At 43.7% G+C, this 144,179-nt stretch overlaps 1 protein-coding gene across 1 annotated transcript; it reads left to right on the top strand.

The window, feature by feature from the left end:
• Positions 1-50,815: 50,815 nt before the first annotated feature.
• On the top strand, positions 50,816-115,799 carry KIT (KIT proto-oncogene, receptor tyrosine kinase). Its single transcript, XM_083168338.1, has 21 exons — positions 50,816-51,006; positions 81,013-81,288; positions 83,187-83,465; positions 86,919-87,052; positions 91,577-91,736; positions 93,192-93,381; positions 94,047-94,162; positions 95,209-95,323; positions 96,013-96,194; positions 96,341-96,441; positions 96,610-96,736; positions 97,502-97,606; positions 97,689-97,799; positions 102,183-102,333; positions 104,068-104,147; positions 104,422-104,549; positions 105,445-105,567; positions 109,138-109,249; positions 110,763-110,862; positions 113,288-113,393; positions 114,262-115,799. The coding sequence occupies exons 1-21, from the start codon at positions 50,958-50,960 to the stop codon at positions 114,382-114,384; spliced, it is 2,868 nt and encodes a 955-aa protein (XP_083024464.1). The 5' UTR covers positions 50,816-50,957; the 3' UTR covers positions 114,385-115,799.
• The last annotated feature ends 28,380 nt before the right edge of the window (positions 115,800-144,179 follow it).

Below are 144,179 nucleotides of genomic sequence, written 5' to 3'. Positions count from 1 at the left end.
TGGCTGCAGAGAGGGATGTGTGTGACATATGGGGTGTCTGGCTGCAGTGAGAGAGAAGTGTGGCAGATGGGGTGTGTGTCTGGCTGCAGTGAGGGAGGAGTGGGGAAGATGGGGTGTCTGGCTGCAACGAGGGAGGATTGCGGCAGATGGGGTGTCTGGCTGCAGTGAGTGAGGAGAGCGGCAGATGGGGTGTCTGGCTGCAGTGAGGGAGAAGTGTGGCAGATGGGGTGCGTGTCTGGCTGCAGAGAGGGAGGAGTGGGGAAGATGGGGTGTCTGGCTGCAGTGAGGGAGGAGTGCGACAGATGGGGTGTCTGGCTGCAGTGAGTGAGGAGTGTGGCAGATGGGGTGTCTGGCTGCAGTGAGGGAGGAGAGCGGCAGATGGGGTGTCTGGCTGCAGTGAGGGAGAAGTGTTGCAGATGGGTATCTGGCTGCAGTGAGGGAGGAGTGGTGCAGATGGGGTGTCTTGCTGCAGTGAGGGAGGAGTGTGGCAGATGGGGTGTCTGGCTGCAGTGAGGGAGGAGTGGGGCAGATGGGGTGTCTGGCAGCAGTGAGGGAGAAGTGCGGCAGCTGTGGTGTCTGGCAGCAGTGAGGGAGGAGTGGGGCAAATGGGGTGTCTGGCTGCAGTGAGTGAGGAGTGTGGCAGATGGGGTGTCTGGCTGCAGTGAGGGAGGAGAGCGGCAGATGGGGTGTCTGGCTGCAGGGAGGGAGGAGTGTGACAGATGGGGTGTCTGGCTGCAGTGAGGGAGGAGTGTGGCAGATGAGGTGGAGTCTTGCTGCAGTGAGGGAGGAGTGTGGCAGATGTGGTGGAGTCTTACTGCAGTGAGGGTGGCATGTGTTAGCGTTTCTAGCTGCAGTGACAGAAGATAGATGGGGGGGGTCTTCTGGCTGCAGTTAGGGTGGTGTGTGTCAGATGGGAAGTATGGTTGCAGTTAGGGTGGCTTGTGGTAGATGGGGGGGGGTCCTGGAGGTGGGGCGATGGCTCAGTGACAGGGTATTCACTCATGCCAAAAAGTAAATGGAGAAGAAAAGCATGGATGCTGTGGCAGGTGAGTGAGATATGCCAAAAGCACTTGTGGGAGTGTTGTGTACATGTAAGCCGACTTCTGTCCCAATACTAATTAATGATGGCTGCGGACATAAAACCAGTGGAATGGGCTGGCCATCCACATGCAGATAAATGGATACTCAGCAAACATGGGCGGGTACTCATTAGGAAGTAAGTAGACTGCAGCGGGCGTATGGAAAAGCTGCAGTGGATGTGTCTGACTTAAATCCGTCCATTACTTTAGCAGAGGAAGGGTTTATGCGCAGGTCAGAAATGGATTTAGTTCAATGTTGTTTAAAGTATTTTCCAGTTGTGAAATAAATTTTAAAATAAGTCCTGGAGACGAAGCAGCAATAACGTGCCTGTAACAGCAGCTGGAGCGCAACATGCTGCACAGCCCTGATAGAGACACATGTAAATAATATTATATACCAGAGGAATGTGTATCTTCCCCTACAGGAAGTCTGATGTCAGTACCTGATAATCTCAAATATGTCTCTAGAGGAAACAGCATCTGTGATATTGATATTAAGCAATTATCTATAGAGATCAAAGATCTATATACTAAGCATATAATACAGTAGTGTTACATCTAGAGAAGAAGGTCCTTTCTTGTGAAATATGGCAATACGGCATTGTGCAATACGGAAACTGATTTCAAATTCCATGTGTCATGCTGTGTGGCCAGTTATTTCCAATCTCATATATTGGCCTCACATCAGTATATATTTCATCTTAGGTATTGGTGCCGATTCTGTGGGTGCTCAAGGGCCCGAGCACCCATGGAAATTGATGAGCACCCACAGGCCCGAGTCCCGCTGCTGGGCCACCATATTAACTTGCTAATTTGCGGCTGCAGCACCCACATCGCCGGACCCGCCACCTGGGAACAGTATGCCGGGAGGAGTGTATTCTGTCCGCAGAGTATCTGCACTGTGGGGGCATTTATGTACCTGCACTGTGGGGGTATTTATGTTTGTGGAACTCTGTTGCCGTAATTTGAATATTGGAGAAAACTGTGCTCCATAATATAAATTGGTATTATTTTGTGGCCACACCCCTTTACTGGTCTCATTCACAAGCTCTGCCAATTACTTTTGTGATCATCAGCAACAATTTTTTTTTAAAAGTACATTGGAAAATGCCATACATGCCCACTCTCCCAGGCAGGGAATATCGGGTGGCGATCCCGGCCCCAATGGTATAACTTTGCAGCCGAATAATACACTGCAGTAAATCCATAAGGCTATAATGCTCCCTTTCTATCATTGGCCATGGGTCATAAGGCCGACAGCACTATGGTCGACATGCATTGGGTCGACCACTGAAGACCGACATGGGCCAAGGTCAACACCTGCAAAGCTCGACATGGGCTTAGGTTGACAGGTCATTAGGTCAACACGAGCATTAGGTCGACATGGGCAAGGTCGACAGTCAAAGTGTTGACATGGGTTTTTCCCACATTTATCACAACTCGTTCTCAAGAGGTACAACGGCGCTTCTGTATTCAGTAGGATTGGGCAGGGCACTAATGCACTTTTTGTCCTTTTCGAGTATTTGAGATTTAAAAAAAAAAAACACCTCTATTCATTTGATTGGATGCTAAAAAACACAGTTAGGCTTTTCTCTAGAAAACATGGAAACATGACAAAAGCTTAACGTCCACCCTTCTGGACTGGAAAACAGGACATAGCCTTTTTATATTCTGTGAGCCGCAGACTGACAGAGAGGAGGCAGGTACCTCATCCTGAACAGTAGTGATGTAAGGTTCCTGTCAGGGTATTTCAGGTGTGTCCAATGCACCTAATGCTAAGGTCATGCATCCATCTTGCTAATTGTACTGGTGTAAAGTAGACATCCATACCTGCCACAGCTGTACTTATGAACTTAAGTAGATCCAGGATTGCTGTACACCAAAATGGTGTATATTCAAGTATGTGTCTCTGTGACCTCTATGACCTCTAGAGCCATAAATGAGCGGCAGAGTAATCCATGACTTGCATGGATGGATTCCATACATAAGAAATGGATTATCTCTGCAAATGGAACAACTGCCACAAGAATGTTCATCCTTTGTTGTACTAGGACATTTTTATATTTCGAACCAGTAGTCCAAGGCAAACTAATTATATTTATAGGAGAACAGAAATCCATAACCAATCACTTAGACTTCCACAGTTCAAAAATAAGGAAACTGTCTGTTAATATCGGAAGTCCACTTACATGCATTCCATAGGATGGGAATTCCATAGGATGGGAATCACCCCAACAGGTCAGAGGAATGTCACTGCCAAGGACAGCAATGATTAGATTATGAAACATGTAGATGTAAGTAAAGGAGACATATGGTCTGGGTGCTGTAGGTGCTCAAACACCCCCAATATTTGTACTGCTCGTAAACATTTCCATGAATTCCATTTACCAGCAATAAGGAGGAGCACCTACAATTCACGGTACTTGTGTAGTTTCACGGCGCCAGTATGGCGCCGTGCGTCTGAGTCCCCTTGCGGGGATCGCTTTGCTCGCCCACGCTGCGGGCTCGGTGGCTCACTACTCTCGCCACGCTATTTAAAATCAACTCCATGCCAACAGGATAGTGGGGGTATGAACTATCCATGTTGGCATGGAGTTAAGTTACTTTTTTTAACATAGTTTGTGGCGAGCGTAGAACCCGGAAATAGCACGGCGCCATGAAACTACACAAGTACCCAATTCACATAGTCTCAGCTGCATGCAACGTAAACCTCCAAACAGGGACTATGTAAAAACTGGACTTGGACAAGACCCCGGACCGCCGGGCCGGAAATCATAATCTGCAGTCCGGAGGGGTGTCCCATCCTGGGGGTGTCTTGTCCAGGGGGGATGCCTGTAATAGCTTTCACCAGGGTCATGGGGAAGGGGAGATTACAGCCTCCCCGTGTGGTCCGGACTGTTCCGGTTTTTGCTACATGCCCAGACCATACAGGGATGCTTTATTCTCCCCCTCATTCTCTCCCTGGTGACAGACATCACGTGAAGTCCCCCCGGACAGACACCCCCCCGGACAGGCACCCCCCAGATCGGACATTACAAGCTCCGGACTGCAGATTTTGATGTCTGGTCCGGTGGTCCCGGGTCTTGCCTGGGTCCGATTTTTACACCTACCCCTCCAAATATTGTCCGTCTGCCTAAATGATAATTGTTCCTTAGGAATAGATGACTTATTTTGTTCTATGCTTTCTTTCTTTCTTTTCTTTCTTTTATTTTTTCCACCTTTCCACATGGTTGACTACAAATTCACGGCAATCCCAGCAGCCTAAACCTACCTCAAACCATGGTACAAACCTCTGACTGTCTGGAACCCATTGACACTATTCTGACTGCACGGATACTGTCGCCGGCTTTGAAAAAACTACAATGTTAGCATGTTAAACTAAAGTTTCAGTGGATAGATAATGTGTTTTGCTTGCTACAAAAATAAAGCCACTGTAAAAAAAAAAGGTGATGTTATTTTCTTATATCAATATTTCCCCAAAACATCAGATCAGTTTTTACCTGTACATTGCAAAGGTAATGGGAGGTCAGTGGAGTAACAATAGCACCGCAGACCCCGCGACGGCGGGGAGGCACTGACAAAGTGTGGGCGCCAAAATTTTCCTGGCCGGGAGGTGGGGGGTTTGGTGCATAATTTATTGTAACACCACTGTGGGGGGTATTCAATTGGTGCCAGATTCTTCACCTAGGTGAATGTGCACTTTTCAGTGAAATAGTTAGTCAGTTTTCTCCGATGTAGTTGTGACCCCCCCCCCAACAAAAAAAGTGAAAATGTATCTGTGAAAAAAGTTCTTAAAATGGGAAAACAACCTGCTTTTAGAACACAACACTGTTCAATACAGAAAAATAAACTCTTCTTAAGTAAATATATATTTACTTAAGAAGAGTTTATTTTTCTGTATTGAACAGTGTATGTGTATATTGAACAGTGTATACATGATGTATGAAAACTGTACATACAAAACCATACATGTGAGCCCTATACTATGTTTATTTCCCTCTTGTAAACTGCCATTGTGAATAGTGCAATTCATTGTCATTTATTTCTGTAAAGATATTGCTTTAGTTTTGTGTAAATGAATTGTCAGTATTTATACAAGCATGCTTCCTGCAAGGATAGGGCACTTTTGTCTGGGCAGGAAATACTCTACATATTAGTATTTCACTGTCACGTCAACTAAACCTGAAAGGAATTTAAGTCTAAAATATGAATGGATCACTGCTAACCTCACGCCAAAGCTGTAAAGTAACGTAACACACCGGCATTACATAAAGGCATAAGTGCAGATCCCTACAGTACATCAGCTCATCTCCTAAATTGTAATAAGCGTATTACTATAATATGTGAGAGTGCTCTAATAAATATAACAGGAAGGAATACATAAAAAAAAATAAAAAAAACATTTAAAAATATATATAATCTGCTTCATCACTAACAAATGCAACATTCTTACACTTTTCTACACAACGCCTTGGATTTGTTTCACGGGAATATCTACTTTTGTCACTTGATGCTGCTATAGGTAAAATGGACTTGTTTTTTAGATAATATATAATATTATCACTTTATGTAGTTATAGGAACCCAATTTACTTTTCTGTTATATACATAGATATAATTGTCTTCTTGTACATTCTTAACCTTCCAGAGAGGGTGGAGAGATGAATGGGGTTCAGACTGAGGTGACTCTGTATATACCTGTTCCATTAATACAAGTGCAAATAGATACAAAAATGATATACATAATATCTGGGTGTGGTTTGACAAGCCAACGGTCGTGACCTCGATGGTCAGTATACCGACATTGGAATCCCGACAGCCAATACTCCGATAGAGGGGCAATCGCAAAAATAAGCCCTTGTGGGCTCTGTGGCTTACTGCACTTGCCACAGCTTCTACTCTACCTCTATGGGGGTTTTGGATCCCACGAGGGAGAATAGCCCCTGTTGGTTGGGATCCTGACTGTCGGACAGTCGGGATTTTGACGTCAGGATTTCAACATCAGTATTCTGACTGTCGGGATCCCAACCATCGGCCAGTCATCCAGCACCCCGATATCTATCTAACTAATGAGCTAGTCTATATGCTAGATAGATCAATAGATAAAACAAGAAAACAGCAGCGGCACTCCAAAATCAATCAATAAAGACAATTTAAAGCAGCATCATGTGGTCAACGTTTCATCACTGTTGTCAAGGGAATTACATGCTCGTTGCCATAGGGGGTTACATGCTCATTGCCCAGGGGGGGTTTAAATGCTCATTGCCCAGGGGGAGGTAAAAGATCATTGCCAGGTGGAGGTAAATGCTCATTGCCCAGGGGGAAATAAATGCTCATTGCCCAGGGGGAGTTAAATGTTTTTATTGTGGGGAGGAGCGGCACTGCGGAGGTGCAGAGGCTCTGACAGCATTAGAGACCCCGCACCTCTCCAAAAATGGCCTCCACCACAAAGTCAATGTGTCATTGTGACAGACACTAGAGGTACCTCTAGCATGTCTTCTCACCATTTTTGGAGGGGCACAGGTCTATGTCATTCTGTCAGAGACACTGCGCCTCCACGGTGCCACTACCCCCCCCCCATCCCCAGCTTGTTAACGTGTTTAAAAAAATATCAGCGCTATACTGCTGCGGCGTTGATGTGATAACATTGCCATACAGGAAACACAGCAGCAGGTTATCTTTTTTCTTCACAACCCGCTAATCGTAGGTGTTTGAAAATGATGGATACATTAAAAAGCAGACCAAGGAGGCTTTGACAGTCACACACCCCATCATGCCTGTGCTATACACCCTTCCCAAGGTCCACAAAGACCTGACATGCCCTCCCGGTCACCCTATCATAGCTGCTAGAGATTCACTATATGGCATCATAGCCAAAATTTTGGATCATTATCTTCAACCCGTCAATCAAGGAGAAGCCACTTTCCTGAGAGATACTACTGATCTTATCAACAAATTGGACAATCTTACCCAATCAGTGTGTACTAGCAACAGTCGACGTGGTGAGCCTATACACCAATATCCCACATACCAAAGGGTATCATCACAGGGAACCCCAGCTACAAAGGTCCTAACATCAAGTTCTTCATCTCATTATTGGAACAAACATTAACCAACAACTTTTTTCTTTTCAATAAAGAGTACTTTGTTCAACTTGTTGGCTGCGCGATGGGTTGAACGTGGAGCCCAGCTTCGCCAACACCTATATGTTTGTTATTGAAAGAACTCTGTTACTGGAAAATCCATCCTTCTTAGAGAAGTTATTATTCTTTACTAGGTACATAGATGACCTGCTCATTGTGTGGGCAGGATCCAAGGATGAATTCGACACCCAGATGCAGATTATCAATGACATGGATGAGGACATTCACTTTACATACGTATGTGATAGTAAGACAGTCGATTACCTTGATGTTACCTTGACACTGCAGGATGGTAGCATCAGCACCAGTATCTATCACAAACTGATGGATAAAAACACATTGTTGCATGCATCTAGCCAACACCCAATTGCCATGATGAAGGGGTTACCCTATTCCCAGTTCCTTCAGATTCAACGCATTATGAGTGATCAGGTACTGGCGGAGGCACAGATGGAAGAAATGCTTATCAAATTCTTAAATAGAGGCTACTGTACCTTAGGAAGGATCTGGAGATAGCCAAATCTAAAGCTTTGTCACTCTCAAGAAATGCCTGTTTACAAATTCGTCCAAAAGCTGCACAAGAGATTGTTCCCCTTGTGAGCTTGTGAGTACGGTCACTCCAGCCAGTAAACACATTATTTCTACCTCCAAAAAATATTGTCCCATAATAGCTACGGATAAACAGCTTCCGTCTTTAAAAAAAAAAAAAGCATGCTAAATTGCCATAAATGTGGAAGAAATATATGTGACTAGTTAGTAAAAAGTGATGTTACTCACACACCGTCTCCATCTACACACTTCCTTACCAAAGCACCAGGCTTTTTACAAACAGGTAATTACATTCTGCATCCCCATTCCGGAAAGAAGATACCGATCATGTATGTTTTGACCTGTACCAGCCGCTATGTCATATACATGATCAATTGCCCGTTCGGTTTGGCCTATATAGGGAAGACCATGTGTACTTTTAGAGAACGTGCTGCTCAACATCGCACGGCCATCAGGAGTGCCTTGGAGGGAAGAGACACTGATCAACCAGTGTCTAGACATTTCAGAGATGCAAGACAATCATTAGCCACATTAAGATATAAAATCTTTGATCAAGTGCCTTAAAATGGGATACAGTATATACCGGATGGTGTATACTGTATCCCATTTTAAGGCCGCCTTCTTACATGCGGCATATGTTTATTATCATTCTGTTTATAGATTTATGCAGAATTACTTAAAATGTGCCTTTAAATAATACTTTATAGAATAACTGGTATTTAATAAGATCTATCATCTCCATTTTAGATTGCACTTTATTTGTTTTATTGTACCTATGGTTACCGTGCTGTGCCCCCTCCCTCCTGGCTGGAGACGGCATTGGTGTGACGTCATCACGCCGCCGCCCGGAAGTCTGGCGGGTGAACCCGTCGATCATTGCACTGTCTGTTCTTAAATATTTGGTAAGTGTGTCTTTTCTTTGTTTAATCCTGATGAAAATTGTTTGTATACAATTGAAACGTTGATTTAAAAGTATACCACGTCTTTGGTTGCATTTTACAAAATACCCTGTGAGTGCTGCAGCACCATTGGTATATAATCGTCAACCTAACCCAGAGAGGCTACGTGTTGTTTTTCATTGATACAAAGTCCCGAGTGCCACGGTTTTCAAATGTATATATATATATATATATATATATATATATATATATATATATATATTATGAATACTAATATCCAATGTATAAAAAATATATAAATAAGTATTTATTAAAAAAAGTTTTTCACAATGATGTACAATATAAAAGACAATGGGGCAGATGTATGGACCAGCGTGCAGAAATGCACATAACGCTGGTTAACTGGGGGATTACGATTTTCCTAATGTATTACTAGCGCACCTAACGTGCGCTAGTGACAGCCCACCGAGTTACGCTCGGCATAAGTGTTTAGCGCCCGGGGCGATGTATTAACAGCCGCCCAGGCATTAATTCGCCCCGGCCACTTCGCCAGCTCAGGGCTAGCGTTGTCCTGTCCCCCACTGCGGGGACAACGCTAGCTCTGCTTCTGGCTCGGGCTGCGCAGGAGATCTCGTGGTTTTTGCGAGATCTTGCGTATGCCCATTAGAGCCGGACAGGGGGGGAAGCGCACTGAGCATGCGCGGGAGGCCGGGGGAGCCGATAAGGAGAGCCGTTAATGCTGGGAATAACGGCTCTCCTTATCGGCTTGTAGGGGGGTTAATACATTAGCAAATAACGGGTGCCTGCTTCTCCTTGTTATGCGGGACCCGTTAGTTGAGAAGCTCTAAGGGGGTTTTAGTACATCTGCCCCAATGTATATAAGTATACATAAAAAATTAAATCCAATAAAAGAGAAGACAATTTTTTTTTTTTTTAAATTGATAAGAGAAGGTAAATAAAGGCAGTCTTAGCTTTTGATCCTGGATGGAGGCACAGTGCCTACGTGTTTCATCTTTCCAGACTTTATCACGACCCCTTGACGAAACGTGTAGGGACTGTACCTCCATCCAGGATCAAAAGCTAAGACTGCCTTTATTTACCTTCTCTTATCAATTTTTTAAAAAACTTTTTTTTTCTCTTTTTTAAAAATTGAAATTTTTTTACGTATACCTATATACATTGTCTTTTATAGTGTACATCATTGTGAAAAACTTTTTTAATAAATACTTATATATAAATTTTTTATACATTGGATATTAGTATTCATATATTTATATAAGCATATATATGTCCTTGGTGAAAGGGTGAGATTTAATGGGATGAGATTTTCAGAAAGTGAGAGATTTGGTTAGAAATCTCCAGTTTTTTTAAAGCGGCAATCATTTACACTGCAAAACCAGTTTGATTTTGCAGTGTAAATGATTGCCGCTTTAAAAAAACTGGAGATTTCTCACCAAATCTCTCACTTTCTGAAAATCTCATCCTATTAAATCTCACCCTAATGTTGCTGAACCCTTGTCATATATGTTCCTTCTAAATGTTCCTTCTAAATAGTTGTTGCATTTTCTACCTTAAACACCTGGCTAAGGCAGCATGTTTCCTTACAGGACTACTCCTAGGTGCTGCCATCCCACATATGTACTTTATTTCACCTCTGCTCAGTAATAAGGCAGTCCTCAGGCATATTAATACAGTGCTTCCTTGTTAAACCACATGTCACACCCAACCCATCACCGCCAGACTTATCCGTTGCTCAAAGGCACATTTAAATATATTAGGGTAGTTATACCTCTTTATAGATAGGCTTGCCATAATATTTCTTCTGGTTTACCTAGCCACATAACCTGTATAAATCTTAGGGGTCCTGGATTAAAAGGAAATTATGACAAGCCTATATAGACCACCCACACTAAGCTTAATATACACACATGTTGAAAAACAATAAAAATATATAAAAATCAACAGTAATAAAGATAGTATTGTTGTTCCACACTTTCCTTATTTACTTAAGACATACTGTAGGTAAACCAGTCGTTTAAGACTAACAAAATAAGGGAGTGGTTCTACAGCGGTAGCAGACCGGACTTTGTTATTATAGTAGATGCATTACTAGCTTTGCAGCAAGCAGGAGGATTACTAGCTTTACCTGCAAACTAGCAGCACAGTGCATAAAGCAGTTATACAGGAGACTAGAACCAGGGTGGGGATGTTGCTAACTGATGTACAAACTACATATAGTTCAATACTTTGAGTCCTTAAATAACGTTAATATCTTGCAAGGTGGTAAATGCTTAGTGGTGGCACCCTTCAAAAAAAAAAGGAATAATTGTTATGGAGTTGTAAGGGAATAGAAATGGAAACACAGGGCAAGACATAATAGGGTACAAATTTTTAGACAGCTAAAAAGTTGCACCATATCACACATGTCAAATGTGCTATTTTTTTCCAAAATTCGCACATGTTACAGGGTAGGGGTGGGCAATATATGGCCCGCGGGCCGGATGCGGCCTGCAAATTGATCCTGACTGACGCACTGCCCTCCACCTGTGCACTATGACAAGCGGCCCGACTGGCTGTTCTGCTTGTCATTGCACTACAGCACTGCAGTTCTAACCCGTAGCGCTGTTAAGGAGATCTTGGTCACGTCACGGGGACAGATGGGGTTTCCTTTGTGATGTCAGATGCTGGGTGATCCACTCTTGCTCGTTGGTTGGGACCCCCACACCACCCAGTATCTGATGTCACTAAGGAAACCCCAACCCGTGTATGTGCTCTGTGGCAGGGGGATTAGGCAGTGCTGCCACCATCATCATATGGAGCTCTGCAATCAGTCACCGGGGAGAGGAAGAAAGGCGGAGGAGCAGAACAACCCAGGCAAAAAGGAGAAGGTAAGTGGCCAGCAGCATTACCTGCATTGCCTTTGTCCTCCGTACTTTTGGAACCATGACCGGTCCAAGAGCCTGATTATGGTTTCTTAAATATAGGGGAACCCCACAATTTATTTTCACATATTTGGGGAACTAAGACTGGCTCACTTAGCCTGGGGCTGGTTATGCTTGGGAGGTGGGATGTCATTTTTAAAATGCTAACTTTAGAACACTTTTTTGGACCGAACCATGCACAGATCACATGAATTTGTGCGTGATTCTGTCAAATTTGCCAGTCTGGACCTGGTCTATCTAAAACATCTTGATGCGATTTTGAACGTGCGATTTTCTAGACAGGTGAAAATGTGCAAATTTTACAGCAATTTTCAAAAATCGTACATGTCTAAAAACTGCACCCAATTGCCTTTCACCTACAGAATTTTGTTGGCAAATAAGAACCTCTTGGCCCATCTTATCTGCCTGTTTTTCTTTTACCTTTTTGGTAATAGAAACATAGAAGTTGACCGTATATTAAAAGGTTATTTACACCTCATTCAGCCATATACACTACTAAATTGGAAGTATAAAGCTGGCCATATCCTAGTGTGATTTGTGCCGTTCTCATCCAATTCCGATCCTGTTTCTGTTTCCTTTTGCAACGGGTTGGAGTCGGTGATCGGACCTGCTGCACATAATATAAATCAGAATCGCAGGTGTCAGGTGCACATCACGGCTGCTTTTAGCACCTGCGATATATTGCATCCGATTTCCCTTGAACTCCCCTGGCAGCTCTTCGAGATAAATTGCATGTAAAAATAGCACATTAAGTAACAAAACACATGGAGGGACTTGATCTTCAGACAAGTCGCAGAAGTGTATGGGAGACTTAAGGAGTATTGTTCTGTATGGAGATAAGCTAGTCAGAGCCCACTAAGGGGAACTCAGGGAGATCTATTGAACCTGAGACAAGTGAAAGAGTTGCCCATAGCAACCAATTAGTTTTTAACTAGCATTTATTAAGTACAATCTATGAAATGATAGTTAATGCTAATTGGTTGCTATGGGCTCTTCTTACATCTCCCCCTCAATGTAAATACCTTGTATAGTTAACACCGAACATTAGTCTTATATGCACTACTAGTGTTTGTGCATGTGTGAGAAAGAGATGTAGTTTCACTCTCTGCCAGCAGATGGCAGTGTTTCGGAGACTCACGGACACTAGACATATATATAGATGATTTTGCTGCTACATGTAACACTGACTGTTGGAGGTGCATCCTGACAGCATATAGATTCTGCTGCACAAAGCATTTTGTATACCATTCAACACCCACATACATGTGCCCTATCCATTTACATAGACCATCTGTAAATTGCAATGGCAAATATACTGTATTTATTGGATTTCATTTTGTATAGTATTACTGTTTATATCTGTTTTACATATTGGGGACTGATGGCGCGGCTCAGCACATGCGCGTATTTGCGCATGTGCAGGGCCACTGTAGAAATGACTTGGTTGTTATTGTTGTGTATGGGTAGAGAAGGGAGGAGGGCGGACAGGGGGTGTCTGAAAGGGAACGCCCATCATTTTATGGGCGTCCCCATGAAAACACTGGGCGTTCCCCTGGATACGCAGGTGGGCCGTTTGCATACCCTCCAACTTGACCCATTCCATTAGGTACAAAATGCTCTGTTCCTGGACTTCCCTGCCAGTGACAGTTACAGAGGTGAGCCTACAGCACAGTCCAATATTCAAAGAGGGGGGGTCACATCAACTCTCAGTGATGTTTGGGATGGCAGCTGGTTTGGCTCCCCTTTTTGAATATTGGACTGTGCTGCAAGCTCACATCTGTAACTGCCACTGGCAGGGAAGTCCAGGAACAGAGCATTTTGTACCTAATGGAATGGGTCATGTTGGAGGGTATGCGTTTGCTGGCCTGGGGTGGGGGACTGATGTCAGTGCCCCCCCTCTTCGGCAGACACCGAAGGAAATAAAGTTCAGACTGACATCAGTTCAGACTGTCGGGGTCAGGGGGGGTGGGTGCGGACGCTTGGGCAGGCGGCGTTTCAGCGAATGACCGCTGATAGCGGGCCTTGCTGAATCAGGCTCACTGTGCCATAAATACATTGGGGCAGATGTATTAAGCCTTAACAAGAGATAAACGCAAGAGTGATAAACAGACATAGTCATCCAGCCAATCAGCTCCTTACTGACTTTTTTCAAACACAGCCTGTAACATGGCAGTTAGCAGGTGATTGGCTGGACGTTTATCTCTCCTTATCACCCTTGCATTTATCTCTTGTTAAGGCTTAATACATCTGCCCCACTGTTCTCTGCTAAACCATTACAAGCACTGCGTTACCTATCATTATGTATCCTCCACTCTCATACACACATATCTATCCAGCTTATGCTGTCATGTTACCTGCACACAGGTGTATAACATACCGTGCATGCATATTTCTGCTAGATGAATGCATTAGTGAAATGTGTGGCTTGTGCTCCCAGCCATACAGACGGACCCGCACAACACACCCATTATTATTTTTACTATGCTAGTAGGAGGATGTCTGCGTGCGCTCCCCACGCCCTGGCGAGTTTAGTATTTGCATTAGTAATTGCTGGGAGGAAGAGATGTCATCACATAACATCTGCTCAGCGAATTAAAGAAGTATAGAGAAAAACAGGTGTGCGTGTCCCTTATTCTTATTTAACCAGCGGTCCAAAGTCATCTGCAGATAACACCTGTTGGCTCTAATACTGAGAGCTATTGCTGGTAATCTCATTTGATTGCATTTGTCACAGCTGGTTGGCTCCTAAAATTCCCATCTATAAGTCAGTCGGCCACATATATAGGTCAATACCTTACGGTCCTTGTATCTCTATTGGTGCATGTTTTCATTGCAATTTATATCTCTGGAATGTTAAATCGACAGCAGATCTAGACATGTTGGAGCAGTGACACACTTCATGGAAGCTTCACTATGAAGTATGCTGTTAATGCAAAGTATTGGCTGAATGGTTGTTTAAACTGGAATGAATGGAATGGACTTTGGACGTGTTTGTGTACTGTCAACTTTTTATGTCTGTTTTATGTGCACATACAAATAATCAGACCACTGTTTCCCAGCCTGAAAGATTCAAAATCACTAACCGCAATACCTTAGACGAAGAGGCTGCCATGGGGCCCCAGTGAAGCGCTGTATGTCTCACTCAGATGAGTGATCAGTGACATATTTTGCTCATATTGGGCCAGATGTATCAAGTTTCAAAGAGTGATAAAACGGAGAGGGATAAACAGCCAATCAGCTCCTACTGTGCCCAAAATTAGGGGATGCGGCCTACTGAAAGGGGTGTGGCCTATAATTTGCGGGATTTTGCAAAGCCATGCCCCCATCTTGGCGCTGTGGGGGCATGGCCCAGAGGCTCTGTGAGCTTCAAGCCATTCCTCCAGCCCCTCTGGCTGCGGGAATAGACGCTGTGTGCATGCGAACAGCGTCTATTTAGCACTGCTCAGCTGGTGGCTCCCAAATGCCCTCCCCCCCCCCTGCCCCCACCGTGGAACACTGCCGGCCCCAGGAGGTATGCAGGAACGTCCCTGAAAACCGAGATGTTGTATGTTTTAGAGTTAGACGCTGATGTGTAGCCTATACTGTTGCTTGTTTGAAATATAGTATAGGCTTGTCATCAGGGCCCTCTTATCCCCCTTGTATTTATGTGATTACCCAGTCGTGTTTTATTACTGTTGTTAATGTACGATTGTTTCCAATCGTAAAGCACAATAGCTAGTACTATGTAAGTATTATAGTAATATAGGGTACTTCTTTCCTAGAACGGCGCCCACGATATTGATCTTAGGCATCGCAAGGAAAAAAATTGCGTCGGTCGCATCGCATGCGGCCAAAAAATCACATGCGATGCGACCGACGCGATTACTGCGATTTTACATAGGGAACAATGTTAAATGGCCCAATTGACCCGATTTCACATAGGGAACAATGTTAAATGGCCCACAGACCCCAAATAGCCACCCTGAAGTGTGAAATGCCCCCCCCCCCCAATTGTTAACGCCACCCCACGATCAACGTCAACCCGAAACGTGGCGACCTTTTCATACCCCCACTATCCACGTTGGCGGGGAGTTGAGAATAGAAAGTGTGGCGAGCGCAGCGAGCCACCGAGCCCGAAGCGTGGTGAGCGCAGCGAGCCCCGCGAGGGGACGCGGATACCTTCACAGCTATACGCGTCCCCTCGCAGGCTTCACAGGTATCCGCGTCCCCTCACGGGGCTCGCTGCGCTCGCCACGCTTCGGGCTCGGTGGCTCGCTGCGCTCGCCACGCCTGGGGCAGGGACTGATGTGAATGTTCAAATATCCTCTGTAAAGCGCTGCGGAATATGTATGCGCTATATAAGAAACTGTTAATAAATAAATAAAATAATTGTGACAAATAAAATATGCAGAGGTACACACATGGGTACACACATGCCCTGAGAGTAATCCTGATACAACTGATCTAGCCCTAATGCAAATTACAGGCTATAATCTACAGGAAGTGTTAGCTCTACTTCTTGCCATTATAATGAGTGGGGAATTTTTATAATTAGTACCTAGAAACCTTTTGCAAACCAGACTGTAAGGTTTCCCATCAAGTCATTGGTTACAGCCCTGAGAATATCTCTAGAGAAGAAATCATCAGTGTAGGGAAGTCTATATTATTCTGTGTTATGTCTTCAACTGTCCCCAATGTTCTTCACATCCTGTCCTCTGCTAAATGACTGCTTCTAAGCCCCATACACACTATACCATCCCTGTTGACACTGATATTGGTGGAGGCAGGGACCGACAGTCGGGATCCCCACAGGCATTCACCCGACGTCGGGATCCCGACTGTCAAAACACTGACAGCTGGGTTCCCGACAGCCACCCGTTATTTTCCCTTGTGGGGGTCCACGACCCCCATAGAGCATGGCGAGCATAGCGAGCCCGCAAGGGCCTTAGTTGCGCTCACCATGCTGTCTGAGTCCAGCCAGTTGGGATCCTGATGTCGGGATAATGACTGTCGGATCCAGACTGTCAGACCCCTATACCACACCCACAGGTATTGTATAGTGCATCTACACTTGCCTATGGCAGCAGGGAAGGGAGCAGCGGTGGGAGGAGGGGAGCAGAGGGCATGGTGTAGCATGGGCGTCATTAATGAGGACCACTCCCATCAGAACCTGCAGGATGAGGGAGGGGGTAGTTAGTGATGCACGGGTGCACACATCGTTAAGAATATTCAGTGTGAACACTAGAAGATATAGTAAAAGATATCGCTCAGAAAGCCCTTTACTATATCCCTTAGTGTTTATGGGTCTTAACTGTACCACTAAGTGTTACATTATTAGCATGAAAGCATGGTTTTATTTATTTATAACAACAAAATGCTAATAGGCAGGGCCGGCCCCAGGCCTTCTAGCGCCCCAAGCAAAATTTAGAATCAAAAGGGTTGTGGGTGCAGCCGAGGCTGCTGATTGGCTGTGAGAGAAAGCACTCTCAGCCAGTCAGTGGCCAGCCTATCTTTTGAATTTTCAAAATCTGCCAACACTGTCCGCAGTGTCCGCTCACTCAGCACTTTCCAGATGCTGCGAACTGCCCGCTTCGCCGCTGCACCCACAGCCCCCGAGCACTTCATGCTGCCCGGACCCCATGCTGCCCAGGTACCACCTGCCTCCCCCTGTATCCATCCCTGACAGAGGTTGCCCTTAGGAGTCAACAACCAGCACGGCTGCTCCTATGGAGCGTCCCTCGAGCCGGCCCTGCTAATAGGCTCTGTAAAAATGTCCCCTGAAACGTAAAAACTGCTACATCATTTATGGTTAAATTTCAGTGTGAAGTGCGTTAACCATATTTAGTTTAAAAACCAACCATGATGAGGGACGCTGGACACTCCTTAATACAAATTAGCTGTATTCTGCATTTGGACCCAGTCCATACACAACAATCAATAGAAAGATATTCTGAGGTATATTAATTCCTTTAAATGTACCACTAGGCAACTGACTGCAAGCCAATTAAAAAAACTGAATGTCTGTAGGAGGGATTTAGATATGATGGGACACATTTGTTACCATAGGTAATTTCTCTGGTGGGCCCAATTAGGAAGTAATTACAGGTTAAGAATCATTTTAGGATAATCAGTAAAACCAATGATCCTCCTTAGCTCTGATAGTTGTAAAAATGTATCAATCCCTGTTTAATCCTCTAAGAAATAAATGTTCGGCTGTCCTAATCCACTTTGCCTTAATAAGGCTTCGGTCTGATTCTTTCCTACACCGTCTATTTACATAGATTACAATATTCAGTTACAGGGTTGTGAGCTGTAAATTGGTGGGCCAAACATTTCTAATAATGGAAATGTGTGTTTAGTTGTTGATCTCTATTTGTGACTGTTCTCAGCAATACAGGTTGCGGTGCTGGCAAAAAGTATCATTATTTTTGCTAAGCGCTAAGGACGGGATGTATTAATATACATCGCCACCCTTCGCCTGACAGCCGCTGCGATGCTGCCGCATATGTAATAACATATGCGGCTAGCATCGGGTTGCGGTGACGGAGACCCCCGCGATACCTGTAATGTGGTGTGCGGGGGTCTCCGTCACATCCCGGCGGCTGCCAGTGTCCCCCTGCGTCTCCTCCTCCCCCCTGCAGCTGGATGTCCTCCCGGCTGTGACACCTGCTGGGGGAGGAGGAGATCAAAGGAGGACGGGAGGGGGGGCGCGCAGGCGGCGGGCGGCGATAGAAGCCCATAGGCTTCTATAGGGTATCGCCACCCAGAGGGTGGTGATACCCTGCCAGGCGATGATGGGGCAGACGGGTATTGATACATAGGAAAATGCGGTAAAACCCCAGTTTTACCGCATTTTCCCTTTAGTACATCCCGCCCTTAGACTGTAAAAAGAGAATAAATATTGGATACTGTATTATATGGAGGAATAGTATAAGTGTTTGTAGGAAAGGAAATGGGCACAATACATAACAGCCATGCACTTGCCATATACTTGTAGGTACATAATAAGCAGTAAGATCAAGCCATGTTAAAAAAAATGTAACCTTTAAGTAATTAGGTGCTGCCACTGTCTGCCCTATAATTAGGTGCTGCCACTATGTGCCCTATAACTGGATGCTGCCACTGTCTGCCCTATAACTAGGTGCTGCCACTGTCTGCCTTATAACTGGGTGTAGTACCTGTTTATTAATTAGTTATTTAAGGAACACCGTTGAGCATGTAATAGTTGTCATGAACCTGACTTGGTTCACAGTTATTTCCTGAGGTTTCTATGCCTGTTTGTTTCCTAGCTGCTGCTGTTGCAGCTGCTCTGCATTTTCAGTTATTAGAACTCCTGTGAAGCTCCCTGAGTTCAGCACCAGTCACATGATCCCAGGTAACTCAAGGCATACTTCCTGGTTCTGTCTGCTGCTGCAAGCTGCAGACAATCAAGCAATCACCTGGAGGAATATAAGCCAGCTTCCCAGAGTCCTCCTTCATACCCTCCAACTGTACCGATTTTGCCGGTACAGTACCGTTTTTTAACGGTCTGTACCGGCAAAATACAAAGTGTACCGATGTACCGATTTTCAGTGATCCATGCCCCGGCAGGTATTGTTCCAACTTCTCGGCACATCAGTTATTGCTTTCCGCCATGCCACATTACGCGGCACTGTGGGAAATGGAGTCCAGTTCACCGATGTCACTCAGCAAGCGGCTGTGCTTGAGTGACTGACTGGACTACATCTCCCAGGCACCAATGCGGTCACACTATTAGGCCGCGAGAGAGGTCCTTCCAGTGTCTGTGGGGAGAGGGTAGACGCTGCTGGGCCTGCTGCTCCTTGTGCTGGCTTTGCAGCTCCATACACCTGCCCTGGCTCCATACATCGGCCCCCACTTTAACTGCAGCTGACGGGACGCTGCGGGATGCAGCAAGTGGGGAGCGCGTATCGGCGGCACACACTGAGTGGGCGCATATATATATATATATATATATAATCCAGTTTGTCCGGCACTCTGGATAATAGGGCAAATGCCGGGGTGCCTTCTTGCGATATTCACAGTACAGGTTACCTTCTAGCCCAATTGGACCTAGTAGGGAGAAGCGGCACTCCACCGTCCGTGGAGTGCCGCTTCTCCCTACTGGGTCCAATTGGGCTAGAAGGTAACCTGTACTATATATATATATATATATATATATATATATATATATATATATATATATATATATATTGATTGCTACGTGTTTATTTAAAAAATGGCCAGTACACATTCGGAAAGGGAGTGGCCACGCCCACTTTATCATTGGCCACGCCCCCTTTCTGGATGTGTACCGAATTCTGCCCTTCAAATGTTGGAGGGTATGCTCCTTGCCTTGAACAAATGTTCATTCTGCTTCCTGTGTGGTTACCCCAGAGACAGAGAGTTCCAAGGCTCCTGGCTATCCAGTCTCCAGCGATACCATCTCCAAGTGTCCTGCTGCTACTTACCTGGTTCCTTTCATCTCCAGAGACTCCTGCTAATACCATCCCTGCGGTCGAGTATCAGGTGTCTCGCTGAGCACCTCTCTGGCTTCTAAGCCAGTTACCAATATCAGTGATTTCACCATCTTGTCCTTATCCTGTCGACAGTCCCCGTCAACACCTGGGTCGGCTCACTGTTATTGTGCTCCATAGAGACTATTACATCTCAGTCGACATCCCTGACGTCCACCAGTTGCTGCATTCTATTGTCTCATATACACCTGTTGCCGACATCCTGTGTCGACTATATACTAAAGTACCTCCAGAGACTCTGTTAAACTTTCCTAGTTATCTACATTGTGTACTGACGACTCCCAGGTCATCACCTCCGGCTCCCAGGCCATCCTGCAGCTCCCAGGCTGCCAACGGTCATCACCGGCTCCCAGGCCGTCCCGCAGCTCCCAGGCTGCCAACTATCACCTCCGGCTCCCAGGCCGTCCCACAGCTCTCAGGCTGTCCACTATCATCCCCGGCTCTCAGGCCGTCTCCAAAGACATTCTCTCATATCTCCTGTGTCCTCACTCCCAGCCTGCGTCCAGAGGACCAGGGCAGGGGGCCGCGACCTGCTTGTCAGACGCAGCCAAGTCCATAGTTCCTTGCGGGACTCCCTGGTGAATACCGCTGGCAAGTTAGACTCCGCGCCCCTGCTTCTGGTCTCCGCCAACCCTCTGGTTCGCTGTGCCCGGGTCCCCAGTGCATGTCACATATCAAGCCTCCTATATTCTGCTACCCAGCGCCCTCCACTGGTCCACCACGGTCACAGCCGGGAACACAAGAAACCCCGGTGCTGACAATAGTTTTACTATTGTTGTACTCAATGATTTTTTGTATACTAAGGGATTTATATATAATATAAATTATAGGATGTTGTGACTATCCCTCACAGAGGGAATAAAATATCCCATGAACTTCTGCAGTAAATATTTTAATACCACTGTAGAATTTCAACACACCTGGATTATAACCCCCTTTCCACTGAGGATATGGAATATCCCATCTAATTGCGATAATGGATTGGTGTATGGACTGTACCAACTTTGCTACAAATTGGGGGAGAGACTTTAGGGCAGAGATTGTTTAATAAATATTGTACGAGGTCAATAAAGTTAGAGGGCAGGAGATTGAGAGTGACAGTTGGTATGAGAGAAATTCAGCTGCAGCGTGAGGCAGCAGATTGAGGGGAGGTGGATTGCAAGAGAAAGTCTGAAGGGCTGGAGGACAGACCAAGTGAGTGGTGAGTGTCTGACACCTCCCAAAATAGCTGGGGTCTGCTCCACTACAGTCTGAGCCTATATACAGACTAACCTCATCTCACGACAGCGCAGCGCTCCAACATATTAGTGCTGAGAGGAACATAACACTATCAAGCCAAGTGGTATTAGGATTGCGCTGTTTCTCAAAGATCGGATGATGTATTATAAATGACATATATATATTTCTTTCGGCTAGTCACTTTCAAGAGGACAGTAAAAGAGTCACTATTGCTCAGCAAAAGTAAAGACTAAGGGGGATATTCAATCGCCGTCGAGCATCTCCCGTGGGGGAGATGCTCGACGGGCCCTATTCAATGCTGTCTTCCCCGACAGCATTGAACAGGGTTTCCTGGCAGAACGAGCCCGACATCTCTAGCTGTCGGGCTCGTTCTGCCGAGAACAGCCGGGAAGTGACGAGCTGCCGGCTGCATCTCGTCACTTCCCGGCCGCAACTCGCGGCCACGCCCCCTTCTCGTCCCGCTGCAGGCGGGACATTGAATCCCGCCTGCATGTTCTCGGTCGAGCTGACCGAGAACGGGACTGGGTCACGGCAGGCGAGCAAGCTCGTCTGCCGTGACCCGAAGATTGAATACCCCCCTATATCTTTATTGAATAAGTCTGTTTACTGGTATACCCATCATAACAGTGAGAGGAGCTAACACGTTGTCCAGTCACCTTAGCAACAGCCAAGCTGTCAGTACAGCTTTATCTCTCCCTAATAGGTTGAGAGAAAATAGTCTTCAGTGAGACTACTATTGTAGCCAATATTGTAATGCTGATTCAGTATAAATAAAAACACCTTATTATAGCTAAACCCGGCTGCAATAGCCTGGGGAAGCTAGATGGTGTGACTGTAACATATAAACTTAAGTGTGACGTGGAAGTGAAAGGGTTGATTAACAGCTACTTTGACATACAATAAGCAAGCTATAAAGAGGAGTATCTATCGCTGCACAAGAGGTATACAGAAAAGAAGACAATATACCAGTGGATATAATAGAGATTCAGAAGATTAACCTGACTACCCATTTACATATGTTGGAACAGTAAAACTACAGTAGTACACTGTCAGTGTGTACCATATTAACTTATTGTACACATTACTTTACAGAAAAGTCACCGGAGAGCTAAACCCGGTCCCAGACCTGGGGACGCTCATTTTTATTACCACATTGAATTCAGTGTAGTAGAGGATAAACTGCAGTTTGTCAAGTTGCAAGCATCTCTGTAGAAATATTGGATTTTGCTAAAGCTTAAACTAACAAGCTCGTCATATCTAAAGGGTCAATTAAAAGGTGGATAGGAAGTACTATATAAATACCTACCATTTACCAAGGAAATTGGGATTCTAGTGGGTTCATTTGCATTCTGTTAAGACTAGTGTTATAAAGTGATCACCTATAAGAAAAATAAATATAGATTGTTAAGTGTGATATATAAACTTGATAGTACAAATATATAGATTATTGCGCAATAATACACTTTTGAGTATAAGTTGTAAAACTTCCTATTATTGCTTTAACCCAGTTGGTTTACAGCATTTATGGTAAGATAACACTCTTCTGTCATAGACGGCGCTGTATAAATCATCAGCTGGAGGAGTTCATGTTCCTGTTAAATAAAATTTGATTTGATGTGTAGAACTTTCATCGTATTTATTTAAAATTCTACTAAACAAAAAGAATATACTTACCTGCTTGTAGTATAAACAAAAAGTACATTTGTTATAACATCTATATTAACCAAAGGGGTTTTCCCCAAACTCACCTCTTTGTTGTATTAAATATTACGATTACATTCTAACAGATATAAACAGATATATCTGTAAAGTTTGGGGTGGAGGCAAATAAATTAAGGTATCATATAATCCCTCGAAGATACCGTTACATGGGTGCTGCCGCTGTCTGCTCTATAATTAGGTGCTGCCACTGTCTGCCCTATAATTAGGTGCTGCCACTATCTTCCCCATAATTAGGTGCTGCCACTATGTGCCTTATAATTAGGTGCTGTCTTCCCTGCAACTGGGTGTTGCCACTGTCTGCCCTATAACTGGGTGTTGCCATGTCTGACCTATAATTGTGTGCTGCCACTGTTTGCCCCCGCCAAAATTTAGGCTGCGCCCACCTGCCCCCCCCCCTTTAGCCCCCACCCCCCATTCCCCAGTAAAGTAAACCCCCCTGCCTTACCCCTCCAAAAGCCTCTTCTGTAGGTTCCCGTCCTTGTCTGCGGTCCCGGCTCCAGCTTCTAGTGAAAACAGACCACCACAAAATGTCCGCCCCATACAGCAGACAATTCTTGAGACATACTTAAAAACTGTTTGCTGTATGGGAGCTAACATTTTGTGATGGTCTGTTTAGATGAGAACGAAGCAGAAGCCAGGAGGGAACAGGGGAGCCGTGACTGCAGGCAAGGTGCGGGAACCTGCTACAGAAGCGGCAGGTGAGGTCCCGGCAGGCGGCAACGGCATTACAATAGCCACGCAGACAACCGGCACCCACACGTACACAGCACCTCCCCGCCATTGCGGGGTCTTCGGGGCTATTGTTACGCCACTGTTACTGACATAAAATGTGGAGATGGTATTCATCGAATTGAAATAGAAATTCCTCCAGGAAGAACTTTACCAGCAATTGCCTCCAGACACTATATAGGGACCTGTGATGGTGGATTCCAGCAGAGACAACTAAATACTCTGTGAGGAAGAGGATGACACACTGAAGGGGATGAGGAATTGGAGGAGGAGAATGACAATGACATCTTGCCTCAGTTTGTGCAAGGAGAAATTAATTGCTTCTTTTTTTTGTGGGGCCCACACAAACCAATTATTTCAACCAGTCATATGGCAGACCCTGAAATTATTGGTTTGTTCAAGTGTGCATGCCCTGTTTATACAACATAAGGGCAATTCCCAAGGACAATTCCATCTGCACATTTTTATCTGCCCTATCAGTCCAGGGTGCTGCTACTACCTGTCTGCTGTGCTGTGTACCAGCTAGTTGGGTGGTTGAAGACAGACTGGAGCACAATCTGGACAATTGCAGGATAAGGGCAGAAGGCAACTGAAGATGCAGTCCATAGTCCTGGAGCAACACTAAAGGCGTAAACACAGGCCTTTACTTGCCATTTGTCATTGGCAGCTTGTTTTGTCCTCACTGTCTTTTGCCTCTTGCCACTTTTCAAAATATGAAAAGTTATTAACAATGGAGGTTGCACTGTACGATTCGACAGCATCATTTTTAATAATCATCTTTTTTTAAGAATCTTCTTTTTCAAAAGTCATCTTTTATCAACAGAATCCTTTTAAAGAATCTCTCTCTCTTGCCGCTTCTCAGAAAAGTCATCAAAAATGGAGGTTGTATGATTCTGAGAACTTGGCCAGCTTTTAACAGGGGGATCACCTGATGCTGTAATGATAATTTTTTAAACTTTTTTCTTTGCATTACGTGCTCTTTGGGGCCTAGTATTTAAAACTGCCATCCTGTCTGCTACTACAGCGCCACTCCTAAATGGGCCATGTGTTTGTGCCGCCCTCTTGCGTCGCTTAGCCTAATCATCCAGCTACATTGGTGCAACCTTTTGGCCTAAAAACAATATTGTGAGGTGTGAGGTGTTCAGAATAGCCTGGAAATTAGAGGACATTAATGTTATTAAGGTTAATTATACTGTAGAAATAATTTTAAAAAATTCTGTGATTTTGTCTGTTTTTATGGTTTTTTTTTTTCAAAAGATAAAGATCAAAACTAAAACCCAAAAGGGTGGTTTTGGCAAACCACAAAAGGGAGATCCAGATCCAAAACTAAAACACGAAAGGTGTCCGGTGCACATCCCTCATGTTAACCCTTAAGAGTTGTTAGCAAACAGCACTAAAACAAGGCTATTAATTAACAAACTAATAAAGAAGTAAACTCTGCTCACAAGCTAACACTCTGTTGGGTACTCTACCTGAAAGGAAACTTTACATTTGTTTTACAATCCTTAATGACTGCAGTTAAACTGTTAGGAGTTTATTTACTAAGATGGGAATTCTATTGAAGATGGGATGTTGCCCATAGCAACCACTCAGAATCTACTTTTTATTTTTGAGCACCTTTTAGAAGATAATAGATAGAATCTGATTGGTTGCCCATAGCAACAGTCGATTTTCAATAGAATTCCCATCTTAGTAAATAAACCCCTTAGTATCTTATAAACGTTATCTATGTTGTAATGACACAGATCCACCGGTCGCTCCTCCAGATACGTCAATCTGAGCAGCACCAGCCATGACTGGGGTTCACTTTGGACACACGGTTCCCCTATATAAGGTCACTTCCAACAATGCAAGTTTTGAAGAATGCTTGCATACGTCCGGGCACACAATACAATATATAACAAGGCTTGTAGCGAAAAGTCGTCCTCTAGCGTAAATCCTAAGAACACAAAACTCAGAATTGGAATTATGAATTATTTATTCTAAGAAATACTTCAGAGCTTAGTTATAAAAATGGTTACAAAGATAATTACAAAGATTTTAGAAGTACACACAGAAGAATACAACTCAAAGAAAATAAAAAGGGATGAAAAGTACTGGTTCTGTAGTGGAGGATTTCACATGAAACACCAGGTCACTTCCAGCTTGCTTGCTGATCCCCAAGAAGCACGGATGGTGTAATGATTAACATTACTGCCTCACAGAACTGAGCTCATGGGTTCGATCCCCACCATGGCCCTAACTGTGCAGAGTTTGTATATTCTCCCCGTGCTTGCATGGGTTTACTCCATGTACTCTGGTTTCCTCCCACAATCCAAAGATCTAGGTTAATTGGCTTCCAACAAAATTAACCCTAGAATGTGTGTGTGTGTGTGTGTGTGTGTGTGTGTGTACATGTGGTAGGGAATATAGAGTGTAATAATAATTATCAGTTGTATCCTTGGGGGATGGCAAGCAGGTTCTTCAAGCTCAGGGGGGAATTTTTTTATTATTTTGTAAAAAACAATTCAGGTGTTACTTTCTTTTTCACTAGCAATGGCACTGTTGTTCCTCTGCAAAAACAAATTGCCACTGGTCCTGAAGTAAAGGCGTTCAGCAAATGAGGAGACACATGAGGGCCCTGCTTGTGAGAGCTTACATTTTATTTATATATATATATATATATATATATATATATATATATATATATATATATGCAAAATAAATAATGGAGGAGCGCTCAATCAGTAAACCATAAAAGCTATTTTACTGCAATATTTAGCTCACATACATAGAAGGCAGTGGTGGATTCAGGGGGGGGCACCCGGGCACGTGCCCCCCTGTCATTAAATTTTGTAGCTGAGGACCAGGGCTTTCCAACGAGCCCAGCCCCGTGTCTCTAGCCCCCCGGGAACCGGAGATATCGCCTGGTAAAGCTGTAACTTTTTTTCCCATAGGATAATATGGGACCCGGCTGCCAGTTCCCCCCCTGGCATCACAGAAGCTTGTGGTTGATCTCATTCAATTCCAAATCGCTGGGCCTTCAATATGATACCAGGCTGGTCCATATCGGTCGATCGGTTCCAGAGATATTGCGTGTAAACTGTTTTTTTTATTTTTGAAATGTAATTTCATGGCTGTTCATGTACTTTGAGGGCAGATTACTCTGGAACCAAAGTTCCAGTTTCACTGGACCAAAATCATTCAAAGCCCACTCAAAAGTTCTTCAATATGATACTTGTCTCATGTAAATGGGTCAGTTGGTTCCAAAGATATAGCTGCTTAAATGAGATAACTGGTTAAAGGGGGAAAGGGTTGGTTTTCTCTCCCCCTCACACCAGAAAATGTAGGGACTAGGCTGGTGTAAAAGGGGCCAACCTGGGAATGCATTTTCTGGTGTGAAAGAGGTATTAATTCAAATAGCTGGGACCTGCAGTGCTCTGAATACAGCCAAGCTCTGCCACTGTCAGTGGCTTTCACTTCTGCCTGGCGGCGGCTGTCCCCCATTTACCGCGAGCATGTATTCCCCCTTGGCAATGAGCATGTAATCCCACATGGCAACAAGCATGGAACGTCTGGCAATGAGACATGGAACCCTTGGCAATGAGCATGTAGATAAGCAGCACTTATGTAGCATAATTTTTAATAGGCATTATGGTGTTTGGCATAATACATAATGGGCATAATGCGTGTAACTTAACGTGTAATGGACATTATGGTGTAAATGTTTAATGCGCGCCTTTGGTGGACAATGTCCCTGTTTATGAAGCATATTGTGAATGTTGGCTTAATCTGTGTGGCATTATGTGAATTCTGGCTCAATCCGTGTGGCATTATGTGAATTCTGGCTCAATCCGTGGGGTATTATGTGAATTTTGGCTCAATCCATGTGGCATTATGTGAATTTTGGCTCAATCCATATGGCATTATGTGAATTTTGGCTCAATCCATTTGGCATTTTATGAATTTGGCTCAATCCGTGTGTTATTATGTAAATTTTGGCTCAATCCGTGTGGCAGTATGTAAATTTTGACACAATCCACGTGGCATTATTTGAATTTTGGCTCAATCCATGTGGCATTATGTGAATTCTGGCTCGATCCGTGTGGTTTTATGTGAATTTTGGCTCAATCCATGTGGCATTATGTGAATTTTGGCTCAATCCATATGGCATTATGTGAATTTTGGCTCAATCCATTTGGCATTTTATGAATTTGGCTCAATCTGTGTGTTATTATGTAAATTTTGGCTCAATCCGTGTGGCAGTATGTGAATTTTGACACAATCCATGTGGCATTATTTGAATTTTGGCTCAATCCATGTGGCATTATATGAATTATGGCTCAATCCGTGTGGTATTATGTGAATTTTGGCTCAATCCATGTGGCATTATGTGAATTTTGGCTCAATTCATATGGCATTATGTGAATTTTGGCTCAATCCATTTGGCATTTTATGAATTTGGCTCAATCTGTGTGTTATTATGTAAATTTTGGCTCAATCCGTGTGGCAGTATGTGAATTTTGACACAATCCATGTGGCATTATTTGAATTTTGGCTCAATCCATGTGGCATTATGTGAATTTTGGCTCAATCCATGTGGCATTATGTGAATTTTGGCTCAATCCATTTGGCATCATGTGTAAGGGGCAAGTATAATGGGGTCTAGTATTTTGTTGCATAATGTGTAGAAGTTGTATATGGTGTTGTACAATACATTAAAGGACATGCCCCTGTTGAGTGGCCACACCCCCTTTTCCGGAGCATGCCTTCGGTGCGCGCACAACTACATCCTTCACTTTTGTCGCCATGGTGGGCCTGCACACTTTAAATGCCAGGGCCTATTTTTAATCCCATTCCCACCCTCTCTCTGCTGCTCTCATAGCATGTACACTGGCACCACTAACACTGCCCCTCCCCCACCTATACCCTCTTTTATCATGGTGCCCCCCCTGTCATTTTATCCTGGATCCGCCCCTGCATAGAAGTTACAGCCTGGATACGTCCGGAGTTCAGCTCAGCAGTTGGGCTTCCAGAAAGCTCTTTCTGAGAAGAATTTTGCAGATCAGCATACATGATGATGAGGTGGATTGGATGAAACGTGTTGGTTGTGGCCTCATCGCTGTTGTATGCTGATCTGCAAAATTCTTAAGATGTACAAAGAATGATTGGGGGGGGACCACAATACACACACAGGTAACAGAGAGAAAATGCCACAAAGGAGAAGACACTGACACAAGAAGAAGACAGTGGAAGGGAGTGGATGACGAATATGGAAGGAAAAAGACACTAGCGGCGTAAGCGGCAAGAGCAGTAAGGCTGGTGCAGATAAGGTAAGGAGAAGAGGCTGGTGTAGACAGGGCAAGGACAAGAGGTTGGTGTGGACAGGGCAAGGACAAGAGGCTGGCGCAGACAGGGCAAGGAAACCTATACACAATAATACTCTAAAGCAGCGCTGAATAAAGTAGTAGTGGGATTGTTTTTAAGTTAATATAAACAATTTATTAAAATAATTCAATAAACAATTACAAACTTAATTAAAAGGCTTTAAAAATTCATAGCATAAATGTTAGACAATTCATTGAAAGAAAAAACACTTATTATATTAGGAGTTTGCCCCTTTTGGCATACTTAATGCACACAATTTCAAATAAATTAATAAAAAAATATAATACAAATATAATACAGGGAATAAAGACTTTATGATTCAGATTATTTGTTTTAACCTATGGAGAGATAGCCTGGGGGAAAATTTCCAGGAGATTTCTCCCATTCAAATTTTTCCATTTCAGTCCTGTATATTTTGGCAAATATGTATATTTGCACAAAAAGATAAATATTTTTTCTTATTGTGGTCATTTTAGACATGTTGTCACCTTAATATTAATGTACTGTATGTCGGTAATTGCACCCCTTGGATAAATTGAAAATTTTAGAAAAGAAAAATTAAATTAACTAAATTGTGTTTATACTGTATGTCTTGGTCAAAAATGACCATAAATAATTTGAATTGGTCCTGGACCACCAATCCAAGGCACCTTTGCATGTGTCTCGAGGGACCCCAGGGTGCCACGGCACACAGTTTGGGAACCACTGGTCCAGCTTATTCTGTTAAATGTGTTTATTTGGGAAGAAGTGTCCAACTTTCTTCCACACAGAAACAATTATCAGCCCGACTATTTGCAAAAAATGTTACTTTTATTTTTAAACAAATGTTTTCCAGTGTGTGGGAGCCAATTGACCATTATTAACAACTAGTTGGCTGGTTGTAACAATAATCTACTAATGTCTGGCCAGTTTAAGCTTGTACAGAAGTACAAACTAATCTTCTAGTAGATAACATGTTCTCTATGAATAACTGATCATAAACCACTCTGTTTACACAGGCTTTAGAGAGAACACTTAGCAGAGAATATATGAAGAGCATTAGTGTTTGCAGTGCCCATGTCAGATGAGAGCTGAACTGCATGCAAAAGCCCCTAGGGTCATTACACCTGATGGTCTCCCTTGTTTAATGAATTTCTCTGCATCATGCTTATGTCGAATTCTGTCAATTTCAACCTTTTTTAAGTTTTTAAGTGTAGAAAATTAGTGGTCGACCTAGTGATTGTCAGCCTAGACATTAACAACCCGTCGACCAGATACCATTCTAGCATAATAGCTCTTGCACATCATTCAGCCTGTAGTGGGCCAGATACACTAAGCTTCAAAAGTGACAAATTGGAAAGTGATAAACAACCAACCAATCAGCATCTGCCTTACATTTTTCAAACACAGTCTGTGACATGGCAGACAGGAGCTGATTGGCTGGCTGTTTATCACTCTCCATTTTATCACTTTTGAAGCTTAGTGCACTGGCCCACTGTACTTTATAATGTGAACGGAACTGTTATTAAAGTCTTCCTTACAAAAGTATTCAACCCCCCCCCCCAAAAAAAAACACGACAGATGTTTCTATAATACAAATGACACATACACATTGTTCCGGACAGTATATTTTTTTCTTGCAAACCAGCAGGATCTTAAAGTAAGTTTTAAAATGTAAAATTAATTATTTTTCTGCAAATTTAAATAAAAAAAAAAAAAGTAAAAGTAAAAAATGCTACTGAAGAGGGCTTTACTTAATGGCACACTTGACTACTCTCCCCAAATGGCTGGGAGGCTCCCAAAAATCAGGGTTTGTTTCTGGCCTCCCGGAAGAGTCCCTGACCGGTTGCTCCCCATGAGCAGCCCCCCACAGCCAATGCACCTCCCAGCACTGTAGTCGTGGTCCAGGATGATCTAAGTGCAAGGGAGCTGAGGTTTGAAATGGGCAGCAGGATAACAGCGCAAATCGTGTTATCGTGGGACGATGATGATGTTTCACTCCATATTCTGCCTCCAGTCCCTAGTCACGGCCCAGGTACACACCAATCCCCCCGCTACCCCTCCAATGTTGTCATGTATGCCCAGCGGCTAAGATTTTCAGAGCTTAGGAAACAGGGCCAGACTGCAGTTCCCTTTCAGAATTAGTGGACTGGGCAACAGATATCTGGGATATCTCCTTTTAAATAGCCCAGATGAAGATGATAATAATAATAATAATAATAATAATAAGAAGAAGAAGAAGAAGAAGAAGAATATGAAGAAGAAGAATATTATTGTTATATTTTCTCACATTTGGAATGAAGGTGCTTTACAGAACAAAAAGTTAAGCTTTTTGGTAGTGTTTTTTGTTTTTTACTGAAGGGGCATTAGTGCAATGAATGAAATAACACTTAAGATTTCAGTCTATTTCAGAGTGGAGGCCTCTCACACTGTTCCTTATTCTAGTTCACTCTTAGAGGCAAATTCCTTCTTAGAAGGACAAAACCATGTGCACTGCAGGTGGGGCAGATGTAAAATGTGCAGAAAGAGTGAACTAGAATAAGGCCCACTGTGTGGGGAAGTGTGTTCCAGAGTCAAAGCTGAAGATCATCTATATATATATATATATATATATATATATATATATATATATATACATGTCTGAGTGTGTGTCTCCGAACACTGCCATCTGTTGGCAGCGAGTGAAACTACATCTCGTTCTCTCTCACACATGCACAAACACAGAGGCAATCACAAGGAAGCAGAGTAGCTTTCTAAGCATTTGCTTCGAGTAGGCTTACTAGTATTTAGATAATTCTACAGTTTCCACACGATTTTATGGCAAAAGAGGTTGGAATAGTTTTTGATAGCGTTCAACTTCAACTATTTTTTAAGGATACAGTAAGTATCTTTCTTTTTTGCCTGTGGCTTGTTCCAGAGCTCTGTGTTTACCAGTAGGAGAACTTTGTCTAAGCGGGCCTTGAAATAATTACCTATTGATTCTATAAGATACACGTCGGCTGTACACACTGCATGCTGAACGGAACAAAAATGTGAACATTGCATAATACTACTCTAGACACACATTGCGCATTTCATTAAAATGCATTGTTTAATGTATTTACTTTCTAGCACCCACACATGCCAATAACTGTGAGTCGTTAGCACATGTAAATGCATGAAGGTTTGGAAGATCACACTTGTTGACACAAGGAACAGGCAGTTTGACAAAACCAGCAAACAGAGGTAACTGGCTTCAGGTAACTGCTTTATTTTCTTAATCTCTAACTATACTTCCAAATCCCCTTTACATTTAAACAGCAACTCGATGTGCATTCACTGCACCTGTAATTGTACTGCAATCAGTCATTGTATTTGTCAGGTATAAAGCCGGTATTATGACAGCTTATTTCTTTTTATATGATTACATCTGTGACATTATGGGAAAATGTCAGTCATAGATGACTTACACGTAAAAATACATGGATATTAGAATGTATGTATAGCACACACATGGGCCTGATTCAGACCTGTTTATACAGATCCAAATTCAGCCGATGCCCGATGGTTTGGGGACTGTGCATGTGCATTTTCCGCAATACGCATGTGCAGGCTGCGAGCGCCTTCGGTAAATATCTGTGTTTGCAAGGCGTTTGCAGGTTAAGTGGCAGAAGGTGGGTGTGTCGGGATGGCGCAGCAGCAATTTTTTTTCCTGGCTATTTTTGTATCGCTGCTGAGCATTGTTGAGTCTGAGCGCTCCACCGTGCATGTGCAGATGACTGGAAAAATGTCCACCGCACCATTTTTACAGCAATTTCAACAGCAATCCTGTCACCACCACTAGACTCCAAGAGATCCTGCCCCCATCCAAAAGATAGATAGATGATAGATAGTTAGATAGATAGCAGTTGCTACCCAGCTGTACCCAATCCTCAGTGTGTGGTTCTCCACTGCGCAATGGGCAGAGATCACACTGCGCAGGCTGCAACACTGCCATCCGCCTGCTTCCACCGTCACCTCCACATCGGGCCGCCCACTTTCAGCGGCCACCCACCTCTGTACATTTAAGTAAATGTGCGTTACGGCCGCTTGGGGGGGGGGGGGGGGGTCAGTTGTGTTTTTAAATTAGGGAGGCCAATCCTGGGAGTTAGTATTTTTCAATCACCAATCCCGGGATTGAAAAAATGGCACTACCCTGCATTTTACAAGCACCATTACTGTCTGATGCCACTGTTCCGTATTAGCCAAAAGGAGAGAAGTGATGAGGGAGGAGCTCCTGGCTCTGGCTGGTAGCTGCTTATGATGTGGGGTCTCCTGTGCCTGCAGGGTGCTGGCTGCTGTAAGCTGCAGAGGAAGCTGTGTGCCGGCTGGGGAGTCTCTAGAGTCCCCTGATCCTGCTGTTGCTGCTGATCATCTCGAGTCCAGAGGTCAGAGGACAGAGGAGCATGTGATGGGCTCTCCTCCAATCATATGCTCCCCTAAACACACTGCAGTGCCTCTTGGGATTTTTTACCCAGTAATGCACTGCAGATTACTGTGTGCTACCTAGGGTGGCCAATCCCGGGATTGGGATCGGCGGGATCCCGGGATTTGGCCCCAAAATGTCCGGGATTTCAATCCCGGGATTGGAGAATCCAATCCCGGGATTTCGGGATTAGACTGCGCATGCGCAGTCTAATGCCGGGCAGCGTCTGAGCACCCTCTCAGATGCTGCCCGGCTGTTCCCGACCCGGTGTGCGGCCTGCGCAGCAAGATTAGGTCATAGGTCACGCTGCGCAGGCCGCAGCGCCGCACCTCCAGCGCCGGAACCCTCTCCCCGCCTGACCTTTCCCGGCAGTATGCAGGGTCCCAAGTGCCTCCGGCCACCGCCGTCATACCCGCTGCTGCCCCCTCCCCTAATGTAAGTAAATGTGGGGCTCAGGGGCAGTTTTCTTTTAGGGATGCCAATCCTGGGATCCCGGGATTGAGCATTTTTCAATTCCCGATTCCCGGGAATGAAAAAATGCCCCTGGATTGGCATCCCTAGTGCTACCCCAACCCCCAAGGCTGTAGCAGAGGTAATTGCCGGCTGATGGGTCCCTCCTTCTCCACCACTCTGGGAGGGAGGAACGGTGCGTCAGCTGTGAGTAGTGCACATTGAGTGGAGACAATGGAGGAGACATTCCATCCCCCACGGAGTAGAGGACCAGCGGTAGCCAACCACAGCAGCCCCCCCCCCCCCCCCCCCCCTGCACCATTAAAAATACAACACTGCAGCCACACTTTCAACTATCAGGGCAGGCTAAAACTGGGCAAACTGGTATGTGTAGTTCAATAGCAACTGAAGGGCTCCTTATTGCACAGCCCCATTTTAGACCTTGACCCATAATGTATGCATACTGTATATAATGATTAATAATAATTAATACATTATTATTGTGAAGGTTTGCTTGATTTAATCTGGCCTAGAAGGTTGGATTAGCCCTGGACTGGTAATGCAAGTCATGCTCTTTTATAACTTATGGCGCACCAGCGGTCCTAGCATACTTATATATTATATTCTTTATGTTTTTGCACAGGTAAGGCATTATTTTCTTGTAGGAACGATGGCTTAATGTAAACGGCATTGTGCACTCGCAGGCATACAGTACTGTGTTGTATGTATCTGGGTAGATTTCTCTATAGACAGTGTCATTTGTGCACGGTTCCCGTTTTCCGTTCTCAGAAATCACCTGTACTTCAGCCAAACACCAAGATTACAACTGTTTTTACATATCTAGGATCTAAAGGGAACTGCTTTGCATATATATGCACGCGCTCATGTCTTAGAGCAAACAGCAGAGTGCCAACAAACAAGACAATGCTGGCATCATACTGTATGAAGATGCAGCAAGCATAATTTATTACTATCATAATAGTTCTGCACAAATGGCCATTGTTCTAAAGTGTGTTACTCTGTAAATGAATAGACAAAAGATATTTATAATGTGACGAAAGAAGAGCACACACCCAAAAATTGACTGCTGTTCGTATCTGCTTTAAAAGTACCATTTACCACTATTGTTTGGTACTTGTGTAGTTTCACGGCGCCAGAATGCTAGCCTAACGTGGAGGTTTTTTAAATGGACAGTCATTTATAAGGCATGGTTTTGGCCCTTTAAAAAACCTTCAAGTTCAGCCATCATTCTGCACGGATGCCGGTCTTGCACCGTATTATATTCGGCCCTGTATCTCTGTTGTAGCCTAAAACCATTAACCAGTCTGTATACCAAAGGAACTTTGTGTATTTTCATTTCAAAATATGAGTAAGGCAGCTACAGCCAACACATTACCCAACACACGCCCAGTTTTTGAAAAAGATAACAGTTGTGAACTTCTGTAGTAAAGAAGAATCAGGCCAATTGACTTGAGGGTGTTGCCAAGGCATAATTTGGGCATGTCAAGATAAATCAGGATGTGTGCTGATCAGAGGAGGATTTAGACCTCATGGGGCCCTAAGTAAGACAATGAATTCCCCCCCCCCTCCCCCCCCTCCAAAGTAGATCACCACCACTATCCTAATCAGACCTGATTGGGGTAGAGGGCAGAGGTACAGGGAGGGAGGGAGGGGCAGACCACTGATAGGGGACGGGATGGAGGCACAGAATGGGGTAGATGGGAAGAAGGCACTGGCAAATATGGGGAGGGGAAGGAAGTACCATACAGGGGAAGGAAGTACAGAACCTCTGTGGTGTGTACAGCAGCTGTACTCAGCCTTCTCCTGTATGTGTGTGCCACAGGAAGTAGGGAGTAGAAGAACAGAGTTGGGGATAAGGTTGGCCAATGACCATTGATTTGCAAAATCAATGGTCAAGCAGAGCTGAGGAAGGAAACTGGTCTGGTTGGGGGGGACAACACCTGTTTATGTGAGGTGGGTTTCCCAGTACAATAATTTGGCCCTACAGCCTGCTCTTATAATTTCAGACACTATTTCACAGATCCAGTCTGAAGTCCAGATCATTGGAGACACCTGGACCTCTGCATCTGTCAAGGCAGCATACATGTGTAGTACTAGAACCGCCTTGATGGTGGTCCTCTCTTTATCTCCCGGACTAGCAGAGCCATGTGCTAATTGCAGCAGCACACTGTCACTGACAGGAGGCAGCAGTAGCAGGACCTTCCTGGTGGTCCGGTATAGTTAAATATAGCGCACCAGCGTTCCTAGCAAACCATGCCCTGACACTAACTGGTCACGGACTACTGAAGACCCACCAGGCCCTATGCACATGCCTAGGTTGCCTTGCCGTAAATCTGCTCCTGGTGCTGATATATAAACTGTAAATAAATAAATATATAATGGTGGGGCATTATTTCATATGTTATGACTACTTGTCTGATTGTAAAGAAAAAATACAACAAAACATAAAACATGTGTCCATTTATCTTGAAAAATAATAGATTAGTGATTATCAATTAAACACGGGCAAGACCCATGCCCGCCGCCCCACCCCACCGCCTGATAGGGTTAAATCACACATTCCTATCATTGCTTTATGCAGGTGAACTACATGTGCCAGCAGACCTCCACCGCATGCTGGGAGAACCACAAGTCCCAGCATGCGGGACATTAATGGGCCCGCTGGAACTTGTAGTCCACCTGTAAAAAGAATGTTAAAATAAAACACACACAGAAATGTATAACTTTATTACACACAACCACACACCTCACATTTACACCAACATACTTACCAATCCAGGGTCCAGCGCTGGTCTCTGTGCTGCAGAGCCAGCTCATCCCGCACTGACAGCGGGATGAGACGGCTTTCTCCTGCGCAGCTAACACCTTCTGTAGCGCTGTTCCAGCACTACAGAGGCTGATAGCACTGGAAAAGCGCTACAGAAGGTGTTAGCTGCGCAGGAGAAAGCCGTCTCACCCCGCTGTCAGTGCAGGGTGAGCTGGCTCTGCAGCACAGAGACGAGTGCTGGACCCTGGATTGGTAAGTATGTTGGTGTAAAAATGAGGTGTGTGGTTGTGTGTGTAATAAAGTTATACTTTTCTGTGTGTGTTTTATTTTAACATTCTTTTTACAGGTGGGTTCCAGCGGGTGATGCCTGGGGGGGTACCCCGTCCAAGGCTAACCAGCCACGATGCTCATGTTTCGGCCTGGGGACCTTATGTAAAAAGCGTCCCCCGAATGTGGCATGACACCGCGGGCTTTCTAGCCCGGTGCTGGTTTCAAAATACAGGGGACCCTCAGATTTTTTTGTCCCCTGTATTTTTGGAACCCGGACCGGTCCAAGAGTCCGGGCTGGTTTCAGAAATACGGGGGACCCCTACGCTTTTTGTCCCCCGTATTAAGCCCTGGGCTGGTTATGCTCAGGAGGGGGGACCCCACGCCATTAAAAAAAAAAAAAAAAAAACACTTTTACACATTTTTTTACACAGGACCATGCACAGATCGCAATGATCTGTGCAGGGTTCTGGCCAATTCGCCTGTCAAAACCTGGTCTACATATGTGGTAAATTTAAGACACATTTTCCCGATTTTGCATCTCGTTATATATGCGAATTGTATACTTTTCAATGGGAAAACATCTGGATGCGAGTTCCGGCGCGACTAAAAATCGCACTTTCATAAGTGCGATTTTGCAGCAAAATCTGCGGTTTTGCTGTTTTCGATATCTCATAAAATATGCAAATTCGGGGAAAAGTGTGATTTCGGCCATTTAAAAAAATCACAACAATCACATTTTGGCATCTCATTAAGGGCCAGATGTACTAAGCTTGAAACGTGATAAAATGGAGAGTGATAAACAGAGAGCCAATCAGCTCCTACCTGCCATGTCACAGGCTGGGTTTGAAAAAGGACAGAAGGGAGCTAATTGGTTGGCTGTTTATCACTCTCCATTTTATCACTTTTCAAGGCTTAGTACATCTCGCCTTAAATGTCAACCAGTGTGCCCACATGCATATTTACATGCGAGCGTGTCGACCAGAATAACCCCCATTGTGTACTGTGTCCCCAATTTAAGGGTATCTGGACAATCTGGCTGGTTGGAACAAAAATGTGATAATTGACCATTTGCTCCCAAACACTGGAAAAAAACAAAAATGGAGGTACTTGTTTCCTAGCACGGCCACACCGATTTGTATCGGGGTGATCGGGTCGGAAAAATCGCATGCGATGCGACCGACGCGATGGACCCGATTTTTACATTGAATCAAATGTGAATAGGGCCCCTGGGACCCTATTTTACATTGGATTCAATGTAAAGTAGTCCCCTCGCCACACTTTATATTCTCAACTCCACGCCGACGTGGATAGTAGGGGTATGAAAAGGTCAGAGGACGCGCTCGCCACGCTTCGGGTTGGCGTCAATCGTGCGGTGACGCTCACAATGGGGTTGCTTAACTTTTTTTTTGCTTAACTTTTTAACGATGACGGGGCTATATACAATGTGAAATGGGTCATATTGGCCCATTTCACATTGTTTGCTATGTAAAATGGACTTAATCCAGTCCATCTCATCTTGTGCCATTATAATGGCACAAGACTGACGCGATGCTCCCGATTTCAATTTTACAAATATTTTAACAGTGAAGCCTATGGCAAAATCGCGTCCATCGCGTCGGTCGCATCGTGGGCCATGTTTATGCACGCGACCGACGCAATGGTCCCGATTTTGCCTTTGCCGGCAAAATGGACCTGATTTCAAAGGAAATCGGGTCCATCGTGTACCTGAACTTTAAGGTACACGATGGACAAGATTGTGGCCGTGCTAGGAAACAAGTACCAAAATGGTTTGAATCCATTTGATATAACCAATTTGTCCGAATGACCTGTCTTTCAGTGTTTGGGAACAAATGGCCAATTGTCATTTGTAACTATACATTACCAGATTTTTGTTCCAACCACCCAGATTGTACAGATAACCTTAGGGGTATGGCCAGCTTTAGTAATGCTAATAGATGGATGCAACATCCCATAATACAACAGCCATGCAAATGAATGAAGTGCTATCAGTTGGATGAGTGGAACAACCAATTAGTGTTGCTATTAGTAACTAATCTTCAATGCATCTAACTGTACCACCCTCCAGCACCTGTCACAAATAAAGTATGTCTCCATAGCTGTCTGCAGTTACACAACCTTACCGTTACTGTACTGGGCCTACCCATGCCCTTCCCTTCACTACCCTGTGCCACTCTCTAGCCCTCCGGGGAAACAATTCAATGATAAGCAAAAGTGTGTGCACATATGTTTGGGGCAAAATGTGCTTAAGTATGGAAATACTGTATGCACACAACACAAATAATAAACCTTATATACCACCAACTGTAGGTTAACCCCTAGTGTGTAACCAGCCATAGAATAAGGGAACAATCTTTCTTATATTTTCACTGTTGTTTGGGGGTATTTAAAAGGTATCAAAGGCTTTTTTTAATTAATGTTTGGAAAATGATAGCAAGGGAGGAATTTTTATCATATTAAAGCAGTGGTCCCCCATCTTTTTTAAAACATGGCATCCTAGAGTATTAGAATTTCTTCACGGCACCTCTATGCCAAAAAATAAATAAATAAAGAAAAAATATATAAAATTAAGTACATTTTGTTTATATGTGATTATTAGGTTCAGTTATGTGGTGAGGGGCCGGATTTGCCTCTGTGTGTATACATATTATATAATTGGTGGCTACCAGCATTGGAATTGTCCATAAATAATAAACCATAAATAATTTGAATGGGTCCTAGAGGGGGCTGGGGGGGGGGGGGGAGGGAGTTAGGGGGTCAAGCTACCTGCCCACTGGATGGGGGGCATCACCACCACTCTCTCCTTTCTCGTTGTCGCCATGTTGGCCCTGGAGGCCCGCTCCCTGTCCCCCTACCTCTTTAGGACCTTGTACACCATGGCCGGACATATGAAAGCCGCAGACCATCATGGCTGTATGGGCATCTCATGGAGAGAAGCCCCAGCCGGATGTCCAGAGGCCATTCCTCAGCTGGGACATCCTGCATGGCCAGGCCACTTGTGGTCAGTTCCATTTCAGCAGCTATGGGGGCATGGCCAGGAACAGGCACACCATGTCTATTCACCACTGCTCTGCTCAGCAGAGCAGCTGGTAGCATGGGGGACTACCAATTATTTTTGTATTCTAAGTGGGTGGCCAAGGGGAGTGCGGCGGTGCTGCAGGAGACTAGTCCACCTTTTTGGTGAGCCGGAAATGGCACCTGATTTTCAGTAGGGTCGGTAAGTATGGGTAATATACACATTTGGAATAATTCTATGGTAAAATAAAACAGAGCTAGACAGTAGGCACAGATAAATGCATCTCATCTACCATGGGTGACGACTACTACAGTACACCAGAGTGCATAAGCATACTTACCAGTATGAGACTGAATGGTACAGATCTGGCTCACCTGGCTGGATATCACATTGCCACCACTCATGAATAGAAATGTGTAAAGGCAGGGAGAAAGAAAATCCCTCCTCTCCCTAATTCTAACCATACTGGTAGTGGCTATGGGCTAGGTTCACCACACAGAACCCAGTGCCTATGCCTAGTGCAACTCGCCCTCTTCCAAGATGCAGCAGGAGAAGCACTGTCTTCACTTCTGATCCAGAGAATGTTCTGAAGAAGCACATGTTCCAGAGATAGACCTTTTCATCCTGAGACAATAGCACATCTGGGTTCAGAAGGAAGTATCTGTGCCATGGTGTCAGTAGTTTCCAGTTAGTGGCCAGATATGTCCTTTTGCTGTTAAGGCATTCCAGATGATGTAAATAACCATCTTATGAGCCATGCATTATCCCTCCATACCATATGGTAGTTCAAAGACCTGCCACACAAAGGAGATGGAAATGGACAAAACCATGTGCATTGCAGGTGGGGCAGATGTAACCTGCGCAGAGAGAGTTAGATTTGGGTTTGATCAAACTGAAATCTAAATTGCATTGTAAAAATAGAGCAGCCAGTATTTACCCTGCACAGAAACAAAATAACTCACCCAAATCTAACTCTCTCTGCACAAGTTACATCTGCCCCATCTGCAGTGCGCATGGTTTTGTCCACTTGCTAACAGAGGGCCTAATTCAGTTTGACGCGCCGAGCAGCAGTCGTTCGCTGCTTAGCGAGCACCTTAACGCCGCACCGCTGAACGGCCTGCATCGGCCCCCGAATGTTCTGTACAATAAGGTCAAAATTAGGCTTATGGAGCAGATTTGGACATAGTAGTAGTGATGCAGGCATTAAATTCTCCTATCCATGCTGCAGGGTCAATTACAGGAAATCTGGTGCTTTATTCACTTCTGCAAGACCAGGGACATAACTACAAAAGGATCTGTACAATAGGAGTGTGAATCTTTGCAGCTCCTTTACCAACCATTTTACTGTATAGGCACACTAGGCCCAGGGCCCCATAATTCTATGGTTCACACAGTCAGAGCAGCCAGGCAGTGAATGGAGATCCGCATGCTGATTGGTGGATAGCTGACAGCCATTCACTATATGAGCATATACGAAGAACATGCTGAACCACGGGAGATGCAAGTTTTATAAAAATGTCATTGGTTCCTGTGAATGGGTGTCTAGGAGCCTCAGTGCATGGCTTCACCCAGGGCTCCGGCCTACGGTGCTTTTAAGGTGGCACTGTGGTATATACATTCTGGCACAATAAAACACAGACTAAAAATGAAATTCGGGAAATAACAGTAAATTGAAGCACTTGTGTACGGTGTAAGCTGGTTTTGCCCTTTGCATAAATTAACTGCCTGGAAAGAGAGTTTGTGTCGATACAAGTAATAGAGTTTTAATGAGTTCACCACTTAAAAAAAATATATAAAAAAATGGTAATTCAGTATGTATTTTGAGTGGCATTTTAATACCCCTTAAGCAATATAAAGGTTACCATCTCCAATTTGCCATTTGACCTATCCAGAGGAACAAAAGTGTTCTGTGATTACCGACCAGCTTGATGCATAGATGGATGTAAGCAATGTAATAACATTTTTAATTAAGTTCTTGTAAAATTTCACAAGGCCTTTTAGTAAATGTCTATTATTGGGCAAGAATTTTTTTTTTTTTTTTACAGAGCACAGTAACTGTACAATTATGTACATATTTAGGTGTGCAATAGTAAAAATAATAGCAAGCATTTTTTATGTATTTCTTTAAAACCAGTAGAAATATTTCTTAAGAATCTATTGTGGTTTTGTGGGAATAGTGCAATATTTATTTTACATACTAGGCATCGCTAAACTAGCATTCTGTACATTACCCATATTATCAGGGCATGCTGCAAAGGGTATACAAGTTTGTACTTTCTAGATGATATAAGTGTCCAACTGTATGCATGTCTACATTCAAGTAGGGTCCACATTGATCCTGGTACATTATGGCAAAGGTGCGGGGTAAGTACTCTGATCACTAATCACTCTAATCTAATCACTAGTTCACATAGTAATTATTTACTAGAGAACATTTAATCATACAAGCCAACCCAAACTGATCTACTACCTAATTTATCCATATTGGTTAAGTATGAGGGGAAAAAAAGGGATTGTTATTTTCAAACGGGCCACTTCAAAAATAACGAATGATGTGTTTTGACTTAAATTTACCTGAGGAGGAGCCGCAGTATGGGACGTGGAGTCAGTGGTCAGGCTCCGACTGGGGCTGCAGAAGCTCTAAAGGCCCCCATACACTATGCGATTTTGGGACGATGTCATCCGATTTCGGCACTTTGTGACGATAATCGGGTGAAATCGGCCCAAAATCGCAGGTGTGCGATATCTGATCCGATCCGATGCGCGGTCCCGTGCGCATCGGACCGGATCAGGGAGGTCGGACGGTCAGTACATACGATCACGTCCGACCTCCCTGTATGCATATGCCTGCCCACCTGACAGGCATATGCATGCAGACACCGGGGGAGCAGTGGGGCGGGCAGCAGGTCCCTGAGAGCTTAGCTTGCGGCGCCGGCAAGTGCTGACCTGGCCGGGCAGTGATGATCATAGATAACAGCAGCGCTGCTGGAGTCGGGACGGGACGCGCAGTGGCGGGTATTAGATTTTAAAATACCTGTCAAATGACTGGCCGTTCTCTGATTGGCTGAGCTCTCAGCCAGCCAATCAGAGAACGGCCAGTCATTTGACAGGTATTTTAAAATCTAATACCCGCCACTGTGCGTCCCATCCCGACTCCCGCAGCGCTGCTGATATCTATGATCATCATTACCCGGCCAGGTCAGCACTCGCCGGCGCCGCAAGCTAAGCTCTCAGGGACCCGCTGCCCGCCCCACTGCTCCTCCTGATGAGAGCACTGCCGCCCCCTGACCCTCACCGTCCGCCCCCTGCGCCCCGACATGTGATAAATCGCAAGCGATTTATCACATGTCAAATTTGGCTCAAGCGCAAAATTGTGTGTGAGCCTCCCGGGGAGCTCCCAGGCGGCTCACAGGAGAATTGGTCCGACTTGTCCTAAGTCGGCCTAATGTATGTGGGCCTTAAGTAGCTGAGAGGGCTACAGTATGTTTAAAGCTTTCAGGTGAGGGGGATTTGTAAACAAATAATACAATCCCCCTCACCAACATCTGTCAGGTGAGGGGGATTTGTAAACAAACAATACAACAGCCCTTATTTAGATCTGATTGCAGTAAAAATTTCTCAAAATGGGCAAAATCATGCTGCACTGCAGGTGGGGGAGATGTAACATTTGCAGAGAGAGTTACATTTGGGTGAGTTAGTTTGTTTCTGTGCAGGGTAAATACTGGCTGCATTATTTTTACACTGCAATTTAGATTTCATTTTCAACACACCCCACCCAAATTTTACTCATGTTACATCTGCCCCACCTGCAGTGCACATGGTTTTGCTCATTTTGAGAACAAATTTCTACTGCGATCAGATCTGAATAAGGGCCAATGTGCAACTGTAAATTAACAATCATCAGGAGGGGAGAATGTAATCTTTCAAATGGTACCTAATTTATCGATTTTGGTTAAGTATAAAGGGAGAAAAAGGAAGCGCCACGAAAAATCACCTTTTAGAAATAGTATATAAGATAATAGAAAGGTAAATGGCGCTGGGCCACTGTGGTAATAAAATTCGGACCACCAATACCCACAGAGGGATATTTATATTAGAATTACTAAAAGTTCACAATCCAAACTGCTGCTCCGCCCAGTTACTGTCCCCAGGATCTAAAGAAAAAGATTTATCTGTTAAAATATAAAAAAAAGAGGGGCACAAAGTACATGTTCCAAATGTGCTTGTACCAGATGAATACATGTTGTAGGCTGGATACCACAAGATACACAATGCGGTGGGTGGGGCTACAATTATGCGATTCACGTAATTTGGTCCTGCGGACCCCCTGCTGGTGGCAATGCGGGGGAACTGCCTCCCTTTCCAGGGCTCCCGATTTTTGGGGGCCTCCCAGCCATTCCTGAAGGGTAGGCAACCCATTTAGATGTATAGTTATGAGTAGACAGTGGCGTAACTATAGAGGGTGCAGGGGATGCAACTGCTATGGGGCCCGGCCACTTGGGGGGGGGAGGCAAAGTCCAGCAGGCAGTCCCCTGCACCCTCTTGATTTTTTTGAGTAGTTTTTTTTAAATAGCTCAGAGCGGGCAGTGGTTGTGCAGCGCTGCTGTCCCGTGTCCCCCTTCAGCGTTCAAAGCTGGGGACCCGGAGCCACCGCCGAACAAGGAATAATGCTATTGCCTATGCGCCAGCGCACATGAAGCTTGCCTCAGCGCCGCAGAGGAGACCTGCCACCAGCTGCCGCAGAGGAGACCTGCCACCAGCCACCGCAGAGGAGACCTGCTTCCCACCGCTATACAGAGGACCGGACCTGGCCGCACATGAAACTCAGGCCCCCACAGGAGTCCAAAGATCTGGCGCTGTACAAGAGACCAGTGACCCGCCACTGCACAGAAAAGAGGGCGGCGCACATGAAACCCAGAATTGCACAGGAGGCCAGCTTTCCAGCCCTGCACATGAGACCTGCCACCTGCTGCTGCACAGGGTATCTAGTGCCGCACAGGAGAAATGCTGGTGAATGGGAGATGGCTGGTGAGTGAAAGGCCTGCCACTTCCAAATGTACACAGTGCTGCTTGTCTGGGGGAAGTAGAGGGGGCAAAATGAGGCCTTCCACAGCCCTTTCAAATGCCTGCTCTCCACCCCCTTCCCCCCATTGCATCCCCTTAATTTCTCACCCTCTCCCCCCTCTCTACCACTTTACCCCTGCCTCTCTCACTCCCCCTTATGGTCTTACCAAGAGAGGTGAGAGCTTTTCTCTCCCTCCTTTTATCTCCCCCCTCATGTGTATACTGGTATATACTGGTAGGTTATTTGGTCTCTTTCATATTCCCCCAAACCGTCTTTCATCTTCACTCACTCCCCATCCAATTGTCTTTTTTCTCTCTCCTGTGCTCTCTCTCCCCCACCCCCTCCTTCTCACCTGTTATCTCTCCCATGCTCTCTCCCCCACCATCTTTCTCTCACCTGCTGTCTCTCCCTTGCTCTCTCCCCCATCCCCGCTCTCTCACCTGCTGTCTCTCCTGTGCTCTCCCACCTGCTGTCTCTCCCATGCTCTCTCTCCCCCCACCCTCTCTCTCACATACTGTCTCTCTGGTGCTCTCTCCCTCACCCCTCTCTCACCTGCTCTCCCCCCATCCCCTCTCTCCCACCTACTGTCTCTCCCGTGCTCTCTCATCTGCTGTTTCTCCTGTGGTCTCTCTCCCCCCACCCTCCCTCTCTCACACATACTGTCTATCACGTGCTCTCTCCCTCACCCCTCTCTAACCTGCTGGCTCTCCCATGCTCTCCCCCCACTCTCCCACCTGTTCTCTCCCGTGCTCTCTCTCCCCACCCCCTCTCTCACCTGCTGTCTATCTGCTTTTTCTCACCCCTTGCTCTTTCTCTCTCCTCTGCTCTCTTCTCCTTGCCCTTTCATTCTCTTAACACTCCTATATATCTTTCCCCACACTTCCCCTGTCTCTTTCCTACCTCTTTCTAACTCTTTCTAACCTCTTCCCCCTCTCTACCGGACACCATCTTTCACTCCCTGTCTCTCCCACAGTCACTCTCACTCTGTCTCTCCCTCACATCCTCTCTCTCTCTCATGACAGTGGTGGAGGAGGCCCCTTCCAAATTGTTGCGATGGGGCCCACAAAGTTCTAGTTACGCCCCTGTGAGTAGATGGACCTTCTGCCTAACAAACATATCCATTTAGGGTGCCAAAGGACAGACACGAAAGGATGGTGTAATGGTTAGCATTACCGCCTCACAGCGCTGAGGCCATGGGTTTGATTCCCACCATGTGTGGAGTTTGTATATTCTCCCCATAATTGCATGGGTTTCCTCCGGGTATGCCGGTTTCCTCCCACATTTCAAAAAATATACTGGTAGGTTATTTGGCTCCTAACAAAATTAATTCTAGAATGTCTGTGTGCATGTACATGTGGTAGGGAATATAGATTGCAAGCTCCACTGGGGCAGGGACTGATGTGAATGTTTAACTATACTCTTTAAAGTGCTGCAGAATATGTTTGTGCTGTATAAGAAACTGTGGTACTTGTGAGTTATCTGGACGCCCGATTTTTTGATTGTATGCCTTAAGTTAAGGCATACAATCAGATACGATGCGATGCGATATCGCATCGCATCGCATCGCATGCGACCATCGGATGCGATGACTCGATTTTTCCATAGGAATCAATGTTAAAATGATTCCTATGGAAAAAGGGGTCCTTTTCATACCCCTACTATCCAAGTGGGCATGGAGTTGGATATAAACCTGTGGCGAGCGTAGCGAGCCACCGAGCCCGAAGCGTGGCGAGCGAAGCGAGCCCCGCGAGGGGACGGTATTCCGTGTCCCCTCGCGGGGCTCGCTACGCTCGCCACGCTTCGGGCTCGGTGGCTCGCTACGCTCGCCACAGGTTTATATCCAACTCCATGCCCACTTGGATAGTAGGGGTATGAAAAGGACCCCTTTTTCCCATTGAATTCCATGTTAAAATGGACTCAGTCCATTTTAACATTGATTCCTATGGAAAAATCGGGTCATCGCATCGCATCCGATGGTCGCATGCGATGCGATGCGATGTGCCCGATCCGACCCGATTTTGAAATCGGGCGTCCGGATAACTCACAAGTACCGAAACTGTTAATAAATAAATTAACTAGATGGATGGATAGCAGTGGCAAACGCAGGATTTTTAGAGGGGGGTTTCCAAATATAATCCAAAATCTTCCACTCTGCAGAGCATTGGAGTAAGGGGGTGATTCAGGTTGGTTTGCGAAAGCAAGCTCCTTCGTTAATGGACAAAACCATGCTGCACTGCAGGTGGGGCTGATGTAACATGTGCAGACCAACCTGAGTCTGGGGGAGTGGTAACAGCCCTGAAAATTTGACTTTTTATACTCTGGATAGTGTATGGAATACAGTATTGATATTTAACAGTACAGATGGTCTATAGTATAGGCTGCTTCAAACATTTAAATAAGATAAGTGGTCAGTAAAAGGTTAAACATATCATAATACATAAATACACGAACATAATAGAACCAGTACTACACTTTGTAAGCTCACAATCTCCCACTGCATGGTAAGGCTCCTGGCTCTTCCTCCTGGCAGCTGCTCTCTGGTCTTTTGTGATGTTTGAGGGCTCAGGTCCCCACATACAGTAAATGTGGTAGAAGAAGCTGGTACACTGGGCATGTGCAGCAGCTCTGTCCCTTACACTGCATGAAGTGGTGGCAGCTCTAATGATCATATTAAATACCACTACTACTGTTGTCATAATTTAAGGCACTTGCCAAGAGGGGGGTTTCCAGGCAACCAGAAACTCCCCCTGCATTTGCCTATGGATAGATAGATAGTAATCATACTTTACACATACCCTCCAACATGACCCATTGCATTCAGTACACAATGGTCTGTTCCTGGACTTCCCTCTTATTGGGCGAGATGAATTAAGCTGAAAATGCGGTAAAACACCCATTTCACAGCATTTTCCTATGTTTTAAAACCCGGCCGCACCGATACCCTATAGAAGCCTATGGGTTTCTTTTTGCTGCCCGCCGCCTCCACCGCAACCCTGCCGCCTCGCAGACCCCCCTCTCTCCCTCCCTCCAGCATACCTTCTTGCAGGTCCTCCTGGACCCCGGAAGGTAAGCCCCTCCTCCCACTAGCAAGGCAGCCGGATGACTTCTGGCTGCAGGGGAGAGGAGTATGCACTGGGGACAGCCACGCTGAGCTGTCCCGGCTGCAGGGGAGCAGTAGGCAGCTGGGAGGGGACAGAGACCCCCGCACACCACAGTACAGGTATCGCAGGAGGCCTCCATCACCGCACCGCAATGCCAGCCACATATGTTAGTACATATGCACTGGCATCGCGGCGGGGGCGTGGCAAAGGGTGGCGATGTATACAGCGGCGTAACTATAGCTCCGCAGCCCCCGCGGTGGCGGGGGGGCGCAGAGAATTTGGGGGCGCCACCGGGGGGGCTGCAGGGCTATAGATACCCGTGGTCTGCGTCTCGCCCGGCTCTCTGCCTGGACCTGCCTGACGTCACGGTCCCGGCCGGCTCCTGCTGCAATGAAAACTGACAATTAGAAAATGGCTGCCCCCATACTGCAGACAGTTTTCTGTCTGCAGTATGGGGCAGCCATTTTCTAAGAGTCAGTTTTCATTGTAGCAGCAGGAGCCGGCCGGGACCGTGACGTCAGGCAGGTCACGACAGAGAGCAGGACAGGTACGGGTAAGAAGGGGGGGGGGGGGGCAGGTTAGGTGTGTGTGTGTGGTGGGGGGGGGGCAGGTTAGATGTGTGTGTGGGGGGCGCCGAAAAAACGTGCGGCGGGGGGGGGGGCGCGAAATAGTTAGTTACACCCCTGGATGTATATTAATACATCCCGCCCAATGTATGAGTGCCGTCACCTGAGTTGAATCACCCTTCTCGTCAATTACCTAGTTCCACACAGGTGATGGCAATCATACATTAAGAGGGAAGCCCAGGAACAGAGCATTGTGTAACGAATGCAATGGGTCATGTTGGACGGTATGCTTTATATGGGTGCCGGACAGTCGGGATCCCGACAGGCATTTACCCGACGTCAGGATCCTGACTGTCAAAACACTGACAGCCGGGTTCCCGATGGCCACCTGCTATTTTCCCTTATGGGGGTCCACAACCCCCATAGAGGGAGAATAGAATAGGTAGCGAGCCACCGTCACCGCAAGGGGCTAACGCTCACCATGCTGTCTGAGTCCAGTCGGGATCCCGACGTCGGACCCCTGTACCACACCAGCTTTATATAGCATGGATAACATTAGATTTTTTTTAAAAAAATTTAGTTTAGTGAATAAAAAAGTTCTCATTTCAAGGTGCAGCTGATTACCACATCAGCCCAATGTAGGAGTAAATAGAGTGTATTTTCCCTCTCCTCAGAGAACGTGTAGTGATGTATAAGCATGACAGATGAGATAAGCAATCAGTAACGTACTGTGTTTGCTATGGGATTAAGGCTGTGTGTTAAATAACCATCAAAAAATCCCCAGACCCCTAGCGGCAGGCAAAGGGATGTGCAGCCTGCAATGCCGCCAATGCCAGAAGTACCGACGCCCCCCTCAGGGGTCTTTCTGGAGATAAAATCACTATGACAAAAGGTCTGGGGACAAGAAAAGCAGCAGAGGAAAGTTAAAGGAGGGAAATAAGGAAAATCAGAGGGAAACGGGAATAAGGCTGTATCCAAAATGTATCTGTAAAGTCTCTGAGGAACACAAAAGTGAATTGTACACATGATGCTACTGTATATGCACAGACATTAAATTAATACACCGGCATAACAATAATGCACAATAGCTATAATGCACAAACAGAACAGAAATGCACAAACAAAACAATGTACAAACATAACAGCAATGCACAAGTAGCAGCAATGCACAAACAATGCACAAGTAACACTAATGCACACAAATATTAGTAATGAACAAACATAATAGTAAATATGGTGTAACATCAATGTACAAACATAACAGTAACGCACAAACATAACTAATGCACAGACATAATAACGCACACATGTAAGTGTAATGCACTAGATGCACAAGTAACAGTAATGCAAAATATAACAGTCATGCACAAACATAATGAACGCATAACTACTGAACATGAGCAAATATAATGCAGAAATATAACATTAATGGACACACTTAATAATGCACAAACGTCATTAACGCAACAATGAAATCAAAAGTAATGCATACACCTAACATTAAAATCATGCTCGGCAGCAGATCTAATACAATGAATATATAATGCAATAATGACGTATTAATGCAAGTCTAATCCAATGAATGGGAATGTGACACTGACACTTTATGATGCAAGCAGGTGGACAGAAACCTACTTTGGATGCTGTTTTGGAGGGGGAGGGGGGTCTCAGTTACTGACAGGTACAATGGTTAGGTTACCCTGGATGATCCAAGCACTGAGGGTGGAGAGAGATGCAGAAGAATACAACATAACAAAGTAATGTATTATATCTGGTAATATGTGCACGGACAAATAAGTGATAGAAGTACAGCGAGCACAGTAGTAACAGTGCGTTGGATGGGACAGCAATAGGTGCTGAGCCCTGGACTTGGTAAGAGTGGGAGGGCGGGGGGCGTGGCCACACAGAGAGAATAGGCGGGGCTTGCACACTTTCCCTAACCTATACCTAGTCTGCTCATTTGCAGATCAGTGTGAGTGAGAACTTGTCCCGCTGGTGCTGCTGCCTTGGGGAAGAGAGAAGAGTTTTACTATCACTGTCAGGGTGCTTTCAAGGCAGCCACCCGCCAGTGCCTTCACCATGGGCTGGGATTGTCTCTGCTTGATGCTCCTGGTCACCTATCACACAGGTCAGCATGGATTCTGCATTGTATTTTGTTTCTTTCTGAAATATTGCTCGGATAAATGGTTTAATGTGTGCACCATGAGGTTTTGCAGTTGTTTACACTACTTGAAGAGGAATTAAGGCTTCTCCATGTGCTTCATGCTGGCTTCTGATATTATCACAGCGGGTTGTGCAATCTTTGCAAGATGTCATGCACGACAAGTGTTACTGATGCTGTGTGATGTGGTTGTGTTGTGCTGGTGTTGTGTATATGTGTAGTGATTATGCAGCTTATCAGGCTGCAACAACACAGGGAGCACGTGCATTTGTAGGATGAAGTTACACAAACAGCTCGTCTTCCAAACATCGCTACAAACTAAAGGTGCAATTGCTGTAACGTTATTACCTGCGTGTAGCAAGTGCCTCCTGGTCAGCAAAGGGTTACACCGGCATGCATCGATCACTAGACAGGGACTATTTGTTTGTTCCTGCATGTAATAATTAACATACTCCAGCTTTAGTGACTTGTAAAATGTGAGACTCAGCCAAACCCTGGTTTAGCTGTCGTTGAGGAATTGCACATCCAATGAGACTGGGACTTGTAGTTCTACAACAGTTGGAGATGGAGTCATCTAGGTGGATATATATATAGCAGATGCTGTGCCTAGTCCTATAGTGAGAGCACTTAACCTAGTACAGCTTGGCATTTTAGTCTACAACAGTATTTTCAGCCAGTAGCATCATGATACATATAAATAATAGCTATTATTATTATTATTATTATTATTTTTATTATTATGGAATGGAGAATGTGGCTGACCAATCGGGGAAGAGCATCACAGTATAAGTTAAACTGATGCCAATATCAATATACTTTTTCTCATTTGGATTGTACGAGGACTTGGCATGGTGCGCCACTGATATCATTTAATTCACTGTCTGATGACTCTGCAAGCCATTGTGTTGTAAAGACTAAACTGTCACAGTAGTAAACTGATGTTTGCAGCATCCATTGATCCACTGGGTGTATAAAGAGCTAGCACTATGTTTTGCTTATAATTCAAATATTTAGATGTTGGTTCAGTTACTTCTATGATGCATAAAAGCTGTTATACCAATAATAAGGAGCAATAGGATAAGCTGGAGCCTGGTAAATGTTATACAAATAAAAATAAATATTACTAAGACCAGAGGGATTTCTATTTTACCTTTCTATTTTACCTTTTGGTGTCTGTTTTCTACTACATGTCTGTTTTGTGCCTTTGAAATGTTGCCATGGAAGTTAATGAAAACTTTACTGAAATTTTAGACATGCCTTTGTAAAAAGGTGTTGGGAAAACGAGTGCCTTCGTTTTGTTGTTAGGGTTACTAGACCACAGGCAAGAACACTGGACAACAACAAAAACTGCTCCTACAGTGTCCAGCAAATTGCCCTCTAGGAAACACACCCATTCAGCACAGTGTCCTGTCCTAGGCATCTAGGAACTGATGGTATCCTGCCACTGGGAAATATGTGAAATGTACTATGGCATTTTGTATGACTCTAGTTAAGCACCATGCAATTTAATGTACATTTCATTTTACTAAGAACACTTCTGTGCAAGTGCAATACAATATGTAAACAGTGTCTTGTAACAAATAAATAGGAGTAAATTACACATCAGAAAACAAACCTGGACGGGGGATAAACCAGTTTCTCCAACTCGATTAAATCAGATTTTATTCACACATGGGGACATATTGCGAGAAAATCCCCTTAAAATGTAATACCCACAAAATGTATGAATTCACTGAATGGTTTCCCTGTTTTCCGATCATATAAGCATTGTCCTTATATTGTGGCTAATTCAGACCTGATTGTTGGACTGCAAATCAGGTAACCGCCAACCCGCGCCAGTTAAATCCTGCCCTGTGCTGTACGAAGAGGGGGAAATTCATTCAGAATCACCGAACATCAAATGAATTACCCCCCCCCCCCCCACCCTGTGTGCAGCAACTCATAAACTGAGACTTACTCAGCGCTGCGATGGCTGTGGGGAGATTGGGACACAAACGGTCACAAATGGCTGCCAGCTGTCAATCATCCCGTGTCGGCCTGCGATCATAGGCCGTCTAATATTAATGAAGAGAGGGGAAATCAGAAGGCGTTCCCAAATGTGCAAATACTAAAAATACATAGATCTTGTAAAAGTTTCTTTGTCACTTTAGTACTTTTTCTTAAGCTGACTATTATATATAGGGGCAATTCAATTATATGAGATGTGCAGATGGAACGTTGTGCAAATAGTCGGAACGGCGCCACATCTCGAACGCAACATTCGTTTTAACTCACACTCACATTGAGGTGTGCAGGTAACATGAGCTATGTTGGGCTACTGCAAGTATCGTCGATGTACACTGCCACACGTAGCGCCCCAACCTAGAAGGTAATTGAATATGCCCTTATATGTTTATTGTGTTTGTGTTTGAAAACTGGCCATACATGGGCCAGCCGTGGCAGATGGCAGGACTAATGTCTAATTTGTTCTCAAATGTAGTTTATTGGATTAAATCCAACTATTCAGCACTTAAGTCAAGCAGCTTGATCACTTCTGGCATGACAGTGCCATGTAAATCTGCTAGTTGAAAAACACATTGCAGGTTAGCTGAGTGGTACTCGCCTCCCTTATCCTCCTAACCGGCAGGGAGAAGATACTCCTTTGCTTGGTGGAGCGATCACATGAAACCCAGTAATAATCAGGATATGGCCATCACAAGCTGCTTCCATTCATAGACAGGGAGAATCAGTAAATCCGGCATAAACATCAATTTAACCGTGAATAAGGAATCTGCCTTTGATAAACAGACCCCAGAGACTGTAAACTCCACTGGGGCAAGCACTGATCTGTATGACTCCAGAGCTCTGTTATATATTGGATCTTTGTAAATAAAGGTTATTAATATTAATAATAATAATAATAATAATCATCTTCCAAGCAAAAAAACCATTATGCCCCATAAAGCTCTTATTTTGGATTGAGATTGGGAAACGCACATTGTGACATAAGCACAGCAGTGTGTAGCCAGCATTATTCCAGAGAAATTAAACTTGTAAAACATAAAGGCGCACTGTACTGATTAGTCTATGGGTCTTCATTAACCGTTATGTTTTGGTGTGCCGTACCCTGGACCTATACCAACCAATAAGATGTCAGCTTTTATTAGCCTCGAACATCGGGTTGATTGCTGTGGGTTATGGAGTATATGTGTTGTTTTTGCACTATTTGACTAAATAAGCCTCAATGTATTTTATCTAGTGAGCCACAATTTTACAACCAAGCCCCAGTGGCTTCCTAAGATATTGTCATTAAAGTTATATTGCCCTCTATACTGGTTTATAAAACTACAAGCGTCTGCAGTGTCTGTTTATGCCGTGTTAGATGGTCTCTCTAGTTTACCATTTCCTTTGTGGTGCCCAAGTTAATAAACGTAATACCCAGGTATAAAACAATGCAGAGGGATTACTAATGGAAGCATCAAAGGGAAATAGCTGTTAGCTGCGGTTTGTAGGTTATAATAGTCTAAAAGCAAATATGGATAGGAATTTACAAGCAAGCACTGCACATTTTCCGCGTCTAGACCTAAAATCCACATACCTTGTACTCTTTCAGGTAAAATTGATTAATTCCATACACAGGGTGAAATACATACACTGTTCATTAATTGGGCTGCAGAGTGTGTGTGTGTGTATGTGGGTAGTAAAGGTAGTAAATGTAAACAGGAACCACATGACAAGCCAGTAATGGCTCAACTACAAGGCAAGCGGTTGATAACATCAATGTTTAAAGAGGTGGTTTATAGCCACTACATGTGAGACTGTTATGGTCTGTTATACAGCACTCCAACTGTCATTGCTTTCCTGGCAACTTCATTGGAAGGTCCAATATTAGAACTTTTCAAACAATCACTGTGTTCTAGAATTTAAATGGAACTGTGGACTAAATGTCACATCTGAAAGATATACTGTACTAGTAAGCCGCTTCGCTTGCTCATGATTTGCATGTGTGAAAGAGAAAGAGATATAGTTTCAATCGCTGCCAACAGATGGCAGTGTTCAGAGACAGACGGACACTGGACATATATATATATATATATATATATATATAGTGACAAGGATCACATACACGGGGATTCAAATAATGAAGACTTTGATCTTTATTTTGTAAAGCAGGTCACAGCATACCAGATTAATTCCATGGGCAAGCGTAGTTACAGGCAGCAGCATAGAGGTAATCACAGCATAAACAGACTCTTGCAAATCCTCCAGTGGTCTTTATTGGACATATGCATAGATAGATACATACATACATACATACATACATACATACATACATACATATAGACATATATGTATTCATCTGCAATATCAAAAGCTCAGAAAATGTGTTCACCAGCAGATTCACTGGTGCAAAGCATTAGAATCCTACTGATAACAAAGATTTGGTTCAGTAAAACTCATGTTTGCTTGGGAATAAAATATCCTAATTGTAACAATCACTTTGGTTGGCAATCTTCATCATTTATAAATAGCGTCTTTCATGAGAGCTATTAGGTACAGTTAAGATGCTTCTTTATTATATTAGGGAACTAGATGTGTTTTGTATGCAAGATCGCAAAAAGCTTTGTATATTCCTAGTTCATAAACCATCTGCCTCGTTTGACAGTGTGCAGATAACACTGTTAGACATGGTGTGCGGAACCCACACTACTAACCGTGCATACAGCTGGGAGAGGGCAGTGCTCTGTATGGGATAGCTTGTATGTGGCTCCTGTCCAATCAGCTGGGAGTTTACATTCCACAGTGCACTCATTGACAAGATGTTAGCACAGCTGAAATACGTACTACATGATGGTGCTACGCAAAGCAGTAAGGATGTTTAAAAGTGGACAACCCACTTTAATAAGGAATGTGCCAGCAACATGTAGTTAAGTACCTAAATTTGAATAGTCTTCTAATTAAGGATGTATTTTAATATTTCACGGGGAAATCTTCATGGCAGCAGAAGACCTGGATCTATAATCTCACGGATTTCCAAGATGCTTCTATCCAGGGAGTTTAGGTCCTGAACCAAACACAAGTTTGGAACGGTTTCATTTGCACCTCTACTTTCCAATGGGAAGTTGATGCCACAACTTTTTTTTTCCCCCTGCCGACAGGTGGTATTTCATACCCTACCATCCACTAGGGCATGGAGGGAGAATATAATAGAGCCCGAAGCCTGGCGAGCGCATTGAGCCATGTAATGGTATGCGGTACACTGATACACGATGTCCATGTCGACTTATGACGAAATTCGGGACAAAAACTGTAAAAAAAAAATCTCATGCCGACCTATTGACTGTCGACATTCCCATTGTCGACCAAATGCTTACGACCCTGTTGACCCTTAGTGGTGGACCTAATTTATGTCAACCTTTATACAGTCGACCCTATGACCTATACCCCTTAGCGGTAGTTTTAGACTCAGAGACAATCATGCGCATTATAAGTCACAGATAGTAAGCAGGTATTATAACTGTTCGCATGGTCACAGCCTTATTTGAAGTATTTCCAATAAGCTCCATCATCTGTAAATGTTATCAGTTTTCCATTTGGTCTCAGCTGGCACTCTGATCAGGATTACATGTGGGTAATGCTCTCTACCGATCAGCTGTGCAAAGAATAGCATTTGTACAGCACAGTTCTGCTCATAGATACGCTCTCCTCCATTCTCCCCTCCTGGTGATGGTTACATATCCCTGGATATGTTGTATAGTAGCTGATTGCTTCATTAATGTTTTCTGTACAACACAAGAGACCTGATTTCTAGTAATCACAAGTAGAACTTGGTGTAAATCACTCATTTTACTGACGGAATTGATAGAATCACAACCTTAGTTAAGTGTACGAGAGATTAGCCTTTGATCATACAAATGATGTGATTTTATTTTTATGCCATCCGTTACTTGTACAGCGAGCTTAGTGGATGCTTTTATGGGTAGTAATTGAGTATTGGTTTAATGACATAATTTGACTTTAGGGTAGCTGGCCTCCGTAACCGCTAAGCATCTCTGCAGCGCAATGAAGGGAGTTAAGTGGACAGTAAATGTTAATTGGTCCTTGAAATCTGCTCATTATCAGAAATACCTTCGCTGACCGTGTCTGTTTATATGACTACCTTGTCTGCTCCAGACCCGTCAACAGGGCAGTAGTACATAAATAATAATTGTTTAGAAATATAAATACTTGTATATGTGACAATTGCCATTATGGTACAGCAGGGAACCAGTTGTTGTTATTTAAAACACTGTATAGTATATGACAGTGTGTCTCAAACTCGGTCCTCAGTATCCCTAGCATGTCATGTTTTCCGGATCTCCTGTCAATCTTTTAAATGGTGACACTTGTGCACCAGCTTGGACATCTGGAAAATGTGAATTGTTAGAGGTTCCAAGGACAGTATTTGAGAAACACTGGCATAGCACGTTGATCTGGTGCTGGAAGAAAACGGGTGTGGTATGGGGGTTCCGACAGTTGGGATCCCGACAGTCATTAGCCCGATGTCGGGATCTAGACTGCCCGGACTCAGACAGCATGGCGAGCGCAAAAAAGCCCCTTGCGGGCACGGTGGCTCGCTACGTTACACGAGCCACCTATTCTATTCTCTCTCTATGGGGGTCATGGACCCCCACGAGGGAAAATAGCAGGTGACCGTTGGGCACCCGGCTGTCGGCGTTTTGACAGTCGGGATCCTGACTGTCGGGAACGCATCCGGCACCCGAAGAAAACATGGTTGGACAATTACCCAATTATGTGAGACAAAAGCAGAAATGTCCAGCCTCCTTGGATCTGGCTATCTTTCAGTCTGATCTGGACATAGTTTTGCCTGGCTGCCTGGGTACTGCACAGCTCGGTAAATATGTTCCCCATGTTCGTGTCCCTTATTAGAATAAGTATGTGTGATGTACATCTGTTCTGCCATTTTTTGCCTGTCACTTGTACTGATAACCCTTTGTATTGCAGTATGTGCATTGTTATTTTTAATGTCTGTAAAGCGCCTTGAGTCCTGTTGAAAAAAGTGCACTATATAAATAAAACTTACTTTTGCCCACTCAGGCTCAGTGGCTTGTTGGTAACGTATGGCTAAATGATGAGTACATACAGTTATTTTTTAATAGTAAGTCAAACCAAATATGCTACGTCCAGACTCCTTCATCTGTGACATCACTAAGCCCAGCATGTATGGACATCGATGATCGCATTCACTGAGCGGATTTCCCCCGGCCCGGCGCCGTAAGCGGGGACGGATGGCTTTGCATACTGCAGTGCTATGCAAAGCCGTCCACAAAGCCACTCATCTGCCGGTAACACCAGCAGATGAGCAGCTTCCCCAGCGATGATGTGGGAGCGCGCAGCAGCGCTCACCGATCACCGCCGGGGCATACACACTGGGCGGCTTTGAGCTGAAAGCTGCTTAAACATACTGTTTTGAGCAACTTTCAGCTCAAAGTCGCCCAGTGTGTATGGACCTTAATATGTGTAATTTCTTACAGCTCCTCCAGCAAATCATTTTGAAAGCATTAGCAAAATTTGGTTGTGGTTGATCTAAAACCAAAATAATTTTCCTTCAGCAGAGGGGATTTGGGCTCTTTATAGTGGATGTATTGTTTTTCAGCTCATTAAGAAGAAGGTTTATGTTTAAAGTCCTCAGCAACAAGCAGTACAGCTGGAAGCCAGCATGGGGCCCCAAATACTGCATTTAACAATCGCTGTTGCCTGGAGGGAGTCCTGGGATATGGCTTTCCTTTATATGCCGGACAACATCTTCTGTACTATAGATGCTGCTTCTCACATTCTACTGCCATGAAAGTATTATCATGGTGAATGGCCGGGCAATGATGCAGATTATCTAAGGATGATCAGAGTTGTATTCCTAATACAAAGATTGCCTAGAACAAGAGATGTGTGACTGTGTAGTGCAGTGGCTTCCAGAGACTGACTGCTCGCTGTCACAGCTCGAAAGGTCAGTATTCAACTGACTCCCTGCATACACCGTTTCCCCCTCGCTAAGTTTCTTAAGCGAGGGGGAAACTGTGTATGCGGCCGCTAAAACGGCAAGGCTAAAACAAAGCATTAGCCACAAGCCTCACTGTTTGGGGATATCCTCACTGTCCTCTGACAGTAAGGATTTCCCCGGCGCGTTAAATAGGGTGAACGGCTGGCGTGGGGTTAAACTATCACTTGTTTTTTGCTAGCACCGCCGTTTAACCCCTCGTCGGCTGCATTGAATACAGCCCACTGTCCTTGCCTTGTAGAATAACTGCATTTACTGTAAGTATTATTGATCTCTACAGATACCCAGTACTGCCCATAAACCACACACGGCAGATTTATTACAGCAGGTTTGGCACTTATTTTTCCATTTGCCCACATGGCACATTTCAGGAATTTGACTCATTTCCGCAAACTTTATTTTATAGAAAAGACATCAGGAAACACCAGCATTCATAACATCCTGGACGGCCGTCCCTTCGCTACTACTGTAGTTCTTTCGCTCATTAGCATGGAAATGTCTTTCAGTTTGTTTAGTAATAAGCAACTTTGTGTTATGTGCTCGTTGCTAAATTAATACGCAGGAAACCGAAAAAAAGCAACTACTTCAATTGTTTATCTGTTATTTGGAAATCTATCCCAATGATAACGGCTAATGGTAAAGCCCATTCATTAATAGAACAGGCAAAGAAACATTCATTTGTGAAACGCTCTGTGCTGCTCTCTACTAAAATTTCCTGTCTGATTCAGAAGGCATTGCTTCTTTTGGAATGAGATGATTCCAAACAGAGGCTAATAATTACTGCATTCATATGTGCAGTTCTGAAGGGGATTCCTTCAGGATTCCCACAGTCAGGCTACCGATGATCAGAATCTTGCTGCGGGAAGAGGTGAGGTGTTAGGGCTAGGCGCTAGGGGGAGGGTTAGGGTTCAGCTGCCTTGGTGGAGACATTTATGGTTACGCTGTAAGGGGTTAGGGCGGGATGTATTAAAATACATCACCGCCCTTCGCCCCCCCCCCCCCGCCGCGATGCTGCCGCATATGTACTAACATATGCGGCTGGCATCGCGGTGCGGTGACGGAGGCCCCCCGCGATACCTGTACACTGGTGTGCGGGGGGTCTCCGTCACCTCCCTGCCGCCACGCTCTCCCCTCACGCCGGGGACAGCTATGCATGCTGTCCCCAGCACTTCCTCCTCCCCCCTGCAGCCGGAAGGATGTCCGGCTGCTTCACTAGGGGGAGGCAGGGCTTACCTTCCGGGGTCCAGGAGGACCCTTCAGGAAGGTAAGCCAGAGGGGGGGTCAGCGAGGCGGCGGCGAAAAGCAGCCCATAGGCTTCTATAGGGTATCGCCACCCAAAGGTGGCGATACCCTTCAGTGCGGTATCATTTTTGATACATTGGAAAATGCTGTAAAACCGGGGTTTTACCGCATTTTCCATTTGATACATCTCGCCCTTAGGCTGCTTGGGTGAGGGGACAGTAATGCTGGGAACACACAAGATGATATTAAATTGGAAGACAATGACATGCCATTATGACAAACTCTTTAAATCGTCTAGTGCGTACCTTCTACATCATTAGCTATGCCCACTCCCGCGAGTTGCAAGTGATATCCCCTGTCGTCTGTACATGCAGCAAAATCAGAGGATGTTGCTCCCCCAGCCGTCACTTGTCGCCATAATACCGTGGTAATTAGTGATTTCGGTACTTGTTTCCTAGCACGGCCACAATCGTGAGTAATCGTGTCCCTTACTTAAGGGACACGATTACCCACGATGGACCCGATTTCTTTTTAAATCAGGTCCATTTTGCCGGCTAGGATAAAATATCGGGGGCATCGCGTCGGTCGGGACCATTAACATTGGTCCCGACGCGACCGACGCGATGCCCCCGATATTTCCATAGACTTCAATGTTAAAAAATATTTTAACATTGAAATCTTGTCGGGAAAGGTAAAATATCGGGGGCATCGCGTCGGTCGGGACCATTAACATTGGTCCCGACGCGATGCGACGCGATGCCCCCGATTTTTGCATAGGATTCAATGTTAAAAAAAATTTTAACATTGAAATGGTGTAAAAATGTAAAAAAATGTGAAATGGGTCCATATGACCCATTTCACATTATAGATGTCCCCGTCGTCGCCCCACGATAGACGCCAACCCGAAGCGTGGCGAGCGCAGCGAGCCCGCGAGGGGCGGCGGTACGCGTCCTCCGACCTTTTCATGCCCTACTATCCACTAGGGCGTGGAGTGAGAATAGAATAGTGTGGCGAGCGCAGCGAGCCACCGAGCCCGAAGCGTGGCGAGCGCAGCGAGCCCCGCGAGGGGACGCGGATACCTTCACAGGTATACGCGTCCCCTTGCGGGCTTCACAGGTGTCCGTGGCGACGCGGACACCTGTGAAGCCCGCAAAGGGACGCGTTTACCTGTGAAGGTATCCGCGTCCCCTCGCGGGGCTCGCTGCGCTCGCCACGCTTCGGGCTCGGTGGCTCGCTGCGCTCGCCACACTATTCTATTCTCACTCCACGCCCTAGTGGATAGTAGGGCATGAAAAGGTCGGAGGACGCGTACCGCCGCCCCTCGCGGGCTCGCTGCGCTCGCCACGCTTCGGGTATGCGTCTATCGTGGGCTGCTTTTTACGCGCTTCAATTTGGGGGGGTTGGGAATTTTTTTCATTGAATACAATGTAAAATTGGGTCCCAGGGACCCAATTTACATTGGATTCAATGAAAAAAATCGGGTCAAAAATCGGTCGGTCGCGTCGATCGCATCGCATGCGACCAAATCGCATGCGATGCGATCGACCCGATTTTTTTCAGCACGACCACCCCGATCTTAATCGGTGTGGCCGTGCTAGGAAACAAGTACCGTGATTTCATTTACAAAATGCATTTTTTTTTAACAAGAGAAAATGGTTTGGAAAACCATTCAACCACATCTTAATCAGATTTAAATAAGATTATTCAACATGATCATAATAAAATACGTGTCTTTGTTCATTGGTCCAACAGCTTCTGAGTGCATACTAAGCCTCTGGCTTTGTTTGTGGTTTTTGTCTTGGCTATTATAAGTGATAATTGTGCTCTTAGTCCTGTTTGGGACATTCATGCAGCTTTTTGTATCTTCTGAAAGGTTAGGCGGAATGTCGCAGACAGCTTATAGAAAATAAACATTGAGGGGATGGGGTGTGCGTAGCACGAAGCAGTCAGGGTTGCTGAACTTGAAAAGATAGAAGAATCTTTGAATAAGATGCTCAGGTGTGTGCTAGAACCGAACAAAGCTCATTATGGTTTTATAGATCAGCCGTAATGTGCGACAAGCGAGAGGGGGAGGGCGACGGTATAGTTATACGCTAGTTCTAGCAAAACCAGAATATGAGATGGTATTTTTCTAAGAATAACTGAAAATATGTTTTGTCCTAGCTCTCAGACCCATGCAGCGGTTATACCTTCATCCCATGACACGTACATACTGTACGGTCAGATCATCACGCTGATAAAACAATCTGTGGTCTTGTCCAACATGTTCTGCAGAAAAGAACTTGTGTTAATTTCTTAGAGCACAAGTATTTTTTCTACACATCCTATAAATTGATTTGTACGGAATTCTGTATAAAGCTTTATGAAAGAGACAGTCACAGACGCACAAAAGGCGTGTTCACTGTCCCAGATTTCCATTGCCAGTTGCTTATCTCCGGAAATGCAGAAGCTTGTGATCTGGTGTCAGTTTTAAGTAAACAGTTAGTCATTTATTTGACATTGGATGTAAGCTAAAATTACCTCATATCTAGGAAGGTTGTCCGGTCATGGTGGCAGAAATCCATATTGTTGTTTTTTTTTTTTTAAATGACATACTATGGCCATGTTAACGAGAAGTTACCACTGTTATCAGGGATACATTTTTTGAAGACTGCTGCATTTCCCCCCTCTTCCTTAACATACAGTACAGTGCCACTAGCCTGATGCTGACATGTACATAGGGGGTTATTCTGGTTCACTCGCAAAGGCAAATGGCTTCTCAAATGGACAAAATCATGTGCACTGCAGGTGGGGCAGATGTAACTTGTGCAGAGAGATTTAGATTTGGGTGAGTTATTTTGTTTCTGTGCAGGGAACATACTGGCTGCTTTATTTTTACACTGCCTATATAGATCTCACTTTGAAGTAAAACTTCACCCAAATCTAATTCTCTCTGCACATGTTACATCTGCCCCACCTGTAGTGCAGTTTTTTTTTCCATTTGAGAAGGAATTTGACTTTGCGAGTGAACCTGAATAAGGTCCATACTCCAATAGGGTATACAGTCCCTGGGTCGACAATGTCTAGGTCTACAGTCACTAGGTTGAAAACTAATAGTCAACGGTATCGTCATTGACAGAAGGTCAACACAAGCTTAAACACCCCAAAACATTTTTTGGTGTAGACTGACTTGCTTCATACTTTAATATCCAAGTGGGTCTAGAGGGTGAATATACCACTATACCGTAACCGTACAATACAGATGCTGTATGGCCTGATCCATATGGCCTGATCGCAGTGCAAGCAGGAGTTCTATCAATTCTGAGTTGGTCTGCAGACCTCCAGAATGAAGCATAGTCGAACTTTAATGGAGATGTTAGTTTTTGGTTTTGGCAGAGTGACCACAGAGTTTAATGATCTTTTTCAGCAGCAGAGTTTCACTGTGTCAGATATGTGTGTGAGTTTACAGCAGAGAAAATGACAGGAATGGGTTCTTTTAACAGCAAGCATTGGGTGTGGATCAAAGGATAGACGGTGTCTAGGTCAATACCAAAAAGTCGACATGCCTAAAGTTGACATTGACAAATGTCGACATTGGCAAATCTGGTCGGGGCCTGACTCTGCCCATTTCTGGAGCATGCGCAGTTCAAACTCTTGCAATAAACGCTCCGCACTATACGCTTTTTAAAAGGGACAGTCGTTTACAAGTTCTAGAATAAATTCACACACAAAAAAAAAAATTCTGAGGAAGCCGCTGAGACCCAGTAGGAGGCGGAGAAATGCGTTAAGCCAAACAACGGGCGTACACTAGCAGGTGATTAAAGTACACACATCGAAAGCCCCCGCACAATCCCAATCCCAATATTCTTGCATTGTATTCCCGGACCCTATTACATTTACCCCTGTATATCATTTTCCTAAGACATGTGTTTGCATGTACAGGGAGGTTTTCTTAACACCATACTCAAATAAACACGGCAGTCCTAGCCATGAGCTGTGTACTCATTACTGCTGTGTACCTATCATATGATTGTGTAATAATGTGCCACCTATGTGTGCTGAGACTGCCTTGCACAGTCACAAGGTTACATCTAGAGTTAAGTGTAAGCATTTCATTTACTGACTAAACGGTAGGAGATTTGGATGCTTTGTTTTAAATTTTGTTGCTTAATTGGGGGGAAAAATAACCCAAAATGTATAGAAGGATCTTTCATTGACATTGAACTTACATCTATTGGTGCAATATAAAGTATAGGAAAAATGGTTGGATTTACCAAATGATTGAGGAGAAGGTAACAAACGTTTAATTTGTCTAGACAGATAGTAGTAGTAAGGATGCCCCTGGGAGTATGATGTAAAACAAACATATGCAGTGTGGGAACAAATTGAAATAGCTAAAAATATAATTTTTGAAACAGGTTTAAATAAAGTGGACACTTGTTTTTAAAACAAAACAACTGCTTTGTACATAAAATAGGTTGCGGAATAAAGGGACAACAGTTAAAAAGGTCGACCCCCCAAATGGTCATCATGAACTAGGTTGACATAGACAAAAATAAATGGATCAGCATGGACTAGGTCTACATTAGTGGTTCCCAACCTCGGTCCTCAAGTACCTCCAACAGTTCACATTTGCCTTGCCAGTAGCTCTCTGTGAGTTTTTGAGCTGGGGTGTTTTTTAATGAATGCAGGATATCCTAGAAATCTGCTGTAGTTCCACCACTATCATTCCCAAAAGCTTTACGGAACTTATCCTGATAGCTGACACAAACCAAACGTAGCATATGAGATCCTTGAGCAGGGCCGAAACTAGGGTTTCAGGCACCCGGGGCAAGGCAGTCATTCAGCCAATCGGCATACGGCAAGTCTTTTCAAAATCTGCTTCCCGCATACCGCCCGGCACATAGTGCTAGAAGACGGAGTAAAAGCTGCTGCTACAGTGTAGCCTACACCAGTCCCCGGACCCCCGCTGCCTGTCCCCGGATCCCCGCTGCCCGGACCTCACAGCGCCCCCCCCCCCATGCAGCCTGACACCCCCCCCCCCCCCCTAGTTACGGCCCTGCCTTGAGATTCCACCCAGTCAACCCCTACTCTCAATCGCATGTCATTGGTGGCTTGTCCAGGGATGGAAGGGTTTAAATCACACATACACTCTAACACATTCTCCTCCGGGCAGCTGCGACTTCCCTCTTCTGTCCCAGGACCATGTTCTCACCCAAGTTTGCCCTTGCCAAACCCCTCTGGATCTGACACTGATGCATGGTCAATACACAAAATAGGTATAAAAATTGCTAAGCAAACATTTTTATTCATGGTGATGTCCTGTAATGTTTGCCTTACATAGGAACTATAATTTTTTTTTACACATTTTTTATTTGAATTTATGTGAAAAATGTAAGCAACGCTGGCATTTTTAGTGGATGTTTTGCGCATCTCTCCCAGATGTTGGCACTGAAAGGGTAAAAGTGCTAGCGCTAGTTGACAATTTTTATAAATACCTTACTAAATGTATTTCTTTTGGTCTTATTTTCTCATATTTAATGAGGAGGAGGGGGGTTCTCAACATTGATTAGATGGCACCATCCCCTTTCATTTATCTCTTGTATTATCCAGCGCAGTAATATACAGCTGGCGTTACCTTGGTTTGGCCATGCAAGACATCTGCCAAGGTTTTTCCTTTGTGTAAAATCCTATGTTTGAGTTCTTTTGTGTATATTAATGTCCAGTAACACTCAGGACATAAACATGGCCTCCCACTTAGAAATACAAAACCCCACAAAATCTGTAAAGTAAATTAAGTAGTTTCCCATGTGTGGGCAGTTCTTTCTGTTAGACAATACCAATTTTAGATGTGAAATTGAAGGGCTTGTCACTTGGTATAGAATTACATAATATTAAATACCTACTGTAGACTCTCCAGGACTGGAAATTTATTGCCGGATTACAGCACCTGTCGAGTGAGTGACTTTTTCAATTGTGTATGATTTTACAGTACATAAAAGTTTTTAATTTCTCGAAATACTTATCTGTGTATATATTTAAGCTATTAGTTGCGGTGCACCGTAATAAAACTTTTACGACATTCTTAATGTTGTTTATTGCAAGATTAATATATTTTTGCAGCAGTAAAAACAATACTTCTTTGTGCGCATGTATGTGTATATACACACACACAGGCACAAACAAAATACATGTGTCGTGTTTACTTGTGTGCTGCAAAAAACATACACAGAAGTGATTACAGAAAGTCAGATCTATGAAAATTCCTATTAGTTCAGGTCTCCAGATACTGTTCTTGTTGAATATAGTGCTGAAAACATGTCTGTCGCATTTACTGATCCGTCCAATGTGGTACAGTCCTTTTGTTTGACTTTAAATATTAGTTGTTTGCTTTTACAGTTATAAATAAGTGATTCAGACGCCTACTATTATTATAATGTCTACATTATAATTCATGTCCCGGAACTGAAAATATATTAATTTAAAAGGCAAATACATTTCCTGTTGTAATCTCAGCAACATCCCTCATGCTTGCTGGCTGCAGTGCCACCCCATGTCCTTGTTCTATTGTTGGAGTATTTGAGAAGTGGGCAGAGTGCCAAGGAAACACATTGGGCTTTTCAGGTCTTTCCAGGTTTTTAAGTGCACTGTGAATGCAACCTGGAACTACTGAATGAGAATGATTATGTCAAACTATCCAAGTGACAGGTATGAGACACTCTCATATTACACCTAAAGGGTTTTGCGAATTAAATCATTTTTAGTAGCTACCGGAAATATAACTGTAGGTTCAATGGTCACTTAAAACAGCTACTGAAATAATATATAGTTCCATAGATTGAGTTTTCCCTATCCCAAAATGCCTGGGATGAGAAGTGTTTTGTATATGGTTATTTTTTTGGGTATTTTGGAATATTTGCTTATCATAATGAGATATCTTGGGGATAGGACCCAATTCTAAACACAAAATTCATTTATATTTCACATATACCTTATACACAGAGCCTGGAGGTAATTGTCATCTATCTATCTATCTATCTATCTATCTATCTATCTATATATATATATATATATATATATATATCTAGATATATATCTAGATATATATATATAGATATATATATATATATAGATAGATAGATAGATAGATATCCATTGTTCGTGTGACTCCGAAACACTGCCATCTGTTGGCAGCAAGTGTAACTACATCTGCTAGCTTTCGAAGCATTTGCTTTGAGCGGGCTTACACTGCCATCTGTTGGCAGCAAGTGAAACTACATCTACAAGCTTTCGAAGCATATGCGAAGGTGTCACTATCTCAGTTCCGTTGAAAGTTTTTTTTTTAGATTTCGTATTACAATATTTAGGATATTGTGTTTTTGTATTTGGGAGACCAGTATATAGGAAGGAGGCATCATATGGCTTTATGTACATGTTACAGAATCTATGTTAACTGTCTTTTTTATTAGGAGACTGATCACCAAATGTATTAGCGTGTGATTTGAGGGAGCCAATGCAGTTTTGGTGAGACTAACCTGGATTACCTTTAAACTACCTCCTGCTTTAAATCTAATGACTAATTCATTGGTATTGTGACAAATCCCCCAGTTCCATGGCTATAACATTTAGAAGTGAGGAAAAAGTATGATGTAGAGCAGGGGTGGCCGGACTTTTTCAACCTGGGATCTACTTTTTCTACACTTACTTACCGGGATCCACCGGCATCTACCCCCTGTGTAAAATATACCCCGTCCCTTACACATTATTCAACACATAGGGGGAGGTTCTCTATCACAGAAATGCGGTAAAAACCCCGTTATCAGGGTTTTTACCGCATTTCTGTATGCTGTACTGTCTCTCCGCAGAGACAGCGCTGCGGAGGGAATCGCCAGCAAAAGCTGGCGATTCCCTTCAGAAGCCTATGGGCTTCTTACCGCAGCGCTGTTTGAGGGATCCGTCACGGATCCCTCCCAGCGTGCCCTGCGGCCGGCGCCGGGGTCTACGCATGCGCAGATGGACTCCCGGGTCACAGACCCGGAAGTCCAGTGCCGGCACCGCATCGCAAGGGATAGCTCTTATCGCAAGAGCTGTCCCTTGCGTTAGTAGCAGCATATGTTACAACATATGCCGTTATTAATAATGCGATGTCCGGCGAAGGGGGGCGGCGAGTTTTACAACATCCCGCCCATAATGAGACAAACTTCACATTACAGTACGCCACACATGATTAACTAAAATTCACATTCTGACACAGGCAATGTGCCCGAAATTCACATTCTGACACAGGGAATGTGCCCAAAACTCACATTTTGAGACAGGGAATGTGCCTGAAATTCACATACTGAGACGGGGAATGTGCCTGAAATTCACATACTGGCAGAGGCTTCAGCAGCTATGTGTGTGCAGGGAAGGGAACTTGATTGCGATCTACCCGCGGGACCTCCGCGATCGACGGGTAGATCGCGATCGACCGTTTGGCCACTCCTGCCGTAGAGTTAAAAATGAAGCACGTCTAGGAACAATAAAAGTGTAATTTTTACTTAACAAATTTTGGAGACTATGGTTTTCGGAAATAAATTGGATAACGGATATTTGGATAAGGGATACCTGTATAAACAAACCTACACATTGTGGGACAAGATTGATGATTATATTATGTATTTTGAGTTGCATATTGCATTGCATTGTCATTATCAGCTCGTGGGAATGTATACATTGTTTTATGGTTTAGAGAGAATTAGTTGGAAAGTTTCTAGGCTTATATTACCCACCTAGTGATCCGATCCAGACAGAGCAACTGGTTTGGGCAGTGAACAAGGCTTAAAACTTTATTGCTACTGTATTTGAGCATATGCTAGCGTGGTGTACACCCGTTTTTTATTTCATATACTTTAACAGTTATTGTGTTGTATTTCATGGAAGCTACATAAGGAAGTAATATGATTTGCTGGTTTATTGTACAGGACAGGGAGAAGGAAATACACCCATCAATATGTTACTTTATGGTGTTTTGATCGTGACAAATAGTTGTTATTAAATTAAGTGCCGCTTGTATACATCGGTTTCATACTTGGCCACTTTAATTAGAAATGTTTTTTATTTAACTTTTTTAGCATTATTAAAACTTCTAAAGAAAAAATGTTAACGTGTTGCGCATGCCAACTAAACTAGATATTCTAGCTATCTTTTTTGTTTTATACACATCTATCTGAATATCGTTCCACGATCTCAGATCATTTTATACGGGAAAACGGGGGTTATTTTCCCTCTGTGAATTTATTTTTAAGAAATAGAGAAGCTGAAATACTTCCACAGAATCTGACAGTTCCATTTATGTTTTGTTGGCAGTACTATAAACTATGATTCCGAAGTCAACAGCCATTCAAATGTAAAAGTTGTATCCTGGTTTCAAATCAAAAGAAGCTAGAACAACTCTTTTAGTTGTGTTTATCTGTAAATGATCATGCAATGTTTGCTGTTATAAACCACCAAATGAACATTCTTATTTGTAATTTGAATCCAAAGGGATAACACATTCTTCAGTGTAGAACTCTAACAACTAAGCACAATCAATAGGTAATAGACTGTTAACTGATCTGTGAAACATATTTCTAGAAAAGTGCTTCTATACTTACCTATGTAACCTTGGAGGTAAATGATCAAAATACCAAAAAAAACAAAGTTCTGATATTAAAGATGAGTAAGTGGAGTTCATGATGTTAAACCTCTTGATATTAGCTAACTATGGCTTGTTTGTTTGCTTGATATGTGTTTTATCTAATCACCCTCACCGTTAGGCCCGGTTACACAAGTTGTATTTATTCAGCTTTGAAACACTGTTATCAAGCACCTCACACATGTATCAAATTCTGTTTCTTTGCAACCCTCAAAACCATAACCCAGTGGTTTCTACTTCCTTGACTCACAGTGGCCTGGTGTATCAAAATTGTTCTCATGGCACCCCTGGGCCAAGTGTTTCATATTGTGAAATTTTTAAAAATCGAAATAATATAAATTGTGTTTATATAGCTTTCTAATACCCCTTTCACACCACAGCTCGGACCCGGGTAATTATTGACATGTCTACCTGGGTGGAGGTGCGGTGTAAAAGAACCAAACCTTATAACCCTGGTCAACCAACCCGGCAATTTGACCGGGGTTATAAGCAGGGTTAAACCCAGGTAGCCCTCTGTATAATAGGCGACCATTGTTTTATGTGAAAGAACCGAGTCTGTGTCGGTCCAGGTTCTGACCCGGCATTGCGATAAGAAAAGGGTATTAGGTTCTGGTATGTTATGAAGGACAGCATTTTCTTCTGTTTGTCCACATATTTATGAATGGAAGACAAGCGCTGCTACATTGGCCATAAATAATTTCAATTGTTTCTGGACCACTAACCCAGGAGACTCCTGCAATTGGACCAATGTACCCCAGGGTGCCATGGCACACAGTTTGGGAGCAAATCCCCTAATCCTCATACCCCAACCCTAGTACTCTAACCCAACCATAACCCTAAGGGCAGACTAGATGGTCCAAGCCGCACTTATCTGCAGCCAATTTATACAATTATCTGTCATTTTATAGGTTGTGATTGAAAGATTGAAGCTGGTACTTTATCTCTCCATTTTAATGTCTCTCTAAGCTTTGATAAATATCCCCCTTATAATGACATCAAATTCAACACAAATACTTGTAATGCACCATGGTATGCAATAGTTAGCAATTGTAACCGATTCAGACTTTTATTCTTGCAGTTTTTACTGTCAGATTTTCCAAAACACTGGCCCTGCCCTGCGATATTACTAGATTTATCCAGGGGGCGATACATCACTTAGAAAATGCCCTGAAATTGCCCCGTGTGTAAGCCCCAATAAGGTCACACATCAAGTGTTTTGATGAACTCAATCTCTATTTTATTTATCATGTGATATGCATGACACTCCGTCACAGCATATCTTTGCATTTTTATTTAATTATCAAATGTAAATGTATGGCATTGTAAGTAAGCTGGATTTCATTGCCTATCCTTAGGTCACCTAAAAGTGAAGTTTTGGGTCTCTTGCATTGCATGTTGTTGTGTTTGTATTAATGAGTTGGTTCTATTTTCTGGATTTGGTCCCAGAAAAAAAAAAAAGCTCAGCAATAGAGATAGACAAAGTGGTCTGTTATTGGAGCATTGCATAATGGAATAGAGGGTATAAGTCATCATAGACTCCAGACTTTGGCAAATCATTTCAGGAGATTTAAAAATTCAGTCACTTTTTATATACTCCACCACTGGGAAATTAATTTTGCATATCTTTCCTGATTTATCCAGTCAATTACACCCACTGGAGATTTGGTCCAATCACAGTGCATTATTGCTCCAGTGCATGCTCAGCCGATACAACTGTTAAAATGGCTGCTAATATGGGTTTGAGCTACAGCAGGGACTATGGCAGAATTAAGAAACCCCATTGCTCCAGTGAAAGGACCCTTGGGTAGGATGATTTAATTTTTACCCTATTTCAGGCTTATCCATACTATGGCCCTCCATCTGTTGTGAAGCTACAAGTAACAACATGCCTTGCTACAGTTTTGCTATTTGGGATTGCTAAAACTATGGCAAGGCGGGGGGCGTGGCTTGGCTGGAGAGGAAAGCAGACGTGGCGTCCATGAGCTCCTGCCCCAGCACTCGTCTATAACCTTCTGCAGCCACCTGATTCCCCACCTGAACACCTTTCCTCACCCCCTGTGTACAAGGTGCCGAGCGGAGACTAGGCGGGTAGCAGCTGCAGAGCCGGGGAGTGTTTTTCAACGCTCCCGCAGGTTGCGGCCTACCTGACCTCCAGAAGCCGGGGCCTTGAGTTTTGAAGCGGCCCGCCGGAACCCGACGCTGCGCGCGGAAGCCGGTACCCATCGCGGCAACCGCCGGATCGGAGGCCAGAGCGGTCTGTTAACCCCCCAGACAGGGTAAGGCACCACTGCCCGACACGCCAGCGGCACCCAGCAGACCTCGGCCGGGAGACACTTGCGGCCGCCATCTTGCCTGGAACCGCAGCAGCACGGCAATCAGCCGACAGCGTCTCCAGGCTCTCCTCCTTCCCTTCCCTGGCCACAAGCATCACACTACAGCTCCCTACTCAGCGCTGCCTCTCCTCCCACCTGAGTAATAAGCTGTGGTATTAACCACAGCCAGCGCAGGGCCCTATAACAAACATCTAACTGCACATCTTACAGTGACTGTCCCCCAGCAGGGGCACAAGAGGGGCTGATAAAGCTGCAGTATTGATCACAGCTACCTAAGTGTTCTGCAGGTGACTGCATATTAAAAAGTGCTTTCCTCCAGCTGAGGCATAAGAGGGGCTGAGGTATCAAAGTGCATAGATCCCTCCCATCGTCACCTTACCAAAGCCCTGAAGACAATTCAGAGTGCCCACTATACACCCCTGGAGTAACCCCTACCTGCCCATACCAAGGGCCTACAACCACATAACCACTATAGTTTACGTAAGAGACTCCCATCTCTCTGCCCAAATGTAATCCACCTACCTCCATGGCTGCCACTACCTAACGCCCACCCACTATCGTCAAACATTCCTATCTAACTCAAGATAATCACCCCAGCGGTACCACGCCTTCTCTTCTCCCCAATTCCACTGTGCCCACAATATCAGGATGCCTTCCAAGAGAACCAAGGACAATGTCCCTGTGAAGATCTCCATGTCCTCCAGGCGATCCTCCCAAATCCCGATACCCCACCCTAGCCCCCCCAAGCACACGCCTTCCCCCCTGGGAACAATTGGTGAGCTGAACCATCCTGGAATGTCTGGGATAGATGCTGACTCAGATGAACCTGTCACGGTCAAATCTCTCTGCCAGGTTTTCTCTGCGTTTCAAGCAGAAATAGCCAAAGACCTAAAGCTTGCCATCCGTGAAGTGAAGACAGAGCTAGTGGCGATAGGTGACAGAACAGACCACCTGGAAAGGAAACTGGAGGAATTGGTCACATCCCATAATGACCTTATATCCTCACACGATCGCCAGCAACAAGAGATTGCCCAGTTCAAAGCCAAACTTGCGGACCTGGAGGACCGATCCAGACGCAATAATATCAAGATCAGGGGCATACCCGACTCAGTTGCCAACTCTGAACTTGAAGAATACGCCACCACCTTGTTCCGCAAGCTTCTTCCCTCCGCAGATCCCAAAGACCTCCTCATTGACCGCATCCACCGGCTGCCCAGACCTAAGACAGTCCCAGCCGATTCACCTAAAGACACTCTCCTCCGAGTCCATTTCTTTACAATAAAAGAACAAGTGCTTAGAGCAGCCCGGGAACAAAAGAGCAACGACACCCTTGGCGGCCTCCAACTGTTTCAAGATTTCTCCCCTGCAACCTTGGCGAGCAGAAGGGCATTTGCCCCCATCACCTCGGCACTTCGTTCCCACGACATTCGGTACCGCTGGGGATTCCCAGTTAAGCTCATCATATACTATGAAGATACCACCTACACCGTGTTCTCACTAGATGCAGGGGTCAAGCTTTTGATGGATTGGGACATTTCGGTAACCAGACCCCAAGAATCAAAACGCCCACAGACCCTACGCACGGAATGGACAGACACTTGAGGAATTACGCTGCATCCTGCTAGCCCTACACTATGCTTCAATGGACTTATTCGCCCCTCCCCCTGCTTCCTCTCCACCGGGATGAGGATCGTTTGATAAGTATTCTGTTCAATAGTTATTTGCTCAACGAAGCAGGGCCCTAGGATCTTAGTCCATAAGACGTGTATTTCTCAATCCATTAGATGTTTATAATGGTATCGGTCTGCATGACCAAACTGCGGGCAGTTACACACTAGATACCTAGATATGTTATAGGTTATGTTTTGTAGCTGTAATATTGTTCTTAGTATTTACTAACCCACAATATGTTAGATTTTATAACGATACAGTTTTCTCTCTTATATGTTTGAAGTTGCGAGTGGCAGCCTTGGTTCCTCCCTTTCCAGGAAACCAGGCCACCCCCTAATACTCCTATACTACTGCAAGAAACCCCCGTCCCCCACCCCCCTGCAGTAGTCATGCGGGTCCCATTTGCTGGACCCTTTTGTTTTACCTTTCCTTTTGCCCCTTTCCTTATTCTGTTTTTTGTCCCCCTCCCCCCTCCCACCCCCTCTCCCCCTTACCCCCTCTGTCTCCGGACTTCAGTAACTGACACCGCCCTGTCCCTTAGCTCCGACACGCCAATTGAGTACTCTATGGTGTTCAATAGCATCCTTTTGAACCTGTGTAATGCCTAAATTCCTTTCATTAAATGTCAAAGGACTGAATTCTCCCAACAAGCGTAGATTAGCCCTGTCTTATTTTCATAAGCAAAAAGCAGACATTGTTGCCCTGCAGGAGACGCATTTTGCCTCCCCTAGACCCCCTACCTTTAAAGACTCAAACTACCCAGTGACTTATTTTGCCAATGGTCCCGCTAAACGGAACGGGGTGGCGCTTCTTTTCAATAAACATACCCCCTTCGTCCTCCACTCCCAGATAATCGACAAGAATGGCAGATACTTACTCCTGACGGGCCTTCTTGAAGACAGACTCTCCACCATCGTTTGCATCTATGCTCCCAACTCAAACCAGATCCCCTTCCTACGCAAACTATTTTCCCTAGTTAGAAGAGAAGCCAAGGGCTCCCTGATACTACTGGGCGACTTCAACTTGACCCTAGACCCTACACTAGACAGATCCCGACAACCCACTTCCCGCCAACCCACGTCCACCAACTCATCCCTAGCACTTCGCAACCTTCTAGTAGAATTTGACCTCTATGACACCTGGAGAACGACCTACCCAACCGGACGGGAGTATACTTTTTACTCCCCGGTCCACAACACATATTCTAGAATCGACTTTGTCCTCTGTGACAAATGGTCCCTGCAACACACTGTAGGAGTCGACATCCTCCCAATTACATGGTCCGACCATGCCCCGGTTGTCTGGCATTGGGACTTTCACCCGTCCAAAATCCCCCCCAGGCCATGGCGGTTATTCCCACATCTATTAACAGACCCCACAGCAAAAAACACCATCTTAACGACAATCAATTCCTATATGGCTAACAATTCGCCGAATGACACTTCCATAACCAACCACTGGTGCGCCTTTAAAGCGGTCACCAGAGGCGCAGCTATACAAGCAGGGGCCAACTTAAAGCGCAGAACCACAATGACTCAAAAGGCCCTAGAGGCTAAACTGATCGCCCTTGAGGCCCAAAACAAAACCTCTCCCTCTGGTTTGTTAAAGAAGGAATTAGCAGCTGTACGTAGCCAACTCCAAAAACTCCTCCACATACGCACCCAGACTGCCCTGAATAGGCTACGACACAAATTCTACCTCTCGAGCAACAGGTCAGGCAGAATGCTTGCCCGTAAACTTCGCGCCCAACAAGCCAGGAACAGAATCAAATGTATCATCTCCCCCACTAATGAGAAACTTTGCAATCCTAAAGATATCGCCAACCAATTTGCAGAGTACTACTCCAAATTATACAATCTAGCTACAGACCCCTCCACACCACAGCCCACTACTAACTCTATCTCCAGCTTCCTAGATGACATACAGTTCCCTTCCCTCACCCCTGACCAACTAGAATCCCTCAACGCCCCCTGGACACAAGCAGAGGTCCAATCAGCGATCAAATCGCTCCCCCACAACAAGGCCCCCGGACCCGATGGGTTCATAACAGATTTCTACATTTCTTTCAGTGACCTCCTATCCCCATATCTTACTAATCTTTTTAATGAACTATCCTCAACTGGCTATGCCCCCCCTGAATTATTAGAAGCCCGCATAGTAACCATCCCAAAGCCAGGCAAAAATTCGGCCCTATGCCAAAACTACCGCCCTATTGCTTTATTGAATAATGACATCAAATTATTTGCCAAACTAATGGCTCTCCGTATCAATAACTTTTTGCCCTTGCTGGTACACCCGGATCAAACGGGATTTGTCCCAGGCCGTCAGGCTTCGGACAACACCAGGAGAGTGTTCAACCTGATTGACTCCCTCTCTGCCGAGCAAGATCTCCTCCTCCTGTCCCTAGACGCTGAAAAAGCGTTTGATAGATTAAACTGGAAGTATATGCAGGAGGTGTTGACACGCTTTGGCTTCAAAGATCGAATCCTTACGTCAATTCTATCATTATATAGCTCCCCGTCGGCCCGGGTGTTCAGCAACGGCTTCCTGTCAAACCCTTTTAAGATTTCCAACGGCACCAGACAGGGATGCCCTCTCTCCCCATTGATCTTCGTTCTTTCCATAGAGCCCCTGGCCATTTCCATCCGCAACAACCCCAACCTGCCGGGTCTACACGTAGGCCCTTCTAGCCACAAGCTTAGCCTCTTTGCAGATGATGTACTGCTTTTTGTGACCAACCCTATCACCTCCCTCCCAGCCCTCCATACAGCACTAACGTCATACAGTGCGGCTTCCTATTACAAGCTTAATACAACGAAAACTGACGCCCTCCCAATAAACCTCACCAGCTCTTTACCCCACCTCAAAGCCACCTACAATTACAACTGGCAGGAAAAGTCGATAAAATACCTAGGCATACATATCACACCCCTCTTGGCCGATGTCTTCGAAGCTAACTTAACCCCACTTCTCACATCCCTGGCCGCTATTTCTAAATCCTGGCTATCGTTTGAAATTTCCTGGTTGGGACGCATGGCGGCGTTTAAGATGTCCCTCCTACCCAAACTAATGTATCTATTCCGCACTATTCCCTACATTTTCCCCAAGAAATCTCTGCAACTTGCTTCCTCCATCTTGACAAAGTATGTCTGGTCAGCCAAGCCCCCAGCAATGGCTCGCTCCAAAATGTCGATCCCTAGAGCCTTTGGAGGACTAGACCTCCCCGACCTAGCCCACTACCAATCAGCCTGCCTACTGGCCCCAATTAAATACTACACTGACCTCTCCTCCCCGAGGGCTTGGGTAAACATCGAACAATCCCGCTCCCCCCACATACCGCTATCAGAACTGTTTAAGATCCCAAAACATGTTAGAACTACCCTTCCGAATCTACTCCCCTCCACTAAAGCCACTCTGCACGTGTGGGACCAACTGTCTGCTACCCTCCCCGACCCGACTTTTCTTATTACTACCCTTCCCATCACCACAGTGGCAAAGCTGATCCCCAACCTCCGTCTGACTGTGTGGAAGTCCTGCGGAATTGGCTCAATGGGGGACGTCTTGGAGGCCCGCACTATGATACCCTTCACTACCCTCCAACATCGCTTCTCACTCCCCAATACAGAACAGTACCACTATTTACAATTAGCACATTGGTGGAAAACCAACTTCCACAGTTACTCTACACCGGACGCACTCTCACAGGTAGCTCTCTCCAGACCGGCCCTATTACACTCCACAGGAGATATTTCCTTTTGGTATAAAGTATTGGTAACCCCCCCTGCGTTTTCTAAGACCTCTGCACATAGGAAGTGGGAGGCAGACCTAGGCGAGACATTCTCGCCTTCCCAGTGGCGCCGGATCTTTTTATCCTCCTACTCAATGTCCCGCTGCCTCAATCATACAGAGATGCATATTAAGCTCATCAACCGACTATACCTGACCCCCGACCGCCTCCACACCTTCTGGCCATCCTGCTCCAACCAGTGTTGGAGACAGTGTGGCTGTGTGGGCAATATACATCATATCTTCTGGTCTTGTCTCAAGCTTCGGCCGTACTGGGACGAAGTATTCAAGTTAATCGAAAAGGTCCTCCAGCTGAAACTGACCCCAACACCTAGTATTGCTCTATTTCACCTGTTTCCCTCCGAGGTCCCAACAGAAAAAGCATACGTCCTTGGACATATACTTATAGCGGCACGGACAAACTTAGCCCAACAATGGAAACAACCCACCCCTCCATCCCTCCCCCAGGTTATCTTGAAAACAAACCACCATTTCCTTATGGAGACCTGCTCACTATCCTCGCCTCCGGGACCCCCCCACTCCCATCCCCGTTGGCTACCATGGTACATTTATACCACAGAAGGTGAAGGTGCCAGATTTTTACCTTCCACAACCCCCCTACCCCCCACACAATTCAGCTTGATAGAATCCCCAGAGGCCTCCCCATCCCAGGTCCAAAGCCTCAGGCCTGTTCCTTCCCCATCTACTGAATGACTTACCTATAGTTCTCAAAACTATCATGGTCGTCATGCTATGTTTTGTTCATTAACATGGTCTCGGTACCGGTCGCTCTCTGCAGCGACATGTTATGTTTTGTGTTGTTTGCCGAATTGTAATGTGTTACGATTGAAGTCCATGTCCCCCCCCCTCCCCCCCACCCCCCCCTGAAATGTCCCCTCTTTCTTTTTGTACCCCATATAAACTTTCTGTACCAATAAAAATTTATTGATGAAAAAAAAAAAAAAACTATGGCAAGGCATGCTGGGATTTGTAGTTTCACAACAGCTGGAGGGACACTGTTTGGACATGCCTGCTTTTAGCAAAAAATATACAAAGGTATTAAGCAAGTTCTAGAAGACCTAGCTAGTAAAAGATGGATTTTTCAGAAATATTGTTATTTTTCTGCAAACCAAAAACTCTATAAACCGCAATTAAATAAATAGATGTACCATATTTATTTTATCATGTGCGCAGTAGAATCAATCAAAAGCATTGTGTTTACAAAATAATGCTGTCTATTATATGTACACTTATGCCATTATGCAATTCTTCTGATATTTAGACCATTTAATGAGCTATTTACCAAAAGCTTTAATATAAACCGATATTACTTTTTTTGTACTAATATTTAATAAACCAATATTTCTCCTGGTTACCTGTAAGAACAGTGATAGTTCGGTTCTCTTTTTCATTGTGATTTACAATCCTATGAATAATTTACAGTTTGGGTAATTTTATATAATTACCATGGCAACCACAGTGACATGGCAGTTTACATAGCAAGCAGAGAAGCTTGGTGCATAGTGACGGGTGCCAGTCGGGATCCCGACAGTCATTTACCTGACGTCGGGATCCCGACTGTTAAAATACCAACGCACGGATTCCCGACGGCCACCGGCTATTCTTCCTCGTGGGGGTCCACGACCCCCATAGAGGGAGAATAGAATAGGTGGCGAGCGCAGCGAGCCACCGTGCCCGCAGCATGGCGAGCGCAGCGAGCCCGCAAGGGGCTTTGTTGCGCTTGCTACGCTTTCTGAGTCCGGCCAGTCGGGATCCCTACGTCGGGCTAATGACTGTCGGAACTCTATACCACACCCTATGTTGACAGCCCCCAGGATCTTACTTTGTGCCTTTGCTGAGAATTAAGTAGTAGTAGTATTTTTTGGTGCCTTGGGTCCAACAGTGCTATGCATTTGTTTCTCCGATCGGGCCCACATAATGTAAGTGACAATTATTTCTGCTCGCTTCCTCCCACAGCAATGTGCAAAAAACTTTGCATTGAATGTGAATATTTTAATAACTTAACCCTTTGTGTGGCAAGTGAATTTGTCAAAATAGGTGTAAAAATTGTCAAGCAAGCATTTTTATTCATCATAACGACCTGTAATATTTTCTTTATATAGGAAATATCTTTTTTTACACATTTTTTATTTGAATTTATATAACAAATGTGAGCGACGCTGGCATTTTTAGTGGATCTTTTGAACATCTCTCACAGAGATGTTGGCAATCAAAGGGTTAAACCACATTTTGAATTACTTTTGCATGATTACTATTTTATGGAGATATATATATATATATATATATATATATATATATATATATATATATATATATATATATATAGTAGAGAGAGATGGCTGGCACTCCAGATGATGAACCCCAACTGGGGTTTAGGTGCCCCGGTGCCCGATGAGGTCAGACAGGCTGACAATACAGGAGTAGAGTGGATAACCCGGCACTCGTGGGACTTTCAATAATCAAACAATCACGCTGGATAAGTCAGATCGACGTTTCGGTTTTAATACCGTTTTCAAGATCTTGAAAACGGTATTAAAACCGAAACGTCGATCTGACTTATCCAGCGTGATTGTTTGATTATTGAAAGTCCCACGAGTGCCGGGTTATCCACTCTACTCCTATATATATATATATATATATATATATATATATATATATATATATATATATATATTGTTCTATACTGAATAATACTACATTTTTATTAATCATTTCATCAAACTAAAGATTGACCGTACAAATTCGCAGAAGGTGTTCATTTTTTTTTAAAGCGGCAAACATTTACAATGCAAAACCATGCCTTGTAAATGAATGCTGCGTTCCGCAGCTCTGGCAAACTTGTACTGTATTATATCCCGCCACATGTGTTTATAAGTGAATGACAATAAATTAAATATGTGCTGTGAATATCAGCCCCAGATTCTGACTTGAACTGTTATGTCATAGTTTATATTAGATATAGGCATCGGGGTTAAACAGTTTAAATTATTGTTTTATTATATACAGAAAAAAGTATTTCAGAAAAATGTATTTAACGGTTCTGAAACTTTGTTTGAAACACAATAAAAGAGAGCATTGTGAATGACATTTTAGTAGTGGTTCTCTTGGTCATAAAAAAGTCAACACTTGTAATAGGATTGTATGTCAACTTTTCATTGTGTCGTGCAAACATCTACATTTCTAACTTTCACAACATTTAGTAATCACAGTGTTTTACTTTTGTTTTTTAGTGGATTCACTACCTTTGATCTCTGGAGTTGCAAAGAACGTGTCGTTCCTGAACAGTAAAGCTACTTTAGATGTATTCTGCACGGATTCGGAGGCAGTTGAATGGTATTTTAAAAAACCCGGGTTTGATAAAAAAGACAATCCAGTTAAGGGTACACCATTCCCTGATGGTAAGCTTTTCCTTAAGATAAGAAACGTAAGCTGCAGACATTCCGGGAAGTACACCTGCGTCAATACAGCGACCAAAGCCAACACTTCCTTTTATCTATTTGTGAAAGGTGAGTCCAATATGCGGTATATAAAGGGCAATAAAAGATCCTTAAAAAATGTATAACTGACAATGTAGATATTGATTTGATGAAAAGTTTAGCTGCAATGTCTCAAGATGGGGAGAGAGATCATGTGGATACATTGTAGAAATCAACCTAGCAGTTCCTTAAGGTGCCCATACACAGGTGAGATATGGCCTTTTTTCATGAGATTGCGACGCATTGCTGCGACGGATCTCATGAAAACTGCCACATTGCAGGTGGTTTTGGTGCGATTGCGATGCGAGGCATGCTCCCACGTGCCTCACATTTCAATCACAGATCACACTGGCTGCCACAAAGAATTGTCGCAGCCCGTTCAGCCCTAATGGATCTCATGAGATACATTGCATGCAAAAGGACCACATACAATGTATCACATGCGATCTTGACCCCCAGGAAGGTTCCGTCCACATTGCATGCAACCAGTTGGTGAGATACATCTCACCGGTGTATGGGCACCTTAACTATCGTTTAGCTAGGACTGTCATTGAAATGACAATAATATGCTTTGTGCCACCTTTCCACCTTATCGCTCCCCAAGGCTTTATACATCCCTGAATTTTTACTGTGAATGTTCTCTGAAAACCTTCCTCTATATTGGAGTACCATTGTGATCCCACCCGTACTGCTCACAATGGTACTCTCTCTTGCTAATGCAGCAAACTCTGCTTTGAGGCACCCATAAATCTCTTGCCTCAGCTTTAGTATTTTCCAACATTCTCTGTAAAGCCGTATGCCGCAAATACATGTGACCTATATTTGAAAACAGGGGAAAAATTATTGGATGGCCGGCGAGTATCGAATGAATCGGGCCCTTAGTTTTCATGTTTGCATTTATTCCCTATAACTTGTATATGTTTGTGGTTTGAGTGTGCTCTGTTTATGTAGAAACATGGAGTTTGACATCAGTTAGGAACCACTTGGCCAATCTATTCTGCCCCTTCTTTAATCCTTTCGGTAACCTCAACCCTTTTTTGATCATTAATTCTTTGTAAGGATATCCTTACAAAGTCAAAGCATGTTTAAGTTGTTTAATAGTGTCTTATCTTCTACCTTAGGCTATTCCACTCATACACTACCCTGTGAATCATTTTTCCCCAAATTTTTCCAGAACCTCCCTCCCTCCAGTTTCAGTCCTCGTGTTCAATTATTTCTCTTTCTCTTATGTCTCCCTCCTATATCTTGTTAAAACCCTTGATATATTTGAACATTTCCATCATGTCCCCCTTTCCTTTCTCTGAGCCAAACTATACCCAGATGAGGCCATACTTATTATTATGTCTTTTTTCCTGCTACTGATTACTCTCTATACAATCAAGCATATGACTAGCCTTCCTTTTTTTGCATTGCTTCCATGCCTTTAGTTCTCTTGAAATAGTGACTCCTCAACCCCTTCATTCAGTAGTTTCCATTATAGTACCCATGATACTGTGTTGAGGCCCATACACACTAGACGATATTGAACACAATATCATTCAAAAAGGGTCTATCTGAACGATATTGTGCACAATATCACCCAGTGTGTACGCATCATTACCAAAGCGCACTCCCACGCATCATTAATGCCCCTGTCCCTCGTCCAGCAGGTCCAGGCAAGCGAGGTCATCATTAATGACAGCCATGCTGCAGCAGCAGCACGGCCGCCGCTGCCTGCCGTGGTTGCCCCTCTCGTGTGTGGCATCGGCAAGTGTGTATTCACTCTGCGATGCCGGTCCCCTCACCGGGTCCAGCCGACGTCATTATTGATGGGATCGTGGTAATGTGTGCAGGGCCCTTTATTCTCATTCTTAGTGTTCTGCACAGCTGAACACTATAATAATAATAATAATAATAATAATGACAATAGTATTTGGTTCTTATTACAGATAAAAGCAGAACATTTTGTAATCCTCAATCATACTACGATGCAATAGAGGGCGATGATGTTTCTGGGCTCTGTCTTCTCACCGACCCACATGTGACTGACTATGCTATTAGAGGCTGTAAGCAATCCGACTTGCCCAAAGGATTTACTTACAAAAATGATATTGAGAATGGGATCACCATACAAAACGTGCAGATGGATTATAATACTTGCTATTACTGCTCGGTGAATCAGAGTGGGATTGTGAAAACCCATGAGTTCAAATTGTTTGTAAGACCAGGTGAGTAGACATTTTTAACCCTTTTTACAGAATCTATTGGGGTAATTTAAACATACAAAATAGATATAATATAGTATCTCTTTTTTATGCTTTTCTATCCATCAGAAGACATCCGTAGAGTGATTATCACATTTGTGTTATCTATGAAAGTGCTTAATGGACAGACCCTGAAAGACGTTCAGTAGAAATGCATCTTGTTTGCTATTTATCTATGAACCACCATTTAATTATATTCTCTCTTTAGATTGCCCTCTCTGCTTACTAGATAGTTTTTAATATTTCATCATTTGGGCAGTACGGATGGTGTAATGGTTAGCATTACTGCCTTACAGCACTAAGGGCATGGGTGCGATTACCACCATGGCTATAACTGCGGAGTTTGTATATTCTCCCCGTGCTTGCGTGGGTTTCCTCCGGGTACTCCGGTTTCCTCCCACAATCCAAACATATACTGGTAGGTCATTTGGCTCCCAACAAAAATGAACCCTAGAATGAATGAGTCTGCATATATATATATATATATATATATATATATATATATAAAAATATATATATGTGGTAGGGAATATAGAGTGTAAGCTCTACCGGGGCAGGGACTGATGTCAATGTTCAACTATACTCTGTAAAGCGCTGCGGAATATGTGTGCGCTATATAAAAAAACTGTTAATAAATAATAATACATTTCCCACATTTAAACACCACCCCCTTTTCTGGATAGACTTACAAAAGAAACATTATTTGTATGTTTTATCAGCGTTATCACGAAGCATGTTAGGTAACATGCCTGTAAACGTAATGACCCACTTTAGTCCCAAGCCGCCAACAAAATGACTTTTCTTATCATTTACTAAATGAAGTCATGAAGCTGAGCTTCAGCTGTAATACTGTATGACCCATTAACACGTGACCCCCAGCTGCTAATGATGCTAAATTCTTCCCAGGAGTATAACGCACTCTCCCCATCTAGTAATTGGCATGAGGAGACAAAAGTTATCTTTCTAGGCATTGATAGCTCAGCACGTGAACAGATTAATGTCGGTAATGAAGGGCATGTCGTTCCCTAAACAGATTTATGTCATCATTTTTTTTTTTCAGCATCTGCAGACCTATAAAACTCAATAGGTAAAAAATACCCGAGATGCCTGCAGATAATGGGTGAAATATATATTTCCTAACACAAAATGCCTGTTTTTGCCTTGAAATTAATTTCTGCCTTAAATTACAGATTTAAATCTGGGAGCAATTTTTTCAGTAAATTGTGATTGTGACAATTCACTTTTCTTTATATTTCCCCCAATGTGCTTTATTTTATAAATGCGGCATAAGTCTAAAATAAGGTTAATGTCCTAACAAAAATCTAAAACATGAAGTAAAATAAAGGAAAAATCAAACAAGCAAATTTTCAGTTGACTTTCTATTGTTAAACAGTTTGCACAGCAGGTAAACTGAGTACATGTGGTGGCTTTTCCGTAAAGAACAATGGGGGTTATTCAGACCTGATAACTTGTAAAGTCCTGCGAGCAGGTAATTGCTGCCCAGCCAGAGGGAAATCCTGCCCTGTTCAAGGCTACAAAAATCTTGCAAAAATATTGTTGATTAGCGGCAAATCCATTGGCATCTCACTATCTAATGATTTACCTAGTGTGGGCAGTCTGTGCGTAACCCGAGACTTACTTGGCCGCTGCGAGAGAAACAGACTGAGGCCAGAGCTGACGTCACAAGCCCTCCCTGAAAACGCCTGGGCACAACTGTGTTTTCCCAGTAAACGGCCGGGAGAAACACAAAAAAGATGGCTCCTTGTCAATCAACTTGCAAACGCCCAGCGATTAAACAAGAGGCTGGATTTTATCGCCGGATGGCCTAGCGCATACGTACAGCCGTACATATCATCGCTCGGCCTGCGAATTCGCAGCTGTGCGATAAGGCCGGAGTAACAGTACCACAAACTAAACTGTTTGCACGAGAACAGAAAATGTATCTTGACCTTATCTGCCCCAAAAGCTTCAGTCGAATACACTGTAGATGAATGTCTGTACTGTACACTGCAGAAGTACACAACACATAACCCACTGTACTGCAATATAAAAACAGAATACATGATCTAGGTAAAGTTGTGGTGTGAAATCACCAAAACGCTCCTATTTTAATGCATTACGTTGTCCTGGAATAGGACACTTTGAAGTACAAAAGATTTCATACACATACAAAGGTGTCACAATAATTTATTTGAATAAAGTATGTATTTTAAAGTGATTTATATATCTGATTTTATTTTATGTGGATATATTGTAATTATCCTAGAAATGAGTAGGTTACATTAGTTATGCAATGAAAGTATATGTGCGAAGCCACTCTGCACGTCACCATATTGCAGGGCCATGAGAAATGCACTAATAGCGGTCGTTTCAATTCGCCCCGTGAGTAAATGCATGCATATGTTCAGATTTTTGTTCATAGCCCCATAGGGCTGCATGCAAATCTCCACAAGAGCCAGGCTTAATGGGTGCCAACAGTGTCGGTGTTTCCATGCTGTTCCTACAGTACAATGTGTGGCTCTCCGCAAATTGAGTCGCCCCCTTTATTTGTGGATCCCACCCCCCACCTCATCAAACCACATATTTCACTGCAAACCTTTAGGCTCCAAGGGATAAAGTCAATTTCCCGACAGTCAAAATCCCGACAACCCTTGGCCGATGGTCAAAGTACGCGTAAGGTCAAAATCCCAATAGGCTTGAAATGCACAGTCAAAATTGCGGCATTTAAAATTTCAACATGGGTTTTTCATGATTCTTGCTTTGAAACCAACTTGTTATTACTTCACGATCCAAGTGGCCATAGAGTTTATATTATAATAGCGTGCTCGCCATTTGTGGACGGCTTTAAATAGCGATGCGCTATGCAAAGCTGTCCACCCCCTGCCGACAGCGCCGGGCAGGGGGAAAGCGGCTCAGTGTGTATGCACTGAGCGGCTTTCCCCCCAGTGATGACAGCGGTCACCGCTGTCCATACATGCTGGCCAAAATCGCCCAGTGTGTATGGACCTATAGGGCCAGATGTATCAAGCTTCATAAAGTGATAGAATGAAGAGTGATAAACAGCCAGCCAATCAGTTCCCAGCTGATTGGCTGGCTGTTTATCACTCTCCACTTTATCACTTTTTGAAGCTTGATACATCTGTCCCTTAGGGAGAGATTTATCCTATGTTATTTATCCTATGTGTAGGTGCAGGTAGGGTGACAAGATCTGCTATAATAGGAGATAATGGATTGTAGCTGCTGCAGCAGAAAAAATACTTTTTCAATAACTAATCAACCACAAGGCTTTATTTTACTGTATTTTTTAGTTATATCTGATTATTTGCAAAACATTTAATAGTTTGTTGCTATGTTCCAACTTGAGCTTATTGTTGTGGCATCTTACATTTTGTTTGTCTTATTTCTGACTCTTTTCAGTGCAAAAAAAAATACCTGTGGTTTTTGTTACAAAATCCAGTCTGCTTGTCAAGACAGGGGAACCGTTTGAGGTGACCTGCGTGGTGAAAGATGTTAACACTGCCAATGTCAACTGGATCAATGCTCAGTATTTGGTAAGCAGTGTCTCTTCTTGTTACACCTTATGAATAATATTCAAATTGGATGTGACATCGGCCACCTCATATCAATCACTTTGTATTTTTGACAACAACCCATGCTGTATTGCAAATGAAGACACCTCTTTGAATAATGGCCTTCAAACAGTGCTAAATTATTAAAACGTGGTTGTGCCGCTTACGTATTAATTTGCTGTTTTGGTCACATAAAAGCTTTTGTGATTTAAAAGGCTCCTGTAATGGAGGGATAGACTGCAGTGTGGTAACAGCTGGTGGGTGTCTTGAATTCTCAGTGCATTATGAGCAGAAGTCTCTGGATTTAGCGCTGGGCTCCTTGGAGTGTATTAACATTTTATGTGAAACAATGCATTTTCCAGAAGTGATGTCTTTTTAGTACCAGCCATTCTTGAGAAACATATCTCTGCTAAAAACAAAACAAACAAAAAAACCTTGCTGTTCTTTCCAAAAGTAATTATGTGGAAAAATCTCCCAAACTAATCTTCTATATCAAACTTCAGATCCTATTTCAGCCGGTATCCAGACGCCAGGTCGACCGGGTGTAGAGCGAGCATGTTATGGTTGACCACCCTTGGTCGATCCCGCTGAGTTAGATGGCTAAAGGTAGTCGGCAGCCGCTACAGCGGCAGCAATGCCAGTTAGATGCCATCGGGTGATCGGCGGGACCTTTACCATCCAAGTGGACATAGAGTTACAACAGAATAGTGTGTCAAGTGTAGCAAGGCACCATGCCCGAAGCATGGTGAGCACTTCGGCGAGTGCATGGGCCATGCGAGGGGACACTGTGCCCATATACAGTGTCCCAGGGGATCCCTGTGATATTCGGCACCAAAAAATCCTGAAAAACTACTGTCGACCATGTCACTGATCCTGGCGATCACCTGCTGGCATCAAACTAGCGTCACTGCTGCTCTAGTGCCCACCGACTGGCTTTAGCCGTCTATCTCAGTGGGATCGACTAAGGGTGGTTGACATAACATGGTCGCTCTACACCCGGTTGACCCACTATACTACAATTGTTTTAGCCTTTTTATTGGTGTTATATTTTAAAACCTCTGTATTGTTTTCTCATTTGAGGGAAGATTTATCAAAGCTTTGGAGTTGATCTATTAAGGCTTGAAGAGGGAAAAGGTTGAATGAGATAAAATACCAACCAATCAGATCCCATACCTCCCAATATTGAGGAGGTAGGAGGAGGGACGTGGTAGCGGTGTGCCCCAAAATGTTGGGGGCATGGCCTAGCGGAATAGGGGCATTACCTATACTCGCTATGTCGCTGTGGGGGCATGAATAGATGCTGTGCATCTATTCACTGGTGACAGGGGGGGTACTCACAACTGCCCCCCCCCCCCCGCCATGGTGCGTGGGGGCGTTCCCTCGGAAAGCGGGACAGTTGGGAGGTATGGGATCCTGTAATTTTTCAAATACAGCTTGTGACATGACATTTATGTGCTGATATCTCCATATTATCTCTCTCTCTCCAAGCTATGATTAAATCTCGTGGTGCTGAGCTTTGGAATATGTTGGAGCAATACAATGTGTTTGTAAAATGAACATGCTTTTTTAGAACCTCTGTTGTATTTACATAAAATAATATTTGTTTAAATATACAGTGCACATAAAAAGATTCCTATCAGACACATTGAAATTCCTGCCTACATATATAATCATCCTAAAGAATATTTTTTTTTTATCTGTTGTTTTAATTTATTCTTAAATATGCTGTAAGACTGTAGAAGCCAGCTTGTCTGGCTGAAAACAGCATAAACTCACCTGGCTATTGGCAGGAATCCTTAGCTCACACACTGGATCTGGGCCCGGGGGTTCGGCTTGTCTTGATTGACGGGTTGGCTGATTTGAATGACGGTTCAGGATAGGCTGGTTGGGGTCAGAGGTGGAGATTGATGGGGTGATGTTCTTGCTTCCAGAAGATTCTGCCTCTTGCTTCAGGAAACGTTGCTTCTTCGGATAGGGTTGCTACTTCGGATAGGGTAAATTGTTGCGGACATTTGTAGTTTAGGGCAGGTGGCCCAATTTTTTGCTGACTCGGGCAGAGTGGTGAGCTCTGCCTTAGTGATATGCGAGGTCAGGGGCAGAAGCAGAAGGTCAACCCCCTGACCTTAAGGGCAAGTGGCCCCTTTTGAAAAGTCCGCTTCGAAATTGTGCCGTTGTCTTGGACGCTGGCAGGTGGCCGGTCCTTGGCAATTAAGGGCAGGTGGCCCTTAGATCCGGAGTTTGTTATTTTTATTACTTTGTTATTTTCCAGCAATGTTATTTATCTTGCATGCCGTTCTTTGCCCGCCACCTTAGTTAGAGCAGGGACATAAATTTTAGTTAGATTCAAATAGGCCGCCCCTGCTCAAAATAAATAAGCCGTCCCCTTTAAGCCCATTCAGTTGTACGCGTCTTTATTTCTTAGATAAGTAGTGTGAGTGTGGATGAATGCCTTTGTCTGTGTGGAGTTTATAAGCTAGTACTTAAGTATCTGCATTTATGGGAGACTTGTTTGTTATCTAAAATTATAGCATAGTTTACATCTTAATAATGTAATCTAAATATCCCCTTCAACTGGCCAGTATGCATGCAGCTAACTATGGGACGGGTTCATGTAATTTAGCCATAGGCATTTCAAGAAAAACTAGTACGCATACAATGTTTTCCCATATACCTGTTACTATGGACATCTCAGTTTACAGCATCATGGTTACAGTGTTTGTTGAAAGGTCCTGCTCTTATATACTGTATAGTACAGAGATCTCTTCTCAGTTGTCCTGACTGTCAAGCATCTAGCCTGTGCTAAGGGTCAGCAAGCCTTCTGCAAAGAGAGTAAATTGGGTTCAACGTCACCGTATTGGAATTCAGCGCTTCCGATTGTAAATACAGCATGTTAAGAGGCCAGCGTTATATTTTCTGGATGGAACTGACGTGTAGCGTCACCAGGATAGTGCAGTCGAAGTGGGTTAATATGCAGTCAAAGTGGGTTACAATTAATAGATTTATTAATATATTTATCTTTGAGACATGGTACAGTATGAACAATCCAGATTCAGTTTATGAAGTCATCAGAATGAGTGACTTGTAATCCATGTAAATTTGCCGGAGGAGAGGTTGGGGCACCTACAAGAAGGATATAATCTTTAACTCAGGGGTAGAAAAAAGCCAGCAGGATATTTGAATATCTGGTCAGGTATGAATGAAATGTTTTAAATTAGTAATGATGTGTAAACATGACCAGGATAAAGCAACAAATCAGCCATAACATTAAACCAACTGACAGGTGGAATGAATAAGATTTATTATCTTAGTACAATGGAACCTGTCATGGGGTGAGATATATTAGGCATCATTTGAACACTCAGGGGTAGATGTATGAAGCAATGATAAGGGAGGAGAAGTGATAAAGTTCCTGGTACTTTATCACAGGCCAATCAGCTCCTGACTGTTAAGTTACAGGCTGGGTTTAAAAAGGAACAGTCAGGAGCTGATTGGCCGGTGATAAAGTACCAGGCACTTTATCACTTCTCCTCCCTTATGACTGCTTCATTACATCCCAGAACACCCCTGATCATGACCTACAGAACAATTGAGTAAACTCTGATCGTTTACTCAATGATTCTTTGTGTGGACATGTTCGGAGGGGTTCTGGATTTCAGAGATATTGGATTGGATCTGATATCTATCCATATGCGGGGATCTGCTGCTAATGTCTTGGTGAACAGAACACCATCACACCAGAACCACACCACAGAACACCATCAGAGGTCTTATCGATTAAATACCTTGATGGATCAAAGCTGTTTTGGTGACACAAGGGGGAACTACACAATAGTAGGCAGGTGGTTTTACTTTGTGCTTGTGTCTTCTTCTTTTCTTCTTTCTTCTTGCGGTGCCTTATAAATAAACGTACTACTACTACTACTACTACTACTTTTCTCTATAGTGGCTATGAGTGACAGTTTGTACATCACAATTATTATCGGTGCCTTACTGGAACTGCCTTGCAAATAATGCAACATTTTTAATAGTAATCAGTTGTGTCTCACCTTCCCTGACATAATTAGCATTTTCACTTTAGCATCTTTAAAAAACGAAGCAGCATTTGTGGAGTCTTAAGACCCCCACTTCCTTTCTCTTTCATAGCATTCATTCCCTGCAGCATCGACCTTCATTTCCTATCTGTCACTTCATTACGTTCCTTTTGTCTGCACATAAAGATATGGCCACCCAGTATTCTGCAATTAGCATAATTTAATGAACTTGGAGAAGGTGAATTTACAATCAGCAACATCGCAATAATACACTTTTGTGCTGATTCACCGCCCAGTGTCTGCATTGTTGTATTTATCAATTAATCTGTCATTACCCAATTCTAAGAAAATTGTTTGCTTGAGAAAGTTGGCTGGAGCTAGTTCTTTGGATGCTCTCCTGTCTGACATGATGAGTCATTGTTAAGGTGAAGGAGTTTTTTTTGTCATGTTAGTTAGTTCTGTCATTTCTTTGCAGACGATCACTGAAAATAGCAATTTTGTCGGCAATAAAAAGTTTGAACGGAACATAACTCTAAGCAGCAAAGCGGTTCAGTTTAATGAGTCTGGGACATACATCTGTCAAGCAGTGAATCCAGCTGGTACAGTGAATGCCACATTCACATTGGATGTTCTAGGTAAGTATCTGCATGGTACAGCTGCTAAATATTTTCTGCACTCAATAATAGCAGATTGGCTGAAGAATTTTTGTAAAATTTTGTATAAATTAATTAAACAGATGTGTTTGGTTTGATGGTGTTAACTGTAGTAGGATGTACCAGAGCTTAATTTGTTTACTGCTTAAACAACATATAGCCAGTTTGTGGTACTCCAGCAGCTTGGAGTACCATAAGTCTGAAGTGCTAAAGCTCACAATCTTTCTTTTCTTTTTTCTTTTTGTACTAATATAAATTGGTATACGGTCGTTAGGCCGACAGCACTAAGGTCGACATGCGTTGAGTCGATCACTGAATGTCGACATGAGCCCTACTATCCACCAGGGCGTGGCGGGAGAATAACATAGTGCCCGTGCCCAAAGCATGGCAAGCACAGCAAGCCTGACGAGGGAGTCGGTGCAGTGATACGGTGCCCATGTCGATTGTCGACATTTGTGTGAAGAAAAAGTGAAACCCCTTTGACCCTTGATTGTCGACCTAGCCCATGTCAACCTAATGCTTATGTCGGCCCAATGACATGTCGACTTAGGCTCATGTTGACCTACAGTAGTCGACCCAATGCATGTCGACCTTAGAGCTGTCAACCCTATGTTGGTGTCCATGTTGACTTTGTCGACATTCCTGTGAAAAACCCATGTTGACCTTTTGACTGTTGACCTATCCCATGTCGACCTAATTACATGTCGACATAAGCCCATGTCAACCTTCCCATGTGTTGGCATTGGCTTATGTCGCCCTACAGTGGTCGACCCTATGATCCATACCCAAATACATTGAGAACTGTAGATCAGTCGTTAAAAACCATTGCTACAAAGTGTAGGACCAGAATAAGTTTTTGCCTCCTGTCTGCTTACCCTATAGCTGCCCATGTTCCCTACCCTCAATAAATGGAAATGATTAAGCGCTAATAACTTATTAAAATATAGAATTATGTATCGGCTAGAACCACAATAGGCCCTGGTCTATATGACCTTTCCAAAAATCTGTACTTGTTAGTTAGGTACATCTCCACATGAATGAAGAACATGGGGAATATACAGAAAGTTTGCCTGATAACTAGGGCCTTATTTTGGTTCACTCTTTCTGACAAAATCCTTCTTAGATGGACAAAACCATGTGCACTGCAGGTGGGGCAGATGTAACTTGTGCAGAGAGAATTAGATTTGGGTGGGGTTTTACTTCAAAGTGAGATCTATATTGCAGTGTAAAAATAAAGCAGCCAGTATTTACCCTGCACAGAAACAAAATAACTTACCCAAATCTAATTCTCTCTGCCCATTTTACATATGCCCCCCTGCAGTGCACATGGTTTTGTCCATCTCAGAAGGATTTTGTCAGAAAGAGTGAACCAAAATAAGGCCCCTAGTGACAATGCCATACAGATTGGGAACCTAAGAATGTTATATTTCTGGGTAGAAATTGGATACATCAGCCTGGACGTCACCCAGAACACCACCGTTGATGTAACTGCTGGAGAAAACCTTGTGTTGAGGGTCTATATTGATGCATACCCCCGACCAGATGAACAAACCTGGATGTTCATGAATGGGTCCTTGCTCAACACTTCTGGACACTTTGTTGAATCCCGAGATGAAGGCAACAACAGGTAAAATGATACCTGCTCGGTTTTGAAAATAGTTCTGAACTGAATGTCATCAGTTCTTAAAAAATAAGTGTAATATTAGGGGCATGCATACCCTAATGTGAATGATTGCAGATCACAAGTCATCTATGTAAAAGCAATCATCCTACAGCCTTGTGCTCAATGACGTCAGCTGCACACATCATGTACACCACCACTATGTATGAAATAGTGGGCAGGTCATATGTTTCCTGGCCTCGTTAGTCTGTCTTATTTATAAACTCTTGTGGGTGAGCTGCATTCTGCTATTGGTTTACTGCCTTTTAAATGTCATTTTATTTTGGTCTTAGTGTATATGAAGCATTGATGATTATAATAATAATCATGATAATAACATAGCACATAAAACAGTATAATACCATTGACCTACTGATCACTTACGTATGATGATGACCACATTTTTATATGTTTCGGTGGTTTCAGCTTGAAAAGAACCACGTTTTATATTTAAACCTATGATAGTCCATTGAGTCATATTTCCACCATTTAATGATAGAGCGGTTGTTCTTATTGCCTAGCCTCTAGTTACAGACTCATGCTTACAATTTGCACTGTGCAGTATACTGCCTTTATCTTGCATCCCCCTGTAGAAGCTACAATACTGTATTTGTGCTTTCTTCATGCTGCAGGTATGTTAGTGAACTGCATCTGATCCGCCTGAAAGGGAGCGAGAAAGGAACATATACTTTTTACACCTCGAATTCCGATGCCAACTCATCCGTCAGCTTCAACATATTTGTCAAAAGTAAATATATTTCTTATTGCTCGCCGTGGATTAAGACAAATTGGGGGACATTTACTAAGATAGCAGTTCTATTTAGGATGAGATGTTTAAATGGGCAACCAATCAGATACTGGACCTTATGCTGATCTGTTGGCAGCTAGCTTGCATTCGCACGGGGACCAATGTTATGTTAGTGCACATGCGTATTTCTGCTCATGTGCATATGCAGGGTGTGTGCACCCATGGCATACATTCTGTTCTGCACCCACCCAACACAGCGGGCGGGAGGCGCCGGGCAGTCTCATTAGCATATGGGAACGCCCAGCATTTCATATGGGCGTTCCCATGAAAACGCTGGGCACTCTCATGCTAAAGAGGGCGTGACGCAGCTGTGTGAGTGTGTGGGGGCAGCTGACATCACCAAATGTTAGCTGCCCACCCACTCCATCCCCAGCATGCACGCATATGTAAGGTTGCTCAGAGCTACTTTACATATATCTTTTGGGAGGTTCCCCGTGCTCAGCGAATGGATGTTACTGTGTAACATCAGCAGTCCATCAAACCAACTATTTGCAAGGCAGGGTTTGGTGGACTCGCAGCCTTGCAAAGCAACCAGAATAATCCCCACTATGGCCCTTATTCAGATCTGATCGCAGTACAAATTTGTTTGGAAAATGGGCAAAACCATGTGCACTGCAGGTGGGGCAGATGTAACATGTGCAGAGAGAGTTAGATTTGGGTGAGTTATTTTGTTTCTGTGCAGGGTAAATACTGGCTGCTTTATTTTTACACTGCAATTTAGATTTCAGTTTCAACACACCCCACCCAAATTTAACTCTCTCTGCACATGTTACATCTGCCCCACCTGCAGTGCACATGGCTTTGCCCATTGTCCAAACAAATTTGTACTGCGACCAGCTCTGAATAAGGTCCTATCTGTTATCTTCTGGAAGGTGCCAAATAAATAAGTAGAAGTAGATTGTGATGGAATGGTGGACTGGTTGGGGAATGCTGTTCTTTTTCGACCAACTTACATTTAACACTACTTTTCTTATATATTTTCCCAGCAAAACCAGAAATCCTAATTGCAGAGAAAGTTAGTAATGACATGCTGCAGTGCGTGGCCTCTGGCTTCCCTCTACCCTCCATCGACTGGTACTTCTGTCCGGGATCTGAGCAGAGGTAATGAGAACATACAAGTGTTGCTAAGTAAGAAAAGGTTTTTAGATTACTAGCTTTGCCAGTACGTCATTTAGGTCATTACATCAGAGCACGTGTCAGCAATATTGGCACTTAATCTTCAGATTAAACACATACATGCACATACGCATACACACTAGAGTTATTTTTATTTCTTTAGCCATTTAACCTACAGTACCAGTATATTTTTATGGAGTGTGAGAGGAAACTGAAGTACTCAAACAAAACCCACGCAAGCACAGGGAGAACATACAAATTCCACACAGTTAGGGCCATGGTGGGAATGGAACCCCATGACCTAAGTGCTGTAAAGGTGCCCATACACTGCTGCGACGTCTCGCAGCAGTGCTCGGACACCCGATACCCTGCAAGCCGCCGGAACCTTCCCGGTGGCAGGGATGCATGCGATCCGTTGTGATGGATCGCATGCGTCCCTGCCTCGCCGCCTGGAGGGAGGGCCCAGAACGGGTGGTTGGACGGCCAGCCGGTCCGACCACCTGGTCGGGTCCGATGCGCACGGGACCGTGCATCGGACCCGTCTCATGTCAGGGAGAGTCGATTTGGTCCGATTTAACGGGCCGAAATCGGACCAAATCGCCTCAGTGTATGGGCACCTTAAGGCAGTAATGCTAACCCTTACACCGTCTGTATAACTTGACTTGTTATTGCAGGTGTACAGACTTCCCAATGCCGCCATATGACACAAAGTACAGTCAGGAGAACACATCACTTGGGCGTACAGTGGTGGAAAGCTACCTTGATGTCGGCTCCATTAAGAAAAACGGCACTGTGCAATGCATTGCCTCCAACGGTGTGGACAGCATTGCGTCTCATTTCAGCTTTGCCATCAAAGGTAAATTTTAAAAAAAATCTAATTTTACTGTTTTCATGCTGAGCCCAGTTGTGGCATGGTTGTGGTAGTACATCTTTATATATACTTTATGTATTATATAAATGTAATTGTAATATGTTGATGTATTGTTCCTCTCTTCCTGTTAGAAAAGCCCCACACTTTGTTCACTCCTCTGCTGATCGGGTTCATAGTGGCTGCTTCGGTGATGTGTCTCGCAGTGACCTTCCTTATGTACAAATACATGCAGGTACGGCAAACTTAGCATAAGTATTACTCATCCATGGTCCGGTGCCGGTGTGAATAGCAGCACTGCTCTTTCGATATACATGTAAATAAAAAAAATGATATATATATATATATATATATATATATATATATATATATATATATAAATACATCTTCTTTTGCTTAACAGAAACCCAAGTATGAAATACAGTGGAAAGTAGTGGAAGAAATCAATGGGAATAATTACGTTTATATTGACCCGACACAACTTCCTTATGACAACAAATGGGAATTCCCTAGAGACCGGCTGTCCTTCGGTTAGTCCACGAGACTCTTTTTTAGTTTCGTTTTTTTTTGGCCATAAAATATTGAAATGAAAAAATGTCTGTGCCTTGCATCTCTGCGCACCAGTCTAAAACATAATGGAGGTCATTCAGGTGCGGTCGGAATTGCTGTCACTGCTGCTTCTTTGGAACAGGAGGCGTCTATTACAAGCAGATGCCTCTGGCTGCAGTAGGGATCCAAGCTCCATCCTAGGACGCAGCATTAGATCACTCACACCCCATTGGCGCCAGTCGCAAAGATCCCTGTCCTCTTCCCATACTTTAAATGGTATCAACACGCCGCTATTTTTCCAAACAGAGCCAGTCACTGCCCACAAGCGCTTTCCGACTGTCAGTCAATGACAGTCTAATGCTGACCTGAGTCCAATGCTGCAGGACCTGTTCGAGCACACGTAGAATGGGCCCTATGCAAAGTACAGAAAATCAGTACGATAGGCGCAGGTTCAACCGCACTTGAATGACCACCAATACTCCCAAGCACACATCTGTATAAGCTGTGGAAAAATGTGAATTTAAAATATAATCAGTATGAAGAATCTGGTTCCCATGGATAACAGTGGGTTGCTATTGGTTACAGCACCTTATTTGCAATTAACTGCAAACTAATGTGCTTAAATATGCCAAGTGTGTTCTGCTTTATCTTCTTAGACTCTTCTATATCATTCTATTTGAGTCGTTTACTTTTTGTATTATACAGATTTTATCTAAAGGGCTTTTTCTTCTTACATCCACAACTAGGTAAAATTCTGGGTGCCGGTGCTTTTGGCAAGGTGGTTGAAGCCACTGCTTACGGCCTTTTAAAAGAGGACAATACTCTAACCGTTGCGGTGAAAATGCTGAAAGGTAAGCTTTGGTGCCTTTTTGTCTCCTGTCAACAGTTAATTACTCTATGCATCTGATGCTGAATAAAAATCTCTAATTACAGCAAGTGCCCATGCCACGGAGAGGGAAGCACTTATGTCTGAACTGAAAGTCTTAAGCTATCTTGGCCATCATAAAAACATTGTGAATCTCCTGGGAGCCTGCACTGTGGGAGGTAAATGAATATATAAGTAACTGTCATCTGTAAATAACCTCACAGAAGATGTTTGTTATAATATAAATCAATATACATCCTTGTATTCTGAAATAGAACACTGTTCAGCTAAAGAGGAAGCCACAAAGCAGGTTAATCAATAGCTGCATGTCATTTAAGGGGTTTTACGATATTAGAAAATCCCTTTCCAATTATAGTAACTTGGTGGTGGTCCCGTCCCAGAACCTCAGTCCATTGATGTATTTAGTAGGGTCCCAGCACTTACATATAGCTAAAGCCTCTACCAATCGCTGTTGGCACAGAGTTGGACTAACGTTGGATCAGCAGTTGTGTTTATATGTAAGATCATGGCCTTGAAAAACACAGGTGATGACGGGGTCCCAAGTTCTATAATTGGGAGAAATTTTTGAATAAACCATTTTTGTCATTGTGTTTATATAGCTAAAACTTTACTAATCAATCTCTTACCACCACAGTTGTCCCGGGTGCCGGACGGGGTCCCGACAGTCGGGATCCCGACAGGCATTCACCCGACGTTGTGATCCCGACTGTCAAAACACTGACAGCCGGGTTACCGATGGCCACCTGCTATTTTTCTTTGTGGGGGTCCACGACCCCCATAGAGGGAGAATAGAATAGGTGGCTTGCGTAGCGAGCCACCATGCCCGCAGCGTGGTGAGCACAGCGTGCCCGCAAGGGGCTTAGTTGCGCTCACCATGCTGTCTAGGTCCGGCCAGTCGGGATCCCGACGTGGGGATAATGACTGTTGGGATCCCGGCTGTTGGACCCCTATACCACACCCAGTCTATTGATCAAGGTCAACATTTGGTTGAGATATTTTAGATGTCATTTAGGACGGACAGTAAACTTGGTGGATGATTAATGGATGTGGTGATCATCCATCTGCACCACAGGAGACTCACTGGCATCTCCACCTCTAAAAACCAACACTTTAAAAAATATACCCCATTGTGTACTAGACCACAAGGACTTCTGATGACACTGCTGATGGGCACAGCCAAAGCGGTAGGATGGAATGTGTGATTTCAATTCGCTTCAGTTGTAACTGTAAGTTAATTTTAAATGTTAGCTTCATGCTTTGGGATGACACAGATGAAAATTATTCAGAAGTGTTCTCTGATTTACTATACAAGTAACCATCCTTTATACTCAAGACTCAGCTGTACACCGAAAGAAAGAGAGATGCACACTCTATAGTACCAAGCATTGCTGATTAGTGCAATTAATTATAATAAGCTCTGCAATGTAACATTGAATAAAATGGAGGTGTGTGGCATCATTTATGGCCAAAAAATATAGGCCCACCAACCCATGTGTAAGTAACCTCAGCTGGTGGGTCCCTAACACTAAGGTTGAAGTCCAGAGCAAACCCCCCTACCTTGCCAAGTCCACACAGGGAAGCTGCCCCCATGCACCACACTAGAGAAAGGTTAAAGAGGAGTGTTAATAAGTAAGAAGCATAAAGGCCACCATCCACTAGCATGCGATACCCCGTCAACTCTCCATGCAGCTTTTGGACGGCTAAACTGCATATGTATAGTATCCGATCCCAATGATGGCTGCGGAATACAATAAATATTCGTAACAGCCATGAAGATCTGCGACTCCGATCCGAGGAGCATGGGAACACAGAGAAAAATTACCTGAAATATGGACACTTTTTATTTGATTCCTCGTTCCGGGAAGCTCGGAATCAGATGAAAAGTGGCCATATCTAACTAGTGGATGGGGCCCTTAAGACTGAGCTGTCACTGCTTCATTTATATTTTGGAATAAAAAAGCCAAAAAAACACAGACGTGTCTGTACTCTGGTGATGAGACGACAGCGTGTGTATATACAGTACACCCTCTCACTACCTTTACACTGTTCCTAACTACAGTATAACTCTTCGCATGGTAACAAAATAGGGAAGTGCCACACACAGATAGTACATGTTCATTAAATATGCTGTGAAGGCTCAATCCCTCTCACGTTATACAGACAGGTAATATGATAGATTAGTCTGGTGTATTTCGTATTTGGAACAATTTTTATTTTTTTAATGACACTACTGCCAAAAGCATATGCTCGCGACATAAACCACCTGGTTGCCCAAGGGGTTAATGATAATTGCTTAATTGCAAGTACAGCTTAAGACCCAGTGTGTGACTAAGCCTTTATAACGCCGGTGAAAATGAAAGCAGTGTTAATGTGGCCTTTTGCTGCTATAGCACAGTAAATGTGTCAGCAATCATTCTTCGTCAGACAGAAACACACAATCTATTCAGTAAGAGTTCAATCAGCGATATGCTTTAATGTGCTATCTCTGCACATAATGCGCCCAGATACAGGAGCTCATCCTCCTATCACTCACTCTATGTCTATAAAGCGGTTACAGCGCATCACACAAGTATAACTTGTGATAATGTATGTGTGTGTGACAATCAATTTGGTTCTCCCAAGAAAGGAGCAGTGTTCTCCTCAGATGAGGCTGCTAACCACAGCTCTTTAATCTGTGTGCATGTCCTTGCGAGTGCTTACTCTCCAGACAAGTGTCTCAGTCACATGCTGTTTACCTTAGACATGTAACTGATCTATCTAATAGCTGAGGTGGGGCGAGGGGCTGGTCTTTGTGGTGGAAAGCTATGCTCATTTAAAGACTGCTAAGCCTGGAAGATAACTTGTCTTATATAAAAGAGCTGATATTAACAATTGCAGCTGTAGCAGTGAAAGTTTCCATGACCTTACAGAGCTGGGGATATCTTGTATTATGTTATATTTGTCTGTGTGGCTTAAAGCTAGCTGGTGCTTTATGTTGTCTTTTGTGCAAAATCTGGGTGACAGCACCTGATGGTCCATGTCCTTCACTGATATTACTGAAATCATGACTACCCCTATCATCACAACTGAGGGCACAAGGGTCACTCGGAGAACCTAGCACTGTCACAGAGTCTAGTGCGCATGCGCAGGTCTCCAGGAAAATGGCACGCCCACCATTTTCCAGGTGATTTTTTCCCCACTGCTGTGGTTTCTGCAGTGCAGCTGATGTCGGGTAAGCATTGGAACAATAGGTACACGGGGTGCCCATTATAGATATGCCAGTGCCCACTTGTATTTTAAGGTTAGTCAATCTATAAATCAGACTTCTTGAACTTGCGGCGATGGTGTGGATTCTGTAGCTTCCACCGATTGGAAAACGCCAGCTTTAGGAACGATGGCTTGTCAAACACCTTCTCCATACACTGGTTGAACTAAGCAGTCTTATTTTCTTAGAATTAATTTCTGCCCTCCCCTGACGTCACATCTAGGTCCTCTCCACAAAGGGAATCTAAGGGAGCACCAGATGCCTTTTGGAATACAGTTTTCTGAGATAACCTTAGCCAAATTAATTAATGTGGAACATTTGTTAAACATTCATGTCCTTGGAAAATCAATAAGAAAATGCTTGACTAATAAAACCTCTATAGATTAAATACAATGCAATTGAAGGTTTGTGATGCACCAATCAATCATTGTTGTCTGGTGCTTTCAACTGAGAAAATACAGTTACTGGATTTTCTCACTCTGGGCCAGATTCTCTAAGCTTCAAAAGTGATGAAATGGAGAGTGATAAACAGCCAGCCAATCAGCTTCTAACTGCCATGTCACAGACTGTGTTTGAAAAATATCAGACAGGAGCTGGTTGGCTGGCTGTTTGTCACTCTCTATTTTATCACTTTTGAAGCTTAGAGAATCTGGCCCTTTGTCTTTATTAATGATCAGTAATTTAGATTGGAAACGCAGATAAACAAAGCATGTGTCATACATAGGAATACCTTTGTTTAACACAGTAAGAACATCTGAACAAACAATTGTACTGTATATTGTGGCCTTTCCTGTTCCCTATCCTAAATCGCTGCAGTGGAAGTAGATCATTTAAAAAATTGTCTGCATACAAAGGTGCCATGGAATGAATGCAAACCATTACCTGTTTTACTAATGTGAACAATTAGTTGGAATATTGACTCATTTTAGGGCTTGTTAAATGTCTTGTGATTCCTCGCGTCTTACTTCCAGCTTGCTGAACGCTTTTACAAATCAGTTGTTTTTTCACTGCAAGACAATGAGCTATTTAATCTTTTCAATATTTGATTAGACTAGCTCCCGGCAATGCAGTTACTGGCAGTGTGCTGCTGAGCGTCACCGCGATGCCCGCCTGCGCACATATCGCCCATTTCTAAACAGCTCTATGTGGATGGAGGCAAACTGGCATTCCTGCAGTGACACATCCCTGCCATCATGCTGATTCCAAACACTCCCCATGCTGTGCTAAAGTGCATCACACTGCAAATGCATGTATTCATTTTTCCCATAATGTTGATGAATCTTGATTTATCCACCAGGTCCAACTCTGGTCATCACTGAATATTGTTGCTACGGAGACCTACTGAATTATCTGAGAAGAAAGCGCGATTCCTTCATCTGCCCAAAATTTGAAGACCATTCCGAAACTGCCCTTTACAAGAACCTTCTTAACTCAAGGGATCGTGTTTGGTGAGCAGAGTTATGGTTTCAGATATTTTTTGTTTATTAATGAGACAAACTTATTTTAAATACTGAACTGTTGAGTTGCTTTGTCCAGATAATGGGCGGGATTCACCAAACTGAAAATGCCGTAAAAACCCAGTTTTCTGGGTTTTTACAGCATGTTCATATGCAGCAAAGCCCCACCGCCGGCGCTTCACTGCGGGGGGTTACGCCAGTTCTAGATGGCGTAACCCCATGGAAGCCTATGGGCTTCCCTTCACGTCCCCCGCCGCCCCGCGCGCCCCCCGCAGATCTGCGACGCAGCCCCCTCACCTGTGTCCGGGCAGCCTCCTGCTGTGCTGCCCGGACCAGTGATCTCCTCCTCCCTGCACCTCTTCCGAGTGCCGGTAGGAGAAAACGGAGCCCTTACAGCCATGTAAGGGTGCAGGCAGGGAGGGGGGAACCCGCTGCACATCGCCGGCCATCGCATTTGAGTTAATAATCGCATATGTTAGTGCATATGCGATTATTAACAATGCGAATGCCGGCGATGTGCAGCGGGGGTTATTAGTGAACCCCGCCCAATGTGTTTTAGATCTATAAGACAAGGGGCAAAATAAAATAGCCTGCAAGAAGCCAGAGGTGGTGGAATCTGTACAATAATGCCTCTATTTTAAAGTTTAAAGCGGCAACATTTTACACAGTGAAACCAATCTTGTAAGTGATAGCCGCTTTAAATACAGGCATTCTAGCCCAAAGTGAAGACTAAAAATAGATGTTAGTATTAAATATTATGCACAAGTGACATAAATACATATCTGTTTATAATATATCTCTATTTTTGGTAATGTAATTTGCTTAAAATAATTTATGTTTGGGGGGCAGTGATGTCGGCTGGGTCCCATAACCCATCTTGAAGGTTTTATGTGATGGAATGTGCGACTCAATAAAGTTAAAACACAACTCGATATTGAAGTATTCATATAAGCATCATAGAGCTGTAAGGCAGCGCCACTACACCTTCCATGCGGCCCCATTATAGGGTATAACTTCAAATAAAAAACATATTAGAAGTCACCTTTGGAGTAACAGACCTGTGCTGTGACCACATCCGTGGCCTCTTAATACAATTAAGTTAGGGGCTATTTATTCTAATTATCTGAACTGTCTATTGCCATACCACACATTCAGTCATAACATATTTAGGAGTAGAAGGAATCTACCTGACCCATGAGCAGCGTTTGTAGAAGGTCATGTTACAATATTGGCTTCGAATTTCCCCAGAGACCGGTCTATTGTCATCACTTGCTACCTCCCCCTCCTGATACTAATTGTTATAACTTCTGCTCCCAGCATATGTTCTGACTTTATGGGACGGTGGAGCATACCTGATGCCGCTACCCTGCATTAATAAATCAGCATATGACACATAAGAAGCCTTTGTAAAAAAGAAAAAAAATAAGCAGGTGGGATTAAAGGACAACAATGCATGGACCAAATGAAAGGGACTGTTTCTCTCTTTAATATACTCAGCTGGCTTTGTTGTTGAAACCAATGGTTGTGTCTCGGTTCTGCGATTAGTATTTAGACGTGCGTATCCTGTGCTGCACTTACTGAGGAATATGGATGTCAGGATCTGCTATGTTTTTCTCTTGCCAAGTAAAACAATTCATATCCTTCTCTTTGTTCTTGGAATCTTCATCTGCGGAACTGTAAATAAGGGACAGTGTTTTCAATCCTATCCTTCCTCTTGTGTTCCAGTGATGGAATCAGCGAGTACATGGACATGAAGCCAGGAGTACCTTATGTAGTGCCAACTAAGACCGATAAGAGGAAATCAGGTACGTTCCATTCGTTCTACCAATTTGGATTTTATAGAAGTATTCGGCAGTCATTTACACGCACGTCATTAGGAAGACACACAATTTACGCCAAAGCGAAAGCTAAAAAATAACAATTGTGATAGGAAGACCAATATTTCTTCAAACTGGGCATTTTTGTTTAAGTTTCACATAGTTTTATTGTGGAAAAATAAAATAAAGCTGTAATTGCGCAGACCCAAGACTTGCTTATGTAAACTTCAATATGACTGTTTAAAACGTTTATCTTGAATAGGTTCCTATGTTGATCAAGATGTCACCATTGCAATGCCTAAAGAGGATGATTTAGCCCTAGATACGGAAGATTTGATTCGTTTTTCACATCAAGTTGCACAGGGCATGAATTTCCTGGCGTCTAAAAATGTGAGTTAATACACAGACACACACACTTGTACTTAGAAGGCTTGACTTATAAGCGGGGTATTCAATTCTGGATTCCGAACGTTCAGACTGTCGGAATCCTGGCCCGTTTCAGCTCGGCTCGACAGTTTCACAACAGGCGGAATACAATGTTCTTCCTGTGCAGTCGCAAAAGGGGGGAATGCTGGTGTAAACAGCCGTGGATTATTGAGATACGACCGTAAATTCGACAATCCACGGCCGGTTCCGAAAAAACAAATCCGAATGGTTTGAAAGTTGGATTTGTTTTGTTGAGATCCGCCTTCAGTGCTGTCTGAAACGGCAGCATTAAACAGGCAATGGACGCTATTTACAGTATCGAAAATAGCGCCATGAATTGAATATATCCCGTAGGGTGCAAAAATAAATAAATGGACTGATCATCTGCTGTATATGGTATACCCAGTGGTATTTAAATTAATCACAGCAGGATTTACAGCCTAAAATATAACCCTATCCATTCTTGCACCATTTATATGTTGAATTGCTCCTGCGTTTTAGTATCCTCCACCACTGCATGCAGCAAGTTGAATACAAAATTCCAATGAATAGGCCCCAAAGAGTCTGGGGGTTATTTACGCGATTGTTGAAATTGTATAATTGTATAAATTGTATAATTTTTACTTTTATTTAAAAGTAAGAACATTTTTTATTATAGATTTATAAAGCAAATGGGTTATAGGTCAGTTAAATAAGTACCCAGGCTAATTTTATTTTCAGTAAATCAGTAAATGGAATTTTTTTTTTTTTTTTACTCCTCTCTACATAAAATATATTCTCATGGGTTGTTTGCTTGCTGTGTGAGTTGTTTTTCATCTCCTATTCTTACCTAATTTGCTCTAATTCTTTTCTTTTACAGTGCATTCACCGAGACCTTGCAGCAAGAAATATTCTCCTCACTCACGGTCGGATAACAAAAATCTGCGATTTTGGCCTGGCTAGAGACATCAAAAATGACTCAAATTATGTGGTTAAAGGAAATGTAAGTCAAATCAGGTGTAATTCAGTTAGTGTTACTCAGTGTTCTCAAATTCACTTAGAAAACATTGAGACGATAACAAATCACATCAGGACGCTCTCTCTTGGAAAGTACATAATGATTTGGTGATATAATGTAAATCTTCATGTAAAAATGACACTTTAGTAGACCTTTTAGACACATTTTTATTGTCCATAATGGAAGTATTGTACATAATGTACATTTTGCTACAAAAAAAAAAATGGATCGACCTTTTTAAACCGATTTACGATTGATGGAAAAGGTAATACAGCTGGAACCTTTGCATAGGAATATTATACAACCTATGTTATCAGATTTATTTTTTCTTCTTTTATTTTACTCAGTGATAAATCGATAGATAATTATAAAGCTTTGTTGGAATACACTTTTCTTTATTCCTGTATTCTTTTTGGAAGCATTTCCATTAAATACATTGACACAATTATTAAGGGGGGTATTTAATCTGGGATTTCCACAGTCGGAATTCCGGGCCATTTTTGGTCCTCTTAACTGCAAGTCGACAGTCGGAATTCAATGTTCCGACTTGAGTAATTGAATGTCCAAGGTTTTGCAAAATAGGCAGCAGATTGATGAAAAAATGGCTGAGAATTCCAAAATCCTCTGCCTTTTCCAACAAAACCGACTTTTTGGGGTATGTTTTGTTGGAAACTGCCTTATATCCTGTCATAAACATCAGTATTGAATAGGCAACGGAAGCTATTTCCGCTGGGGGAAATAGAGGCCGGGATTGAATACCCCCCTAAGTAGTAATGTCAAGGAAGCCATTTTATGTAAATAAACCAATATTAATCAAATCTTAGAGACATCACTCAGACATGAGACACAAAGCTAGGCTGTGTTCATTGACCAGTGAGTCAAAATCAGAAAATGGCCGACTGTGTTGTGGTCACATTATGTGTATACTTTTTGACTCAAAATGCCATCTTTGTTGTCCACGACCCTTTAATTAGCAAGATTATTTTCAGCTTGCCACTTTAATGTTTAATCAAGTAGATGTTGAAATATAAGCTTGTCTTTTCTGAAGCATGACTCATCTTTTAATTTGATTTAAATTACCTTTGGAAAGTCAGCATATAAATAATTCAGGTTGATTAAATATCACATCTGACTAGATATATAGTTTATGGACTGTGTTTATTTATGTAGTGTATGTATTATGTATTTATTATTTATCACCAGTTATTTTTATACAGCACAAATATTGTGTAGCACTTTAAACAGAATATTTGGCCATTTCCATCAGTCCCTCTTCCAGAGTACCAAGGAGAGAATATATATACTCCACACAGTTAGGGCCATGAAAAGAATCGAACTCCAGAACAATGGGGCCTTGTAAAGTTAGAATGTGTTGATAAAGTGATGATAAAGTGGAAGGTGATAATGGATCAGCCCATCAACCCCTAGCTGCCATTTTTCAAACAAAGCTTGGGCCAGATGCACTAAGCTTCAAAAGTGATAAATTGGAGAGTGATAAACAGCCAGCCAATCAGCTCCTACCTAGCATGTCACAGACTGTGTTTGAAAAATAGCAGGCAGGAGCTGATTGGTTGGTTGTTTATCACTCTCCATTGTATCACTTTTGATGCTTAGTGCATGTGGCCCCTGGTGTGTTATCATCTTTATCACGCTTTATCACTTCACCAGACTTAACACATCTGCCCCTCAGTGCTATGAGGTAGCAATGTTGAAGCTAATGCTGTAGTTTTATAGACTATGGACCAACCTTAGATTTGAAAGCGTCAATTACAAAACTTGATGTTTATGAACTTGTTGTTCAGAAAACTAGAAACAATATTAACAAGCTTTTTATTCAATCTAGAATATGTAAAATTAAAAGTACATTTCACCTGTTTTGAGCATAGAAAATAGATCAGATCTTAGATGCAGGACATATTACAGCCACAACAGCTATATACAAATGTTTTGAAATTCAGCCCTTGTTAAATTGAGAAGTAACAGATCAAAGTGTTACTTTTACTATCGAGACAAGCACATGTTTATTTTTTGTTTAAAAAAAAAGAAGTGATTTCATATGTCAAGTAATGTAAGCGAAGCTGACCTGAAATTATTCCGACTAAATACAACCTTACTAGAAAATAGTTTTTTGTTAAAAAATTTAAAAAAAAAAACAAGAAAGAAACAAAAAGTCATTTTCACAACAGTCTTGCTGGGAAACAAATGCAAGGAGCCCATGATGTTGTGGTCTGACATTTTTTCTGAATCTGGGGCATTGTATTAGCAAAAAAGATTTGAATACAAGATTAGTATAAATATGTTTTTAGGTCAAAATTTTTGTTTTACTTTAACACGGTTCCTTTGGAAACATTTTAATATATATATATATATATATATATATATATATATATATATATATATATATATATATATATATATAGGTGGTAAATGAATCAAGGCACTCCAGGGAAACTTTCCAAAAAAACGTATATTCAAATAGACACACCAACGTTTCGGAGATCTTGTGCTCCTTTTTCAAGGTGAAATAGTGTAACCTTGAAAAAGGAGCACAAGAGCTCCGAAACATTGATGTGTCTATTTGAATATACGTTTTTTTGCAAAGTTTCCCTGGAGTGCCTTGATTCATTTACCAGCTAACAATATGTTCTCAAGGGCACCGGGGTCCAGTGACCGTTGTTGGGAGAGTGCCAGGCCGCCGCACAAAGTATATATATATATATATGTATATATTATGTTACACAATTTGCTGTATTGCTAGTGGCACTATATGCAAATTTGGTGTAGCAAGTGATCAAAATAAGAGTTTTAGAAAATGGCTCCTCCTGGTTGCATCAGCAGTAGAAAGAAAGAAGTAATAATGCCACTGTATAGGTCATTGGTACGACCTCATCTAGAGTACTGTTTTCAGTTCTGGAGGCCATGTCTCCAGAAGGATATAAATACATTATAGACTGTGCAAAGAAGGGCAACTAAAATGGTGCATGGCCTACATCTCAATACTTACCTAGAAAGACTAAAATATATTAATATGTATAGTTTAGGGCAAAGAAGGGAAAGGGGGGACATGATAGAAACTTTCAAATATATCAAGGGTTTTAACAAGGTACAGGTGGGAGACATTCTTCACAGGAAGAGGAGCAGCAAAACACGAGGACATGCACTGAAGCTAGAGAGAGGAAGATTCAGGGGAAATTTGAGGAAAAATTACTTCACAGAAAGGGTAGTGGATAAGTGGAATAGCCTCCCATCAGAGGTGGTAGAGGCAAATATAGTAGAACAGTTTACACATGCTTGGGATAGGCATATTGCTATCCTTACAAAGAAATAAAGATAAAATATGGTTTGAAGTAACATGTTTAAAAAAGGGGCAGACTAGATGGGCCAAGTGGTTCTTATCTGCCGTCAAATTCTATGTTTCTATGTTTCAAATTCTATGTCTCCTCTATAAAGTTAGATACAGATCTATGCAATATTTTGTGAAAAATGTGCAGTTCACAAAGTTATTGATTTAGCAACTTTCAATTTTTAAATTAGAGCTTTAAATGTTTTCCATAGGCTCGGCTCCCGGTGAAGTGGATGGCGCCTGAAAGTATATTTCATTGCGTGTATACTTTTGAAAGCGATGTCTGGTCTTATGGTATCCTACTTTGGGAGATCTTTTCTCTGGGTATGTTGTGTTTGTATATTGGGCAAAGAAAAACATGAAAACCAAGAAATTGTAAACGTATGCATAATTTCCTAATTCTATGTTTGCCACAATATGTCATTAAAATAGAATTATATAAGTATTTCTATACTTGTACAAAAACTGAATATGTTATTAGAACTTTCATTTTCTGTTGCTGATACTCCTGTTAAATTAAATTGTATGACACTTTGGATAAGATTTATCAAGCTTTAGAGAGATAAAGTACCAACCAATCATCTCCTACTGCTAGTTTTCAAACACAGCCTGTAATATAACAGTCAGAACTGATTGCATAGTAATTTATCTCTCTCCCTTATTCTGATTGACGCGGACTTTACCGCATTCTTACGGATCGCGTCTTTTCGGCGTCTGCGCATGCGTGGAGAACGCAACGCGCATGTGCCACGCCTTGACTCCGTACCAGTTCGGCCAAATCCCGTACAAAACTGTTCCCCGCAATCAGTCGGGAAATATGGGCGTATTATGGGCGTCATGCGGAATGTCACATGGGCGTAGTTTCAAAGTGGGCAAAACGGGGCGGAAACATGGGCGGACACGGGGGAGTACACTTATGTTGGGGGGCGTACATTCGGATAGCACTCCGAATGCACGCGATCAAAAGGGGAAGAAATGTGCGGTGTCCACAAGTGTACTATTGCTTTGCGGACACCACTCGTTCATGCGGTAGGCGAACGTACGCCTAATGACTACAAGCATTAACACCTGAACCCAATAGAATCGACTCCTTTACTCATTACTCACTAATAGGACGCTTGTCAGTGCTTTAATTGAAACCATTGCACTTCAATTGCTGTAAGGGTTAATGTGTGCAATGCATGTGTTAGGCATGCTTGTAAGGATATATTGGCATCTAATTGATTCCAATTCCAAATAAGCAGTTTTTTATGAGGATAGGTAATTGAATAAGTGGGTCATGTGATGTCTTGCAGAAGATACTTAATAGTGGGTTGTTTGGCGTAAATACTCCGCTTACGTGCGGTAGCACCGCTTGGCTCCCGTTCGGATGCGGTATTCCCGAGCATACTCTGTAATACTCTGTAATACCGTGCCGAATCTGAGTGTTTCTCCCGCACACGCATGGTTTGTATGTCGTCCGTAAACACGCCCTGTTCTTAAAGAGTGAGTCCGTCCGAATGCGGAGGACACGTGGGCGTTTCTACGGACGATGGCCGCATGCGGCAAAACACCGTAGCGTGCGGACCGCTCCGTAAGAATGCGGGAATATCCGCACCGATCAGAATAAGGGCCCATGTTATTAATCCCCAAACTTTGATAAATTTCCCCCTTTATTTGTTTGCTCTTTTAAATCTCAAATTGTCTTTAAATTCTTTGTTATGGAGCTAACTCTAAGGCGAGTAAACTGTCACGGAAGTCATTTCATTATTTCCATTGCAAAGCTCCCCATGCTACCGTTTTCTTCTCCAGCAATTCCTGTTCTGTTGTAACACTTCACTGTTTGATTAATGCGCAGGAAGCAGCCCCTACCCTCGCATACCGGTGGACTCCAAGTTCTACAGGATGATAAAGGATGGTTACCGCATGCTCAGCCCAGAATGTGCCCCGGCAGAACTGTAAGTAACCACAGAACACTTTACCTGCTGGCTTGTGCATTGCTACATTTAAAAAGAAAAATATAAGAAAGACAAACTTTAAGAAAAAAATCAATAATGGGGAAGTTAGGTAATACTTCACCAGCATGTATATGTCAGAGCCAGCCACATTATGCGCCTGGTAGAGATAACAGCCAGTCCTTCTTAAATAGCACATATATATATATATATATATATATATATATATATATACCCCTAGACAAGCCAGAGAACAATACTGGCTGCTTTTGTATGTAATACACAGTATTTATTGCCAGTGATTTGTTTGTGCTGCAGCGATAAATCGCCGGGTGCGCGCTCTTGTGTTCAGCCCCCTAATGGTCGCTGGTCACAGGAGCATGCATGCGGCTCCTCCGGCAGAGTCGTTCATCAGTCGCTGATGAAAACTGGACACAAAAAAAAAAAACCAGCCGATACTACAGATAATCGGCTGATATCGGTCGGATGGGCGCTCCCATGCATCTTTTGCTAAATCTTGTGATCTTACATGCTGCATGAAAAATCAGAAGATTTAACAAAACATCCGTAGGAACACACATGGGATCTTAAGAGAAATCTTTAGTGAAGATGTGCGCTTGCCTGAAATCTTTTGTCCAGGACGGACAAAAGATTTCAAGGCTACTCTTAAGGCCCCCATACACTAGGGCGACTTGTCCTTAGGACAAGTCGCCCCCGACTTCCCCCTGAGCTTCCCCGGCTGCTCCCCGGGGGAGCTTGATTAGATTGGCACTTGATGTGCCATTTTTTACATGTGATAAATCGTCTCGATTTATCACATGTAAAAAACCCGGGGAGCAGAGGGGGGGGGGGGGGGGCTACAGAGCAGGGCTGCTGGTGGGAGCAGGGGGGGCTGGGGACGCTGCGGGGGAAACAGGTGGCATAGAGCCGGGCAGAGGGAGCCGGGAGCTGTCAGTGCTAGAAAATAAAGCCTATACAATGAATGGGCAGCCTGTGATTGGCTGAGCGCTCTCTCAGCCAATTGCTGACTGGCTGAGAGAGCGCTCAGCCAATCACAGGCCGCCCATTCATTGTATGGGCTTTTTTTTTTTATTCAGTACTGACAGCTCTGCAGCGTCCCCAGCCCCCCCTGCTCCCTCCACCGCCGCGCCGCCCCACTAGGTCCCAAGTCGGGTGGTCAGACGTGCAGCAGGTCCGACCACCCGACGCAGATCCGATGTGCACGGGACCGCGCATCGGATCTGAGGGGACATCAAAACTAGCCGATTTTGGTCCGATTTCGGCCAGATCCGACTGATCTGGCCGAAATCTGACCAAAATCGGCTAGTGTATGGGGGCCTTTATATCTTAATGGGTCCTGTTGTGTTATCTATGAATGTTATGTAACTCAGTCAGGGCACAGGATTTTGTTTTGGGAATACCTTGGAATTCTGGTGACATTATCATCATAATGTAATCAGGGTTTCCTGCTGGTGGGAGGCAACCATAACAGAGAAGAGAAGACCTAGTCCCACACAGCTCTATATGTAGATCAACCGTAACAGAAATACGTTTCTAGCTCACACATAAGCTTACATTACAATTATAAAGCAATCTATGGTGATGTGGGGGCAGCAAATGAAAGTTATGGGCTACCAGAAAAAATATTGCTTGGGAAAACGTAAAAATAAATGTTATTCCCAGTGAAACTATTCCCAAAACACGATCGGGTCGAGAAAGTTTAAGAACCTTCTGGTCATTGATTAGTTATGCTGGGGCCACAAATAGCGGCCAAGCCGTTTCTGATCAGCAGGACCCGCTTGGGCAAAAGGAGGCTGTGTGTAGTCTGCAGAAAAGAATCCGGCCATTTCAAGGGGACACTGTGTAAACACATACATTCAAATGTATGTGTTTGCCATGAAATACAGTCGTCCCACCATCCTGTCCTACCGCAGCATGCTGCAGTTGGACGCGGCGGCTGCGGCCCCGCAACGTATGTGTGGGCGACCTCATCAGAGTATTCAGGCTCCTTCTGTCCAAGCGGGGGCCACTGAACGGAACCCAATTGGCCACTATGTATTGACCCTGCCTTAAGCATACTAACACAGGCATCCTGGCTGCTTCTTCGGTTAAGGTCTTTGAATCCAAAAGTTAAATTTATATCTGTTCTATACTTTCCGTTCTCTCATGTCAATAATTGACAACCAAACACTGCAGTAACTGCTTCTGTCTAGTGATGTTTTTGGTACAAATCCCTAATTATGTATTTATGCCTAGGGGCCTATTTATGAAAGAGTCTCATTGGACCCTTAATTCCATTAAGATACATACTTTACGTACTTCAGGATATCTTGGCAACCACACTTTGTTGGCCCAAATTATGCATGTAAGATATATATAAACAGTCTCTAAAATACTTTAAAACTTCACTTTATTTTTTTCTTATCAGGTATGAAATCATGAAGAGTTGCTGGACTTCAGACCCACTGAAGCGGCCAACCTTTAAACAGATTGTTCAAATGGTGGAACAGCAGCTGTCAGATACTAAGGGACATGTAAGTGCTATTTTTCCTACACCTGAAAAGTCTATACAAAGGTATTAGCAGTTTCAGAAAATTAAGCATTGATATTATAATATTGGAAATGCTCCCATGATTGGGTCAATAGTCTTCTGAACCGCTAACCCTTTTGCAACTTATCCCATAATAGCACAACTTAAGAAAGAGCCGCTGTCAGATAGCATGACTTAAGGATGAACCACTGGTCCGAAAGCATGACTTGAGGAAGAACCACTGGTCCGATAGCATGACTTATGGAAGAGCCACTGGTCCGATAGCATGACTAGAGGAAGAGCCACTGGTCCGATAGCATGACTTGAGGAAGAGCCACTGATCCAATAGCATGACTTATGGAAGAACCGCTCTTCAGATAGCATGACTTGAGGCATGACTTGCGGAAGAGCCACCGGTCTGATAACATGACTTAAGGAAGAGCCACTAGTCCGATAGCATGACTTGAGAAAGAGCCACTGGTCAGATAGCATGACTTGAAGAAGAGCCACTGGTTCGATAGCATGACTTAAGGAAGAGCCACTGGTCAGATAGCATGACTTGAGAAAGAGCCACTGGTCAGATAGCATGACTTGAAGAAGAGCCACTGGTTCGATAGCATGACTTAAGGAAGAGCCACTGGTCTGATAGCATGACTTAAGGAAGAATTGACTTAAGAAAGAGCCGCTGTCAGATAGCATGACTTGATCTACCCTTTAATATGCATTACTAGACCAGAGATAAGTTTGACAGGACATTCTGGGTTTTGTAGTTTCACCGTTACTGTATAATCACAGTTAGGTTAGGCTTGTACCAAACTTGCACAACTGCCTGTTCAAAACTAATCAACTTTCAATTGTTTTCTTAAATACAGACATTTTCAAACAGCTCTCCTGTATGTCCGAATCATGCACCGGTGGATCACTCAGTGAGGATAAATTCAGTGGGGAGCAGCACCTCATCGACTCAGCCATTACTAGCAAACCGGGATCAATGAGTAGCCCATCATGTAACCTCAAGCTGCTTGTGGATTTCCTCATCTTCACACACCAAATGTTCCAGTGCTACCACTGTACATAGACAAAGTGGGGAACTGAGCTGCTGAATTTCAGGAAAGAGCCATCACTGCCGACGGTGGTCCGGGCATCAAGCTTGTCCCCAAGGTTCCCTCCCAGCAATGTGATACCGGAGCAAACTGTGACATCTGTCTACAATAAGAAAATATTTGTTGTTGTTTGTTACTGGAGACAAGTTAATATTGACTTATTAGAACACAGTCCAGCTCTGCTTAAAGCTTGGGGATAAGTACCACCATGGTTGAGACCCATGCTTACTCCTACTATCATTCCAGTTCTGAGCGCTTTGCAAGAGACTTAAGGACGTTAAGAATTGATGATCAGCTGTAGCATAAGCACACAAATGCGGTGTAGATGCAAAATACATTGCTACTGAATGTCTCCTGCTGTATGACTTGATACACATACTTATCCAGTCTCTTGCTACTGATTCAGTTCTCCTATACAGTCTGATACATCCCGATATTTATTGATCATTCTCATGCACTTAATCACATTGGTAGATGCAAGAAATATTATAGTTATTACAGTTAAATTATTGGGGTTAGTAAGTTTCATCATCAGTACCAGAGGGATGTCATGCCTTATGTAGATAACGCTTAGCTTGAAGCGAGAACTCCCGAATGGCTACTGCAGAACTACAACTATCATCCTAGATTACCTTCTACCTAGACTAGGATAAAAGAAGTATTAGACGATAGATTGGCCATTGTATCCTATAGCAACAGTTGTCAATAGCTTAACCCTATATTAATGTTAACCCTTTCTTTGAAAGCTTGCAGTCCTTCTACAAAAAAGTTTGCTGAAGTATTGCCCCAAATTTGCACTGCATTTGTCTCTGCTGTTTTTGCACCTTTTAATATGTTGAAATGTTTTCTGGGGAAAAAATATGTTTTACCATTCCTGCTCCGGGCTGACTGCACTGTTCAGGGAGTTAGAAGGAAAATTCCAGTGTATGGTCCTGGACTAATCACTTCAATATGCGTGTTAACCAAACTATTAATACTAAGGTACTTTGGGGGCACTTAGTCAGACACTTTTATTTTACTGGTTTAAGGTGTTATATTTTTGTAAATTTTTTACTGCAACTGTTACTTTAAGTGTGACTAGGTGGTAACATTTTCTCTTTTGTTTTGTGTTATTTTGTTTCTGTAAATATGGAATATATATTAATAATTTCTTTGGAGCCCCCAGCTTTTCCCCCACACCAAATATTCAAAGTATTTTTGTATGTATGTAAATAGGTGTAAGTAGTATTGCGAGTTTCCAAAACATTTGGAGTATGTTGCCTGATTGTTAAGAACAATTGTTAATAATAAACAGTTTTGTCATGTCACATGGTCCTTTGCCTTTCTTTTTGTAGCGGTTTCACATTCAGCTGAAAAGGTAACATAAACATTCAAGTGCATGTAGAGGAAACTAAATCCAAAAGAAGATACAGATCAAGCGCCTCTCAGCCAGGCAATCGCTAGAGGCGCTCCATCTGACGGGACGCACGCGCGCCCCGTCAGCGTGGCGGGGAGCGGATTCCCTGTCCATCTCCGGGCTGGGGAGTGGGGACTACGGGGGAGCTGGCGGAGGGCAGCGCCGAACTCCGTCATAATGGGGCATGCGAGCGTCTCATGCGCGCACCACCTTCTGGTGGATGGCGCACAGGGGCGGTTGATGATAGAATCGCCAGGAGCAGCTCTAATGAGAGCTACTGCATCTGCAGATAGATAGATAGAGGTGTATCATTCATGGGTGTATGTAGAAGATGCAGGAGATTTATCAAAGCCTAGAGAAGGATTAAGTACTAACCAATCAGCTGATTGATTAGTTGGTACTTTGTTCTCCACTTTATCTCTCTCCAAGCTCTAACAAACCACCCCCCTCAAGCAGGTCCTGGTTTGTGGGAAGGACGTAGTGCAAATTTTTACTCTTTCCTGTGTTTCTGTAGGAGATTGAATACAATACACGTGGTGAATGTTGGTGACATTTAAAGAGTTATAAGGATGGAGCAGTGGGTAACCTGATAACAATGGTCTCGGGGGGGAGACACATAACACATTATATAAATCCAGGACTGCATTTATCATAACTGAAGATATCTGAGATTAAATTACAATTGCGGTGGGAACAGAGATTTCTTCTGATACACAAGAGACCTCCTGGCTGTAAACCATCTAAAGGAGTCTGCAGTCAGCCTCTCTCAGTCTGAAGTGGCTGTTAACAGCATAATATCTTGCACTCAGCATAGTAAATGGCCATACAGAGCCACACATTTTGTGAGATAAAAAAAAAGTTCTAATATAAAACTATTTCCGAGAACAGAGACTTTATAACCCAGAGATTTGAGATTATTAACAATTTACAAAGTGAAAAATAGCTGATCCACTTTGGTCCAGCCACATACCTCGATTTGGATAAGTGCACTTACAGTTCTGCTAAGGACCATACATTTGCAGAAACAGATGGTGGCATTGGTGGAGGAGTAGAAGTTTGCACAGGTGGAGTAATGCCAAGTCTTGCCAGTATGGGGTTACCACGCTGATATGTACCTAGATTTGTGAAAACCTGTTTTATCATTGGAATTAAACTATGCATTTTTATATTATTCTTATTATTAATAAAAACAGTAATTAGTGATTCCCATGATCAATATAAACTCAAAATAGAAACAAATTTGAAAATAAATATGATCATTATGGGGGGTATTCAATGTTGGGCCACGGCCGTCGGGCTGGGCCGTTAGCCGAGACCCTGTCCTGTTCTCTATCTGCTCGACCGAGAATTTGCAGGCGGGATTCAATGTCCCGCCTGCTGCGGGTCGAGAAGGGGCGAGGCCGGGAGCTTGATGATTCCCGGCCGTTCTCGGCAAGACGAGCCCGACTGCTTCTGCCAAGATCCCCTGTTCAATGCTGTCAGGGAATGGCTGTGGGAGGATTGAATATCCCCCTATACGTCATTTATTGATTAATACCTGCAGAATTTTGAATATATCAACCACTAGGCTTTTTCCTAAAATTTATGAATTATATACAATTTATTAAAGAACACGCTTCCACAACACAGCACATGGCCTAGTAAGAAAAAACCTCCATGAGAACTACTTGCATCATTCAGAAAGTTGGGCACAGGATGCCGATGGTCAAAATAATGACAATGGCATCTTGACTGTCAAAATCCTGACAAATTTTGTTAAGTAGTGTAACCCTTACCATCCCCCTATCGTCCACTCATGCAGCATAGTACTGACCTCCCACTCCCGCAGCATAACCATTACCTTCCAATTCCGCAGCCTAACCCCAACCTCCCCTACAACACAGCCTAACCCATATACATAATGGCGGAATATGTATGACTGTGGGGATGCATACAGAGACACCCAACCACTCATTGTAGATGGCGGGCCACACCATACTCAGATTGAGAAACTGCACCTGCCATGGGGCGGAGCACATTTCAGTATGCCAGTGCTGCATAGACCAATGATCTTTAAGTCAATGGCGGATCAAGAGGGGGAGCTGCAGCGCAGTTCAAAAATTCAAATAGCGGAGCCACACCCTCTGCCATTCCAATCTGACTCACTAGCAGTTAGTGTGATTGCCCTATTTGAATGTTGGTTTAGGCTTCAGTTGCCAACGCTGGTTTTAGGTGATCATGTGTTAAAAATAGGTGAAAAATAAAGGTTATAAAACATTTTAATTGGAATTGTGTAATCTCCATCATTTGTATACCTGAGGCTTGCACTATTACAATAGCAAACTGACAAAAATAAAATCCGGAGAGTAAATTGTAATTTTACTGCAGATTCTAGTCCTGTGTTATAACAATGGTTGCGATTTTTCCACTATAAAGTATTACAACACAAAATACTTCGCTTATTAAGTAGTCTTAGTTAGAACAGGCCAGGAAAAATAAAATACTTGAAATTATTTAATTTTTTTCTGTAAGTGTTTCTGGCCTTTCATAACACTGAAATGGGGAGAGTTATCAAATGCTTGGCGGTTCACTTCACTTCTGTACAAACATCTTGAAAGCAACAAGTTCATTATTTGTGCAGTAAAAGTTCAGACAAAATGTCACAAAATAGTAAATAGCTCAGACCAAACTGTGCTCCCATTGTGAGATTGCCAAAGTTTTAATTCTTTTCAATTAATTTTTAACCCCTCCAAGACAACGGGATGTTTCATTTAATTTCCTAATCTACTGAACCAAATAATTTTTTTTTTTTTTTTTAGGATACAATGGCCCTTATTCTGATCGGTGCGGAAATTCCCGCATGCGGACGGACCGCCGATGTTGATCGTCTGCGCATGTGCAGAGGTCACTCTGCGCATGTGCAGGCGATTTCGCCGCACGGATTCTTTATACGCCGCACAGGGGGCGTAGAGGGGCGTGAGGGGCTACTTAGCCTCATTACCCTATGCATACGCCCCCCGTTTCATGGGCGTTCCCATGCAAACGCGGGGCGTATGCATGGTAATGAGGCCGTGACGCGTGGGTACGGGGCGGGCATCTGACATCGCCGGATGTCAGCTGCCCGCCCCTATACATGATTTCACACGGACAAGTGTCCGTGTGGTCTTGTGTTGCGGGACCTGGTGGAGCGTGCGGCCCTGCATTCGATGTTCGGCGACCATCGAATGCAGGGGCTGCTCCCACCATGGAGGAGGCGTATCCCCGTACAATTTCATGCGGATCGCCACATATCCGCATACGGACGGCAGGTGGCGATCCGTATGGAAGGCGGGGATTCGCCTGCACGGTTGCGGCCGCATATTCTGATCGGGCCGCACCGATCAGAATAAGGGCCAATGTATTGTAGTTTTCTTTTTTTGTAGTATATTAAACTGGACATTTAAAACTTCTCTATAACACAGTGTCCTCCATGTGCTGTGGAACTACACATCCCAACATGCCCTGCATGTCGTAACAGAACAGTATATGATGTGGCATGCTGAAATAATTCCACAGCAACGTGAGTACCACAGATTGCATACTCCTATTTTAAGAAGAAAGGTATTTACCTGGTTCTCCACTGTATTCAACATCTTTTTTTTTATTTATATCTTTCAGTGACATTAAGGGCCAAATGTAATAGGGTGAGAGTTTAAGAAAGTGCGAGATTTTGGGAGAGTTTTTCAATATTTTTAAAGCAGCAATCAATTACATGGCAAAATCAACCTGGTTTTGCAGTGTAAATGATTGCCGCTTTTTAAAAAAAGGGAAAACTCCCCAAATCTCTCACTTTCTCAAACTCTCACCCTATTACATTTGGCCATAGATGTTTAAAGTGGTCTCCCCTGCATAAACACTAATGATTCAATACATGACCGAAGCAGTAGTTAATATTAAAGTTATGGTAGCACAGAAATACTAACATATCTCCCAGATGTCAGTACAGCCAGCCTGATAATTGTGATGTTTATCCTCACTCTTGAAAAGACTTTAGCTATGGCTAACATCAACAGGGGGTGGTCCTGTAGATGTTTTAGGGGAGGAGAAGAAGATGAGAAGCAGCTGAGTGCGCCTAATGTGCTAGACACGCCATTGGTCAATGAGGTAAATCCCCACGTGGTTTGTCCACACTGCAATAGGAACATAAATATACAGTGGGTGGGTTGAGGTGCCGCAAGGGATGAACCGAGGTGACCTAGCATATTCCATGTTCCTTCCATAGGATGTTGTAATCATCGTGGCACTTTGGAAACTTTTTGGGCTTCTAATGTTGAACGTCTGGCACCTAAAGAGAAAAGTATTGCCTACCCCAGCTATATGTAATGTTAGCTTAAACATGAAACAGAGATGTTTAGCAGGGGGAAATCCCTAATGTCATCTCATGGATCTCAGTTCAGATGTGGAGTCTGGTACAAGGAAACTTGTGGCTGCATTGTTGGACTCGTCTGCTGCCCTTTCATCGATACTGTGACTTTTAGAAATATAATTTTGCATTGTGAGTACCATCATAGACATAGGTGCCTATTTACTAAGCCTTGGAGAGAGATAAAGTGGACAGATATAGAGTACCAACCAATCAGCTTCTGTATGTGCAGTTAATTTGCTGGTATTTTTTCCTCTGTCTATTTTCTCTCTCCCTGAGGCTTAGTACATACACCCATAGACCTTTATACCTCTCCACTTTTCATTTTCAAAGGCTTTATACAGTACATCTCCCCAATATTCCTAACCATGACAATCTATAAAGGGGTTAACTTTTAATATTACAATTTTTTTTGCTAACATTTTTTTTCTTGTAAACATTACCCCATACTGTATGGGATACGGTCATTGGCTCACCAGCAAGTTGTTAGACAGTCATTAGGTCGACACCATTAGGTCGACATGCAATTAGGTCAACATGTGTCTAGGTCGACATGCAGGAAGGTCAACATGAGTCTAGGTCGACATGGGTTAGGTCAACGGGGTCATTAGGTCAAATGGGTTAGGTCAACAGTCAAAAGGTTGATGCGGGGGGCGCGGTACACATTGACCTGTGTCCATGTCGACATGTTTCGGGTGAAAAAAACAGTGAAAAACCCCATGTCGACCTTTTGACGGTCAACCTAACCCATGTCGACCTAGATTAGACTCATATCGACCTTCCTGCATGTCGACCTAAATGCATGTTGACCTGATGACTAACAACTTGCTGGTGACCAACTGATCCACACCCTACTGACTTGCTAACCACATTTTCTTTTCTGCCGGTCAATTTGCAGATACTGAACCAAACCACCATATTGAGCTGTTGGAAAAAAAAAGAAAAAAAGACAAAAAGAAGTTCTGTGTGTTCATGCTTGTGTATGAACTTTGTCCTACTATTGCTGATAACAGAGCTGGGACTGTCAATCAAAGCAACGGGTATGCCAGGGAAGTTGGATGTAGAGGGAGGATGGGTAGGGTATAAAAAGGTTTGCTAAACACAAACCATAATATCCTACAGACTTGTTGTATTAGACTATTACAAAGGAATTGAAATAGTGTCAAGCACACGCTGCAGACCCCGTACATGAGTCACATTGTTACTTGTATTTTTGTGGGCTGCACAAGTTCCACAAGCTGAACAAACGTGTAGGACGTATGAGAAGATACTTTTGCAACAGGAACAACATAGTGTTTTATGGACCAGCTCGACTTTATTAGTGGTTTGTGGACCAGAAGTGTTATGGTCTTTTTGTGTTTTGCAATAAATGAAACTATGTATAATTTTGTTTACAGGAATACTTTTATAAGCGTTGTTTTGATACGCTGGAGGCATTATATGCAATGATGGGGCACTTGGGTGGGGCAGCACGGACGGTGTAATGGTTAGCATTACTGCCTCACAGAGCTGAGGTCATGAGTTCAATTCCCACCTTGAACCTAATTTCAGCGTTTGTATATTCTCCCTGTGCTTGCGTGGGTTTCCTCCAGGTATTCCGGTTTCCTCCCACAAATAATTGTAAAAAAACGGTGTGGGGTCCCCCCACCAGGCTATAGCCCGCACAGGCTAATTTACCCGGTCCTGGTTTCAGAAATTCAGGGGGACAAAAAAGTGGGGTTCCCCAGTATTTCTAAAAACCAGTGCCAGGCTCATGGGCAGGTCCTGGATCCCAAAATACGGGGGACAACATAAATAGGGGTCTCACATATTTTGACAGCCAGCACTAGGCCCAAATACCACAGCTGGGGGAGACTCTTTATACAAGTTCCCCTGGCCAAAGCATTAACCCCCTGACTGGTCACTCTGGACTGGGACCCTGGGGTAGTGGGTACTCCCCCAATAAAGGGAGTAACCCCCCTTCAGGATAACCCCTGCCTGAGCTAAAGCCCAGGGTGGTGGGCACTGGGCTGATATTATAGTGTAAAAAAATAAAACTATTGGGTTAAGCCCTGGAACTACAAGTCCCAGCAAGCCTCCCCAGCATGCAGGGACATGGAGAACCACAAGTCCCAGCTTGTGTAGCATTAATTGGCCCGCTGGTGTTTGTAGTTCCACAGCTTAACCGATAGTGAAATAACACACAAACACATTAGAAAACTTTAATTCATACTACATTCACTCATCCATACTTACCTATGGCTTTCACAATGGACCCGCCCCCTTCTCCAGTAGTATCCAATAGGGTACCTGTGAAAGGAAATTATACTCACCAACCAATCCAGCGTCCTCTTAGTTCCATGTGGCATGCAGGGGTTAATAAAACAAACTTCTGTCCTATTACCATGGCAAAAGTTTGTGTTTACACTTGGGGCTCCTCCCCCGAACTGGGGGGATTTTCCGGTGCCATCAGATACCGGCTCCTCTTCTTGCCAATCAGCAGCGGGTGATTTGCTATTCGTGGCTCCATAGTGGAATACCATGTTAAAGTATAACCTGGGCGTCTATGGGCAGTTCCCATAATAGACCCCTATGTTAAATATTTTAACGTCTACAAACGGCTACGACATCGTAAAATACGAATGAGGAGAATACGACAGTTTTGTAAATTTGTCATATTCTCCATTCGTATGGGGATCGGCCGTATACAGCCGTTTTAGTAAATTTCCTCCTATGTGATTTTCAAATGTATTAATAACATTCACAACCCTCCAATGAAATATAGAAAAAAAAATGTTTTCTTTACATCAAATTATTCATTTCTTCAATACACATTTTTCAAATACAAAATCCCGTCTTTGTGTATTCAAGTCATTGGTTTCTGTCATCCAAGTGGTTTACCTGTGTCCTTAGGTAACCAGACAGCCTAGATACTGTACTAGCTATGGCTTTAGTGTAGTCAGCATCGTGTGAACTTTTCCAGAATATTGGGCCCTAGAGAAGGGATCTGCTTGGGAGCAGATGTTTGTTTACAAGGAAAGGGTAGGCTGTAAAAGGGGGCTATTGCCCTGATCACCCCCACCCTGGTTCTGCCACTTCCTGGGACCTACAGTATGCGTTTCTGCCACCTGAGGATCTCTTTTAGGGGAAGATGAAATGTATCGAACCGTTGAGAAAATTATTTGCCTATAGCAACTAATAAAGTCTATAGACTTCTGGATAAATGATAACCAGAATCAGATTGTTGCTATGGGAACCTTTTCTCTCTCAAATGTTTGATACGTCCATTTTTGGCGAACCATCAGCTCTATAACACAATGAAATCACTACAGTGTAGCATATGTAGTTATGCTGGCACTCATCGTTTCCTGCATTTACCACTAACATGGCTCAGAGCAGCAGAATTATGCTGGCCTTCCCGTAATATTGCTTTCATAACTGCCTGGGACATTTCCATATCCCAAATTAAAGTAAGGCATCTTTTAATCGGTATGTCAAGCATGATAGCGATTGTATAATGATCATCCGCTTTTTTATATGATAACCATGTGCACAGCTACACCAGTCCCATTCAAACATGGTTTAAATATTTATTATTTATAAACTGATTAATTCACCCATGTACTGGCAGACCAGGTTCATGACTACTTTGTACCATTGTTACAGTGGTTTCACAAATGTATACTAGTAGCCACCAGGGTTTTATTAAAGGTGAAGTATAATGATTAGTGTAATAGCCTTCTTGAGGGAGGAACGGACTCTCCCAGTCTAGAGACAAAAGACTCATGGGCCCTACACACATTGCGATGTGTGCAGGGCTACCTAGCTATGCTAGGTCGGGCTGTGCTGCGCCGCTATCGCATAGCACACAGAGCTGACAGCCCACACACAGAGCGAGCTGTCAGCTCTGTGTGCTAAGCAAGCAGACAGCGCCAGTGTTTTCCGGTGGGAGAACACTGCCGATGCCGAGATTGATGGACACTGTCCATCAATCTCGGCCAGCGATAAAGACGCGCGGGGACGCGCACGGATGCCGATATAGCCCCCACACATACACCGATGTGAGGGCATTTGCTAAGCGACTTTGCCAAACTAAGCAAAATCGCTTAGAAAATGCCTTAATATCGGCATGTGTGTAGGCCGTATTAGAGACTTAGGGGCAGATTTATTAAGCTCGGTGAAGTGATAAAGGGGGAAATTTACTAAAGGAAATTTGTAAAAAAAAAATAGGTGTATTTGTATCCAGAAATACACTTATTTTTGACATTTACTATCCCGAAATACCGGCAATTCGTATTCGTATTGATGTGCTATCAATACAAATACAAATTGCCGTATTTTCGGGATAGTAAATGTCAAAAATAAGTGTATTTCTGGATACAAATACACCTATTTTTTACAAATTTCCTTTAGTAAATTTCCCACAAAGTGTCTGATTTTTTTCACCGGCCAATCAACTCCTACTTGTCATTTTTCAAACCGAACCTGTAACTTCACAGTTAGCAGCTGATTGGCCGGTGATAAAAACCAGACACATTGGGGGAAATTTACCAATATGAAAAACCTAGTTTTTCGTATTGGTTGTTTCCCTACGACTGCATACGACTGTTTAAGTCGTATGCAAAGTCGTGTTCCGGAGGGGGATTTACAAAGCAGTCAGATACGACTGCTTTGTAACCCTCCGATGGTGTAATGATTCGTATTAGCGGCCGTATATACGGCCGCTAATACGAATTATTTCTAGCAGTCTGCACGGATCAAGTCAGATCCGTGCAGGCTGCGGTGTGTAAAAAAAATAGAAAAATAAATAAATAAATAAAAAAAAACGGCGTGGGGTCCCCCCCACAGCCGAAACCAGCACCAGGCTGAAGGAGCCGGGGCCGGTAATTAAAAATCAGGGAACCCGACAAATAGGGGCTCCCCGATTTTTAACAACCAGCCCCAGGCTCCAGGTCCGGGGCTGGTTCCCAAAATACGGGGGACAAAATGAGTAGGGGTCCCCCGTATTTTAAGAACCAGCCCCAGGCACAACCAGCCGGCAGGGTAATGTCACAGCCGGGGGACACTTATAATATAAGGTCCCGCGGCCAAAACATTCTCCCTACCGACCAGTCAGCCTGGCCAGGGGCCCTGGGGGAGTGGGGACCCCCCCAATGAAGGGGTCCCCCCCCTCCAGGACTTACCTGACCAGGCTGAAGCCTGGTGCTGTCCCCGATGCCCCTGGGCGGTGGGCATCGGGCTGATTATGTTGTAAAAAATAGATAAACCATTGTTTTTTACTGTGGCACTACAAGTGCCAGCAAGCCTCCCCAGCAAGCTGGGACTTGGAGAACCACAAGTCCCAGCCTGCTGGGCATTAAAGGGCCCGCTGGCACTTGTAGTTCTACAGTTAAAAAAATAGTGCACAAAACACACTGATACACTTTTAAAATAAAACTTTATTACACACAAAGCCCACACATACTGATACTTACCTATCTTCTTCCCATAGGTCGCCCTGGTCCTGTGTCGGCGTCTTCTGGTCCTGTGTCGTCTTCTTCCTCCATGTCGACCGTCGCTGTCGCCGTCCGGATCCGACGAAATCCATTTGGGAAGCTGTGGAAGGAAACCATACTCACCTGTCCCAGCGCGACGTAGTCCAGGTAAGGGTCTTTGCAAAAAAACAAAACGAACACCCCGAAACCAGACCGGACTGACGGAGACGCACGATCAGTCCGATGCCCACCGCCCAGGGGCATCGGGGACAGCACCAGGCTTCAGCCTGGTCAGGTAAGTCCTGGAGGGGGGGGACCCCTTCATTGGGGGGGTCCCCACTCCCCCAGGGCCCCTGGCCAGGCTGACTGGTCGGTAGGGAGAATGTTTTGGCCGCGGGACCTTATATTATAAGTGTCCCCCGGCTGTGACATTACCCTGCCGGCTGGTTGTGCCTGGGGCTGGTTCTTAAAATACGGGGGACCCCTACTCATTTTGTCCCCCGTATTTTGGGAACCAGCCCCGGACCTGGAGCCTGGGGCTGGTTGTTAAAAATCGGGGAGCCCCTATTTGTCGGGCTCCCTGATTTTTAATTACCGGCCCCGGCTCCTTCAGCCTGGTGCTGGTTATGGCTGTGGGGGGGACCCCACGCCGGTTTTTTTTTTATTTATTTATTTTTCTATTTTTTTACACTGTAGCCTGCACGGATCTGACTGATCCGTGCAGGCTAAAACGCAAATAGAACAGGAAAATGGTGTTCTATTTTCCTGTCGTATTTGCGTGGGTGTTTCACACCACTAAGCAGCCGTATTGTCAGTACGGCTGCTTAGTAAATCAGAAACCACCATTCTTTTGAATGGTGATTTCTGTCGTATCCTATCGATGGTGTAGGGCATTCGTATTTGTAACTACAAATACGAATGTTCCATCTTTAGGACTACGAATTGTTGTATTTTTGGGATTGTAAATCCCGAAAATACAAATTCGTAAAAAAAAGGTGTATTTCTCCCTACGAATACACCTTTTTTCTACGAATCCATTTTGGTAAATGTCCCCCATTATCACTTCCCAGATAAATCTGCCCCTTAATTCTCAATCATGCAGAACTTTTATTGCATTCGCATGAAGTGATTTTCGCATACTGCACATGCATTACGTATGATTTATACTCATTCACATCTCAACCACTAAATCTGCAATTCTGGATGGCAACTCGGCAGCAACAATATGAATACAGGCCAGAGAACTGTTTTGTGGGTTTATCAGGTTTGTTACTAGTTTGAACTATTCTCGTGCAGTGTCGCATGCTGTTTTGATGCCCTTGATTATAATTTATGTCAATGCCCGTGTAAACTTTGACTTTCAATTATTGTACTACTACTACTTTTTTGTTTATTTGTATATAAGCCTGGTGCTCATACGAATCAATCACAATCCTATTCAGTCCAGCAGATTTGCTCATCTCTACCCACTACATAACGTTGATGTCTTGAGCAAAGACCCCACTGTACCCTTGTTTGTGGCTTGAGTATGACATGGGTTAAACTCAAGTGTTTGATAATGATCAATAATTCATTCTGACTAACTGCCAAGAACGTCCTTCCCAACCTGCTCTCCACATCTACGTGAAGAGTCATTTGGCTACACCGTTTCAAAAGCAATTATCACATTATGTGCCAGATATAACCATTCATAATTTATATATCATTCAGTTAAAAACAAATACATTAAATGATAATTTTCACTAACAGGCCCTACATATATACCCCTGTGTAAACAACACATAATAATAATATATACTTGGAAAGTCTTCATGATTTAAAATTCATAATTAAATACTTTATTTTGGCTCAGATTTTGTAACAAAGTCCCAAAATAGAATCTAAATTAGTATTCATGAACGATATAAAATGAGCAGTAGCAAACGCAGGATTTTCATGAGGGGGTTTCCACACATACATACACATATATATAATGGGGGGGGGGACCAACCAGAAACCCCCTCTGTGTGCGCCACTGCCCATTAGTAACTGCAGAATGCTCATACAAACGTCTCATAGGCCCTTATTCTGATCGGTGCGGCCGGAGCCGATTATGCGGCCAGGACCGTGCGTGCGAAACCCCGCCTTCCATACGGATCGCCAACTCCGTCCGTATGCGGTAAGAAGCTGTCCGAACGGACCGCACGTGTATTTTTCACGGAATACGCCTCCTCCATCTAAGGGAACCTCCCCCATCATTCGATGGTCGCAGACCATCGAATGCAGGACCGAGTGCTCCACCAGCACCCGCAACCTCAGACCACACGGACATTTTTCTGTGCAAAAGCAGGGATCTGGGCGGGCAGCTGACATCCGGCGATGTCATATGTCCGCCCCCTACACGTGCGTCACGGCCACATTACCATACGTACGCCCAGCGTTTTCATGGGAACGCCCATGAAACGCGGGGCGTATGCATATGGTAATGAGCCCAAATAGCCCTTCACGCCCCTCTCCACCCCCTGTTCGGAGTGTTCACATTTCATGCAGGATTTGGCCGTACGCCCCGCTCGCACATGCGCAGAGACGCCTCTGCACATGCGCAGACACAAAACATCGGCGGGCCGAACGCACGCGGATATATCCGCACCGATCAGAATAAGGGCCATAGTGCAAGTACGGTAAAGAAATAACTTTTTATTCACTAGTTATAATAAATAACATATTTTATAACACATATGAAAGCTGGAATCAGGATGCAGGAACACATGGCTCTAAGGTCCTCTAGTACCATTGTGACCTTATATGACCTCAGTCATAAATGATGTGTGAACAGTTCATGAAAACACTATAAACAGTCTGTATTGATCTGTAAAGACACAGTATAGATCTCAGCTGTCACTCTCCCTGAGTTACGCTTCTTCACCAATGTCATTGCAACTTCTATAGGTCCGTTCCTATCTTGGAATAGTTTGACCATTTAAAATGTTCAGAGACAGGAAAAGCATGGTGACATGTAATAATATACTGTATGTGAACATCATTTTTGGGCATACTTAAATACATGTATTATTGTTTATGTGTAAATAAGAGCTTACAATCTAGTAGTTAAAAAAAAACACATACAGTCGTATACTGTCTGTAATGGTCCCTACACATGTAGCGATTTAGGGGGATTTTCTAAGTGATCTATCTAGATCGCTTACAAAATGCCCCTACATTGCTTCGGGTGTAGGGTCCATAGCGATAGCATGCTGGATATTAATCAGTCAGGGCCAGTGTTCTCGCCGCTGCAGCGTTGAGTTTCTTTGCCTGGTTATAGACTCCTGTCAAGGCACAACCGTCTCTAGTCTAGAGGAAACAAATTTGCACAGACTGTCACTATATCATCTTTAAATACTGACACTAATAGATGCCTGGACTCACGTTATCAATAGCTATACCACACCATAGGCGTGCGCAGCACATTTTATTAGGGGGTGCACCATCAAAGGGGTGTGCCTAACACCACCTATTGGGCATCTCTAACACCACCCATTGGGTGTGTCTATCACTGCCAGTCAGGCGTGTCTACCATCACTCACTACAATATAAAACGTCTCTCAGCCACACCATAATCTCCTGCCTATTTCAGTTTTAATCTTCTTTTTTTAACATTCAATTTTTATTGTGAATTTTTCCAGAGGATAACGGGGGGGGGGGGGGGGGGGGATACAGAAGGAAAGGAGGGAGGGTAGGGGACAAAAGAAAACAGTGGGTGGTAAATCATAATTGTCTCACAATTCACATTAGATCATAATTCTGTACTAAAAGTACAATCTGCATCTGTATAGAACGATACATCTCATGGTATCGAATAGCATTTAAGAATTTAGCACGGATAAGTCAGGAGGACTGTTGTGTATATTCGGGTGCCCCATCTTTTCATTATAGAGTGACCAGCCTAGCCATTTCATTACTATTGAGTTTGGGGAAGAGGAGTACTTGGCGTCGGCAGTCTCGTAGATAAAGTGACTGTGTACCTTATTTCGGATAGCCTCTAGGGATGGTATGGTATCAGATTTCCACAGTTTAGCGATAATCGACTTGGTGGCTATAAGAACATGGCCTAAAATATACCTGTCAGCCGACAAGAAATGTGATGGGAAAATATGGAGCAGGGCAAGAGCTGGGTCAGGAAGGATGGGTTGGTTTATTATTAAGCTCATTAGCTGAAATACTTCCCCCCAGAGAGGCCGCAGGCGTGGGCACTCCCAAAATATGTGGAAGATATCCCCAACATTGCCACACCCCCTCCAACAGGAGTTAGGGGATGATGGCCAGATTGTATGCAGCCTGGCTGGGGTGAAGTAGGCCCTATGGATAAGCTTGAAAAACATTTCAGAATGATTTATACAACGCGATATCTTGAAACAGGATCTAAAGATGTTCTCCCAATCTTCCTCACTGAGAGATCTGTTCAGATCTCTCTCCCATAGGGATTGTGCTTTCAGTTTATGTCTTACATTTATGGAGAGTAAGTGGGAGTACCACCACGATATGCCGCCTTTGTGAGAATAAGTGCTCATCCTAGTTTTGAGATAGGCGGGAAAAGCTGGTTTTGTGTTAGGAGCGTTCAGATGTGAATGTAACCAACTTCTTATCTGTAGATAGATGAAAAAGTCCTGTTTGGGGATATTAAAGTTGTTTTGTATATAATCGAAGGGTGCGAAATTATCCCCGACATACAGGTCTCCCACTGAAACTATTCCCTGATTAATCCATCTATCTAATGGCACATTGGGGATTAAAGATTTCAAAGCTTTTAATGACAAGAAGGGGGCTGGTAGGGCTGTCTTTTCCAGAGAAGCCGTCATTTTATACCAAACATCTAGGGTGGCTTTGATGGATTTACAGAGGGCTGAGAATTTCCTGGTTTCATTTTGTGGGAGCCATACCAGATCTGCGATAGGTATAGGGTAGGAATAGGAACTCTCCAACCTTACCCAAGGTTTCGGGTCTTTAAGATCAAGCCAATCCCTAGCCTGGTTCAGAATACAAGAGGCGTAGTAAGTTTCGATATCAGGGTAGGCAACGCCGCCCTCGGATTTAGATCTTATTAGAATCTTCTTTGCGATTCTAGGTTTGGCCCCTCTCCAGATATATTTAGTCAGAAGTTGGTTAAATTTGTTCATTAAGTTTTTTGGAGGGGATCTGGGAATAGAGCGGAAAAGGTACATCAATTTCGGTAAGAGGACCATTTTAGCCGCAGCCACTCTCCCTAGCCATGATACATCGTGCAACATCCAGTCTCCAGTCAGCTCTGCAAAGGCCCTCAACAGGGGGTTATAATTGCATTCAAATATATGGTTTTCCAATGCCAAGTTAATTCCTAAGTATCTCAGTGAGCGGGTTTGCCATGAGTAATTGTACTTTTCTTTTAATCTAGTGATAGTATCTTGGGGGAGCCCCAGGGGAAGGGCCTCCGTCTTACCAGTGTTTAATTTATAAAATGATACTTCGGAGTAATCTTGTAGCACCCTGTGTAAAGCGGGAAGAGAAATTTCAGGATCTAAGAGACATAATAGGACATCGTCCGCAAAAAGGCTAATTTTATGGGACGAACTACCAATTACCGGGCCCTTAATAGAGTTATTACATCTAATGTGTTCAGCCAGAGGCTCAACCGCCAGAGCAAAGATCAAGGGAGAAAGTGGGCACCCCTGACGGGTACCGTTGGAGATTTTGAACCCTGAGGAGGTGCAACCATTCGTGAAAACCCTTGCAGAGGGATAGGAGTATAGAGCCAGGATTGAATCTAGTATCCGGCCGCTAAGACCAAATTTTTCTAGGGTCGCACGCATGAAGCCCCAGTGGAGCCTATCAAAGGCCTTCTCAGCATCCAAAGACAGGACTAAAAGGGGGATTGTCTTAGATGAGCAGAATTCGATAACGCCTAGCACCCTGCGCGTGTTATCCGGGGCCTGCCTGTTCAAAACAAAACCAACCTGATCATTTTTAATGAGGGAGGGGAGTAGTGGGCTTATACGGTTAGCAACTAATTTAGCGTATAATTTCAGATCTGAGTTGAGAAGTGCAATGGGTCTATAGTTTTGGACTGCTGTTTGGGGTTTCCCTGGTTTGGGGATGGTGATGATGCGGGATTCAAGCATTTCAGAGGGGAAATGTTTTGCCAATGAGGCCTCATTAAATAACTTAAGTAACACAGGTGACAGTTGGGATTTAAAGGTTTTGTAAAAGTTAGAAGGGAACCCATCGGGCCCAGGGGCCTTGTCTGATGGGAGGGAGTCAATACCCGTTTGGACCTCTTCTAGTGACCAGGGTGCGTTAAGAGAAACACATGCCTCCGGGGACAATGCAGGGAGGTTGATCTTATTTAAAAAACTTTGGATCTTCTCGTATTGTGGTTGGTGAGTGGCAGGGTCATCCTTCAAGTTATATAGTTTAGAGTAATACTCTGAAAAGACGTTGGCTATCTCATTTGGGTCATATACTTTTGTGCCCCGGTCGGAATAGATCATATGGATTTTTTCCTTTGCTCTCTTGCCCCTTAACTTTCTAGCTAGTAGTCTACCCGAGCGGTTCCCAAGTTGATAAAATTTCTGATTTAGTCTACTAACATTACGTTGGACTTCTGCCAGGTAATAGCCATTGACTATATCCCTTGCTTCATTTAATAGCTTAAAGAGCGACTTATCAGCTGGGTTGGACTTATGGGCAGCTTCAAGAGTGGTGAGCTCTAGTTCAGCTTGTACTAAGGATTTCTTGTATTCCTTTTTCATTTTGGCGGCTATTTGAATTGCTGAGCCTCGGACTACCGCCTTAAGAGCGCACCAATGGTTAAAGGTAGAAGTAGCGTCAGGGGAGTTCTCCTGTAGATAGTAGTCTATTGCCGAGTGTATAGCCTGCTGAGCCTCCAGCTGAACAAGAGTCTGACGACCCATACGCCACGGGCCGGGGGAAATTGTCCTACTCATTATTTCCCATTCTATAAATATCGGAGAGTGATCTGACCATGATCTGGGAAGAATTTTGATCCTGTTGAAGGAGTCTAAGGACCATTTGTCTGATATGGCGAGGTCAATTCTCGAGTAGGTGCCATGAACGTGTGAATAGAAAGTATAATCCCTTACTGAGGGGTTTTTGACCCGCCATATGTCAAAGAGGTCATATTCTGCTAGCAACTGACGGAGACCCTTAGAGGGATTACGGGGCCGACTGGAGGATCCGGGGCGGGCGCACGTACTATCTATAGCGGGATCTGGGACCAAGTTAAAGTCTCCCAGGAGCAGCAAGGCTCCCTTAAATAGTTGTTGGACTTTGGTGCAGAGCTTTCTACAAAATGGGAGTTGCCTAGTGTTAGGGGCATAACAGGACACAATAGTCACGTCCCGGTTTTCGAGAGAGCCTGTTAAAATCAGGAATCTACCGTCCGGGTCGGAGTATTGGGATGAGAGGGAGAATTCACAGTGTTGCGAAATTAAAATAGCAACTCCTGCTCTCTTAGATGGACCATTAGCCATGTAGCAGTGCGGGTAGTTTCTGTCGTGAAATAACGGGGGAGCTGAGTCAATAAAATGCGTTTCCTGGATAGCTGCAATCTGGACCTTATGTTTATGAAAATATTTAAGAGCTAGCCTCCTCTTGTTGGGGGAGTTAAGGCCTTTGGCGTTGATGGAAATAATGTTAACCATGATCTTCTATTGGGAGAGCAGCTTGAAGCATTAGAGACAGACACAAAATTGTACTAGGGCAAACATAGGTAATATCTTGACTGTGATCTGGGGGGGTAACTAGGGGGTATAAAAGGAGAAGGCGAGGTGAAGGGTAAAGGGGGGGGGGACCCCCAGCCGGGGGTAAAGTTGGACGCCATACCATGGCGACGCTCTAAGAGGGTGTGGGGGGTAGTGGAGAACACAAGAACCCCTGGATCTAAACCCAACTTGTAGCATAAACATGAACATAAAATGGGGCCTAAACTATCCTCAGTAATTATGCACAGAGGGACCGCCTCCACCCGCAACCCCCCTAAGGGAATCCGGGGGGGGGGCACACCCCATGCCTCACTCATCTGAGAGTAAGTTTTCTAGGCCATATATAAAACATATAGAACACAGAACGAATAACAAAGAAGAACAGCAACCTGTCAAGGATGTAGAAACAAAACAAAGATAAAACAGCAGTAAGGCACCTTCCATGGGTAAAACATTGCAAATTAACCGCTTGGTATATAGACTAATTTCTATAAGTTAGCACGGAAACTTTAAACATGCGGTACTTAGAGCAGTAGCATCTTTACCACAGGAACAAATTCAGTGATCCATTCCTGACGCAGACCAGTCCCGCTGGAGTCCGCGCTCAGGCGATGGGTTGGGCGGAAAGTTCGCTGATTGTAGTGTGGAGAGGAAACGTTTCCCTTCATCCACTGAAGACAGTACCGTAGTAGTACCCTCTCGATTGATTAGTAGTTTCGTGGGAAACCCCCATCTATAGAGGATATTTTCTTTACGTAAAGCAGCCGTTATGGGTTGGAAAGACCGTCTCTTGGCTAGAGTAGCTTGAGATAAGTCCCCAAAGATTTGAAGGGGCCCTAGTGTTCTAGAGGTAGCGTCGGACGGTCTGGCAGCTTTAAGTATCGCCTCCTTCACATGATAAAAGTGGATGCGCATAAGTACATCCCGCGGGGAGTCCTCTGGGGCACTTCTTGCTTTGGGCAACCTGTGGATCCTGTCTATCAGGAGGTCTGCGGTGGATTTATCGGGTAGAAGTTTCTGGAAAATCTTGACCGCAAAGTCGTTCAAACTGCTATTTGAGATCGTTTCTGGAACTCCACGCAGCTTAATGTTGTTCCGTCTCGATCTGTCCTCCAGGTCTGAAACTTTATCTCGCAGGGCAGCGACCTCAGCTTCTAAGGCGTCGTGGGAGGAGATTAGATCATTATGGGAGGAGACGACTTCTCCCATTTTGGTTTCAATATGATCAGTGCGATCACCCAGGTCGTCAATTGATTTCTGGCACTCCCGAAGCGTGGCTTTAAACTCGTCGGTTACCTCTGTTTTAAATTGGGACAGCAGTAACTTCATAGAGCCCACCGTAATTGCTTGGTTATCATCCAGGGCATTCGCTCCTGAAGCAGGTTTTTCTGTTGGTGGGGCACCTGACCCCGAGGGGCTAGGCGGGTTCCTTTTAGGAGATTGCTGTCCATCCTCGCCGACTTTCTTGGGCCTTACAGGGGAGGGCTTAAAGAAGGCCACCTGGGAGACCGGGTGCGGAGTTTTGCCACGTTTAGGAGGCATTCTCCAAGCCAGGGACACGTTAATAGTATATGGTAGATGTTTGAGAAGGGTCAATCGCTAGAGGGTGTTAAAGAAATTGACAGGTTGTAAACTTCATGGGTTACATTTCCAGGTGTATATTGCACAGGTCAGTTCATCTTTTTCAAATTATTACACACAGTAAATGAAGTTGCAGTATGTCCATAAGCCACAAGATGGGGCTGTTAGTTAAGAGAAACTGTGGTATTGGAGTAGCAGTAGTAACCTGCTATGAGGCTGGTGGTGGAGCAGAAGCAGGACAGGCTGGGGAGCAAGGTAATTGAATCTTCCTGGTAGTGCAGCCCACTCAAGATGTCATAGGTGTCTGCAGTCTCTCTGATTCCCCTTTTTTTTTATTTGGGCCCCTTTGAGCAGGGTGGGCTGCAACAGGCCAGCCCTGCTGTAATGGGGAAGTTGGCTTTGACAGATAAAATGGCCGCCGCTGATGATCACCCTGGGAGGGTGCAGGGGAGCTCCCAGGGAGCCTTTAGATATCTTGTGGGCACAGTTGTGGTGTCCCCAGGGGTCTGGGCGGGTGTCCGCCTATCGCAGGGGTCAGTATCAGGCTGCAGGGGGGTTCCGCCGGGCGGAGAGCGCTAATTACCGTGTCCGGAGCTCCAGCGTCGGCCGCAGCTTCTACTTTAGGCCCCGGCTTCAGGTGCGGGGTAGGCCGCGATCTGTGAATAGCGCGTCTGGCAGGCTCCGGGACCTCCGGTGAACTCCTCACTCTCCGGAGGGCACAGGGCAGAGGGATCAGCCTGTCCTAAGTCGCTGTAGCCTCCTTAGTAGCGCAAAAAGCTACAAGGCTGGAGGAGCGCTGATGGATGCGACTGCTCTCTTGCGTGGTCAGGCCACGCCCCCCAGTTTTAATCTTCTAATTACTCTGTGTAACAGTACATGCAAATACAGTCATAAACATATATGGATGATGCAGGTATGACAATGGTCTAGTACAATTAACAATGCAAACACACATAATTGATTGATGGACGCTTCTTTTAATGGAAGGGCAGAAGAGTGATGGAGACAACAAGGACATACATAAGGCAGGAGGGGCAGAAGAGTATGATGGAGACAACAAGGACATACATAAGACAGGAGGGGCAGAAGAGTATGATGGAGACATAGAGGGCATACATAAGACACAAGGGCAGAGGAGACATGATGGAGACAGCAAAGAAATACATTAGGCAGGAGGGACAAAGGAGATTTGGAGGGCATATAAAAGCAGGGAACAAAAGAGACATGATGGAAATACATTAGACAGGTGGGTGGAGAAGACATGATGGAAATATAGAGGGCATTATAGATACTAGAGAAAAGAAGGCAGGATACTAGGAGAGAGTAATAGATACTAGAGAAAAAATACAGGATACTAGGAAAGAGTAATAGATACTAGAGAAAGGAAGACAGGAACTAGGAGGGAGTAATAGATACTAGAGAAATGAAGACAGCATACTAGGATGGAGTAATAGATACAAGAGAAATGAAGATAGCATACTAGGATGGAGTAATAGATACTAGAGAAAGGAAGACAGGATACTAGGAGGGAGTTATAGATACTAATTCTACATACCAACATTCTACATATTTGGTCTGGGCTGCAGATTATTCCACCTCAGGTGCTGGATGTATTTAAATGCTTTGGTAATTGATCATTCTGCACACTGCTTTAGATATTAGAAATGTGTTATTGACAAACTTAATTTTGTAAGTAAATCTCTGTTGCCTATGTTAAGGGAGGAATATCTTATAACTCTTAATGACACATGCTATCTTGGAATGCATGAGTGTTTATGTAAGCCACTTTTATTACCATTCATTGTAGTAGGGGGTTGGGGATTGGGTGGGAATAGTCCAATTATACCCCTTTTACACCAAAAAACGTCGGGTCGCACCCGGGTTTTTGATCCCTGCTTCAAACCGGGTGCGACCCGTATTGCTGCGCTGGGGGCAAGCCCAGCACTAAGGTAATCTGCTGGGCTGCCCCCATGCACCCCCCCAGCCCTTGTTCGGGAGGTGAATGGATGCCGACACAGGCATCCTTTCACCTCCTCCGCTGCCACTGCTGCTGTCTGCAGAGTATAGCAGACAGCAGGTTGTACGTCCCCATTGATGTAAATGGGAGCCAGGTTTGGGTGACCATAGAAACAGGGGAGAAGGCGATTCTTCGTATAGGGGTGATCTACAGACCACCAGGTCAGGAAGAGGAACTAGACAAGAGCCTATTGCAGGACATCAATAAAATGGCATTAAAAGGAGAGGTGATAATCATGGGAGGCTTTAATCTACCTGATGTAAACTGGGAGCTGCCTGTTGCAAGTTCCACCAGAAGTAGGGACATGCTGAATTCCTTGCAAGGAGCATCCCTCCAGCCATTGGTGAGGGAGCCCACTCATAAGGACGCAATATTAGACTTAATACTTACAAATGGTGACAGAATATCTGACATAAATGTGGGTGAAAATCTGGGATCCAGTGACCATCAAGCAGCATGGTTCAAAATAAAGACAGAGACTGACTCATCGCACACAAAAACAAAGGTGTTAGATTTTAGGAAGGCTGATTTTGTAGAGATGGGAAACTCTGTAAGGGATTCTTTGGCAGAGTGGAGGAACTTGGAAGGAGTGCAGGATAAGTGGGAAAAATTAAAAAGAGCAATTCTAAAAGCAATAGAACTTTGTGTCAAAAGAGTTAGGAAAAACACAAGAAAAAGAAAGCCATTGTGGTTTGCAAAAGAAGTAGCAAGTATTGTGAAAGGAAAAAAGTTGGCCTTTAAGAAATTTAAGCAGATACAGATGAATGAGGACAAAGAGGTGTATCTTGTTAGACAGAAGGAGGCTAAGAAGGTAATCAGATGTGCAAAAGCACAGGCTGAAGAGAAAATGGCCCAGTCAGTGGGTAAAGGGGGGAACACTTTTTTTAGGTATATAAGTGAAAGGAGAAAAACAAAAAGTGGAATAATTACAATGAAGACAGAGAGTGGAAGCTTTCTTGAGGGGGACAATGTAATAGCAGATAATATTAATAATTATTTCTGCTCAGTATTCACTGCTGAAAGAGAGGGGAAGGGGCCACAGTTAATTTGCAAGTAAAGTCAGAAAACTGAGGGAGAGACAAGTCCATTTACAGAGGAGAAAGTCCTCACAGAACTCTCAAAACTGAAAGTGGATAAATCAATGGGGACAGATGGGATACATCCAAGGATACTAAAAGAGCTTAAAGGGGAGCTGGTAAAACCAATAACAGAATTATTCAACCAGTCACTAGCTACTGGAGTAATCCCAGATGACTGGAAAACAGCGAATGTAGTCCCAACTGCACAAAAGTGGAAGCAAGGAAGAGGTAAGCTACTATCGACCAGTGAGCCTTACATCAGTAGTAGGGAAATTGATGGAAACACTCTTAAAACAAAGAGTTGTAGAATATCTCAAAACCAGCAATTTACAGGATCCAAAACAGCATGGGTTTACTGGGGGAAGATCAGGTCAAACAAATCTTATTTACTTTTTTGACTGGGTCACTAAAGTAATAGATCAAGGTGGGGCTGTAGATGTATCTTATCTAGACTTTAGTAAGGCTTTTGACACTGTCCCACATCGCAGACTGTTAAATAAACTTGAAAGCTTGGGATTTGATTCTAAGATAGTTGAATGGATAAGAGCATGGTTGCAGGACAGAAAACAGAGAGTTGTAGTAAACGGAGTACAGTCAAAGGAGGGAAAGGTTACAGGTGGAGTACCCCAGGGATCTGTACTTGGACCAGTGCTTTTTAATATCTTTATTGGTGATATTGCAAATGGAATTAAGGGTAAAATGCGCCTTTTTGCAAATGACACAAAGGTATGCAACAGGGTAGACACACCAGGAGGGGTAAAACAAATGATTGAGGATCTAGGAAGATTAGAGGAATGGTCAAGACCATGGCAACTACAGTTTAATGCCAAAAAATGCACAACCATGCACTTGGGTTGCAAAAATCCAAAGACTAAATATAGTATAAATGGCACTATAATGGAAACTACTATAGGTGTCACTATTTCAGAGGACTTAAAGGCAGGTAGGCAATGTAACAAAGCAATGAAGAAGGCAAGTCAGATTCTTGGTTGCATAGGGAGAGGTATCAGCAATAGAAAGAAAGAAGTAATAATGCCACTGTATAGATCATTGGTACGACCTCATCTAGAGTATTGTGTTCAGTTCTGGAGGCCATGGCCCTTATTCTAGTTCACTCTTTCTGACAAAATCCTTCTTAGATGGGCAAAACCATGTGCACTGCAGGGGGGCAAATTTAAAACGTGCAGAGAGAATTAGATTTGGGTGAGTTATTTCGTTTCTGTGCAGGGTAAATACTGACTGCTTTATTTTACACTGCAATATAGATCTCACTTTGAAGTAAAACCCCACCCAAATCTAAATCTCTCTGCACAAGTGACATCTGCCCCACCTGCAGTGCACATGGTTTTGTCCATCTAAGAAGGAATTTGTCAGAAAGAGTGAACTAGAATAACCCCCCATATCTCCAGAAGGATATAAATGCATTAGAGACTGTACAAAGAAGGGCAACTAAAATGATGCATGGCCTACATCACAAAACGTACCAGGAAAGACTAAAATGTCTTAATATGTATACTTTAGAGCAGAGAAGGGAAAGGGGGGACATGATAGAAACTTTCAAATATATCAAGGGTTTTAACAAGGTACAGGTGGGAGACATTCTTCACAGGAAGAGGAGCAGCAGAACACGAGGACATGCAATAAAACTAGAGGGAGGAAGATTCAGGGGAAATTTGAGGAAAAATTACTTCACAAAAAGAGTAGTAGATTAGTGGAATAGCCTCCCATCAGAGGTGGTAGAGGCAAATACAGTAGTACAATTTAAACATGCTTGGGATAGGCATATTGATATCCTTACAAAAAAATAAGGATCAAATATGGTTTGAGGTATCGGGGGAAATTTACCAATATGAAAAACCTAGTTTTTCGTATTGGTATTTTCCCTACGACTGCATACGACTGTTTAAGTCGTATGCAAAGTCGTGTTCCGGAGGATCAGTTACAAAGCAGTCATATACGACTGCTTTGTAACCCTCCGATGGTGTAATGATTCGTATTAGCGGCCGTATATACGGCCGCTAATACGAATTATTTCTAGCAGTCTGCACGGATCAGTCAGATCCGTGCAGGCTGCATGGTGTAAAAAAAATAGAAAAAAAAATAAATTAAAAAAAAAAACGGCGTGGGGTCCCCCCCACAGCCATAACCAGCACCAGGCTGACGGAGCCTGGAGCCGGTAATTAAAAATCAGGGAACCCGACAAATAGGGTTTCCCCGATTTTTAACAACCAGCCCCAGGCTCCTGCTCTGGGGCTGGTTCCCAAAATACGGGGGACAAAATGACTAGGGGTCCCCCGTATTTTAAGAACCAGCCCCAGGCAAAACCAGCCAGCAGGGTAATGCCACAGCCGGGGGGAGACTTTTTATGCAAGTCCCCCCGGCCAAAGCATTCATCCCTACCGACCAGTCAGCCTGGCCAGGGGCCCTGGGGGAGTGGGGACCCCCCCAATAAAGGGGTCCCCCCCCTCCAGGACTTACCTGACCAGGCTGAAGCCTGGTGCTGTCCTCGATGCCCCTGGGCGGTGGGCATCGAGCTGATGGTTTTGTGTAAAAAATAGAATAAAAACCATTGTTTTTTACTGTGGCACTACAAGTGCCAGCAAGCCTCCCCAGCAAGCTGGGACTTGGATAACCACAAGTCCCAGCCTGCTGGGCATTAAAGGGCCCGCTGGGTCTTGTAGTGCCACCGTAAAAAAAATAGTTAAATAAAACACACTGACACCCGTTTTAAATAAAAGTTTAATACACACATTACATACATACTGATACTTACCTTTCTTGATCCCGTAGGTAGCCCTGGTCCTGATGTCCTGTGTCGTCCTCCAGGTCCATGTCGGCTGTCTGCGTCGTCCTCCAGGTCCATGTCGACGGTCCGTGTCGTCCTCCAGGTCCATGGCGGTGTCCGGGTCCGAAGAAATCCATGTTGGAGCTGTGGAAGGAAATCCTACTCACCTGTTCCTGCGCTGAAGAAGTCTTCTCTTGATCCGACGTAGTCCAGGTAATCTTCATGCTGTCGCCGGTCCCCGCTGTCTGCGCTGTCTCTGCATCGCGCTGAGGAGAGATGCTGAAGTTTCATATTCGGCGCCTCTCCTCAGACTGAATTCTATTGGCCGCCTAGCAGGCCAATCAGGAGCCGACTTTCTCGGCTCCTGATTGGCCTGCTAGGCGGCCAATAGAATTCAGTCTGAGGAGAGGCGCCGAATATGAAACTTCAGCATCTCTCCTCAGCGCGATGCAGAGACAGCGCAGACAGCGGGGACCGGCGACAGCATGAAGATTACCTGGACTACGTCGGATCAAGAGAAGACTTCTTCAGCGCAGGAACAGGTGAGTAGGATTTCCTTCCACAGCTCCAACATGGATTTCTTCGGACCCGGACACCGCCATGGACCTGGAGGACGACACGGACCGTCGACATGGACCTGGAGGACGACGCAGACAGCCGACATGGACCTGGAGGACGACACAGGACATCAGGACCAGGGCTACCTACGGGATCAAGAAAGGTAAGTATCAGTATGTATGTAATGTGTGTATTAAACTTTTATTTAAAACGGGTGTCAGTGTGTTTTATTTAACTATTTTTTTTACGGTGGCACTACAAGACCCAGCGGGCCCTTTAATGCCCAGCAGGCTGGGACATGTGGTTATCCAAGTCCCAGCTTGCTGGGGAGGCTTGCTGGCACTTGTAGTGCCACAGTAAAAAACAATGGTTTTTATTCTATTTTTTACACAAAACCATCAGCTCGATGCCCACCGCCCAGGGGCATCGAGGACAGCACCAGGCTTCAGCCTGGTCAGGTAAGTCCTGGAGGGGGGGGACCCCTTTATTGGGGGGGTCCCCACTCCCCCAGGGCCCCTGGCCAGGCTGACTGGTCGGTAGGGATGAATGCTTTGGCCGGGGGGACTTGTATAAAAAGTCTCCCCCCGGCTGTGGCATTACCCTGCTGGCTGGTTTTGCCTGGGGCTGGTTCTTAAAATACGGGGGACCCCTAGTCATTTTGTCCCCCGTATTTTGGGAACCAGCCCCAGAGCAGGAGCCTGGGGCTGGTTGTTAAAAATCGGGGAAACCCTATTTGTCGGGTTCCCTGATTTTTAATTACCGGCTCCAGGCTCCGTCAGCCTGGTGCTGGTTTCGGCTGTGGGGGGGACCCCACGCCGTTTTTTTTTTATTTATTTAATTTTTCAATTTTTTTACACCGAAGCCTGCACGGATCTGACTGATCCGTGCAGGCAAAAACGCAAATACGACATGAAAATGGTGTTCTATTTTCCTGTCGTATTTGCGTGGGTGTTTTACACCACTAAGCAGCCGTATTATCCATACGGCTGCTTAGTAAATCAGAAACCACCATTCTTTTGAATGGTGATTTCTGTCGTATTCTATCGATGGTGTAGACATTCGTATTTGTAACTACAAATACGAATGTTCCATCTTTAGGACTACGAATTGTTGTATTTTTGGGATTGTAAATCCCGAAAATACAAATTCGTAAAAAAAAGGTGTATTTCTCCCTACGAATACACCTTTTTTCTACGAATCCATTTTGGTAAATGTCCCCCATCATGTTTAAAAAGGGGCAGACTAGATGGGCCAAGTGGTTCTTATCTGCCGTCAAATTCTATGTTTCTAAACAACTTTTACTATCACTGTTAATGCTTGTATTTGCACTGTCAGTTTTGAAAATGCCCAGCTGTACCTCTAATGACTTCACCTCTCCTGCTCTACCATTGGTAGCAGGTGTCCCACAACATTTTATTCTTGGCCCTCTTCTTCTCTATCTCTATACGTCCTCTCTGGGTGAGCTCATTTGCTCACTCGACTTCCACTATCACATCTATGCTGATAATACTGAAATCTACCGCTCCTTTCCTGATCTCTCTCCTCTATCAGTACTCATATCTCCAACTGTCTCTCTGTTATCTACTCTTGGAGGACCCAGTGCTTTTTTAGACTTGAAATATCAAAGACTAATGCTGGCCACACATCAGACCAACTTCAGACCAACTTTTTTAAAACTCTTCAAACCTCCAACCATCCAACTTGACAGTCCAACTAAAACAGTTCCCCACACATCTAACCAACTTTTCTTCCAACCAGTCAATTTTTTTTTTTTTTTTTAGTCGAGCCAACTTCTGTCCAACTACTGATGTCACAGAAGTGGGTGGACAGGTTCGACCTACTTCTGTTTTCTTTTCTTTTATTATTAATAATATTATTTAGTTTAAAAGTGGCCTAATTCCAAGTGAGAATTGAAAGTAAATGAAATTATCTGCCTCACACACCAGGCAGTCTAGTAAAAGTTACATGTATCAGTTGAATTTGTTAAATGCAAATAATTTGTAACAATCTTCCTCAGTGTTGCAACATAAGCCCAATACACATAACATGACTTTTTAATAGATATGGCTCATTTTATCCCTTCTGAGCAGTAACTTTTAAAATCATTCATATATAACAATGCGCTTATTGTTATATATATATATATATATATATATGTAAGCTGTTTTGATAAAAGCCCGATAGGGCTGAAACGTCAACATACATATTGGCTGTGTCGTCTTTTTACAAGTCCCCAGTGCCGCAGTTGCACATCATGACTATATATATATATATATATATATATATATATATATATATATATATATATATACACATACAGTATGTATATATATATATATATATATATATATATATAATCTGGTGCTACTCACAAAAAGCCTCAAACTTATTTAAACACTGACAGTGACATAACATTGACTCTGGTCTTCTCCACATGAAAATACATACATATGACATGACATTACATACACATTTAAACATCTGCACTCCCCTCACCCACCTCTGCTGCTGACTGTCTACTTTGACCCTTGCTGCTCCCGAGTATACCTGCTTCTCCCGTAGCTCCCAGATGACCCCCTGCACCGCTGTCAATTATAGCCGCTGCTGACCCGGGAGTGCCCGACAATACAGAGAGGAACTGCAGCTCATGGCTCCCTGCTCCCGCGCTGCGGCGTAATTAACATCTGAACACCGCAGCTTCTGT

Source organism: Crinia signifera, chromosome 1 (assembly GCF_055691185.1).
Source record: "Crinia signifera chromosome 1, ASM5569118v1, whole genome shotgun sequence".
Taxonomy (NCBI): domain Eukaryota; kingdom Metazoa; phylum Chordata; class Amphibia; order Anura; family Myobatrachidae; genus Crinia; species Crinia signifera.
Note: the sequence above shows the minus strand (reverse complement) of the source record. Positions and strands in the feature narration are given on the sequence as shown.

Excerpts from the sequence above, each read along its gene's own strand:
- KIT (XM_083168338.1), top strand. The coding sequence starts at position 50,958 with ATGGGCTGGGATTGTCTCTGCTTGATGCTCCTGGTCACCTATCACACA. Across the intron at positions 51,007-81,012 it reads CCTGGTCACCTATCACACAG|TGGATTCACTACCTTTGATC; the intron begins GTCAGCATGGAT and ends TTTGTTTTTTAG. Across the intron at positions 95,324-96,012 it reads TGTCCGGGATCTGAGCAGAG|GTGTACAGACTTCCCAATGC; the intron begins GTAATGAGAACA and ends TTGTTATTGCAG.